This window comes from Cnephaeus nilssonii (genome assembly GCF_951640355.1).
Source record: "Cnephaeus nilssonii genome assembly, chromosome: 16".
NCBI lineage: Eukaryota > Metazoa > Chordata > Mammalia > Chiroptera > Vespertilionidae > Cnephaeus > Cnephaeus nilssonii.
The window spans coordinates 37,935,814-38,079,992 of NC_137087.1; the positions used below are offsets into that span (position 1 = coordinate 37,935,814).

A 144,179-nucleotide genomic window follows, 5' to 3' on the forward strand; every position below is an offset into this window, starting at 1 on the left:
GCACAATACATATAAAGCTCTCACTGGTGCCAATCGCACGCTACACCAGAATGTATCTGAAGGCCAACTATCGGCACAGCGTGCCTCTGAAGCTGAAAGAAGGCATCGTCATTGACAGAATATGTCTGAAGACCAACTATTGGCACAAAAGATTTCGACCTAACATAATCGAAGCTGAAGTATTAACAGGATCTGCGGAAGGAGAGGTTGTTCTGATTCCAAGAATTGATTTGTCCCCATCTGACATTGGCCTCCCATTTAAATTAATTCGAAGACAGTTTCCCATGATGCCAGAATTTGTGATGACTATTAATAAATCACAAGGACAAACTCTACACATTGTAGGAATATTCCTACCTGAACCCGTTTTTGGACATGGTCATTTATATGTTGCTTTCTCTCAAGTTCAAAGAGCGTGTGACGTTAAAGTTAGAGTTGTAAATACTTCATCACAAAGGAAATTAGTCAAGTACTCTGAAAGTATTTTTACTCTTACTGTGATATACAGGGAGATATTAGAATAAGTTTAATCAATTTATCAGTCATTGTTTTTACCAATGTTGTTTTTATATCATGTTTTTGTTGTTTTTATATCATGTAGTTATTGTTTATTTATTAATCAATTTATATATTATTTTCATATACATTTTACTAATTTTCTTTCATCTCTGACACTTCTATTATAGAGAAAGGGCAAATAGCAATATTAAAATATTTTGTATTTTAATATTATAATACTATATTATAAGTACTATTTTGAAATGTAATTTTTTTTACATTACATTTACCACACGAATCTTTCTTCTAATTAATTTCCTTTCAATGTGCACAAACCTGCGCACTGGGCCACTAATTAGATTATAAGTCCCTACAGTAAGCTAAGACATACCTCAAGCTTATCTTCAATTTCTCTAGTGGGGCAGTTTTATGTGTTGAAGATTAAGAAAGGGTAGATGTGAAGTGCCAGGATGTCAGAAGCCTATTAAATATTTAATAAATCTTGGTAGATGGTTTATTCTTTCATACACAGGAGACTGTTATATAAGTATATATGCAATCATATATGCATATATAATCACATATATGGAAGAAAATACGTAAAAATGTAAAGAGATTTTTCCTAGTTATCCCCCAATCACTATTCTAGATACTGGAGATACAATGAAGAATTGAACAAAATACTACCCTCAATTTTTTGTTATTTACTTCCTTTCAACTCCTCTCTCATATACAAGAATCACTTTTTTATCATAAAGAAAAATCAAACTACAAAGACAATAAAAAGAAAGAGGTTGCCAAACATGGGGGGAGGAAGGTGAGGGATGAATAATTGGAGCACAAGGGATTTTGAGGGCAGTGAATTACATTATCACTTGCCAAAACTTACAGAAGGTACAACACAACGAATGAACCCTAATGTAAACAATGGATTTTAGATACTAATAATGTAGCTTCATTGTTTCATCAATTGTAATAAATGTACCATATCAATGCAAGATGTTAACAATAGAGAAAACTGAGGAGGAGTATATGGGAACTCTGTATTTTCTGCACAATTTTTCTGTAAACCTAAACTGCTCTGAAAAATAAAGTCTTTTTTTTTTAACTAAAAAAAAAAGGAAAGGAAAGAAAAAGAAATATCCCTGAAAGCTCTGGTTTGCTTAGGTGAACACTTCCCAAATACTAAATTGCAATTGCATTACTCTTCCTGGCAGGAAACAACTTGTGGCCTTTTCCCTACTAGCAAGAAGTCATTAGCATTCATTTTTCTTTTTCCCCAAGTCTATTAAACAGTAACAATAAAATGCCTGGTTAGGTATAGAAAATCTGCCTTGTTACCTACTTTATTATTATGTGTACTTTTATATTTGTTGGTTATAAGCAATTAGTGGTTGCTTGGCAACAAAGTTTGAGGCTGTCTTCCTGGTAGAAATGAGTTCTCTAAGCAAAGCACCCCATTGTCTTCAATGCTGAGTTTCCAAAGCCACCCCAGGATACAAGGTTATGGAATTGTTGGAGTGAGTGACATTCTCATCTGGTTCAGTTCTTTTCTTATTCATTCATTCAACAAATATTTAAAGATGATTTACGCCCTATCCGGTTTGGCTCAGTGGATAGAGCGTCGGCCTGCAGACTCCAGGGTCCCAGGTTCGATTCTGGTCAAGGGCATGTACCTTGGTTGCAGGCAGGCACATCCCCAGTGGGGGTGTGCAGGAGGCAGCTGATTGATGTTTCTCTCTCATAAATGTTTCTAACTCTCTCTCCCTCTCCCTTCCTCTCTGTAAAAAATCAATAAAATATTTTTAAAAGAAAAAAATAAAAGATGATTTACTATGTGCCAGTCACCATGCTAGTAGGCACTGGAGTTAGAGTGGAGAATAAGATGGAAAATGCCCCATCCTCAAGGTGTTTTCATTCTAGTGGGGCAGGAGGAAGATAAACAATTAAATACAATTTTCCAATTATGATAATCAGGCAAAGATCAGTGTCATGAAGAAAAGTAAAGTAGGATAAGTAGATATAAAGAGTTTTGAGCCCTAACCGGTTTGGCTCAGTGGATAGAGCGTCGGCCTGCGGACTGAAGGGTCCCAGATTCGATTCCGGTCAAGGGCATGTACCTTGGTTGCGGGCACATCCCCAGTAGGCAGTGTGCAGGAGGCAGCTGATCAATGTTTCTCTCTTAGCAATGTTTCCAACTCTCTATCCCTCTCCCTTCCTTTCTGTAAAAAAAATCAATAATAAAAAAAAAAATATATATATATATATATATATATTTTTTTTTTTAAGAAAGAGTTTTGAAGAGTTTCTCTTTGTTAGTTTTATGAGTGAAGGTCTCTCTGAGGAGGTGATGATTGAAGAGAGGCAAATGAAATGAGGCAGGGGAAGAGCATGCCATAGAGATGAAACTGCAAGTGCAAAGACCTTGGGACAGTAGCATGCTTGGCGTTTCCAAACTCAGCAAGGAAGTCAGTGTGGCTAGCAATGAGTGCATTAATGAGTTAACAGAAGAGGGTGGGAAATGAACTCAAAGAGATGGAAAACCATTGGGGAATTCTGAGCAAGAGTTTTTCAAAGGTGATACCATGGCTGTCACATGGGGAATGGCCTGTAGGGGGTGGGCAGAGGGGTATGAAGGAGTCAGACATTACTGCAGTGTCTGGAAGAGAGACCATGGACTGAGTGAACCAGTCAAATAGAGAAGCAGGAATCCAGGTTTGATGGCATATTTGATGTCAGATAAAGCCTATTATTTATCTCCCAAATTAGATGAGACCAATCCAAGTTGGGAAACAAAAACTAATTGATTAGTTAAAAGCAAAGTTTAGTAGTGATCTCTGCAAAACTGAGCTTCAAGGAAACGCTGACTTTCTAAGCAATATTCTCTCGCCTATATTACCTAAATTTATTTCCACTTTACCTTCAGAGTCAATTTATCACATTCACAGAACATATACTAGTATTTCACAAAAGAGCTTATATGCAGAATGCATAAAGAATTACTGCATCTCAATAATAAAAAGACAACCAACTTTTTAATTGTGTGTAAAATTTTGAATGGACACTTCAGAAAGATATATGAATGGCCAATGAGCATATTAAAAAGTGTTCAACATTACGCCCTAGCTGGTTTGGCTCAGTGGATAGAGTATCAGCCTACTGACTGAAGGGTCCCAGGTTCAATTCCAGCCAAGGGCACATGCCCGGGTTGTGTGCTTGATCCCTAGTAGAGGGCATGCAGGAGGCAGCCAATCACTAATTCTCTCTCATCATTGATGTTTCTCTCTCTCTCTCTCTCTTTCTCTCTCTCTCTCTCTCTCTCTCTCTCTCTCTCTCTCTCTCTCTCTTTCCCTTCCTCTCTGAAATCAATCAAGACTGCAGGGAAATGTAAAGTAAAACCACAATGAGATACTACAACATATCCCTTAGAATGGCTAAAATTAAAATACCAACAATGCTAAATGTTGGTGACAATACAGAGCAACTGGAACTCTCATATCATGTTGATAGGAGTGTTAAATGGCACAATCATTTTGGGGAAAAGTCTAGCTTTTTTTTTTAGCTCAATATAACCTCTATCTTATTACCCAGCAATTCTATTCCTAAATATCTATCCAAGACAAATGAAAGCCTTTGTCCATAAAAAGTATATATATAGCAGCTTTATTCAAAACTAGAAGCCTGATGCACGAAATTCGTGCAAGGGACTCGGCCCTCGCAGCCCCGGCTTTGTCCAGAAGGTCATACAGAAGGATGTCCCGAAGGACAACTGGTCTAATTAGCATATTATGCTTTTATTATTATAGAATATCCTCAAACTGAAAACAGACAAGGTGCCCTTGACCGGAATCAAACCCAGGATCCTTCAATCTGCAGGCAGACACTCTAGCCACTGAGTCAAACCAGCTACTCCCATTTTAAAGAGAGTGGGCTATTCTCTATTCAAAGATAAACATTGTTAACATTTTGATGTTGATTATTCTAAGTTTTTTTTCTATACATAAAATTTTTTTCAGCTTAAAGTAATAGAATTATTATGTACATTTCCCACATGTCTTTTGTACTTATTAATATATGGTAAGCATCATTTCTTTTTATTAAATACTAGAGGCCCAGTGCACAAAATTCGTGCATGGGGGGTGTCCCTCAGCCTGGCCTGTGCCCTCTTGCAATCTGGGACCCCTCAGGTAGGGTCCCTAGGCCTGCCAGCGATCAGGGCCTATTGGGGCTTTCCTCCCCCCAGCTGCTGGCAGCTGGCCCCACCCCCGCTGCTGCCACTGCTTGCTATCTGTGTGGTGCTGTCCCCCCGCCCCCCCACACTGTTCACCTCCCTCTGCCGGTGACAGGCATGGGGTGTGATCCCTTGGCTGGCTTGGGCCTCCCGATGCGGGGCAATTGTGGTGGGGCTCCCTGACCGATCACATTGCACCCACCTTTGCTGACCTGGCGCCAATGCGTGTCATAGCGTGGTCATCTGGAAGGTTGTCTGGACAGTTGTCCTGCTATTCAGTCGTTTGGTCGATTTGCATATTATGCTTTTATTATTATAGATTTTTCCAAAATATCATTTTTGATAACAGAACTACTTAAGGCTCTATTGCCACCTCCACCCATTCCCAACTACATTGGATTTTATCTTTTCTTTGAAACCTTTGCTAATTTAAGGGTTGAAAATATAACTCTTTTAAAATATTTTTATTATAGTGAGATTTAAGTTTTTCATTTTAATTGATCCTTTGTCTATTATTTTTTCTTTTATCTTTTCTATTGAAGTACTTTTATTGATTTATAAAAGATTTTATGTATTATATTTATTAAGTTTTTGTCATACGTTACAAATACACATACAAAAATATATTTTTTTCAGATTTTTAATTTTTTTAATAAAATTGTTTATTCACAAAAATTTGATATAAACTTTTAGTTATCTATCTATTGTTTGTTTCCTTACCATGCTGTCTTGAAAAAGACCTAGAGAGATTGTGAGAGAGAGAGAAAATAATAAACTGATTCAAGAGGGAAAACTTGAAGAAGAGAAGGAAGAAAAAGTATTAAGGCAATGGTTCCAAGATTGAGCAGACAGACCTGGTTTTAATTTCATCTCAGTATTAACTACTGAGTTTTAATTTCATCTCAGTATTAACTACTAATTGGGCAAGTAATTAAATCTCTTAGCACTAGTTTCCTCTTTTGTTTACTGAAGATAATCCTTTCCCTAAGGGTTGTTGGGAGGACTACATTTTATGAATAAGTAAATAAATAAATAAATAAATAAATAAATAAAGCATCTCCCTTGAGAGAGAGAGTGGGTCTATTAGGGGCAGAAGTAGAATATTGGGGACCAGCTATAATGATAAGAAATATTAATCATACTCTGTTAAACGTGCTTGTTTTGTTCTGATTAAAGAAAGCACATTCTAACCTGGCTGGGAGTTGCAGAACCTGGAAGCTCACCTGGAAATGTGGCCAATCCTCCACAGGAGCTGCCTATTATCATGGGAAGATTAACAACCTTGTTGCAGAAACCAGAGGTGCCAGCCCTTTGCAAAACCCAGCCCTTTGCATACCTGCAGGCCTTTGCAAACCCCTAGCCCGCATTGCTTGTAAACTGCCCATTTTGCATACCCATTTTAATCACTTTTGCCTACTTCCTCATGTAATCTTCTTCCTTCTACCCAATATGAACAGTTGGCTTATGGTGGGGATGCAGAGCAGAATTTTGTGGATGAGCTGTTGCCCTCCCATATGATTCAAACCTGTCTCTGGTGAATTGGCTTAAGTAGTGACAGGCAGCCCAGGCCCATTGATTGTCCAGTTTCAGGTCCTCTACAAGTTGTAACAATTACTAAAAGGAAAAATGTCCTAAATCAGTGCTTCTCAAGTGTTAATGTATCTGTGAATCATGGGACATCTTATTGAATGACTCAGTTCAGCTACAGCAGAGTCTGAGTTTCTGCATTTCAGACTGGCTCCCAGATGATGCTAATGTGAGTTTGAAGGTTCTAGCATCTTTGGACAATGGGAATCTTTGACAGGGAATACTTAAGAACCAAGTTAACAACTGATGTTTATTTTCAAAAGAATTGTGACTCTTAGAACTACACAGAATTTGCAAGATGGAAGAGATGGCTATTCCTTGGAGGATGAAACTTGAATCCAAAATTAACTAGGTCAATATTTCATCAGATGAAATGTAATTACAGTCACTATTGCTACACAGAGAAGCCAAACCTCAGATGGATAGATAATTATGCATAAAGAATAAAGTAAAATATCTAGTGGCCAAGACCTCTCATGACCTCCTTCCCAAAAACTCATCCAAAACATCCCTCAAAAGGAAAACACCCTTTATGAAAAAATTGAGGCCTTGAGCAGTGTTCAGCTTGTGTCTTTCTCCACCAATCAGAAGCATCACTTGGAGCATTTGTTCCCACCCCTAGAGCTTCAGAGAGTTCATGGATGGGGATGGGAGAACCCCAAGCTTCTGTATTTCTAACAGAAATGATTTGGGAAACCCTGCCTTACTGGGTTCATCTCCTTTCTTTTCAGTTTAGAAGTTATAGCAGAGAGGAGTTAGCTCAACCTGGTGGACAGAGGTTCTATTGTAAAAACAACAACAACAACAAAATACTGGGTGACCTTTAGTAGCTGTGTAACCTTAAGAGAGTTACTCATCCTCCTTGAGTCTGAGTTTTTTCCTCATCTGTAAAACAAGAATAATAAAAGCATTCACATAAGGTCCTTAGGGAGCCTAGATAAGTTGATGGATTTGACAGCCACTTGTAAACTGAATACAAATGTGATGTCTATAAATGCATCTATTATGTCAAATCTTCACTGAACAAAGCCATTGGCATGTCCCTGGGGGTTTCATAGTGTGAGATTGCATCCATTCAGCAAGGGGGAGTTGGTAAACTAAAGATCAAGTTGACATAAAACCTAGCTGTTATCCCAAGGTTTCCTTCTCTTATTTGAGAAACTTGGGAAAAGAGAGGCAATCCTACAATCTGCTATCTCACCAATTCACATGATGACGATAGCTCCTTGCTCCCCTCTCAGAGCGACGGAGATGCTTTGTCAATGATAAAAGCTGAAGGTCTCTTGTAAACTACAAAATCCATACACATTGGTTGTGCCTATCACTGCAAGAGCTGAAAAGGGCGAGGCATCAGTTTTCAGTAATATCTCACCCTAATCCCACCTAATCCCTGCCCCAAAGAACAAGAAGACTTTCCATCACAGTTCCAAAAACACCAGAGTATTCAGAATTTCTGGCATGAAGGTCAGTGCCCTGGGGTGGAGCTGAGCTGCTCAAGAAGCAAAGAACCACCTCCCTTGGATGACACTTCAGGTATTAATTGTACAAAAATCTTGCTCTCTGAATCTTACGTTAGAGAATTCATCATTCATTTGGGGAATGATTCCTCTCAGTACTACGAGTATATAGAATCTCCTTTCTGAGTAGACAGATTGGGAACAGTCTATAATTTTAAATTTTTTATCATCACCCAAGGATATGTTTTTTAATTGATTTTAGAGATGAAGGGGGAGAGAGAAAGAAAGAAACATTGATATGAGAAACATGGGAAAGAGATATCAATTGGCTGTCTCTGTATATGCCCCAACAGGGGATTGAATCCACAACCTAAGTATGTGCCCTGCCCTAGAATCAACCCCACAACCTTTTGGTGTATGGGATGCTGCTCCAACTAACTGAGCCACCGGCCAGGGCTTAAATTTTAAAAACTAAGCAGGTGAAATTGTTGGCCCATTGTCCACATGCCTGGCATCTTTGTATGTTCCCAAGAGTTGGGTGATGGATGGTGCCACATGTTCCACTGCTGCGGCTGAACCTGTCATCATGCATCAGGTTTCAGGAGTGGAACTGTAGAATCTGAGCCTTGGGAGAGCTGAGTTCAGATATCTGTAGAGTTGGGCATGGGTCTATTAAGGGATTAGGAGTGGGAAAGGCTCACAGTCATTAAAAGTGGGGAAATGAGAACAGCTGTGTGGGAAAATAACCCCACTCAGAGATGGGAATCAAGGTGGGGAGCATGCCGAAACCGGTTTGGCTCAGTGGATGGAGCGTTGGCCTGCAGACTCAAGGGTCCCAGGTTCGATTCCGGTCAAGGGCATGTACCTTGGTTGCGGAGACATTCCCAGTAGGGGGGTGTGCAGGAGGCAGCTGATCGATGTTTCTCTCTCATCGATGTTTCTAACTCTCTATCCCTCTCTCTTCCTCTCTGTAAAAAATCAATAAAATATATTTTTTTAAAAAAAAAGGTGGGGAGCAGGCAACCAGCAGAGCTTGCAAGTGGAGCTGCTACCGGCTATGAACGCTTCCTAGAAATTCTAGGAAACCAAGGAGTGGGGGCTCAGCAGTGAGGTTTGGAAGAAGTAAGCTAAGGAAGGAGATTCATACTCCAAAGAGCAGCCTACAACCCCTGGTATTTTTCAGATTTTTTTCAAAGTTCTCTTTTTCTTAACAATTTTACTCACTTAGACACCAGCAAGAAATGTGATGTCACATTTCTTTACAACTTAAAGGTAACAATTTCTACATACTTTTCCTTTCATGGGGTATTACTTTAAACAAAATGAACCTTAAAAAAAAAACTACTGGGTATATCTTAAGCCAGTGGTCAGCAAACTCATTAGTCAACAGAGCCAAATATCAACAGTACAACGATTGAAATTTCTTTTGAGAGCCAAATTTTTTAAACTTAAACTTTTTCTAACGCCACTTCTTCAAAATAGACTCGCCCAGGCCGTGGTATTTTGTGGAAGAGCCACATTCAAGGGGCCAAAGAGCTGCATGTGGCTCATGAGCCGCAGTTTGCCGACCACGGAACTAGGAGGTCATGGTTTACCAGTGATTCCCAGTCAGGGCATATGCCCAGGGTGCAGGCTTAGTCCCCAGTAGGGGGTGTGCAAGAGGCAGCCAATCGATGATTCTCTTTCACCATTGATGTTTTGATCTCTCCCTTCAGATCCTCTCTGAAATCAGTTTAGCTGTAACAATTGGAAAAACAGCATAGAAGTGGAGGCCACACAATAGAGTAGGAGCCCAATTCCTGGGGACTTTGTGGAGCAGAGCCTATGTCCTGACTTTAGAGAGAGAAATTAACTTCTTCCATGTCTAAGCCAATGTTGTTTTTCCAATTGTTACAGCCAAATTGAACCCGATGTAACTAATTCACATGCCCATTCATTCATCCCAGGCTTGTAAACATGTCACAGGTGGAGATCTTAGGGAAAGAGGAACTAGCAGATACACTGTGCATTTTTAGCACAAAATAAAACAAATAATAGCTAATAATTAATGAGTGCTTACTTTAACGGCTCTTACCTCCTTATGCTCATGTGTAAATAAGGAAACTTAAAAGAGGTTAAGTGACTTGTCCAAGATCATATTGCTAGAAAACGGCAAAGATAGGATTTGAACCCAGGTCTGGATTGACTCCATAAACCACGTTATTTGCTAGATGTATCCCCATGGGTGGAGACTGAGTCACACAGCAAACAAGAGAGTGAGGCACAAGTCCAGTTTTACAAAATCAGCAGAAACTCTGAATTCAAACTCAAATTCAGACTCTTATTCCAGCAATATTCAATCATTTCATAAAAATCAGAGGGTCAGTTGTGTTCTAATCACTCCATAAGGTATCCTAAGGGAAAAGAGGTTGAACCACTTAAAGCTAGATTCCCTAAAATTCAACTCCCTTTTGCGGCTTTTTGCACCCGTCCAGGTGGTCTATTATTTCTGTCTTTTTTTTTTTCACTCTAAGGACTTAAAAATTAATTTATCTAGAATAAAACATCTGGCTTATTGCATTTACATCATTTTAAGAATGATGGAGTTGAGATTGCTTTTGGATGACAGAAAGTGAAAGGAGACTTACAAAAGAGCCATCTTGAACTAGAAAGTTAGAATTTTTTTTTTTTATCAATCTCAACTCTTTTCAGATTATGGAGAATGCAAAAGGCAAGGAGTGCAACTCCACAGAGAAGTCAGGGGAAGAGTATGTGACTCTCAAGTTTGAACCCACATCCGTGGAAACTGGAGAGGAGTAGCAGGCTTTGAGCGAGCCAATCACATCAGTTTTACGAAGAACCGCAGCGAAGGGGATCAAACAAAAAGAACTGTAAAGGATAACAAAGCTTCCTGCCCCCAGGAGAGCACAAGATGCCACTACAGCCTAAAACCTCGAAGAAGATACCTGTTCTTCTGTCGTCCTGTAAACTGTCACCGGTCAACCTGCTTCACCGGGACATCATGCAGAGCTAGTGCGATCAGTGAAACCTCAGCACCGGAAGCCAGAAATAGCTGCTCTTGCCCAATCCAAAAGAATGCTCCTGTCATAGACAAGGAGGCCAAGATCCAGACATGATCATAAAGAAAATCAAAGGTGGAAATGTCTCTGAAGAAAAAGATGTGGCCCTAACTGGTTTGGTTCGGTGGATAGAGCGTCAGCCTGCAGACTGAAGGGTCCCAGGTTCGATTCCGGTCAAGGGCATGTACCTTGGTTGCTGGCACATCCCCAGTGGGGGGCGTGCAGGAGGCAGCTGATCGATGTTTCTCTCTCATCGATGTTTCTAACTCTCTATCCCTCTCCCTTCCTCTCTGTAAAAAATCAATAAAATATATTTTTAAAAAAAAAAAGATGTGGCTCCTGCCCCCGAGGAGAAGGTGCCTGCCCCTGAACAGCCTACCACCGCCCTCGAGGGAGTGAATACTGTTGTCAAAACAACTGCTGCCTGGACCAGAGCTGCAGACAGAGCCAGGAAGATCGGAGAGTGGAATCGCCACAAGAGACTTAGTATGTCCGGTAGTGTGTGGCCCAGGGGAGAAGTCTCCCTGTGGACATAATGGTTGGGTTCACCTACCGTTTTATGATGAACTAGCCTGAGTTTCTGAAAAATGAAGGCAACTGAGTGCCAAACCATAGGAGCCAAACTAAAGAGAAAATTGTTATTCTTTTCTTGCACCTTGCCTGCAATTTTCCAATATTCTGTGCCCAAAATGAGTTTAGAGGAAGAATATGTTAATGAAAAGCCTCCAATGAGATTAGAATACACACACACACACACACACACACACACACACACACACACACAAGATCACAGATATGATTGTAAGTAAGCAATGGTGAAAAGGTTACTACAGTCAGCTCACTGATAGCCGACCCCCAGTCCTTTCCACATCCTCCATGCTTTCTGCTACGGATCTTATAGACTGGTGGGTTGTAGGTGGTACTCACAGACCCCAAAGGTGCCTGCTTTGGTTTGGGATAGATGGGTTGGGATATGGAGATTTTTATGTTTTAAAAATGGAAAAACATCTCACTAATCACCAATAATTTCGCTTAATACAAGAAAAGGTCATTCATTCTACCAATGTTGACCCTTTTGAAATAGTAATGGCCTCAATACCTTCTAAGTGGGAACATCTTCAGCCGAAGACTGTAAATAATTGAGTAACAAAACAGCAATAGTTTGCTGGATATTCCTTTTTGGAATACAGATTACCTTGGTTGCTACTGACTTCTAATTGTCAGGGTAATAATGACTTCAAGGTGTTGAGTATTTTAAGCCAAAGAGAAAGTTGTTATTCTCTCTCTCTCTCTCTCTCTCTCTCTCTCTCTCTCCCTCCTTCACTCCCCCAAAACATATGATTCTTAAAATAAAAAAACAGCATTTTCCAAGTGGGTTTTTTTTTTTAGTAACCTCAGACTCCTATGGTTTGGCTCTGGGCTAAAACACAGGGTGCTTTGCCAGGACCATTTTCACTTGTAACTGTTTTGTATATTTCTGTTGCTTAAAATGTTTAAGGCTGCTTCCAAATCATAAATACATAATATGTTGAATTTAAAATATGTATGTAAAATTGTCAACTATTATATTTAGGGATATAATGTGTCCCATGGGATACATTCGTCACAATCAAGTTACTGTTAGTTAATGTTCTGACTCAAAGTAGGATTAAGCCAAAAAGCATGCTTTTTCTTTTGCATGATTCTTTTTTACATTTGTTGTCTACTTCCTGAATTTATAGCCCTGGTTTTCTTGAAAAAGACTTGATGTTTTTCATTTGTCTTGTGTTTTCAAAGTAATTTCTAACATGGTTTTATTATGAGTAGAGGGTCCCCCCCCCCCTCCATTCACCACCACCAGTGAAAATGTAAAGGTAATGCACTAGGAATGGTGACAGAGTTGGAGAGTTTATAATCATCATAATATAGACTGGTTTGGGCAATAATTCTTAATAAATATTGACACTAAAGAGGAAAATTGATTGAGCAGAATATTCCCATGGTCTCACAGTGTCTCTCTACTGATTGCACTTTAGCACTAAGAATTTTTCAGTGTAGTAAATAATACACACATTTTTTAAAAAATGATAGAATCATTTGATGCCCTGGCTTGTGAGCAAGTCACGAACAGAGATCTCAGGTGTATTACCCATTTTTAGCAGTGCCACAAAATAAAACTAACAGCTACTGACTATTGAGAGCTTACTTTGACAGACCTTATGTTAAATACATATGTCCTTTTAAGCTCACAACACCCCAAAACAATGAGTTTCCTGAGGGTAGAGGTTGTGTTGCCTTGTCATTGTTGATCACCATCTCTTATTACTTTACCTGGCAAACAGCAGGTCTACAACAACTTTTGGTTGAATGAATGAAAGTGTATCAGCTACTTCTTGGTGCCACTAACACCCAGCCTCACCGGTCTCTGATCCAGCTGCTGTAGAGACCAACACTACCGTGGGCTCTGAGCAACTTCACATACGCACAAAGGATATGCCTCACCTGCAGTCCATACTGCCTGATTCTTGCCTTGGGGCTTCCCTTTAGACACAGAGGTTGAGGCACCATGCAAACTCTACCCTGCATGTGCAACACGGAAGTGTGGGTGAGTTAACACTTCATGGACTATAACTTTGACCAATGGTAGTCAGGAGTCAATGAATAAATTTTTTCTACCTTTCTTTTCTCCAATGGACTATTCAGATACAGAATTTATTTGGCTTTTTGGATGATAGTCATGATGGTCCCATGGGATCAAACCATTAGCAGCGTCCAACTCCGTAATATACCCTCCGATTGGTATATTACCTCCCTCACTTTCTTTGTCTCTACATCCTGCTCCCTAGGCTCACAATCCCTAATTTTAAAAAATTGCACCTACTAGTAAGTCTTATCTCAGACCCTTCTCTGGAGATCTCAGGCTAAGACAAAGTAAGTGAATCTACCTTTGAATACTTTGTCTAAAAGCCTGATCCCGGTGAACTATTATACACTGGACCATCATCTTGTTTTAATTGCTAAAAATAAAAAGAAATGATGGATGCCATCTTCCAGAATAACATAGCCTACCACCCTGGATACCAGTGGTAGCTATTTATATGAGCTTTGGGAACAGCGCCCGAAGGCAGCTGGGCCCCATTCTTAGTTCTATAAATAAATAGTCTTATTTCTCTGCAAGAAGCACCACCTTACAGGATTCTTTGAGGACAGGAGGATGTGATATTTTGTGCCAGGGCTCCTCTCAGAATGCTTAAAACAGGCATTGACAATAAATGGTGACACGGGGATGCCTGCAGCTAATGTCTGAAAAATGATACAAATCTCAGGAAGCTCATCAGTCCTACTAAAAGGCAGCAAACCTAAGGAGGCTCTGATACAGCAAATGACTAGTAATAAAATAATAGATGTTATTGTTTTCTAACACTTACTGAATATTTACTCTTCGTCAGGTCAGGGTTCACCACGTTAAGTCTTCACAAAAGCTCTATGATAACATTACTATTTTTAATGTACAGATAGCTGAAGGGTTTGGAAGTTATAAATTCCCCAGCTTCTCACTGCTAGGAAGTAGAAGATTCCAGTCAGCTTCCAGGCTTTTTGTAATATAAGAGAGAAATAAATGTATCTGTTTAAGCTAGTGTCGTGTTGGTGGTTTCTTCTATAGGTAGCTGAAATATAACTGTTACACTTACCCTCATCACAAGGCATTTCTTATACTACTTTTGGTCCAAGCCCCAATCCAAAAATGAAGGAAATATACCTTAGTAGACATCCTTAACAGCTGTCATCATGAAATACTCTTCCCAGGGTGCATCAGAGAGAAGAAAACCAATAATCATCTGATGCAGGAAAGGTGTATCACAGAAAAATCCCACAAGACTGTTTCTCAGTGTTCTAAGGCCTTACTGGTGTTTTTTTCTAACCCCAAAACTGACATGGGAAGTGTTGCAGATGAATGTGCTTACAGAGATTTTCAGCAGGACTATGGGGAAAGGTTATATTTCACTCATTTACTCATCTAAAAGCCATTTATTAAGCACAGGGATGCTACAGAGATGAAAAGGTGAGACTTACCCTGTAGAAGGTGCTGAGTCTACCAAAAGTGGAGCAGTGTGGAGTGCTGCACCCAGGGAGCAAGACGGCACCCAATCCAGTGTTGGGGGGGGGGGGAAAGGAAGGCTTCCTGGAGGAGGTGACAACCAAGTGAGGCCTAAAAGATGAGAGGTGTCCTGGGAAAATAAAGCTGGGGCTGGGAGAATGACCAGGGCTAGCTAGGAGGACTTGGAAGCTGCGTGCTGTGGTAAATGAAATACTAAAGGAGGCGAGGCCACTGTGGCATACAGAAGCCAAGTCATGAAGGCCCACTTTAAGGTGCCTCAATCACCTGGAAAGCCATGGGGGGGGTGATGAAGGCTCCTAGGAGGCGAGCGCTGTGAGAATCATTGAGCATAGGAAGATCTCTAAGGTGCCGGTTCCTGGGTTAGCTCCCTGACCCCTCCTGCTCTAACACTATGAATCAATAAACTGGTGCGATTTTTTAAAAAAAATAACAATAACTTGTTTGAATTTAGACTGATAGGAACCTGCAAGAAACTCGTGCCCTCTTTTGGGAAGCTAACTTGGGTCACTGAACATGCATGCCTGACATGCCTGATTCTGCCTTCTTGGGTCATGCCTGATAGACATACCTAAGTCAGGAAAATAGAGGTGCAATTCATTTTGGACAGTGATCCAAACAGAAGCCAGGAGTAAGAACTGTAGCAGAGGAAAGGTTAAGGCTGAGGACTAGGGGTTAGGGCTCAGTGATGTTACCAACTAGATGGCAGCAGGGACTGGGGACCCAACAGGTGCCAGGACTCACCCTATCAGATGGTACCTCTAAGGCCGTGGTCGGCAAACTGCGGCTCGCAAGCCACATGAGGCTCTTTGGCCCCTTGAGTGTGGCTCTTCCACAAAATACCACGGCCTGGGCGAGTCTATTTTGAAGAAGTGGCGTTAGAAGAAGTTTAAGTTTAAAAAATTTTGCTCTCAAAAGAAATTTCAATCGTTGTACTGTTGATATTTGGCTAATGAGTTTGCCGACCACTGCTCTAAGGGAATTTTTTTTTTCATATTTGAACATTATCTGCAAAGTCCAAGGTAGATGTATTCCATTAACCTGCTTTATTATCTGCAAAGTCCAAGATGGGTTTCCAGGGGCTGGGACCTGGTTTGCACTCCCAATGGCTCCTGGTGTAATACAGCAGCCCTGGCCCCTTTCCTCACCACCTCCACATACATTGGCCTAAGTGGTGGGGCCCTCCTCAGCAATTCTATGCCTCGTTTTACAGAGTAGAGAGCAAGAAGCCAGGGGCCAGGCAGGGACTGAGTCTGCTTTGTCTACAAGTGTATCCTCAACACCTTGTACAGCACTGAGCACTCAGTAGGTACTCGAAAAATATTTGTGAAATAAACAGACAAAATGTATTCACCAATTGTGCCTCTGCGTATACTCTAACAGTAGTAAACATTTATCATCTTTAGTATATGTTCTACGAATTTTGCAAATATTTTATCCTCAAAATAACATGATGAAATAAGTATTAGTATCATCCCCTTTTTACAAATGAGAAACGTTAGGCAAAGAGAGGGTAAGTGACTTGCCTAAGGTCACACAGCTGTAAGTATAAACCCTCTATCAACAACAACAACAAAATAAGTGTTTGTTAAATGCAAGCTAGCATTCCCAGTTCCTTTGAGACCCCATTATCTTTTCAATGTGGGGTATTTGTGGGGTTTGGTTGTTACAAGGCAGCATTATTAACAGGTGGAGATAAATTTGCTCATCTTCTGGATATGAATTACAATCCAAACACTGGAAGAAGAGAGTGAGACTCAAGTGGGAGAAAACCTTAAAATCCTCGCCTGCAGTCCCATTGCCCTGAAATGAAACGCACGTGCCCAGCCACGGCCTATCTGATCAGGCCCCAGAGAGGGGTGCTGTTCCCCCTGGTCACTGAGGTCTCTGTCACACTGGCCAGCCCTCTGTTCTTCAAACAAACCAACTGTGTGCCCCTCTCATGAGCTATGCCCCTGCTGTCCCCACCGCTGAAAATGCTCTTGCCCAGGGTCTCCGCACCCACCGTTCAGGTCTCAGCTTACCTGTCGCTCCTGGTGGAGGCCTTCCTCCAGCCCCAGGCTAAAGAACTATCCCCGGCCCCCACCCCACCTCTAGCTGACTAGTCAATGTCCTTCTAGTCCATTAACCTGCTTTTTTTTTCTCTTTGTAGCACTTATCACCAGCAGAAATAATAATTTCTGCTTGCTTGCTTGTTTCCTTATTTCATCTTCCCACTTAGGAATATAAAATCCATGAGCTGGATCAGGGACCTTGGCAGCATATAGGAGTGCAATTCCTATTTACTGAATGACAAATGATTCAATGTGTTACAAATGTTTGCCAAGCACTGGCCAACACCAAGTCATATGAGGAGAGGAACCTTGGGTCTCCACCCATATCTCAGCGCCTGGATCATGCAGGATAAAATACCTTCTGCATCAAAGGCCCACTGATAACACCCAGCTGCCCCCGAAGACTCCCAAAGGCCCCCTTGCAAATCTGAGAGGTCAAATTGGGGGCTTTGGGCATGAGGCAAATGACTTGAAATGAAACCAAGAGAAGGTTTAGGAGCACCAAGCGTGCTGGCAAGGTTCCTGGGGAGAAAAAGAGATGGTGCCACCTCTAGTTATCAACAGGGAGAGTGGTCGTTCTTGCTCCAGGTTTATTTACTGGGGTGTAGCGTAAGAGTTCACATGAATAAAAATGTTCCTTTGATTTAAAAAGCACAGGTTGGAAACCCTTTCCTTTGGAAGAATTTATCCTCATTGTGCACAGAGTGAAGAGGCGAGAGGGGAGAAAAAATATTGTTACTGAGGTCTTTCTCAATATTCAGAATTAAAATTTTAAATGACCTTCCCAGGTATAAATTTGAAAACTTCAAGGCCAAGCACCCTCCTGTAGACCCGGGGAGCTGAACACATTCGCCCCTCCATCCACCTTTCTCTTCTCACCGGGTGGTAAGAAGCACGCATGGCCCGCTCCAGGCAAGACACAATGCAACTGTAGGGCACTCAAACGTGCTACGGATGTGGGTAATTTTTTCCTGCAGGAAGAGAAACTGGGAAAATAACTGCCCTAGAAATAACTCAATCAATGGGCATCCTGCCCCCAACCCCAGCAGCCACACACACCTCCTACGTGGAAGGTAATGGCACGCTTGCCGGCAGCTGAGGATGCACCGTGTCCCTGAGGCTTGGGTAAAAAGTCTGCTCAGAGCCGTGGGGATGATTTGGCTGAGAATAAACTCCTTCCTCTCATTTGCACATCGTGCCTCCAAGCTCCCCAGGTGCCACTTCCCCTGCTGCGGGGTGCAGAGTGGCAGGGACTTTGCAGCACTGCTCCCCAGCAGCCAAGGCCCGGAAGCGCTGAGCAGCCGCCCCCACACCTCTGCGTTGTGACTGTCGCCTCACGGCTGCTAGGCGAGAGGTAATTAATTGCTGGTGGCTCCGGAACGCGGCCAAGATTCAGCCAGATGCAGAGCAGGCATCTAAACACGGGGCCCTGGGGCCAGCATTCGAGCTCTGACCCTGGGGTAGGTGCCAAAGTCACCACACGGCCTCGTGTGACCTGGCCCCACTTGCTCCGCCCCTGGCTAGGGCAGCAAGGGGAAGGTGGTGGGTGACATTCGAATCCTGTAAGGTATGCACGTGGTGGCTGCACACCACCCACGACTTGGATGGTGACAGTCACAACTGTACTTAGGGAAGATTAGCACATCCCTCTGTGGGTACTGCGAGTTCTGGCGCCCGGGCTCTCCACATCGTGCCAGAGCCCATCAGCAATGTGGAACTTGCTCCGTGCCAGCTGGAAACACAATCCCTTTTCACTTCACCTGGGGAGAGAACAGTATCTGAGCTTTAAAGAGCCACACGTTTGTGGTCAGCCAAACAACTGATTCATGGAATCCAGCAACCTGTGTGTCTACACCTTTTGTTGGGGGGGTTACCCACCACCCCACTTTCGGTCACTAAATTGTTATCATGGAAACCCAGCTACAGCCCTAGTCCTGAGGCTGAGTGCGTGCCATTGGGGACGAGTAGGGACCTGTCCCTCGGATGGAAGGTTTTCCGTGCAGTACCTACCACTCTCAGAAGAAGGGCAGGCATCACAGGGGTTGCCAAGAGACCATCTGGCCCAGGCCTCCATTCACTAAGGCCTCAAACTTAGAATTTTGAAGTGATACCCTGACATGACTGAAAGAAAATTACATTCCAGATAAAACTTGAAATGAGCATCCTCTTACCAAATGACACTGCTGGGGGTGCATTAAAATAAGAACAATAATAATAATGACTGACACTTACAAAGTGCATCCTGTTCTAAGAGTCTAGGAACTCCTCTAAGACTGCATTTAGTCCTCACAAAATCCTCAGAGGAGGCACTACTGTGCCCATTTTACAGATTAGAAACCGAGGCACAGGAAGATCAAATAATGTGACCAGGAACACACAGCTCATAAGGTCACCCAGCGAGTAAGTGCTGGGCCAGGACTTGAACGCAGGCTGTCTGGGCTCCAGCGTCCCGGTGCTTAACTACTACACTATGAAGTAACAGCTTTCAAAACTAATTCCTTAAAAAATAATAATAATTAAACAGCCCAAACCGGTTTGGCTCAGTGGATAGAGCGTCAGCCTGCGGACTCAAGGGTCCCAGGTTCGATTCCGGTCAAGGGCATGTACCTTGGTTGCAGGCACATCCCCAGTGGGGGGTGTGCAGGAGGCAGCTGATCGATGTTTCTCTCTCATCGATGTTTCTAACTATCCCTCTCTCTTCCTCTCTGTAGAGAATCAATAAAATATATTTTTTAAAATAATAATAATTAAATAATAATAATTTAAAAAATAAATAATTGGTAACAGCACAATCACACTGCTATTTTACGGGTTCAAAGCAATCAATCACCTCTGAACATAAAACACTTGGCATTTCACGGTTTTAAATATCCCAGGAGCCTGTGAAAATGGAAGCGCCCCAGGCTCTCTGAAAGGCACGGGGTCAGGTGAACCACAGCCTGAGTTCCTCACGAGGATGACTCCTACTCCGGAGGAAAATGATACAAGTTCTGCGCAAGGATGTTGGAGGTGCCATGAGGGGGCCTTTCTCGGTGCCGCCGAGTCATCCTTTACTTGGTCACGTCAGTTCCTCAACTCAAAGCTCTCAAATTTAGGATCAAGAGAGCTCCTCTGTCCCTAATAATTGGCCGTGCCAAGGCCCCCGAGGGCTCTGGTTCCATCCCAGCCCCTCCAACGAGTAGCAGCACCAGAGAGCAGTGCCAGGCACCTAGCCAAGGTGCCAGGAGGCATTGCCCAGTGTGAGCCCTAACTGACCTACAAAAGGAAAATGTGGCTCTTCAAAGCTGGGAATTCCAGCAGAAATAGAGCCCCAGGTACGCTAAAGGGGGACACTGTGCACAATTAATATTTGATATATGGACAGTAGCATTTACTCACTGAAAACCCATCTACTCAGCTCCCTGGGCAGGCACCATGCTGGGCACTGTGGGAATGAAGATGAATGAGACAGGAGAGCCCAGGGGAGGAGCAGTGAACACAGGAGCAAGCTGCTGTGACAGCGTTGTTGGTAAAGTGGAGCTCAGCCTGTGTGAGTGCTGTGAGGGCCGCAGAGGGCACTTTTCATTATGCAAAGACGTTTTGTGGAAGATTCCATTACAGGAGCTGACATTCTCAGGCAGCCTGACCAGAATGGTCGGGGGTGGGGGGAGGGAAGCTGGGGAGACACAGGAGTAAAGACAAGGCCTCAAATGCCATCCAACCTGTCATCATCTTTCTGCCTCTAAGCAAACTTCTGGTTAATTAGTCGATTTAATGAGTATTCACTGAGCATCTATGTGACTCATAATGTGCTTGGAAAATTTGAGGGACTACCTGGGATTCTTAATAAAAGTTCAAAAAAGATAAAGAGCCAGATGTTTCCCATCTAACTCTTTCTAATGCATATTTATCCTCAGTGTTTCCCAACTAACTCTTTCTAATGAATGTTTATCCTCAGAAAAATCAGCAGAGGCCATCGGACAAATGCAGAATTGCGGCCTGTGCACATGCACACATGCGCGCTCACACAATCTTTGAGCTTGATTCTCTTCTTACTCTGACTCCTTAGATTATAACTGTTGGGTTGGCACCCTTTGGGGGGGACTGTTAGCAACAGATCACAGTCCCAGCAGGGCCTTGGGGCATGCCCGTTCCCCATCAGGCTGTGATCAGAGACAAGTGCCTATATGGGCAAGCATAGTGAGGCTGTCATGCCATCTTTAAGGATGTTGGGTGCCAATCTGACTCTGTTCTCTATCCCTTTACTGCCCTTGAACACTTTAGGAAAAAAATCTGCTTCCAAAGGAAGCCAACCTTGCCCTACTCAACTAAAGCTTCCAAGTTTGGTGCAGGCTGGAGCTGCAGAAAGAACTTTAAATGAGATTTAGAGTTTGACTAACACCTATGACTGGGTACTTTTATTACTGAAATGGCATCATGTTTGTGACAACAAGTAACTGAAACCCTTTAATTATCTACAGGAAGCCTGCCCTAAACATGGGGGAGGGGGCGGGGGGCAGAAAGGAACTAGCTCCACAGAACAGTGTAACCAGGTGGTGAGGAAAAGAATTAAGCTGATTTCTCTTTGTACTTTCCCGAGTTCTCTCACAATTTAATATTTGCCTGATTTCCCCAGGAAATCTCAATTTTCTGCTAGACTAGCAGTTGAAAGACGTCATCAGAACAGTGGCTGGCTGGGCTCGAATCCCATTTCTACACTTTTTTGTGTAAAATTTGGTCAGGATGTTTATTCTCTGTGCCTCCGTTCACTTTAGTTATACCTGGAACCAATCTCATGGAGCTGTTATGAAGACTCAACATCTGCAAAGAGCTTAGGACAGGGTATGCCACATAGTAAATGTTCAATCAATAACAGCCAATATCATCATCCTAATCGTTGGAGACCTTGAAGTTAAAGGTTTGCTCATTAACCTCTAAAGGAAAAGAGGAGATCAGTAAGCATGTGGAAACTTGATCCAGCCAAAAGAAAGCTCATGCCACTTGGTGTGAGTCCCTTCCAAATTTCTGCTGGTAAGGCCCAGTTCAATGCCTGCTCATAGTCATTGCCAAAAAGGACTTGTTGAGCAAATGAATGAAGGAGTAAATGAATGAATGAATGAATGAATGCCTACTCTTTCTATGCTCTGGCCAAATTGATTTGGTTGATCTGAGGCTATGTGACTGGTAGAAATCTCTCATCTTTCTTTACCCTCAACAGAGGAGCCTCCTGAATCTACTGGGGCTCTTCAGAAATTCTTCCCAGCGTGAGTCCCTCACTCCAACCTCTGACAGCAGAAAGGGATTGTTCTAAGCAGTGAATCTCAAACTTTAGCATGCATGAGGATCACCTGAGGTGCTTTTTAAAATATAGGTTTCTGGGCCCACCCCAGAGTTTCTGGTTTGCTATGTCTGGGCCAAGAAATTTCATTTCTAACAATTTCCAGGGGATGCTGACCCTGCTGGTCCTGGGACCATACCTTAAGAAACAATCTCACATATAATACCTCAATAAAAAAAATAAATAAAATAAAATAAAAAATAAAATAAAGAAACAATCTATAGCTGAAACTGGTTTGGCTCAGTGGATAGAGCGTCAGCCTGCGGACTGAAAGGTCCCAGGTTCGATTCCGGTCAAGGGCATGTACCTTGGTTGTGGGCACATCCCCAGAAGGGGGTGTGCAGGAGGCAGCTGATGGATGTTTCTCTCTCATCGATGTTTCTAACTCTCTATCTCTCTCCCTTCCTCTCTGTAAAAAATCAATAAAATATATTTTTAAAAAAAGAAACAATCTATATATATATATAAAAGCCTAAGCAGCCATTACGACCAAACAACCGGAACGACTGGCCGACCAGTCACTATGACACGCACTGACGACCAGGAGGCAGATGCTCAATGCAGGAGCTGCCCCCAGTGGTCAGTGCGCTCCCACAGTGGGAATGCCACTCAGCCAGAAGCCAGGCTCACGGCTGGTGAACACAGCTGTGGTAGCAGGAGCCTCTCCTGTCTCCATGGCAGCACTAATGGGCAGCAGCGGCGGGTGCAGCAGGGCTGGGATGAGTGGCAGTGGAGCTGCGCCCAGCCCCGGCTGGGGCTCCTCCCTGGTGGCCTGCCGCTTCAGCACTGCTACATCCCTTGGGGGGATGTTGGATTGAGAGAGGGCGCAGGCCAGGCTGAGGGACCCCACCCGTGCACGAATCCGTGCACTGGGCCTCTAGTCTTCTATAAACCTGTTTGCATCACCCATAACAAAGAATTTTCTCTAAAAGTCCACAAACTAAAGTTACTACATAAAGTAGTAACTCTGTGGTCTTGGACTCTTCCACATAGCCCCTATCCAACTTTCTGGCATTGTTTCCTGCCACTCCAATTCTCTAGCCACACTGAGCTGCACTTTATTACTTTTTTAATCCTAACCCAAGAATAGGTTTATCAAGTTTTAGAGAGAGGCAGAGAGAGAGAGAGAGAGAGAGAGAGAGAGAGAGAGAGAGGTGAGAGAGAAACATCAATCGGTTGCCTCCCAACGCATCCCAACTGGGATTGAACCCACAAAATAGTATGTGCCCTGAGCAGGAATCAAACCCGCTGCAACCTTTTGGTATACTGGATGACGCTCCAACCAACTGAGCCACTTGGCCAGGGCAAGCTCTGCTTTATTTTGTGAACACTCCACTGCACTCTTCCCTCTCTCTGGAATGCCTTTCTCCCCTTTGCTGATAAAGTCCTACTCATTCTTGAAGACCTGATGCAAATGTCAGCTTCTGTATCACTTACTCTGAATCCCTCTGTGCTTTGTGGCCACAGCACATTGTACATGGTCCTACTGTCGCCCTTGTACTTTGTCTTTTAGGTATCGGTTATGTTATTGGACTGACATTGTCCCTCCAACTGTGACCATGTATTATTTCTATTTGATGCTCAAAGCCAGCACAATGCTTACCGAAAGGGATAGTTTAGTACACATATGATGAATAAGTGAACTCCAGGTTGCAATTGCCCCAGCTGATATCTGTAGCCTGATCCACAGATGTTTACTGTATCAACCAGCTATTGCTTTAGTAATGCTGCATCACACACAAACACACAAAATCTCCAACAACAGCTCTTTATTTTTCTGCCTCAGCTAGGACAGCTCTGCTTCAGGCAGCAATTTGGCTGGGATGGGATGTAGACTTCAGGTTGGGTTCAGGTATTCTCTACACATTTCCTCATTCTGGAACCAGGAGCTACATGAGACATGTTCTTCTCTTGGTGGATCACAGGACACAAAAGCTAAAGCCAAATCATACAGGCACATTTATAGACTCTGGTCATATCATATCTGCTAACATTACATTGGCCAAAGCAAGTCATATGGCTAGCATCAACATCAACAGAGTGGGGAATATCCTCTGTTTACACAGTGTTAGTTAGCAAAGTCCATGGCAAAGTAGATGGGGTATAATTCCATAACAGGGAACCAATTGGGAAGAATTAAGAATAATAATCCAACCTACTAAATGTACTCTTTCCCATCTCGGGGGCCTCAATCAGCTTTATTTATTCTGTTCAGATGACACCATAGAGTCCCAGCTACCCAGTGAGTCTATTTTGCTAACCCTGGACATTGGGTGGGCTATTTCTAGACCTCAACTTCTATATCCACAAAATGGACCGTGCCAAACAAGGGCCTAGAAAACCAGTGATACTTGGCCTTTTGATAAGAAATAGAAAAACTGCATCCCATATATTTCCATTACCTTTCTTAAGAAAAATGATTGCCACTGGTTATACTAAGTTTTTTTTTTTATTTTGATTTGTGTTTCTATGACTTCATGTTTAAGATGTAGCTAATTATTTTGAAATCTCACTTGAACTTCAGCCATGCCTGCAGTTGTTCAAGTAGTTAAAAAGTCATCTAAAATAATAGGTTATCCAAAATAAAATGCTGTGTGGTGATTTAAGGGTAATTCTAGGTGGTCTAATAGCTTATAGACTGTGGTATATCAGGCCCAGCTGCAAGTGTCCATTGGGAGGCAGAGAGAACTAAGAAATTAAAAGACTCAGACAAACACATGTCATTCTCCCCAGAGCCAGGCGGGAAACACTGTCCTAATGCAATACTATATACAGTACTTGTGTCCTCTGAAAATAAGAATATGGTTTTTTGCGGAGTGCTGGAGATTTCATATGTGACAGAGCACACTGTGACTTCTCTCTTCTGGACAGGACAGACCTACCAACTCCCCAGGGTGGTAACTGGAGCCAGTGAACTTACTCTTGCCTGACAGCTTTGTTCTTGAATTTTTATCTACCGCAGGTCTGGGCTGCACTCAGCCATTGCTTTTTTGTTTGGTTAGTTTTTATTTGTTTGTTATCCTCACCTGAGGATATTTTTTTATTGCTTTTCAGAGAGAGTGGAAGGGAGGAGGGAGAGAGAAACATCAATGTAAGAGAAACATCTATGTGTGGCCTTGAACCCACAACCTAGGTATGTGCCCTGACTGGGAATTGAACCCTCAATCTTTTGGTGCATGGGACAACACTTCAACCAACTGAGCCATCCATCCCAGGCTTTGGCCAGAGTTTTCACCTGCTCTTTGCTTGTTTGCTTTTTAGATAATGATGATGTATCTAGTATCTATTCTAGATTATATTCTTGGCACAGAAATGGAGCGCCTGGTCTCCTTAAAATGTTTCCTCTAGAAAGCTATAGGTTTGTTCCAATGTGCTGACCTCCAAGGACCTTCTAACCAGAGCAAGTACATCCATGCAATATGAGATGTTCATGGCAGAACATAAGGCAAATCATGGTGGTTTTGTTTGGATCAAATGGCCATCTTTCCTGGCTTATTTCCCAACTTCCTTCACTCTTCTTTTAATCAGATCTAACATTGCTTTGTTCCTCATGCAAGCTTTGAGCTTTCCTGAATCCTTGCCTCCTAAATATTCATCCCTTAAGGTTCAACTCACCTGTGGCCTCCTCCATGAACTGTCCTTGATCACCCCAATTAGAAGTAATTTGAACTCCTGTGGGACTTTTATTTCTCTTACAGGACTTTTATTTCTCTTACAGGACTTTTCTCTGTCTGCCTTATCTACAGTTATTTATAAATTTTTTTCTATATTGACAATAAGTTATTTGTATGTAGGAATCATCTCTTCATTATCTTTATATCTCACAGGACAGTATTATTTCTTTTCTTTTTTTCATTTAAATTATAGTGCTTTATTTTATTTATTTATTTTTATTTCATGTCCATGAGTTGTCTCTCCCTTTTTTTTTTTTCTTTATTGGTTAAGGTATCACATATTTGTCCTCAACCCCCCATTCCCATCTCAAACCCCTCCCCACGCATGCCCCCACCCCCCTGTTGTCCTTGACCACTGGATAGTATTATTTCTTGGTTGAAAGAATAAATGTGTCTCATTTGTGACATGAGACACCTGTAATATATTTTAAACTCAATACATGTTATTAATCCTATATAATAAAAGCCTAATATGCTAAGTGTCCAGTCTTCCAGTCATCCGTTCAACCAATCAAAGCATAATATGCTAATGATATGCTAAGGCAACTCAACTGCTCGCTATGACATGCACTGACCACCAGGGGGCAGATGCTCCAACTGTTAAGTTAGCTTGCTGCTGGGGTCCGGCCAATGGGTACTGAACGAGATGGGGCGGACACGCCCTGGAGCCCTGGACTGTATTATATATTATAATTATATATATATATATATATAATTATTTATATATATATATATATATATATATATATATATATATATATTACAGTCCCTCCCCGGCTGGCCAACCTCCTGCATCCCTCCCTGGCCCCAATCATGCACTGGTGGGGTCCCTCAGCCTGGCCTGTGCCCTCTCCCAATCTGGGACCCCTCAGGGGATGTCAGAGAGCCAGTCTCAGCCCAATCCCACAGGCCAGGCCGAGGGACCCCACTGGTGCACAAATTTGTGCACCAGGCCTCTAGTTATAAATAACATTCTATCATCCCTTCTGGATTCTAATGCCAGCAGGGAGCCAGGAAGCTAGTTAATGAGCTAGAATACAACGTAGGGAAAGTTTTTTGGCTCAGTGTACATTTGTATGCATAGGGTTTAAACCAGGCGTCCTCAAACTACGGCCCGCGGGCCACATGCGGGTGTTTTTGCCGTTTTGTTTTTTACTTCAAAATAAGATATGTGCAGTGTGCATAGGAATTTGTTCATAGTTTTTTTTAAACTATAGTCCGGCCCTCCAATGGTCTGAGGGACAGTGAATTGGCCCCCTGTTTAAAAAGTTTGAGGACCCCTGGTTTAATCTATAGACATCACAGGGTTATGGCAGGAATATTAATTCACACTAAGTTAAATGATAACTAAAGCTACAAATAGAGGGCATCAGCACTTCCTACTAGGAGAGGCTAGGATATGCAGGTGTTAATAGAGATATCTACTCCAGATGGCATAACTCCCTTTTTTTGTCTATTTTGGGTGACTGTTCATGTACTACCCATAAGTTCAGGAGACAGTGGATGAGCATCCATGAAGAAGCATACAGATGGGGTGGGTCCAGGAGCCTAGTTAAACCTAGAAGGGTATTAGCCAAGATTAATCCATGAATGTACAGCCAGACCTGAGAACTGAGGGTAGAGCCCTCATGAATGGAATTAGTGCCCTTATAAGAAGAGACATGAGAGTTTGCTCCTATGTCTGTTCCATACCATGTGAGGACACAACACAAGATGACCATCTGCAAACCAGGAAGTGAGCCCTCACCAGGCACTGGATTTGTCAGCACCTTGATCTTGGACCCCGCAGCCTTCAGACTATGAGAAATACACATTTGTTGCTTAAGCCACCCATACGTGGTATTTTGTTACAGCAGCCCAAACTGACTAAGACAGGGCTGCTTAGTACTCTAGTGGAGGCAGCGTTGAGTAAATGCAGACATTCACCAACCTCCTTTCCCATCAGAAAACCTGAGGTCCATGCCAGCTCATCCCAGAGAGGCTCTGCCAGGCCTTCATGGAACCAAGCAAGGAGCAGCCTTGCTCCAGGCCAAGTCGTAGGCCACGGGCCAGGCTCAGCTAGCTGAAGGCAGTTGGATCACGAATAAGCTCTGCCCAAGTCTGTACCCCCTCCTACTCTGTCAGGGCAGGCTTTTGTGGTAAGGCATGTGGGCCAGGAGCCTAGCATAGCTTTCACATGTAGGGCTCCCTGTAGGAATCAACAATTACCAGCCTCTTGGCTTTGGTGATGAAGACACCAGGACAATGGTGGCCCAAAGGCCCACAACAATTTTTAGCTCTTGCAGGGATCCAGACAAACTGGGCTGGTGACTGAAAAATAGAAGGTTGTGCTTTGGCTATAGTGGTGTGCTATGGGAAGGAAAGAGTTTGACCCAGGACAGGGGTCAGTTCTCCTTTAAGCTCCCCACTGTCTCTTCAAGTAAACATGATCTGTCCTTAAGGCAACTCTACAGGCAAACAGAAGAGATCGGCTTGGGTCTACTCATTCTCCTCTCGCAATTCTCTGGTGACCCTGGGACATGGATCCTCAGAAAACTGTCTGACCACAAGTCCCTGTTCCTCAAGAACAGAGGGAAGCCAGCACCCCAAAACCTGGGCTTGGGGCTGGAACCACTAGGGTTGCCCAAGGGAGAAATTTGCAATGGCCAGGCCTGAGAGATCAGAAGACTAAGAAAGGAATCCAAGAACGGGTCATCAACTTACAAGCTGAAAATAAAGGCTCCACAACCACAAACAAGGCAAAAGAAAACAGAAAACTGTAGGACAATGAGAGTAGTGTGGATGGTTCATGGCAAACCTTGCAAAGGCCCAACACATCTCTGTGTGAAATTCTGGAATGCTATCACTGGCTCAGGCCAGGGTCCTAGGGCAGCTTCTCTGGACAAGAAGGACCCCATCAACCACCCTTGGGAAAACAGCATTCAATTTACAGTATTGATTCAGCACCAATGTATGCTGGGAGCTGTGCCAGGCACTGGGGTATAGCGAAGAAGACTGGCCTATTCCTGTCCTCACAGAACTCCCATGCAGCAGGAATGATAGACATTACACTACTTTGTTATAGGTGCTCTGAGCAATGCAAACAAGTTCCGTTAGGGGAAAAAAGAACATTTTTCATCACTTCTCTACTCAATTCTTTAATGAAGAGCATTTGAAAAATAGGTGTGAGGCTTAGGAGCTAGCCAACCTTAGTGTCATGATAGTGACTTCATGGTGGTGACTTCCCTGAACAGCCTCAAAGCTGCTCAAAAATTCATTTAAATTTTATCACCCATGAGTATCTAAATCCCTCTTGAAGTTTACTACTTACCATTTAATCCTATTCTACCATTGTTGGGTTAAATATGTCTTATGAATTCATTCATAGTCTCTCAGTCTCTATCCTTCTGTGTGGGAAAATCTTTATCTCCTCAATGTATCTTCTCACAAAGGTCTTCCCCTTTCCTTCATCACTTACCTCTCCTCCCCTGGATTTTTTTCCAACCACTTTAAGTCATTCTTGACAGGGGTGGTCAGAAACGGTAGAAAACCCAGTTTTATTGCCAATACCCTTTGCCAGAATCTGCCCACATACCCCACTGGCCAGGAGCAGCCCCTTTCCTGCTTGCCCTGGCAGGCCCAGGACGGCCACGGCCAGTGCCTACCCCTGCAGGATGGGACTTCTCATTAATTAATAGCACCTTTCTTGTTCTCAGGTTTCTTAGTTTGCAAAGCTCTTTCATTTTCTCATTTGCCACAACAATCTTGAGAGGTAGGCAAGGTAGTTACTAGCTAGCATCCTCATTTGTAAAAATAAAAATAAAAATAAAGTTCCCTGGCTGGCATGGATCAATGGTTGAACATCAGCCTATGAACCAGGAGGTCATGGTTTGATTCCCTGTCAGGGCACATGCCCAGGTTGCAGGCTTGATCCCCAGTAGGCAGGGTACAAGAGGCAGCCGATCGATGATTCTCTCTCATCATTGATGTTTCTCTCTCTCACTCCCCATCTCCCTTCCTCTTTGAAATCAATAAAAATATTTTTTTAAAAGAAAGAAAGAAGGTACAAAAAACTTAAATTAACTGCCTAACATCATGGAACTACCAGTGGGTCTCCTGAGTTGTACCTGCCCATCCACCCTCACTCTTTAATCCAAGGTACATGCCCCAACTCCTAATATCTGCCTTAGGTCTCTTCCTTTTTTGGTGCAGTCATTAGCTTTGGAACATATGAAGCTCCAGGTAAGAACTGCTTCCTCACTTCCACCCACATGACTCACATCTGGGAGGCTAATCCTTCCCCGGCCTCTTCTGCCTCTGGTACCCACTTCCGAAGGAGGGGACAAGGATCGCACCATTTCTAACCAGCTCGCAATATCGTTTTAAGAGACACGATACAAAGTTGCATTATAACTTTCATGCTGTTAAAAAAAAAAGAGAGAGACTGAAAGACATTTCAAGATGCCACATGGTGACTCCCAGACACCCCCACCTAATCTGAGGGGGCTGTCACACTGGCCATCTGTGAGGGAGCCACCCTGTCCCAGAATCAGCAGGGGGATCCTCCTGCCTTCCTAAAAAATTATTTTTTGAATGCCAATAACAATGGTCTATGAGATCAATGGGACTGAGATACCTAGTTTTCCAAATGTTCTATATAATTATGCGAGAAAATACATTTAACAAAGTTTTAATCCTCTCTCCACAACAGAGTCACTTTTTTAATACCCTTTGTTTCCAAGTACAGTGTAATATAAAACTCCGGGTGCTTAAGTCTTTAATGAAGTTCACTACAAAGACAAAATATGTCCTATATTCCATAATTATCAGTTTTAAAATAATCAGTTGCATAGTGTTTAGAAATAGAACTCAAGGCAAGTGTTGTAATATGTAATTATTTTGAATAAAATTTGAAAAATAGAAACAAGCACATAGAAATAAAGAACATCACCTAATCTGATTCTCCTAACATTTCTATGAATAATTGTTGATGGGGATCAAATACTTTATAACTTGCTTTTTATTTATCAACAAATCATAGACATTTCCCCATCTATCCATTATTCTTACACATCATTTTTATGACTGCCTACTATATACCATGTATAGCTTATATCTTACTTTACTTAACCAAATCCCTTTTGATGGAAATGTAGGTGGATATTTTTTTCTTTCAGACATAAATTAGACTGTAATGAATCCTCATGATAAATCAAAGCATATGTCCATGATTATTTCCATTGAATAAATTCCTAGCAGTGAAAGGGCTGAGTCAAACACATTGAAGACTTAGGCTATATGTTACCTGACTACCTTCCAGAAATGTTGTACTGATTTACCTTCTCAGGGTGCCTATTTTTCTCTCCAGTGTTGAATATTATAATTTTTTAAATCTTTTCCAATTAGCACAGGGGCAAATGCCATTTCAGTACTTTATGTCAAAGGCTTTTTGAATATCTAAATATTTTGTTGACTTGTTTGCATGTGTTCATTCATAAATTTCCCTCCTCAAAGGTACTTATGCTCTGTATTAAGTACCTTTTCACAATGCCTTATATTTATGTTACGTTTCTGACCCTATACTTTATTTTTGATTCTATCATATTGCCAAGAATTCAAGTGAAAATAACTTACCAGCCCATTAATTGGTCAACTCTGGAACTTCCTAATAGATGTATTTGCTAACCCATCAATTATCTGGTAACCTTTAGTAATTTTAAGGTTCAGATTTTAGCCAATGGTTTCAAAGTGGCTCCAGTAACAGCTAGGTGGACGCCATATGCTCAAATGGTTTATTTACATTTGAGTTGTCACTTTGTTCTGGAACATTTTGTGCCTATATCATCATTTGACATACAGCATCTAGCGTGGCAGCTACCAAAAGTAATTTAAATGTTGGGCATCTTGTCTGAGGCACCTTTGCTGAAGTGTCTCAGAGACACTAGACAAAATCACGTGTGAAAAAATGCCACTGCAAGGAAGGAAAATCAAATTTAAGGTAAAAATCCTATATAATGAAAGCCTAATATGCAAATTGTCCCCTCAGGTGGTCATTTGACCAGGAGACCGGGAGTTCGACCGCTCACTATGACGTGCGCTGACCACCAGGGGGCCGCACGGAACATGGCGGGCGTCGGCGACGTGTTACGACCTCTTGCTGGCTACCTGGGGGCAGGGGTGATGGGGATGGAGGTGCGGTGAGAAGGCGGGGTGTCCACTGAGCTCGCTCTCACTCCCTCTGCTACCCTCCCCCGGGACGCCAGGACTCACGCACTGGGGAAGCCCTCGCACTCAGGTGCTGGGTGCCCGCGAGGAGCCCGCCCCGCACCCATGTGGCCTCTTCCAGGTGAGACGGGCCACAGCCACCGGGACTGCAGGGCCAGTCGGGCTCCCCGTGGGTTCACGCAGGAGCCAGTCTGCGAGGCTGGATGGGAGAAAGCATGCTGCCCACCTGGCTTCCGTGCAGCACCTCTGGGCAGCCCAGAGACCCACACTGTGCCCCAGCCTGCGGCATCCGGCCGCATTCACCGCATCTCTGCGTGGGGACTCAGGCACTGTGACTCAGGTGGAGGGGGTCGCACGGGGGCCCGGCGACCCAGGTGCTGCCCAGGGCCCAGAGGGCAGCTGGGACCTTTCCTTCCACATCAGACGCTCGTGCTTTGATTGCCAGCCAGGCCTAGGGACCACACCCAGGCATGAATTTCATGCACCGGGCCTCTAGTAGTGACAATAAATTGGAATCTTTCTAAAATTCAGTATCATCTTCATTTACTAGTCAGGAGTCCCTGGATTTAATTCAGTAATAGGAAAGTGTCTTCAGTGTTTAGATCATATATTAATCAGGGATCTTTCAGGAAAACAAAGCTCATGATAGATGGTTCAATGGAGATAAACAAATACAGGGAACTAGTTATAAAGGTGTTGGGAAAATTGAGAGGCTAAACAAAGGACAATGACATAACCCAGAGACTCAAAACTGTAGGAATTGCTACACCATATTATCAAAACTCAGAAGCCAATGCAATGGGGCAAAAACTGGAAGCTCAAGACATCTCCTGGAGCAGACAAAGGAGGGTTGAAATACCCTGGTTTCTCCCTTTCTTTTTTCCTCCAATCTCCCTTCTGAGCTCCTTATTGATGAAATGTAAACAGAAACCAGTTGTCCAGGAAGCTTGGGAAATGCAGTCTGTAGGGGCAGCCCCACTGGGATTTAGAGCATTGTGGAGGAATAAGCAAATGAGAATGAGTGGCACAGTGCACTTATAAAGAGCTAGAACTTTGTCGCGAAGAGGGTACTTTGTTAATGGACGAGAGCCCAGTGCCTCAGTCTCTCCTGATGTTCAAATTTCTTGCCCTTAAACTCCAGTCTCCCATCCCAGTCCCAAGCCCACTTGTACTTCCCACTGTTAATCTCTGTTTGCACCTTGACCAATGGTACTCACATTTCATCATTGTTGTCCATGGAGGCCGATCTAGACTTTGACCAGCTTTGAACTCTATGCACCTCTTCAAATACTCTGGACTTTGGGCCCATATCCAGACTTCTGACCTTTGCCCAACCCCATGGGTCTGTCTGCACTTCCAAATTCCAGTTTTCTTTCTCAGAATCAATAGGACCATAAATAGAAGCTTAAGTATATTAAAGCAATAAGGGTAACTAATACCGTAACTAAAAATATCATACATAGCTATCAACTATTGGGAGGAGCAGGAGGGAATGTGGGATTGTGTGAGCTAAATCTGCATCTGATGCTAGAGGTGAATAGATAACATTTAAAGCTGATGAATCAAGGTGTAGTTATTTGAGCATATAAATTAGAGACCTGGAAGTAACCAACAGAATTAAAAACAAACAATTTTAAAAAATAAGATGGTTGCCTTTGAGCAGTGGGGCTGCAGGGTGAAGCAAGGGTCTGTTGTTTTTCATTATAAACATTTCTGTGAGTTTTGATTTTTTTAAATTTTATTTTATTTTTTTTTTACCATCGTAGATTCTGTACTCAGAATTTGCACTTGGTGTTCCCTCTACCTGGACCACTCTTTCTCCAGATATTCACATGGTTGATGCTCTCATTTCCTTCGGACCTTCCCTGAGCCCTTCTCCCCATCCCGTATTTTATTTCTCTCCATACCACTTATCACTTGTTAATATTTTATAGGGTCATGCTGTCAGATTGCAGCACCAATGCGGCTACCCTGAGCCCGACCCCAGCTTGACCCCAACTTGGCCCCAGCTTCTAGTCATATAATTTGTCCTGACTCCCAGAATCACTGTGGACAGAACGAAGAAAGGCAGGTGGTCTGAATTGTACAATCATACACTTCAAGTGTGATAATAAACAGCACTGATACTGGTCCACAGTGCTGGAGACTTGAGAGGGAATCGAAGGGTCTGGAAAGAACTGGGGAAGGTGGCCAATGCTGCTTCGTTGCAGCTCATTGTTGCCAACCAGAAGTATCCATTCTCATCATGGCTAGATAAACCAGCTTCTCAAGTGAAGTCAGAAGTCCGTGTGTTTATGTGAAATCTCTCAGTTTTTAATAATAGACAACTAATTTAAAAATTATTTTATTAATTCTCTGTATCCAAATAAAACATATCTGCAGGCTGGATTTGGCTCCCAGCCTTCCATTCACATCTCTGGACTTTGTAACTCAAATTTCCTGTCTCTGCAGAGTTGCTGATCAGTTTGTTTTTTTTGTTTGTTTTGGTTTGGTTTGGTGTGCAGGAGGCAGCCAATCAATGATTCTCTGTCATCACAGATGTTTCTCTCCCTCTCCCTTCCTCTCTGAAATCAATAAAAATATATTAAAAAACCAGGCATGTGCTTGACCGGAATCAAACCCTGGACCCTTCAGTCTGCAGTCTGACACTCTATCCACTATGCCAAAGTAGCGCTGACCAGTTTTAAACTACTCTGATTGAAGTTAATGTTGTACTAAGTAAGTAACTTGAAGGCATCACACCACTTTGGTGGCTGTTTAGTTAAACTGTTTTTAAAATAGTGCTGAAGAGATCAAGGATGAAGGAACAACCATCCCATTTTTAAAACAGACATTTCACTCTTAGTGTTCACTGGTCTTCCTGCCTACTCATGTCACTAGTTACATGAAGACAGAAAGTGGGGGTGGGAACTAAGAATATGGATAGTGCAACATAAACCATTCCAATTCCTGCAAAGGCAACCCAGAGAGTATGATCTTTGGATATCATGAAACCATCATCTATGTTTTTACCTAGATCATAAAGTTTTTAAATATTTAAAATGCCCCAATAAACCATTTTCAAATCCAAAAGTTCTTTTTTGTCATACTGTCCAATCCTTTTATTGTAGTTTTTATTACTTCATTAGAGGCCCAGTGCACAGATCCGTGCACATTGAAAGGAAATTAATTAGAAGGTGGCCAGCAGAGTGGGACTGGGCTAGATGGGCCGGACATGCCTGGAGTCAATCCCCCATGGTCCCTCCCCAGCTAGCTGCACCTGGGGCAGCACCGGGGCTCAAAGGGCATCTGCAAAGTGACTGGGGTCCCTCTGGCAGGTGGGGTCCCTTGGCCTGGCCTGCAGGGATCAGGCTGAAACCAATAGTCCATCTTCCCCCGAGGGGTCCCAGAGTGTGAGAGGGCACTCTGCAAAGTTGCTGTCGCTTGGCACCTCCTGCATTGAGTGTCTGCCCCCTGGTGGTCAGTACACATAATACCTACCAGCCGGTTGGCCGGTCGGCTGGTCGCTTAGCCTTTTATATATAGACTAGAGGCCCAGTGCACAAGATTCATGCACTCAGTGGGTCCCTCAGCCCGGCCTGAGCCCTCTCGCAGTCTGGGAGCCTTTCGGGGTTGAGGACCAGGCCTAAGCCATCAGTCGGATATCCTTAGCGCTGCCACAGAGGTGGGAGAGGCTCCCACCACCACTTCTGCGCTGGCCAGCTGTGAGCCCAGCTTCTGGGCTTCTGGCTGAGCAGTCCTCCCCCTGTGGGAGTGCACTGACCACCAGGGGGCAGCTCCTGCGTTGAGCGTCTGTCCCCTGGTGGTCAGTGCGCATCATAGCTACTGGTCCTTCTACTGTTGGGTCAATTTGCATATTACCCTTTTATTATGTAGGATTATCTATTTTGTAATTGTAAACATACTTTTTATAGTGTCTTTGATCTCAAATAATAGATTTGCCAATTTTATTTGTTTGTTGATCTGTTGACTCTCCCTCATAGAGTATTCTTTCCTTATGGGTTTGTGTTTTTTACTGTGAGCATATTTTCAACAGGGATTTTTTGGGGGGAGGTAAAGGAACCTGGGGAAGGGTATTGCCTATAGAAAGTCTATGTATCCTGTTACAGAAGTGTTGCTAAAGAGAAATTTGGTATTTGTTTCTACAGATGTCACTGAGTTGTTACCTTCTTTATGTTCTCTCTTAGATTGAAGTTTCTGGGACCAAAGCCACATCTTCTGTCCTCAAATGATCATAAATATGAAATCCCCAGCTACTAGTCCCTTCAAGTCTATTTCCAGCCCAATTATCTTCCTGAGCCATTGTCACATCAGATGATGAAGTTATACATCTGGCTTAACATTCCCTCGTTGTTTTTGGCTCCCACGGAATTCTCTTTCTTTATTTTGAGCTCCTCTATTGCATTTTAATTTTTTGTTGCAATATTTTGTCCTGCATTTATATGTTCTTGGAATGAGGAAAGAAGGTAAAATGGGGGATCTCAGTAAGCCATGTTACCAGAACCCAGGAAAAAGTATTTTTATACATTTTCCCATTAAATGGAAAACACACATTATCTTGGCAAGATTGTTATCAGAAAACGGTATTTCCATTACCAAATCACTTTGGTTCATTTCCTCAACCAAAGTTCCTTTGTTAAGTAGTAGATCCAAAATTGGGCAAAAGTTGTATAAACAATTTTATAAATCACCTTTTCATATGTGGTTTTTATCTTGAAACATTAGACAATTACCATTTGCTATATCATTAAACATGGACATATTTTCCAATGTTTTATATAACTAATACTATGATTATTACCCTCATACTTAAATATTTATCCACATTTTTTATTATTTCCTTAAGATATAATCATAGAAATATCTATATAGGGGAGTTGTATTAACTCATTTAAGCCAGTGTACTACATGGGGAATGATTGTTGAAATTGTATCCCTGCCAAGAACTGAACTGGCTAATTTGCCAGCAGGAAGAGAATGATTAGCAACTACCCTTCAGCAAGCCACGATTTCATAAGATTCCTGTTTGTTTTACTGTAGTTGTCCCTTGATTGCAAGTCATTAAAGGCCAGTGATAATGAAAACCCTATGCAGGTTTCACAGTGTAATTAAATTTCACAAGCTTTGCATAACCAGAAAGCTGATTCAGTTTGGTGCTGTCAATCTTGCTTCCCAAAGATTGCTCTTCCCTTCCTTCTCCACATTTCCATGTGCCATCAGTTTGTAAAGATCCAAATCAAATGCCATTTCATTCAGGATCCCATCTACCAGGAGAAAAATATGCCAACTCTCTGTTCTCCCACAGCACTCATTGTACGTTTACATCAAACACTTCACTCTGTCTTACAGTAGTTGTGCCCATATCTGATCTTCCACACTCAACTATATGCTTTGAGGACAGAATCTTTTTCCCCCAATTGTATTAAGAAATAATTGATAAACAGCACTATATATAAGTTTACGGCATACAGCATGATGGTTTGATTTGCATGTATTGTGAAATAACTGCCATAATACGTTCAGTGAACATCCATCGTCTAAAATAGAAAGAAAAAATTTCTTGTGGTAAGAACTCTTGGGATGTACTCTCTTAAAAACTGCCCATATATATCCTACAAAAGACATCATGTTGTACATTACATCCCTAGTACTTATTTATCTTATAACTGGAAGTTTGTACCTTTTGACCACCTTTCTCCAATTCCCCCTCCTCTCATCCGCCTATCCCTGGTAACTACAAATCTGATCTCTTTTTCTATAAGCTTCATGTTTTGGTGTTTTGTTTTGTTTTTAGATTCCACATGTAAGTGAGATCATGCAGTATTTTTCTTTCTCAGTCTGACTTATTTCACTTAGCATAATGCCTTCAAGGTCCATCCATGTTGTCATAAATAGTAGGATTTCCTCATTTTTATAGCTAATGTTTCATTGTGTATACTATATATACCACAACTTCTTTAGCCATTCATCCATCAGTGGACACTTAGGTTGTTTCCATGTCTTGGCTATTGTAAATGATGCTGCTATGAATAGGAGGGGGAAGATATCTTTTCCAGTTAGTGTTTTTATTGAGCACAGACTCTTTGATTCATCTTCACATCCCCCAAATTACCTAGAACTCTCTGTCTAAAGCATAGAAAAGACTCAAAAAAACAGTTCTTGTGAACTTTTAATGCACAAATGGTAACAAACCTAACTATATACAATTTCATTAACAACTAACCAACAATATATTTTTCTACTATTAAAAAGTGAAAACTTGTTTTTTCCTCAACTAGATTGAGGAAGTTTGTCTCTTAGAATATATACTGCCTTGATAAAAGCTACCTAATACTAGATTTGTAGACATCAAACCTAAATGAACCACTATGATTTGAGCAGAAATACAGTAAAATTCAAAAATTTAGTTAATCTGATTCTTGATCTAACGTTGCAACTAATTTTATCTACATGATGGGAATTTTAGTAATAATTCCTAACTATTAGAGAAATGACTCTGACTACTAAATTACTATTTTATATTTGTTCTTTTAAACAATAAGTTTTATAGATTGATTAACAGATAGATACGTGATATAGCAACCTTTTAACAACTGAATCACTTAAAGCAGAGGTTGGAAAACTTTTCTGTAAAAGGTCAGATACTAAGAATTTCATGCGTTGCAATCTCCATTGGGCCTACTCAAGTCTGCTGTTGTAGTGCAAAAGCAGCCAGAAACAACAGGAATTAATGAGCATAGCTGTGTTCCAATAAAACTTTATTTACAAAAACAAGCAAACAACTGGATTTGGCCCATCTGTAGTTTTCCAACCCCTGATTGAAATGGTGAGTGGAATTCTTTCAACTTTTCTATGTGTTTTAAAGCTTTCATAATAAAATGTTAGTAAAAATGTCTATGAGTTATCCAGAGGTTTTAATTATTATTCAAATGTTTAAATATTAAAAGCTTATAAATTATCCCCAAGTTTTTTGTTTTTATCTATGCCCATCTCTTATTTTTCCTTATAGTCTCAGCTTAAATGTCATTCTCTCAGAGGGACTTTTCCCAACTACTATTACCCCCAATCTAAATTAGATCTCTCTAGTATAGCATCTTGCCTTCATAGAATTTCCCTTAGTTTGTATTATATACCTATTTATGTGATGATTTTTCACTAACGCTAGATTATATTCTATATGAGAACAAGTGCCAGGGAGTATTTGTTTGGCTTATCATTTTTATACCCAGCTCTGCCAGCACCTGGCACATGGTCTTGGAATTTGTTTTTCAACATTGGATTCATGAATACTAGTACATAAAGATTCAGCTCAAGCCTCACTTCTATAATCCCTTTCTCAGCCACCCTCCCTGATCCCCAACACTGGTAGATTTCAGAACTTGCTTCCTTGATCCCCACTGAGTACACATTTGACAGTCTCACCAAACTTCTTTGGGGTTCTTAGACAAGCCAATACTACATGTCACTTCCAGGCCTTCACTCATGCTATCCCCTCTACCTGCATACTCATCACCTAGTCTCAATTTCCTCCACTCTGTCTTTATCTGTTCCTCACACTAAAATAGAGGATCATAAATGAACTCTACCACCACACTCTAAAACCTTTAATGACTTCTCAAAATCTATCAGATAATGTTCACCTAGTTAGCATTCAAAGATTGTAAAACTTATCACACCATACCATTGGATTTACCTATTTCCTAATATCTTCCTGCTCAAATAAACAAATAAGAAAAAACTTTTCTTGTTGTCTTCTATTCCTTATTACATCTAAGCCATTAATGTCACCATTCCCAGTTGCTGGATAACATCATAAACAAAGTAAGTAGGTATTTAAAACATTAGCAAAGCAGAGGGGGGAAAGGGAGGAAGGGGAGATTTTGCAACCAGAGAATCTGGAATAGCTATTTTATTTTCATCATCTGTGTATATTTTGTGCTTTACAGTTTTAAAATTGACTTATTTTGAATTACATATGTATATGTACATCATACATTTTCTTCTAAAGGTTAAATCAAGTGCTGGCAATTTAGAACACATCTCTCCTACCTAAATCCTGCTCCATCTCTTGAGCCCAAGTCAAAATCCAATCTTCTCCAGGTAACCTTTTTAGACCACAGTAGAATTGTTTTTAATTAAATTTTTATAGTTTTTAGACTCAAGCATTCTCAAATATACATATTACTATAAACCGTTTTGTGTGAGTTATAGATGATTTCCCTTACTAGACTCAAAATTTCCTGCTCACAAATAAATCCCCTAGAATGCATTGTACTTTTTAAAAATCTTCCACATTGCAATTAGAACACTAAGAATGAGATTAATGGTTGTTGAATGGAAAGAGAACAGAGCCCTGTTCTGCCAGTTTGTTTGTTTTTTAATATGTTTTTATTGATTTCGGAGAGGAAGGGAGAGGCAAGAAAGAGAAAATCATGAATTGGCTGCCTCCTGCACGCCCTCCCCCCCCCCCCCCCCCCCGCCACACACACTGGGAATCAAGCCCACAACCCGGGTATGTGCCCCGACCAAGAATCGAACCGTGACCTCCTGGTTCATAAGTCGATGCTCAGCCACTGAGCCACACCAGCTGGGCTGTTCTGCCAGTTTACATGACCACTTGGCCAATGAATGTTTGAACGTAAATGTCTTATATTTCAGGAGTTATCAGAAAGCTATTAGGCCAAAGATAAATCCTGGATTAAGTTGTAAGGTAGGATAACTATAAGCAGCATCAATAAATGAAGAACCAAATCCTCCTTTTAGGAAATTCTGCAGGATTCCACCTGTTTTAACCAATTGCTCACAGCAAAGTCTTTCCTTCACAAAAACTCATTTGGTTAGACATTTACGGCCACTAACCAGTTCCACTCCTCCCCTGTCACCCAGCACCACTATTACCCTCACCATCAAATAAAAAAATATGTGTTTTAAGTCAGAACATAAATTGGCACCCAACAGCATTTATGCTGTGCCAAAATTGATTACCAACACATGCCCACCTCCCTGCTGCCTATGACTGTCTGCTACCTGCCTCTTCCTCCACTTCAGTGTTATGGGCTCTCCTGCCCCCTCTCTGTGTAGAAGCCATAGCCAAAGGTGCTCGTCATGAGCTGCCTCAACATGCCAAAGGGAAGGGAGGAGGAACTTTGGCAACCTAATTTTAAAAGGGTGCCAGTCTATGATGTAAAAGGAAGACAAAATTCTTCTCCCACTGTGGACACTGCCTGCTTTCTTTACTGTAGTCATTAGGTGATGTCTTTGGCAGAGAACATACCAAGTAAGCTTTTCCAGGTTGGGTTTGTAGCCTTGGAAATATAGCATCCAAAACAAAAAGCCAAATGTTTTTATTGTTTCTCAGTATGTACCCACATTTCACCAAGACACTTCACTTTTTGAAATATTTTATAACAAAGTAAGAGAGAAATTTATATTACTGGTGTCCCCTTACCAATGGTGAGTCATTCCGATTTTTACTTCTCTTTTTGGTCTATTTTCTTTCCCCATTCAATGAAAAGAAACATTTTTTTGTCACCAGTAACTATGGCATTTCCCATTTTCCCTTTTCTGTTCCCTGGCATCATTTTTTCCTGTCCTCTATTTAAACAAAAGAAATTTTAAAAACTAAAGTGAGTTGTGGATAATCTGTCATTGAAATTTTAAGGTCAATATATAAAAACTGTATATGAATAGGATTTGCCTCAATAGATCATTTATTTCTTTATAAATCTGAATACAGGTATGTTTAGCATTTATTATAAAGTGCTTTTAAGGAGTAATGTGAACTTTTTTTTCAGGAAATTTTTATTTTGGAAGGTTGCATACTCACATTATGCTAATATCACATTATGATAACATAACAAAATTTTACCCTTATAAACTTTTTCCCACTGGATCGATGACACGAATTTAACAGACAATCAATCCAGAGTTCCAGCTTCAACTTTAACCAATTCCAATGTCAAATCTCAGATTATCATAGGCTCTACTTAATGAGTAACTAGCTGGAGAGTAAGATTTCAGTTTGATTGCAGCATTATATGCACAAACCAGAGGACTGGTTTTTCTATTTTTAACAGTTATAGAGTAACAAATATGTTTTTAAAGGCCATGGAAAAATACCACATAGCTAGGAGAATTGGAAAAAAAAGATGCTTCTAATTACAGGTTAAGTTCCTCTCATATTCTGGGTTTGATTTTTTCTTAAGATATAATATGACATATTGTGCTATAGAAATAATAAATAACTTCCACCAACATCTACATTATGTAAGCATTGGTTGTCTAGTGTGAGGACTAGGCCAAACAGATTCAAGCATATCCATGCTTTTCATCAACCCTTTCCTAAGAATTAATCAAGATTTGAGTCCCAATTCCACCACTCAAAAGCTATGTGACATATGATTAGCTTTTCTGGGTCTCGGTTTTCTAATTTGTAAAATAGAGATAATAACCCACCTCACAGGGCTGTTGTGAAGATTTAGTGAGAGACTGTATATGGAATACCTAGTTCAGTGCCTAGAATTTAGGGAACTTCCTTCAAACCCCTCCCCATCCCTAAATTTCCACTCTTACTATTGAGAGCTAAGAAGGACGTATGTGAACAACCCTTCCATTCCTCTGTAGCAATTATTAAAATAAGTATCTTTTTGTTTATAGGCATTCTTACAGAATATGTCATGTACATGTGATTTTACTTTAAATGGTATTATATAACATATTTCATTTTATTTCTTATTCCATTTATATTTTGGTTTGAGGCTTGGAGCTCTTTGTTTCTAATTGTGATTTGGGGAAAATATAACATCTGTTATAAATCAGTCCTTTATAGCTCCTTTTCAAAGGCAAATTCAAAAGCAAAGATTTTTTTAGATCAGATATGTCCAAACTTGCTTGGAACAACTTTATCTGAAAAGATTAGATATATATGCAAAGCAAATACATGATGAAAGGTTCCAGGAGATTTTTTTTTTTTTTTTTGGCAGAGGGGTGAGTGGGGTGAATGTCCCAAGTGCACAGTTTTAAACTTTGAAGACAGAGAATAAAATATCATTCTACCCTGAATGGGATGATCTATTCTGATCATGCTGTAAAGACCATTTTAAAAATTTCAAGTGGATTCCTTAAACTGTATGTCTCAGAAATATACCTGATATCCTGACTAGCCAGAACCTCTTGTTTTTAAGATAAAAATATCATGATGTTTATAATGCTGAGGTTAAAGGACTAATGTTTCATAAGAAAACTGAATTGTAATGAAAAATGATTTAATAGTCAATAATTTCACTCTGCCAGCACTTGATTCTCTTTACTCTCCAAAGGAAAAAAATCTATGATATACAATTGGGCATATTTTAACATTATAACCAGATGCTACAACAGAATATCAAGTAATATTTCTTAGAGCCACATACAACCAAAGAATGTGTTACTAGACATCCAAATGTTTGAAACATTTGAAACAATAGCATCTGACTGAGAAGAAAACCAAATGTGCTGTTCAGAGAAAAATCTCTCCAACACTTTTGAATCTGTATTCAATCAAAAAATCCAAAACTATCTGACAAAGTCTGCAAACATTAGCTCCCACTTCTGATGACTTATAATTGTGAATTTGCATTTTTCTAGTTTAGAAGAAAATAAAGAGCAAGAAAAAAAAACACTTCTGCATAAAATCTGACCTACAGCCCTGGCTGGTGTGGCTCAGTTGGTTGGAGCATCGTCCTATGCATTGAAGGTCACGGGTTTGATTCTTGGTCAGGGCACATGCCTGAGTTGCGGGTTCTATCCCAAGTTGGAGCACATAGTGGAAGCAACTGATCAATGTATATATCTCTCTCAGGTTGCTGTTTCTCTTTCTCTCTCTCTCTCTTTTTCTCTCCCCGCCCCCTCCATTCTTCCCTCTCTAAAATCAATTTTTTAAAAATCTAAACTACAGTTCAGGTCATCCATGATCAAACCTGTCAGAGATTATTATTAACTAGAGGCCTGATGCACAAAATTCATGCAAAAGTAGGCCTTCCTTCCCCCGGCTGCCGGCACCAGCTTCCCTCTGGCACCCGGGACCCAGGCTTTCCTCACAGCCCTGGCTTCATCCAGAATGTCGTCCAGTCTAATTAGCATATCATGGTTTTACTAGAGGCCCGATGCATGAAGATTCATGCAAGAATGGGCCTTCCTGAGCCTAACCAGTGGTTAAGGACAACAGGGGGGTAGGGGCATGTGTGGGGAGGGGTGTAGGATGGGAATGGGGGGACGAGGACAAATATGTGATACCTTAATCAATAAAGAAATTAAAAAAAAAAAAAGACTTGGACAAAAAAAAAAAAAGAATGGGCCTTCCTTCCCCTGGTTTCCGGCACCACCTTCACTCTGGACCAGAGCTGCCTTTCTGCCTTTGCTCCAGCCCAGAGCCACCTTTCCGCCTTCCCACGCTGCCCAGAGGCCCGGAGCAGCTGGGGCGGTTCAGAACGCCTGCCCCCGGCCACTCAGTGCCTGCATATGCAAATTAACCTTCCATCTTTGTTGGGTTAATTTGCATACTCACTCTTGATTGGCTGGTGGGCGTTGTGAAGGTATAGTCAATTTGCATCTTTCTCTTTTATTAGTGTAGATTATTATAGATAATTTTAATATGCTTTATTTTTATTTATTTTTTAAAACTTGCTTTCAGATTTTAATGCACTTGTCAACAATGGCGGTACAAGGCTACATGCAAGGGTAAAAAGAAGCATACAACATGGCTCACAGTCTTCAGAGGTTGACAATATAATCAGGAACACAAGATTCAAACATAGAAAAGGATGGACGAAATAATACTGAGTAGTAAATGACAAATAATTGGTATAGATCATATTTACTGCAACAGCGTGAAGGGTTGAAACAGCAGTAAGAGCAAAGGTTTGCCATTCATAGGAAAGGAGGGGCTTAGGCAAGAGTAAGAGCAAGGGGATTCAAGCTATTGAGAATAACAGGCGTGCAATGCTGTAGTCCAAATAGTAAAAGCATGTTGTTTAATACAAATTATCAGACCAGTTTAGCTAAAAGAAAAATATATAGAACATGAGTGGGACAGCATTAGAAAGAAAAATGAACTGTGGAGGGTACTGAGTCCCTGAGTGTTAGGCTAATGTACCCAGAAGACAATGAGAAAATCACTGGAGACTCAGTATAGGGTCACATTCCCACACTACGGAGGGGTGAGGGTCAAGGCTGTAGCAGTGTTTAACAGACTGAAGACAACTGAGGGACGAATCATGCTATTTCAGGAGTTCAGAAATAATGCTAAAAGCTTGAAGTACAATGATGAAAGGGGGTGGGGGGGGATGAAATCTGGTGAGGGAACAACTGATATAATCTGGTAAAGTTAGACATGTACAAGGCAGAGGAAGGAATTCAAAATGTTTCCAAAGCTTTAAAACTGGGAACAGAAGTACCATGAAAAGAAACATAAGACAGAAAACCATTACTAATAAATTTTTCCAACAACTGAAATGTTTTTAACCAAAATTCTATTTATGTTTTTATTTAACACAAAATAAAACCCAAACCCAAAAGTACAGCCAATTTCTGCAGTTGAATACAAAGAGCATTCATGCTCAAATATTATGAAGAAACATCTTATACTAAAGAATAAACCACAGTCTACCATAAATCTATGTGAATTAGTAGCTACTTGATCCAGATCTATGTTGCTATTCTTTTTGTCTAAATGGCTCCCATTCCTTGAATTACCACATAGTTATTCTGCCTAGTGAACTAAAAGCAACAAATGCTGGAATACATATTTCTCCAAAGGCCAATCAACAGACTAGCAAGACTAAATTGCAAACTGAGTGACTATCAAATCCTTTATAAATAAATATAGACTCATGCCTTTCTTTTCCTGCAAGTCTCCACCAAAGTAATCAAATTTTGAACAAAATAAAAACTATAAAATACCACACTCGACAAGTTTCATGAGTTTCTTGGTTACCTTTACTTTATCTCTTTTCAAGCAACAGAATAGACAATTTTCATCAAAAGTCAATCGGAAATGCTTTCAGGTTCACAGTTTTTAATAAACTGAGATCTTTTAAAAAGGCAGGTCCAAACAGCCCTTCAAGAATACTCTCTAACCTTTCTGGAGGGGAGTGAATATATGAGTTAAGCCGTATGGTCCCGCCGGCCGCTGCAGAGGGAAACCAGACCTACAGTGAATTTGTGGCGCCAGGAGTCCAGTTCTTGCGTCCATCTCAACAGAGCATTGCTGCCGCCTACACACCCTCGCCATCTCCTGCCTATGCTTTATTTTTTAATGCTAATAGACTTTTTAACCTAAAATTGATTATTTGCAGAGGGTCTAAAATTCTATTAAGTGGTCCACGGACATCAAAAGTTAGAGAAAACAGATTGATGGCTAAGTATGATGACAAAGTGTTTTGATCTGTGCCTCCGGGTAACACTGATTCACAACTGGCATCCAAAGTTTTAGTTAGGAACTGAAAGAACGGAGTCGTCCTCTTCCTAGGTGTGAGTCATGGGAATGAGTGTTATTACTATACTATACTATACTATACTATACTATACTATACTATACTATACTATACTATAAACAAACAAAACCCTGTAATTTGAATAAGTGAAATGAACAGAGTCATATAAACTGTACCCACCAAAAGCAGACCTACCTCAGGTCTTCTCACCCCTAATTCAGACTCTGCTTTAAACTATTCCTTCTCATACTTGGAGTCTTTTGGGTGAGTTTGGTATAGCACAATGCTTTAGTTATTTAAACCATCAGCTTAAAGGACATTTTATCCTGGGACTCTAATCGAGTTGATGACTACTAACTAGCTAAACTTCCTACATCACACCTAGCTGCTAGTTGTTGAGCTTACATTGTAAAACTTCCTTCTATCCCACAAAATTGTCTTCTTCTGCTGCCTGGAGAGAGCATTCAACGCACTCAAAGCAATGCTTATTGGAGTCCAGAGCTCTCTATTCTAATGGCACTCTATTCCCTGGACCTTGTACAAAGCACCAGTTTGTCTTCCGACCCCGCAACCTGACCCTCAATTTCGCTACCAGACCTGAACATAAGACAAGGAAGTATGTGAACACTGAATACTTTTTAATTTCTTTTTAAGGCTTAAACCAGCATTACAGTTTGCAATTGAACTGAAGGTTCACATTCATTCTATTTGCCAGTCTTTTAAAAAATCAGTAGAACTATTTCCACTAGATGGCAGACTTTACCAAGAACTGTAAGAGTAATGCCCTCTTGCGGCAATTTGCAAGTTTTAAAAATTACCTTTTATGGAGGTAAGTATACATGCAGCCATTTAGTAAACTTACTCAGGCAAAACTTTTATGATTCTATTTTTTAGGTCCCACTTTGGAAAAAGTCAATAAATGTTAAAAGTGTAATGTACTTTTTAAAAAATAGAAATTTTGTTTGTTTCATATTGAAATTTTTCTTTTTTAAATTGAAATATAGTTGACCTATAGCATTATGTAAATTTAACATGTATAACATGTTAACTTGTTATACTTATATATTATAGTATAATTGCCATTGTAGAGATAATTAGCACCACTATCACTTTATATAATTATTTCTTTTTAGTGTCTGGAATAATCATCTCTTAGCAAGTTTGATTATCATCATACAACTAGAGGCCCGGTGCACAGACTTGTGCAGGCGGGGGGCGGGGGGAGGGAGCCTCTGCCTGGCCTGCGCCCTCTCACAAGGCTAGCCTACAGGGATTGGGCCTAAACCGGCAGTCGGACATCCCCTGAGGGATGTAGCAGTGTGCCAAGTTGCAGGCGGCCAGGGAGGAGCCTAAGCTGGCACCGCACCACTCCCGCTCGTCCTGGCCTGCTGCACCTGCCACCGCCGCTCAGTAGCACTGCTGTGGAGTTGGGAGAGGCTCCTACCACCGCAGCTGCACTCGCCAGCCGTGAGCCTGGCTTCTGGCTGAGCGGAGCTCTCCCTGTGGGAGCACACTGACCACCAGGGGGCAGCTCCTGTGTTGAGCGTCTGCCCCCGGTGGTCAGAGCGCGTCATAGCAACTGGTTGGTCATTCCAATCATTCCAGTTGTTCAGTTGTAATGGTTGCTTAGGCTTTTAGATAGATAGATAGATAGATAGATAGATAGATAGATAGATAGATAGATAGATATCGTTGTCTATATTCACTATACTGTGTATTAGATCTCTAGGACTTATTTAGTATTTGTTTTGAGTTTGTAGCCTTAAACAACATCTGAGAATTTCCTTAAAGAATAAGGAGTTTCACCCCCACAAAAAAAAAAAAAAAAAAAAAAAAGACTGAAAGACATACATAAAAATTACCTCTGGAATTGTTCATATTTTCAGATCAAAAAGTACTTGTTGCCTGGCCAGTGTGGCTCAGTGGTTGAGTGTCCACCTATCAACCAGGTGGTCATGGTTTGATTCCTGGTCAGGGCATATTCCTGGGTTACGGGCTTGATTCCCAATATGGGATGTGCAGGAGGCAGCCAATCAATGATTCTTTCTCATCATTGATGTTTCTGTCTCTCTCTCCTTCTTCCTTCCTCTCTGAAATCAATTTAAAAAGTATTTTTTTAAAACTACTTGTTGATTATAAAAATTAAGTGTTTGATATTTGGGAGAAGAGATTGGCTATTGCTATTTAGTATTGGCATTTGTTTTGCATCTTTTCTCCAGTAATACTTATTTTTAGTAATGTTTCTTGCCTTAAAGTGTTCTTATGTGATATTGATATAGCTGCATTAGTTTTCCTTTGATTAACATCTGCATGATATGCTTTTTAATTCTTTTACTTTCAAATTTTCTATGACTTATATCAAGGTATGTTTCTTATAAGTATATAGTAGGAGTTTTATTATATCCAAACTGACAAGTGTTTAATTGGAATATTTGGTCCATGTACTTTTAATGTAATAATTAATATGTAATATTATGATAATACCTACTACCTTATCACTTGTTTTATATCTCACCAGGTGGTTTTTAATTTTTCATTTCTTATCTTCTTTTAGGTTAATTAAATAATACTATTATTCTTTTTTCCCATCTATTAGCTAGTTATACTTTTCTGTTTTTTTGTTAATCCTCACCAGAGGATATTTTTTCCATTGATTTTTTTTTTTTAATCCTCACCCAAGAATATTTTTTCCATTGATTTTTAGAGACAGTGGAGGAGAGAGGGAAAGACAGAAAGAAATATCAATGTGAGAGAAACACATCGATTGGTTGCCTCCTGCACAAGTCCCTGGGCCAAGGAGGAGCCTGCAACCAAGGTACTTGCCCTTGACCTGAATGGAACCCGGGACCCTTCAGTCTGCAGGCCAACGCTCTATCCACTTAGCCAAGCTGGCAAGGGCTCTATTGATTTTTTTAGAGAGATGGAAGGGAGGGTGATGGGGAAGGGAGAGAGAGAGAGAGAGAGAGAGAGAGAGAAGAGATAAAAATCCATCCAATTGATTGGTTGCCTCCAACACTCACCCTGACCCACGCTCACCCTGACTGAGCAAGCAAGGCAGGGATCCTACTCAACCCAGGTACTGACTGCCCTTGTCTGGAAATTGAAACCAAGGCCCTTTGGTGCATGGGCCAACGGTCTAACCACTGAACACACTGGCCAGGGCTAGTTATTTATATGTTTTAGCTATTTTTCAGTGGTTAGTCTAAATATTATAATTTTTTTAGTCTGTATTAGTTTCCTAGGACTGCCATAAAAATTACTACAAACTGGGTGGCTTAAAACCGTGGTCGGCAAACTGCGGCTCGCGAGCCACATGCAGCTTTTTGGCCCCTTGAGTGTGGCTCTTCCACAAAATACCACAGCCTGGGCGAGTCTATTTTGAAGAAGTGGCATTAGAAGAAGTTTAAAAAATTTGGCTCTCAAAAGGAATTTCAGTCGTTGTACTGTTGATACTTGGCTCTGCTGACTAATGAGTTTGCCGACCACTGGCTTCAAACAACAGAAATGATTCTGTCATAGTTCAGGAACAAGAAGCCCAAATATCAAGGTGTCGGCAGGATTGGTTCTTTCTGAAGGGGTCTGAGGAAGAACTAGAAGAACTATTCTATGCCTCTCTCACAGTTTCTGGTAATAGCCAGCAATCCTTGGCATCCCTTGGCTTATAGAGGAATCATTCAGATATCTGCCAACATCTTCATACGACATTCTCTCTATATATTTCTGTGTCTTCACATGACTGTTTTGTTTTTTTAATATATTTTTATTGATTTCAGAGAGGAAGGGAGAGGGAGAGAGAGATAGAAACTGATGAGAGAGAATCATCAATTAGCTACCTCCCGTGTGCCCCCCACTGAGGATCAAGCCCACAACCTGGGCATGTGCCCCTGACTGGAATTGAACCCAGGACCCTTCTGTCTGCAGGCTGACGCTCCATCCACTGAGCCAAACCAGCCAGTGCATGACTGTTTTCTTGTAAACACACTATATTGGATTATGGTCCCACCCTACTGCAGTATGACCTCACCTCTACTTCAGGAACTATACCTGCAATGACCATATTTCCAAATACTAGCAAGGTCACATTCTGGGTATTGGGAGGAACACAATTTAACCCTCAATACAGCCTTATATTAATTATTACTTTTACTACTTCTCTGACAATGCTGGGACTTTAGAACACTTTAACTCAATTTACCACATCCTGCCATTTGTGGTATTGGTATCATGCATTTCATTCTAAGTATTTTAAATTTCAAAGAACATTATTGTTCTTTTATAGGTCAAAGTCCATTCATTCTCACCCACATTTTTAGCTTTTCATTGCCCTTCACTTTTTCTGCATTTTCTTTTTCCATCTTGGATCATTTGCTCCCCCTTTTACTCCTAGTCTCCTGAATCTTTCATTTATATGTATGTTAGATCTGTTTGTTATGTCCCATTTGTTTCTGGTGAAATTCTCTTTTTCTTAATCTATTTTCTCCTTCCTCTCTGTTTTCTTTATTTCTTTTTTTATATATATTTTTATTGATTTCAAGAGGAAGGGAGAGGGAAAGAAAGATAGAAACATCAACGATCAGAGAGAATCATTGATTGGCTGTCTCCCACACACCCTACACCGGGAATTGAGCCCACAACCCAGGCATATGCCCTAGCAGGAATCAAATCATGACCTCCTGGTTCGTAGGTTGCTGCTCAACCACTGAGCCACGCAGGCTGGGCTCTATTTTCTTAAATATATTCATCACAGTTATATTTAATATTTGACTGGTATCTGTAACTCTGAATTACCTGTTTTTTCTTCTGTTTTTGGTCATTTTTCTCTATTTCTTGGTATGCCTGATACTCTCTGATTGACATTTAGATATTGTGTTGAAAAACTGTAGAAGCTCTGGCATGAGGAAATCTCCAGAGTGCGTTCACCATTTCCTCTCCTGGGGAGGCAAAGTTAGACCCGATCACCTTAGTCCAGTCAGGGACTGGGCTGACTCAAGATTAAGCAGCAGCTCTCCCAAAGTTCTTTCTGCCTCGGGATCTCATCACTCCCACAGTACAGCATAGCCTCAGGCTTCAAACTAAAAGCCTGGGTGGTTCCTCTCCTCCATGACCTGTCTTAAACTCTAATCCTTGACCTCTTGGTTGCCTGGGACAGCCAGAAACTCCACTCTACTTTTCAGAAAATTTCTGCCTAGCTTCTTAGCCTCCTTCCTGTCTTTCACAACTTTAGAATTCAGCAAAATGGCTCAAAAAAACAAAACAAAAAAACTCTGACCAATTGGGCTCAGTTTTCTGCCCCTGCAGCCTCCAATTTGTGTCTCTTCAGAACCAAAGGAGTGCCAAATGCTCGGATGGTTCCTCTGCCTTTCAGCAGATGGTTGCCCTTTGCCCAAGACTTTCATTGGATATCGGCACATTCCTTGAGCACAGAATTGTGAAATTCCCCATGGAAAAGCATGGCTGTGGAATGTTAGTTCAGCTCTTTATGGTTTTCCCCTCTCCAGAATCTTGACCTCTCAAATACTGACTTGTCTTAGCAGCTTCCCTATATGCATAAAGAGAATTTTTTTTTAACCCTACTTCTCTAGTTATTCTTAAAAAGTGCAATTTTCTGCCACAAGTTAATCTATCATGCTAAATGTAGAAGACCTAACCACAGAGTTTCAGAGCTTCCCCTTCAGTGAAATTATTGGTTATGCTCTGGAAAGTTAGATTGCTGAATAGGGAAATTTCTCATTTTTAAAAATCAAATATATGATGGTCTCTAAATTCCAACTGTATAGTAATTAGTGTGCCCTATGGCAAATTATGAATTTAAATAAATTACAAGAACTTGTCATTGAGCTGTCAAGAAACGAATGAGGAATATATATATATATATATATATATATATATATATATATAATTTAAAAACCAATATTAATAAAGCATGTTAAAGACAAATTTTATTCAAGATTGGAGCAAAATAAACTTGCTAAGTTTTTCAGAGAAATAGAAATGTTATTAAATGTATTCTGCATTAACCTAATAAAATAATTTGCCATTTTAAAAAAAGATTGAAGCAAAATGTTAAATTTATTTCATTTATTTCATATTGGTATAGACAACCTAACTAAAATATTTATAAAATAAAAATAGAATTCTTTCAAAAAGTGTTATACCTTGGTGAATTTTTTTTACCTCAGGTGTATAGAATTGAATAAAAAATATTAATTTCATGGCAAATTAGTATTAACCATCCAGGTTAAGCCTCATTTTTCTAAAAATTTTGATTTACTTATTGTCTTTTTAAAATCTCTATCCCTGGTCGCAAACTTCGTTTTTCACTTTTTCATTGCCCTTCACTTTTTCTGCATTTTCTTTTCCATCTTGGAGCATGGGCTCCCCCAAGATGAGAGCTTGCATCAAATCATAAGGTTTCGCTTATATATTTCATGTATGTTCTTTCAATCTACCTTCATACATGTATTTGTCCTTGAAAATATTTGATAGTATTTTTGTGTACTTACATACATGAAACTGTGCTATCAATTACATTGTTTTTAATTGTTTGTGCAACCTTGTTTATTCATATTGCTCTATGAAAATCCAGCTCATTTCTTCTGATCATTGCATCATGTTCAATCATATGCTTATATATTTTCCTTATCCATTTTTTTTATAAAGAACATGTAAGTTATCCCCAACTCTTGATTACCATAAGCAACTGCAATAAACATCCTGTGCATGTCTCCTAGTGCATCCCTGTAAGACTTTCTCTACCAGTAAGTGCTGGTGAGGATGTAGAGAAAAGGGAACCCTAGTGCACTGTTGGTGGGAATGCAGACTGGTGCAGCCACTGTGGAAAATAATATGGAATTTCCTGGAAAAATTAAAAATGGAACTGCCTTTTGACCCAGCAATCCCACTTCTAGGAATATATCCTTAGAAACCTGAAACACCAATCAACCCAATAGAAAAATACAAATAGACCATAAACAATGAAGATATTCAACTTAGTTGCATTTTAATACCATCTTGCCCATTTTTAAATGTACAGTTCAGTAGTGTTAAGTATATTTATGTTGTGCAACAGATCTCCAGAAATTTCCATGCTGCGAAACTGAACCTCTATACCCATTCAACAATAAACCTTTTCCTCTTCTCCCCAGCCCCTGGTAACTAACCATTACTCAACTTTCTGCTTCTATTTTTGCCTCATGTTATAATATCCTCCCCCAAAATTCATGTTGAAGTCCTAACCCCCAGTACCTCTGAATGTGACTATATTTGGAGATAAGGCCTTTAAAAATGAAATTAAGATTAAATAAGGCCACATGAGTGAGCCCTAATCCAAACTGACTTGCTTCCTTTTACAAGAAAATTTGGACACAAAGACACCAAGAATGCATATGAACAGAGAAGAGGCTCTATGAGGACACAGCAAGAAGATGGCTATCTGCAAGTCAGTAAGAGAGGTCTCAGGAGAAATAAGACTTGCCAACCCTGATCTTGGATGTCTAGTCTCAAGAACTGTAGAAAATTAATTACTGCTGTTTAAAAAGCCACCTACTAGTATTCTGTGGGATTTATTATGGCAACCCTAACTAGCTAATACACCTCATGTAAGTGGAATCATACAGTATTTGGCAGCAAGGGGGATTGACTTATTTCACTTAGTATGATGTCCTCAAGGTTCACATATGCTGCAGCATATGATAGGATTTCCTTGTTTTTAAAGCTGAATAATATTCTGTTGTATGTATACACCACATTTTATCCAATCACCTATTCATGAACATCAGGGTTGCTCTGACCTCTCGGCTATTATAAATAACTAGCGGCCCAGTGCACGAAATTCGTGCACAGGTAGGGTCTCTAGGCCTGGCTGGCAATCAGGGCCGAACAGGTTCCCCGCCTCCCTGACTCCCTGCCTCCCCACTCCTTCCCTCACCACCCACATGCCACCACCTTGAGGTTCCCCACCTCCCCCCTTCCCTCACCACACATGTCCACCACCACCTATTCCCTGTTTCCCGTCCTAGCCCAGGGCCCAGCCCCAATTGGGTGATCGGACCTGCCGGCCAGGGGAAGGGACCAGGAGGTTGGCCGGCAGGGGGAAGGGACAGGGGAAGGAACCCAGGAGGTTGGCTGCCAGCCCCAAGGAGGGATCCGGACCTCGGTCCCCCCTGGAAAAGGGATCACGTCCACCACCACCCACCCCCAGTTCCCTGTCCCAGCCTGGGGGCCTGGTCCCAATCGGGCAATGGGGGCCTGCTGGCCGGGCGGAGGAACCAGGAGGTTGGCCGGCAGGCCCCATTAGGGATCAGGACCTGTGGGCAGCTCCTGCATTGAGCATCTACCCCTAGTGGTCAGTGCACATCATAACAACTGGTCGTTTGGGTTGTTCTGTCGTAATGGTTGCTTAGGCTTTTATATATATATATATAGACTAGTGGCCCGGTGCATGAATTTGTGCACATTGAAAGGAAATTAATTAGAAGCAATATTTTAATACCGCTATTCGCCCTTTCTCTATAATAGAAGGGTCAACCAAATTCACGATCAACAATGACAGATGGAAACACACGCGTGTGATTGGCGCCAATGAGAGCTTTATATGTATCGCGCATGCGCAAGTCAACATAGCCTTTTATAGATATAGAATAAACTTGCTTAATTAGACCTGCTTTTTAGCTAAACTTTTTCCAGCCCAGTGAAGCACCCCAACTTCTCTTTCAGGTACTTGTCAGCAACACAGCAGTAAATATCAACATGAAGCAGATTATTATTGCAGATCACACAGGGAGAACAAAGGGTGAAATACTTAACTGCAGCAGTGTTTGACTATATTCTGCACAGTGAAGTCATTTTTCAAAGTCCACCATTTCTTACTTCTTTTTCAGTCAGGTCAAGTTTCTACGTTTTCTAAATCTCTGTTTTCTGGCATATGAAAAGAAAATAGGATTCCACCGAGTCTCTTATCAACCTACTCCAGGACTTCTGTGAGGATCAAATGAGATAAGGCACGGAAAAAACTTCACAGACATTTGGCTACAGTGTTAAATGTTTCCACCTGGCTATAAAGCAAGTTGTGTTCCTGGGCTGAAGAAACTCCAAGGAGGCTAGTTGCCAGGGAGAGGAAGCTGGGCATTGCAACGTGATGTCATTACCCAGACAGACACTTAGCATATTAGCCTTTCATACATATAGATTCTAATGGATACATATTTCCATAACTTTCATATTTATAAAAATGCTGCCAAAAGTGTACATCCTCTATCTTTTAGCACAGCAGTGAGTCAACATTTCCAAACAAAACCTGAAAAACAGGTTAAAGAAGTTCAGGCAAGGGAGGAATTTATTTCGCAGTTCATTAACCTTTGTCCCATACATGCACACCTCAGCTAAGTCAGTATAATACTGGTTTACCTATGGGCCATTGGATTGGTTCTCAGCTAATAACTCAACAATGGAAAGAATAATTAACCAGAGCCATACCTCGCAATTATTAATCTAGAATTGGAACAAACTTCCATTGCCTTCCTAATTTCACTTAAATGATCTTGGGACAGCGCACCCAAACTTCCCATCAGGTGGCGAGCAGGGAAGAAACAGTAAAGGAAAACAGAACATAAATCCCCCAGGAGAAAGGGATTGTGGAAGCTGGAAAAAAGGGAGAAGCTTCCACAGTGAGAATTCCAAAATATGCAAGATTGCGGAGGGGGGTGGGGAGAGTGGGGAACGGGACGCTTTCAAAGGCTCTTTTCGGTGTAACAAAGAAAGGAAATTCAGCAGTAAGGAAACCAGCTGAGGAAATTCACGCTTTAAAAAGAGGACAATAAGCAGAGTCGTTCTACTTCAGTAAAACCCACCGCAAAGATGGCGGTGGGCCGAAACCCCTTCTCCTCCCGCGGCCACATTTCCCACAAGCCCCTCCGCGCGCCCTCGCTCGCCCAAACAGGCCCGGCCGGGCTGCGACCACTGCGCACGCGCAACACGTCGTCACTCGCGCTCCCAGGACTGCGCGGCGCCGGCGGGAGGGTCTTTCCCAGCTTCCGCCGCCGCGTCGCCTCGGGTCTCGAACGTCGGGTTCGAGCTGCCTCCGCCGCCGCGGGGCAGCCGGGGGGTCGCGAGGCCCAGCGAGGGGCGCGCGGCGGCGCGGCCATGGGACTGCGCCGACCCCGGTGACCGGAGGGAGCTGAGCGGCCCGGGCCCTGAGTGCGTCTCCTCCCGGGGGCCTCGCCCTCCTGCTCGCGGGGCCCGGGCTCCTGCTGCCGTTGCTGGCGCTGCTGCTGGCGGCGGCGGCGGCCAGGATCATGTCGGGCCGCCGCTGCGCCGGCGGGGGCGCGGCCTGCGCGGGCGCGGCGGCGGAGGCCATGGAGCCGGCCGCCCGCGAGCTGTTCGAGGCGTGCCGCAACGGGGACGTGGAGCGAGTCAAGAGGCTGGTGACGCCCGAGAAGGTGAACAGCCGCGACACGGCGGGCAGGAAATCCACGCCGCTCCACTTCGCCGCAGGTAACCCGGGCGTCGCCGCCTCGCCTCGCGCCAAACCCCACCTGCGCCCCGGGCTCGCGGGCCCCTCCGCCCGGCCTTTCCCCGCTGGGGCTCCGGGCCTGGGCTTCTCCTTCTCCTCCAGGGGGGGGCTTGAGATTGGGGGAGGGGCTGGAGGGAGTGTGCCGCGCTCACTAGAAGGTGTGTGTGTGTGTTGTGGCTTTGCTTTGTAGCTACAATACTTGGATCAACTTCCGGTCTTGCTCCCCTAGGAGGCCTCTGCACACAAGAAAGAGGGGACGTGGTAGACCTTGTAATCTGAAAGGCCTCCAAAATCTGTCCTTCTTGCAAATTCCACACTAATCATTTGGTTAAGGTGTTAAAGGCCTTTGTCAAATGCAAAGATGTAATTTACAAGGAGTCGCTTAATGGGCCATTGACATTTGCGCGAATGGGTTTATTCTAGGTAGTCATTAGCCAGTTTCTGGAGAGACTAGTACTGGAAATGGTCAAAATCGGGAGAACTGAGGTCTGATTTAGGCTGGATCCGGATGGTGGTCTCTGACACACACACACGCGCGCGCGCGCGCACACACACACACACACACACACACACACCTTGGGGTGGAAAAGTAGTAGGATGAGAAGAAAAATGGTGCAGATACTTTAGCTTGTAGAGTTACATTGGGACTGACCTTGCTTCATTCTGAGATTTATATCGTTTGAATGACTTTTAGTATTTACTAGGTTCACTTTATGATATAAGCATATTACATTTCATTGAAGAATTTAAAAGAACTAGAAATGAGACTCAGCTTATTTCTATACTTTTCACTTTTAGGAAAGATGGTGACTATCCCTGTCCTCATAATTGAAAATGGGATTAGGGTTTTATACTTCTGATAATCCTGGTGATGTATTACCTGATTGCTTAAAATAATTTTTTATTTGTTTTAGAGAGAGAGAGAGAGAGAGAGAGAGAGAGAGAGAGAAATTATCGGTTTGTTGTTTACTTATTTATGCATTCATTGGTTGATGCTTGTATGTTCCCTGACCGGGATTGAACCTGCAACCTTGTCGTATTGGGCTGATGCTCTAACCAACTGAGCTATCAGGCCAGGCTAAAATAGTTTTTTAAAAAACAGAAGAAAACTATATTTTAAAGCACTCTCTTCTTTTGGAATAGGAATGATGCGCAAAGAAGGAGCATAAGAAAGATTTCCTAGTTCACAGACATTACTCTTACTACCAACAGGAATTTGTTTGCTTTAACCTGTACCAGTTTTAAAACATAAATATTATTAGGAGGTATGCTTTCTTGACTAATTACAACTTCGTTGGGTTCCTAATGGGGAGCCTTTTTAAAGAGAGGTTTGAGGGGTTGTTGGTGAGAGAACTAGAAACAGCCTGTGGGCAGCAGAAAGGGATTAAGAATGCTCAAGTCAAATCTCAGCTGTTTAGCCATTTTGTCTAAAATTTTGGTGTTCAGTGCTGCCTTTCCTCAGCTAATTTGGATTGTCCTGTTTGACCATATAGTCAACATTTAAACAACTGATTTGACAAACCGTCATAGCCAACTGATATGTAATCCAAAGGGTAGTGTTACTTAGATTCTGTTCACTTGATCTGTGGGATAAAAATAACCAAGGAAGATCTTAGTTGCTACCTTTCAAGAATTTGATGTATTAATGAGTTCATATCTGAAAATAGGAATATTTAGAGGTTTAAGATTATGGGATTAGCTTCTTATTGATTTTGTTCCTCCCCCACCATTCCACCCTCAGTCTGTCCCAACATTTCAAAGTACCGTACTTTCTACATAGGTTTATTGTGGTTTGTTCAGACTGAAATGGAAAACTTATTTTGAGAACAAGCCCACCCCTCACAATTTTCCACATTATCAGGTACAGATTATACAGTTAAGAATTTAAGGTATAAAAAGAGAATAATAAAATAAAAATTGCTAATGGTCTACATATCCCAGAGCTTTGAAGTCCTGCATTTAAAACCAGGCATAGCCCTAGCTGGTTTGGCTCAGAGGATAGAGCTTCAGCCTGCAGCCTGAAGGGTCCCAGGTTCCATTCCGGTCAAGGGCACATGCCCAAGTTTTAGGCTTGATCCCCAATGGGGGGCATGCAAGAGGCAGCCAATCAATGATTCTCTCTCATCATTGATGTTTCAATCTCTCTCCCTTTCTCTCTAAAATCAATAAAGATATATATATATATTTTTTAAAGCAGGCATATAACTTCATGTATAAATGTCTAATCACTGTGTTGTACAAATAAAAATAATGTGCTGTATTTCAACTATAATTGAAAAATAATTTTAATTTTTTAAAAAAATTTTAAATTTAAAGTCCTTACCAAAATTATGTAGAAGTTGCAAATGACACATCACAAAAAAAACTTTTAAATTAGCTTTGTAAATTCGATCTAAATTATTAGATGATGGGAGAGAACTTGTTTTCTTAATTTTTAAATAAATGCATCCAGCTGCATTTTCTCTTACTATATGGAGAATACATTATATATCCCCGGACAGTGAGTTATCAGTCATGTTAATGTGCATCTAAACATGCCATTGGAAGCTCAACATAGGTGGTGAGACTATGTAGCTGCCTGACCAAGCTGTTTCTTTGGTTTGTACATTACAGAGTAAGCAATGGAGGAAAACAGGTTTTTTTAGCCAATTAAAGTTTGGAGGTTTTACTGGGGGTGGGGGAGGGGAACATGATTTTGTCTTTTTGTTTTGATGTCCAAGGAACAGGAATAAGTCTGTGCAGATCAAGGAAAATGGATAGAAGAACAGTTTCAGAAAAAATTGTGTCTTTTCATCTAAAACATTTAGTTAAAAGAATAATCAGTTGCCATCCCCAATCTGTTAATGAAAAATGCAATCAACATAAACTGGAACTTTTCCTCTATTAGGTGTATTTTTGTTATGAACTGGATTACAATCCTTGTAGATAAGTATGCTTTAAGAAGTCATTTTTATAAGAAAAAGTATTTCCTTTTCAGTCCCACCACCACCAGCTCCCTTCCCTCCTTATCCTCTCCCTACCCCCACACCCCATCCATCATACAGAGGATATGAATGAATTTTTTGTGACATGTCGCAAAACTTGGAGAGGCAAGTTGGTGGTAGAGAGGCTGCAGCTTTAATTTTGCTAAAAACAATAGCATCTGAAATGCTTGACAGTGTAATCCCCTAGAAAAGAGCAGATTTCAGTAAAGGTATTGCTGCTCTGAACTTGTTTCTGAAAAATAAAGAAGAGGGACAGAAACTTTGGGAGAAAGTCATCTTATTGTCCGTCATAGCCAAAGAAATACATAGCATTCTCTAGAATCTTAGAACTGGGGCGGGTAAAATAGAATTCAATGGTTTGAGAGTTTTAAATATTTTGGGAAGTATAGCGAGGTATCATTCAGAGAAATGTTTAAACCATTTATCAGGTTCAAGAATTTTAGATATAGAGATGGTGGCAGAAGATGATATACATATCAAAATATTAGACATCACTAAGCAACAAATGTTTATTAAGTCCTGTATACATGTATATATAAAAGAATGACAAGTTGGGAAAGAGCTTGCATTGTAGAGTTCTAGATAAGCAAAGTAACACTTGTTTTGTATTTGTAGAGTGTTATGTTACTGTTCTGTATTCGTACATTGGACCAGTCAGACTGAACCTCAATTATTATATTCAATTGTGTGGATTGCATATAAGAAGGATTTTTTTTTTTTAATATTCAGAGAAGGGAAGTGGAATTAAAGCCTCTGGAATTTATTATACAAGCAACAGATGAAAACTAGAGTTACTTATTCTAGAGATGAAAGAAGACTAAGGTCAGACACTGTTACTGTCTTCACATATATTTAAGACATTCCAGTAGAAAAGTAAATGGATATGACTTATATAGCTTCAGCGCAGTCAAAACAAGTACCAGTAGATGGAAGGTTGCAGGGAGTCAGACTCCCTTTAACAATCTGTTTAGCTATAGAATTGGCTGGGTTGGCATCTTTCAGAGATGTTGTAGAAAGGATTTCTGCATAGGATGGACAATTGGACCAACAGGTCAGACTCTGACTGGTCTAACAAAGTGGAATGATTCCCCCAACTGAAGGTTTTAACAACTCAGCTATCAAAGATATAATAGCTTTTATACTTGCCGTTCATATCCTTTCCGATAGTGGTACTTTTAAAGACACCCAATAACATTTCAATAGTATTTCCTTCGTTGGTCTGTAGGCCAGCTCATAATTATGGGAGATTCATAAAATGTACCCACATTCCTTACCTAGGACTAGAACTAGACATTATTGTTTCCAAGATTGCTTTTTTGCTGTGCATGCGTGCGTGCATTTGTGTGTGTGTGTGTGTGTGTGTGTGTGAAAGGGTATGAGTAAAATCCTCCATCAGTAGAAAACCCAAATCCTATATAATAAAAGCCTAATATGCAAATCGAACGACTGGTCGCTATGATGTGCACTGGCCACCAGGGAGCAGATGTTCAACGCAGGAGCTGCCCCCCAACTGTAGGCCCCAGGCCAGCCAAAGCAGGTGCAAGGGGGGTGGTGGCGACTGGCAGTGTCAGGGAGCGGGGCCAGCGAGTGGGTGGCGCCAGACCGGCCAAGGCAGGTGCCAGCAGGGGAACCCCCGATCTCTTTGCCAGTCACCTTACAGATCGGCCCTGATCACTGGACAGGCCTAGGGACCCTACCCATTCATGAATTTTGTGCACCGGGCCTCTAGTATCAAATAAACACCAGAATATTTAAGAATTCAGAATCTTTCTTGACTTAGCAGATCTCCCAGTATATTATCGAGATTTGAGCTACACTTTTTTCCTCAACTCTTGCTGGACTTAGAGGTAGGCGATTGACTTCATTAACAACTAGTTTGGAGTACGTACTTTCCCATTTAGATAGTTAGAATTTAATCAGCCCAGAGGTCATGGCACCCTCTTCCAAGTTTCTCTTAGTCTGATCAGATAGATGGTATATTGTCCTAAGTTGAGCTGGGCAAAACCTTCTCCCTTGTATTCCTCATTCAAAAGAAATATATGTGGAAAATACCTTTCTTGGTTTCTGCTAACTAAAATTATTAGTAAGTTTAAAATGACATCCCTCAGAAAAATCTGACAAGAGTCCTGACAAGAGCCTAAGACTGCTTGATTATGCATCCAATCTCCCAGACTACACAAGCCTTCTCTCTTTCATGGCATTTATTGATATTTCCTGTTTCTGAATATTTTTTTCTGATAAAGCTGTGTATGACTCCAGCTTACCTTTAGCTTGTCAAGGCATCACTATCATTTCATACTAGAGGCCCAGTGCACGAAAATTCCGGGGGGGGGAAGGGGGTCCTCCAGCCTGGCCTGCGCCCTCTTGCAGGCTGGGAGCCCTCAGGGGATGTCCAACTGATGGGGGGCGGGGAGGAGCGGGCCTAAGCCACAGTCAGACATCCTTAGCGCTGCTGCAGAGGCAGGAGAGGCTCCCACCACCACCACTGAGCTCACCAGCTGTTGGCCTGGCTTGTGGCTAAGTAGTGCTCCCCCTGTGGGAGCACACTGACCACCAGGGGGCAGCTCCAGCCCCATCACCCCTCCACCACCACCGATTGCTGTCCTCTCCCTCTGGCACCCGCCTTGGCTGGCCTGGTGCAGCCCGCTTGCAGGCCCTGCCCCCGCCGACCAGTCATTCCGCCGTTCGGTCGATTTGCATATTGAGCTTTTATTATATAGGATTAGACCAGTTAAATAATCAATGGCTCATCTTGTCTTCAGACTGTAAAAACTGGGAGGTGGCAGCTCTCAGTAAGATTTTCTGAGGGTTTAAGTTGGTTTATCAGTAGTGACTTCCACTGGTTTATAGTTTTTTTGGAAGCCATTCAGTTGAAAGGATGTTTCCAGTATAACAGCAAAATATGATACTATTAACAATAGTTATGGTTAGCAAGACAGTTCCTGGAACTGCTGAAACTGATGGCACTAGATAGTGATGAAACTTGACAAGAGAAATTGAATAAATAGACTGCTTTTCTTTGTGGTCACAAGTCATCAGCTCCATATTCTCTCTGAGAGTCATTTGCTTACTATTTCAAAATATTAGACATGTACTAAACAAATCTTTATTAAATTCTATATGCTAGATTCTGGTCTTGGCCAGTGAACAGAAATAAATAGGACACAGTACCTGTCATTAAGTGACACAGTTTATTGATCAGCAAATATGCTTTCCAAATATTCCTGCTTTGTTTCATTGTTAGTGCTTTATAGTAGATTCAACAATGAATGATTTCATCTATATCTTCATATATAGACATTGAGCAGTGTTTAAAGGTGACTGCTCTTCCATAATTATAAAATAAACCACAATATATCTTGAGCAGCCATGACTACTAACTTTAGACTTCTGATTCCTTTATAAAGAGATCCTTAGGATATGGAGGTTGGCATTGATTCTAAGGATATGCCTATTCATGTTCTGCCTGGCCAGTAAGAACATGATTAGAAAAAAGAAAAAAAAAACCTGCAAAGCAATTTTTCCTCAAGAAATTAGTACTTAACAGATACTTTGAACTATTTTTGAGACCATAAGAATGGGGATTTCATCAGGGATTAGCTTTAGAGTTTAGGAAGTATCTTGAATCTAAAAGTTTCACTAAACTCCTAACAGTGGAAGATTTTAAAATTTTAAATAGCTACATACTCACCCCCTCTAATTTCCTTTTATGTCAAGAAGTGGCTTCAATGTTTCTTCGTCTACTCTCAGCATACCAACATGATCTCCACTCACATGTTACAGTCATTACAATGTGACTTTGAAACATGCTGATCTCTGTTGTCAATCTCCAGACGGGTTTCAGACATCTTAATGGCTGAGGAATCATGTTGATACAAAGTTATAGAAGTAGAAGTTATCTGTGTCTTGGACTGTTTGTAACTATCCTATATAATAAAAGCCTAATATGCAAATCGACCGAATGGTGGAAAGACTGGTCGCTATGACATGCACTGACTACCAGGGGGCAGACGTCCAATGCAGGAGCTGCCCCAGCCTGTAGGCCCCAGGCCAACCAAGGCGGGTACCAGCGGGTCCCCCCCCTCCCTGTCGCCCCGCAGAGGAGGGCCACCGGCGGTGGGAGGCGGGGCCGGCAAACAGGCGGTGCCAGGCTGGCCTCACAGATTGACCCTGATTGCTGGCCAGGCCTAGGGACCTTACCCGTGTACGAATTTCATGCACCGGGCCTCTAGTATAAATATAATCACTTCACCCTTTCTACCCAGCTTAAACTTCAGTTTCAGTATTGTCATACCTGTCAGTATTGAGTCTCTCTTTTTATCTCATCAATGAATTGTTGAATCTCTATTATTTCTCATCCAGAAACATTTTAGCATGGTTTCTAATTATTGATTCTAATTTATGCATTTTTCTTTAGACGACTTAAATATGGATAATTTGTTTTCTTTTAGGATTTGGGCGGAAAGATGTAGTTGAATATTTGCTTCAGAATGGTGCAAATGTCCAAGCACGTGATGATGGGGGCCTTATTCCTCTTCACAATGCATGCTCTTTTGGTCATGCTGAAGTAGTCACTCTCCTTTTGCAACATGGTGCAGACCCAAATGCTCGTGATAATTGGAATTACACTCCTCTCCATGAAGCTGCAATTAAAGGAAAGATTGATGTTTGCATCGGTAAGACTGTTTACTTTCTAGAATTTTCCTGAAATAGCGTGTAACCGTTGAAGTAATTGACTTCATTCGTTAATATGATCAAATTCTGCCAGGCTGAATTTAAATACTTAAGAACACTTCATTATTTAAGCTAACCACTATTTACTAAATGTCATTTTGTGTATAGTACTGGGCTTAAGCTCTTTAGAGAATAGAGATAAGATTTCTGTTTTCTGGAAATTTGGATTCTCTTGGGAGATAGCACACACACGGAACCAGATAAAGTCATGACAGTGAACAGGGAGTGTTCGAGGATAATGAGGGCAGTGGGTTGGCTGGAGTCCAGTCACTCCTTCCTGGAGTCTTTCCAACAAGTAGTGGGAGAAAGGTTGAAAAGGTAGGCAAGGACATCTTTATGAAGAACTTTGAATTCCAAGTTAAGGAGCTTGATATTATGAAGATGGTTAAAAAGGGAACAACAGTGTGATGAAAATAGTGTATTTTAGCAAGAGTGATCTGGTAGGTGGCTGGTAGAATGGTGGTAAGTGGCTGGTAGAATGGATGGCATCAGAGAGATTAGCTAGGAAACTGTAGAATAACCCAGATAAGAAATGATGAGGTTATGAACTAGGGTTATTATAGGAGAATAGAAATGGCAGGATACATAAAGAAGCATTTGAAGGAAAAATCAGACATTTAGGATACTTTAAAAACGAGATAGGATTTGCTCAACATTTTGATCATTGACAGAAAAGTATAAGTGAGAAGGCCGGTTATTTGATTGAGAATTTTTATTAACCTGGTATTGACTTTTCTGAACCTAACATGGTCAGGTTTTGGACTCTGCTACCTTAGTTCTATTTCATGTTATAGGAATAGTTGAAATTCTTGAGGCAGATAGGAAGCCTGTGTACTAGGAAAAGTTCAGGGCTCTGTGCTGGACTTACATTGTTCTCCCCTGCCCTCCAAACCCCAAGTCACTGTTTAGATTAAAGTCACCATCTTAGTTCAAATTAGGTAATTTATAAAGATACAAAATAGATTACCTAGTAACCTCTGCCCAATGTATTATCTTACATTGTTATCTTATATTGCTACTGCCTTTTGCTAGTTCCTTAGTCTCTGATATATAAGTAATTAGTTTTAACATGTAGGGTTTTCTAAATATAGTTATAGATCTGCACTATCCAATCCAGTATGGTAGCTGAGGACTTCTTGAAATTGAGATCTACTCTAAGGGGAAAATGTACCAGATTTCAAAGTCTTAATATGAAAAAAGGAAATGCAAAGTATCTTAATTTTATGTTGATTATAATATAAATATAAATATTGAAATGACAGTATGTCGGGTAAATAAAATGTGTTAAAATTTAGCCTGTTTTCATTTTTTATTACATGTTTAGTTCATATTAATGCCTCACATTTTATTTCTATTGCATAGTACTGTTACAGATAGGAATAGTGTAGAATGAACAGTAACCCAATCAAAGAATGGACTTTGGGCTTCCCTTTCTGCATGTACTTGCCTGTCTTTCCCCCAGCTCCTTATTTGTAGAATATGCTGTAATGTCTTTATATAACAAATAACAATACAGCATATAGCATAGGTCTTTTCTTTTTATGTGCTTTGGATTATAGTTTTGATTTGGAGTTTGTTAACCCTACAGAGAGTGTTTTTCTTGTTTTCTTTTTTTAAGAATTTGCCTACACATTTTTTTTAAAATTTTGATTAACTACAAATCCCTATCCTATAGGATTAGAAATTTTATTTCTGTTATGATAGAACAACCTTTCTAACATAGGCAGTATTATTTGGAATGAGCAAAGAAACTTTCAAGCAGACTTGCCTTTTATTTTCTTATACACTCTTATCTGTCCTTAGTCACTTGTCTAGCAAAGGAAAATCTTACTGAACTTAGGAGACATTTATGTGTATAATACATTAAATAATAAAATGTGTATAATACATTAAATGTGTATAGTTCATTAAGTAATAAAATGCTTTATATATTCTTATCTTTAAAATAAAACATTTACCACACTTTTGGGATATGAAAGATCTTTAATCTTGAGACAAAAATCAAATTGTCATGAATACCATCTTGAAAAAAGTATTGCTATTTTTCAGTGCTCTTGCAGCATGGAGCTGAGCCGACCATCCAAAATACAGATGGAAGGACAGCGTTGGATTTAGCAGACCCGTCCGCCAAAGCAGTGCTGACTGGTAAGTTTGTGTACTCTCTTTGGGTATTCCAGGAAGAATACAAAGAATGAACTTCCTGTGGTTAATGACCTCAACTAGATTTTTTAAAATAATGTCAGTTGTTATTTTTTCTACATCTGTACAGTTGACATTTGATTCTTGTCTAAGAAAAGTAAAGCTTTTTTTCTTTTCTTTTCAAAATTGGTGTTCTTCCTTCCCTATTCCATGCAATTCCCTGTTTTTATCTTTTAAAAAAAACCTTGGAGTTCAAATGAAACCTTGCACTAGTAGCCAATATGCAGTTCATATTGTGGGCAGCGGTTTGGATTTCATTTCAGCAAATCAGTAAACACTATCCATTTTGTTAAATTATGTTTATTTAAACTGTATTAATTGTAAAGGTTTCTTTGTATTATAAATATAAAGGCTATAGGCATAAAGAGTTTATATTTAATCCTGTTTTTATTTATATATACAGTTACCCCTCATTGTCCACAGAGCTCCCCCCGTCCCCCATGGATACAAATATTTTTGGATGTTCAAGTTCTTTAAGAAGGCACAAATCAATGCATACTGTAGGCTCTCCAAATTCATAGATTCCCAACTGTGGTTTGAAAATATGATTTTCAGTCTGAGATTGGTTAAATGCATGGGTGCAAAACCTGCAGATATGGAAGGCTAACTATTTAAAAAGGCATTATAATAAAAATAATTTTAGTCTTGAAAAATCTTTTGGGTTCACAAGAATGTTAATGGCTATGTTCAATTGGTGATGCTATTGATTATCTTGTCATTTCTAAATGTTGGTATATTGGATTTTGTTTGTTTTGTTGGCTTTTGAATGAAATTGTAGATGCATTTTGTGTGTTACGCGAATAGCATGTTGGTTTTTTATAATAATTTAAGGAGAAAAAAGAAAAGAAAAAAGGTTCACCCATAAACTCCCACCTGAGACAAATTTTGTTAAAATTTTGGTATATTTCCTCCTTGGCTTTCTTTTTTCTGTGCATATTGTTTTCATACAATTGCAGTGACACTTTGTTATATATCATTGAATTTTTTTTCACTTTTATAACAAAGGTATTCCATGTTCTTCATGTAAGTATTTTTAAACTGTACAATATTCTACTGATTAACCATTTTCCTTTTATTGGAAATTTATTTTCAAATTTATATACTTTAAATATAATTCAATGAGCATCTTTATGTATAAAACTATTATTACTTTTGTAATTGAAATGTTTAATTTCTGGTTTTGTTTTGTTTTTTCCCCTGATTCACAGGTGAATATAAGAAAGACGAACTCTTGGAAAGTGCCAGGTGTGTTATAAATATATCCCATGAAATCTTCATCACTTAAATGTTTTATTTATTTTTTTGCAATAAGCAAACTATTAAAAAAGAATGCATTTTTTAAAATGTTCACATAAATGTCTTCATATGGGATGTGCTAAAAAATAGAAATTGCTAATAAACTTTCTTTTGTGTGTTAGGAGTGGCAATGAGGAAAAAATGATGGCTCTACTCACACCATTAAATGTCAACTGCCATGCAAGTGATGGTAGAAAGGTACTTTCTTTTGCCCCTAAGTTTGTGTTCATCTCCTGGTAACATGAAAATGCATTTATCTTATTATAAATTAAAACATTTGATGAGAATGCTGATATATTCTTGTAAGCAATAATTTGGATTAATTCTTAAACATATTAAAACTTTTTTGATAATAAACATTTAGTTCCTATTTGCAGTAATGAATTTATAAACTTTTACACTATACCTTCAGTATGTGTGTTGGATTTTTTAAAAACCAAATTGATGACTATTTAGACAATAAAGTTATAAGGCTTTTTTCTGGATTTTGGTTTTATATTTTTAGCTTTTCACACCTTTTTTTCAGCCAGTATTTGAATTTCATTAATTTTTCTGATATTTCAGTCAACTCCATTGCATTTGGCAGCAGGATACAATAGAGTAAAGATTGTACAGCTGTTATTGCAACATGGAGCTGATGTCCATGCTAAAGATAAAGGGTAAGTATTTGAACAAAAATTAGGATTTCTTAAATATAAACTATCCTTACAGTAATTTCTGTGACCTTATAAAAATCATATTTTTTACTAAACAGCATAAACATGTTCTGAGCTTTTATAATATGCAGATAGTTCTGAGGGCATATAAAACATTAAGGCAACCTCTCAGGCTTATACTACACTTCAGGGGGCATGAAAAGATACCTGACAATACAAGTTCTCTACTAAGTGTGAGGTGATAGAGAAGGATGCTACTACAGGAGTTCACAGGAGAAAATGCTCAGTAATGGCTATAGTAGATTGGGAAATTTTGCAGAAGGAGATGGTACTTGACCTGGACTCAATTCAAGAAAGCAGAGAGTTTAGGAACCATCACTGTGCAAGAGAGTTGATGTGAGAAGAGGTGCTAAAACAGATATTACAGCATGCTTAGGAAACAATGACTAGACCAGCTTGACTGAAGCAGGTGATTCACATAGAGAAATGAAGGTTAGGGATAGAGAAATAGGTAAGAACAAGATTTCAGAGGACTTGGTATTTTAGTCTAAAGAATTCAATCTTGCCCGACTGGCATGCTCAACCCATGAGTCAGGAGATCAGGGTTCGATTTCCAGGCAGGGCACGTGCCTAGGTTGTGGCCTTGATCTCCAGGATGGTGCATGCAGGAGGCAGCCAATCAGTAATTCTCTCTCATCATTGAGGTTTCTGTTTGTCTCTCCCTCTCCCTTCCTCTCTGATATCAATTAAATTTTTTTTTTTTTTTAAAGAATTCAATCTTTATTTTGTGAGCCATGTTGGCCATTGAAGGATCCTAAATATGTCTATAGCTTCAAGGACAAATTGAAGTGGGGATTATTTCAGTAGTACAGGGAGAAATAGTAAAGGCCCAAACCAAGACAGTGGCAGTGCAATGGCAGGGGCAGGGGATGATGAAATGTATTGAAAGAGACTTGGAAATTAGAGTTGCTAGGACTTAGGGTTCAAATGGATGTTATTAAATTTTGTACATTTTTATTAGAAGGTCACATAAGCAATTTGCAAGGGGAATGATTATTCTGAAAGAGGTGTTTTAGGAGGTGCATTCTGGCAGCAATGTGTAGGGTTGATTGGCAAGGGAGACTAGAAGCAAAAAAAAGCAGTTAGGAAAGTGAGCATTGCAGGGATTCGGGCATAATGAAGATCTATAGTAGTGGTGGCAGAGGAAATGGAAATGAAAAGAAGACAGTGCAAGAGATACTATAGGAAAGAATGGACAAGATTTATTGAATGGATGTGATGAGAGAGGAGGGAATTAAAAGATAACTACATTTCAAATTTTCAGGGTGAATGAGAGACCCAATGATACACATATTAAAATCCAGGAGGAAAATTATTTTAGGGGAAATCATTGAGTTCACCTTTAGAACTCTTGGTTTTATGAGATGATATGGAATTGCAGGTGGAGGTGGCTAGAAGATAGTTGAAAATGAAATTAGTGCTCAGGTAGGTAAGAAATTGTATAACCAAAAATGGTAAGGAAAGTCATGTGCCTTTAAAGAGAGAACAAAAAGGACTAAAGACTAAGGCATGTTTGGCCATCACTCACCTGAAGCTATCGAGATGATGTCTGTGGTAATTGTGAGTAATCCCCATGCAAGAACAGCTTAAAAATATGTTAAGATTTTAAGGTTCCACTGTACCTTCTATATAGAAAATTCTTCTTCCATTGTCATCTTGAAGGAATTGGGTTTTAGTTTTATTAAGGAATATAGCAATTTACCTTGCAGAATCTCAAAAACAAAGTTTCAGAGAAGAGTCAGAGTTTGAGCTCTGAGTTTGGAAAAGATGTGTAGAAGTAAGCCAGGAGGGAGGGAAATCCATCCTACGCCCAGTGGGTAGTTCTGGGTAGAGGCATTCAGTGTTTAGTATACTGTTATAGAAGGGTAAGGTAGAGAGCATCAGATCATTGTATGCTAGGCTGAGTAGTTGGAACGGTCTTTTGAAAGCAAGGAAAAACCAGTGAAGGACTTAAAACAAGAAGTAACTACATCAGGTAACCTTTTGAAAAAATATGTCTATAGCTTCAAGGACAAATTGAAGTGGGGATTATTTCAGTAGTACAGGGAGAAATAGTAAAGGCCCAAACCAAGACAGTGGCAGTGCAATGGCGGGGGGGGGATGATGAAATGTATTGAAAGAGACTTGGAAATTAGAGTTGCTAAGACTTAGGGTTCAAATGGATGTTATTAAATTTTGTACATTTTTATTAGAAGGTCACATAAGCAATTTGCTATTTAAGTCTGACTGTAAATTTAAATTAACTAAGTCTAGGGAATCTGTAATAACAGGCTTTCCCCTTCTCATATTGTAGTGATCTGGTGCCCTTACACAATGCCTGTTCTTATGGTCATTATGAAGTAACTGAACTTCTGGTCAAGGTTAGTTCTGTTGTACTTTTCTTATAATTATATAAGTTATTTTAAATACATAGTGTATCTGTTTTTCTATGTGTTTTTGGTGCTTAGTGGATATAGTAGTATTTATAATTATTACAAAGTGTAGATGGTTGATAGGTCAGCATCTGACTGCTTGAGATTTTTGAGATTCCTTAAGATTTTAAAGTAACACTACCCATCTTACGAATAAAAGATTAAGTGATTCTATAATTTGTAGCTAAAGTGAAATTTCGAAACTCTTGAAAATATCAGAGCAATTTTTAGTCAGTCATATATTAAAACTACAATTTTCATTGGCAAGACTTGCCCAGTTGTACTTTGAGTTGGAACAGGTTTGCTTGGATAGCTTTACTTCTTCCAATATGCTGGGTGGCTGTTGTTTAACGAGCAGGTTCCTGGGACTGGCAAGAAATTCCTTATTTTGCTCCCTGTTGGGATGAGAATAGAAGATATATATTCTCCTTAGAGTGGATCCAAGGATGTTACCCATACCCCAACATATTTTTGTCCCCCAGTCTCTATGAATGTATTTGACCACTCTCGTTAGACTTCTCTCACTCTGCACTCACTCTGCCCCTTGACTACGTTCCCTCATTCTATATCAGCAGCTGTCATAGGAACGGAAAGAAGACATTTGTTTCCAATGCCTCTATGCTTCCTTTGGAGCATGTGCTGCCACAGAATACATTTTCCCACAGAAACAACTTTGTTATAATGGTTAGATACTCTAAATATCTATAAGTCTTTTAGAATTTATTATGTGGCTATTATGTTACATACATTTATAGCAGTAATGCTTTTGCTTATTGGAAAACTGAATCTTGAATTCAAAATATTTGGAATGTTATGGATGAGAGTGAAACATCAGACAGGTTGCAATGAGACTTTTATAGACAATTGAATGGTGTTTTTCTAAGACCTAGTGTTTACTAAATAAGTTTGGGAAGTTGACTAGAGGTTATACATATAGATAGAGGTGGTTAGAAGAGGTGAGGGTACAAACAGTTATCAGAGTACTCAAGTTCCGGACAATCAGGAGAAAGCAAGTAGATAGAGATGGAATACAGGTAGAAGTCCTGGGCAACAACACAGTCAGTAAGCAATTCTTGCTAATGAGTCTGGCTAGCACATGATGGCATTTAACAACAAACATGCAGTAAACTGCTTTTCATGACCGTGATGCATACAGATTTTGATGTGACTGCTTGAAAAGCTAACATAATTTTATGCCAGTAGTAAAAGTATAGTATCAGGAGCAAATGTAATAACAGATGCATTGTACTTGTGCAGTCAAACCAATTGAGAATCTATCATTCTAGGCTCTTAATATTTTTAAGGGAATTTTTAAAACTGAAGTCTAGTTGAGGGCCACAAAGGTCATAGGAAGTCTAGAAACCATGGATGAGTGAAGGAGCTGAAAGTGTTTAGATTGGAAAAGAAAAACATAAAAGTTGCCTTCAAATATTGCAAAGAAGAATATTTTTTTTTTGTTTCAACGACCAATAGATCAAAGTTTAAAGTACATAATTAACTTAATGTAAAAGAGAACTTTTTAACAACAGAAGTTATCTAGTAAGTATAAAAGTTATGTTAGTTGAGAATTAGTTTCCAGTGATTAAAAGTACTAAGAGTAGGTAACTGATTCACCTTCTACAGGTAAGTGTGGAAAGGATTTTGTGTTTGATGAGAGATTAAACTAGAATGACTTCTGTGATCCATCCAACTCTAATACTTGGAAATGAGTAAATTAAAATACCAAGTGTTAGCAAGGCAGTGGAGCACTGGAACTCAGACATTCCAAGTATTTGGCAATTTTTAATAAAACTAAACATATCGACTATATGACCCAGCAGTTCCATTTCTAGGTATGTGCAAAAGAATAATGTATCCATAAAGAGACTTGTACGTAAATGTCCGTAACAGCTTATTCATAATAGTTAAAAACTAGAAATAGTCCAAATGCCATCGACAGGATGATGGATAAGTACATTATGGTATAACTTGTACAATGGAATGCTACTACTCAGCAATAAAAATGAATTATTGATACGACAACATGAATGAATCTCAGAAACATTGTGTGTGAAAAAAGCTAGACACAAAGTACATACTGAGTTACTCCATTTTTATGAAATTTAAGAACAGGTAAATCTAATATATGCTGCTAACGGTCAGAATGGAGGCGGGAATTGTCCATAAAAGAAGCATAAGGGAACATTCTGGGGTAATGAAAGTGTCTTTTTTTCTCCCCTCCTCCCCCAATTCTTTTCTCTAGCTGTGAGTGTCTTAGATCTTGAATTGGATGATGGGTATCATGAATATGTACATATCTCAAAACACATCAAACTGCTTTAGTCCCCCTGCCTCCCCCGACCCAATCTACAGTTTCATTTCTCTGAAGTTTTCAGTTACCTGCAGTTAACTGGTCTAAATATATAGTAGATGAAAAATTTCAGCAATAAACAATTTTTAATTTTTAAATTTCATGTCATTCTGAGTAGTGTGATGAAATGTCCCACTGTCCCACTTGAGACATGAATCCAGCATATCCCCATTGTATATGCTATCTACCCTTTTGTGTCTGTTGTCAGATCAACTGTCCTGGTATTGCACTGCTTCTATTTAACCCTTATTTTACTTAATAATGGCCCCCAAAAGCAAGACTAGTGATAATGTCAATTCACATAGGCCAAAGAGAAGCTGTAAAGTGCTTCCTTTAAGTGAAAAGGTGAGTACAGTACCATAAGATATTTTGAGAGAGCACATTCACATATCTTTCATTACAGTATATTATTTTAATGGTTCTATTTTATTGTTATTCATTTCTTACTGTTACCTAACCTAATTTATAAATTAAATTTTATCATAGGTATGTATGTATAGGAAAAAACATACAGATGGAAACGCATTTCTCGAATTTAATTTGTCCCGAAGGCTGTTCGAGAAGCAATTTGTTTGAAAACCACATCTTTTTTTCCATTAGAAATAATGTAACTTGAATTACTCCATTTGGGACCCCCAAATGATTCCCTGTTTTAACCTTTCTTATGTACAGAACATGTCTAATGTACTTTTTAATCTATAATTAAACACTTATTTTCTTAAACTTATCAAACCATCCCCTACTAGCCTTAAACTTTTTCATATATCACTGCCTCTGAAATACTATCACAGGTTAACTGATAGTATTTAAAAAGAACAGTTTTTCTGCCTATTAGGTTGTCTGGGATTGTTGTTTTGTGAGCACTTTTACTTCCTTAGCAACATTAGCACTCTTGATGGCCTCTTTATGATTTAAAATTGTGCTTTGTTTGTTGCCTGAGAGGTGCTTTTTGAGGTATCAGCATGAAGGAAAGGGTTGTCAGGTCGAAAACTGAATTTTTGACCCACAACCCAGACATTTTTTCTGTGAAAAACTTGGTCAAGAACAGAAAGATGTTCAAGAACTGAGGTTTGATTGTATTGGGTTTGGTGCTGTCCATGGTTTTAGGAATCCACTGGGGATACATGGATAAGGAAGAACTACTGTATATACTTAAGAACTGTGCATTTTTGCCATATGTAAATTATATTATTAAAATTTTTGGAAAAGATGCATGTTAAATCTAAAGCTTCATTCTCAACTATTTTTAACAATAAAAGAGTTAAATAGACCTTTATGCATAGGCCTAGCAACCAGCTACTGTTTCTTCATGGGGAGAAAAATGTATTCTTTATCTGAAATAAATTGGTTTTAAAAGTGAACTTTGGGAACATAACTTGTTTAAATTTCCTTGATGTTATATTATAGACTACTACTAATTCTAAATTCTCTTAAAAATTGGACACTAAATATGTGCTTCCTTTCCCCACCCCTCCAACCCCCAGCATGGTGCCTGTGTAAATGCAATGGACTTGTGGCAATTCACTCCTCTTCATGAGGCGGCTTCTAAGAACAGGATTGAAGTGTGCTCTCTTCTCCTAAGTTATGGTGCAGATCCAACACTGCTGAATTGTCACAATAAAAGTGCTATAGACTTGGCTCCCACACCTCAATTAAAAGAAAGATTAGCATGTGAGTATAAAATGATGACTGTTTAGCTAAGATATTATATCAATAAACTAAAAATTCTTTCTTGTTTGTTTCTAGATATTTTTAAATGATAGAAAAATTTCTTTAGCTGTATCTTTTGTTCAGACTAGCATATTTTAATCATTCAGAAGTTTCTACTTATTCTGCTCTTAAGATGAAAATAAAATATATTTGTATTCTTTTTTTAAGTCAAGTTAAATGCATTTTATATGTGGTATGCTTTTGAAAAGAATTTGGGTTTTGTTCCTGTCTTTGATGTGACTTTCTACGGAAACTGTCATGAAGTTGAAATGTTATTTGTAGGATGCCATCTTGTAAATCTAGTCCCCAGATTTTGTCATCTAATGTTTTTTGGTATCTGGACAGTTCTGTCGTCTTCTATGTATAGCTGAAATAGATTTAGTGAGACATAGCCACCTAGTTCAGATACAGTTTGCTATACATAAATAGGAAATTTACATTATTTTGGAATAATAAAGGACAATGCATGGTTTCACAAATCTGAGGAATAAAAGAGAGGGATCTTGAGAAAATACCCTCTTTCATTTGTTCATCAGTAGGTACCTCTTGGAATATCCAGCTTGTCTAGTCCCCAGTTCTCTGATGTGTGAGCAAAGCCATCTGCTATTGCTGTAATGTTAGTGTAGGGACTATGATCACCCTCTGTTTTATTTCTTTACTGAGAAAATTCCTATGCTTTGGAAAATTGTGAGAACTCTCTGGTCTGGGAATATGTTGCAGTACTCCAGATATTTCCAGACCAAAATAGACTTTTGAGTTGGCCATTGGCTAAATCCGTGTATACAGCTGGCGATGAATTGGATCATAACATGGGAACTGGAATGCCACTGTCTCCCTTTTCAGGGGTTATGTTTGGAGACTAGCTTTAGACTCTCTATTGGTCTATTTTGGTAGATAATTTTGAAAATAACTTAAAGAAAAATATTATCTTTTACTAGGTAAATCTTATCAATTTGATAATTCTCATGCAGATTTATATACTTTTCTTTCATCTAGATGAATTTAAAGGCCATTCTTTGCTGCAGGCTGCACGGGAAGCTGATGTTACACGAATCAAAAAACATCTCTCTCTGGAAATGGTGAATTTTAAGCATCCTCAAACGCATGAAACAGCATTGGTAATGTTTCAGATTTAAGTTTGTGCAATATAGTAACCAAAAACATGCAAAACTAATCATAGTGCCTTACTTCTTCTGATGATACAGGGTAATTACCATAATGTCCTCTTTTTGTAATAGCATTTTAAAATCGGTGCTTTTTAAAAATTGGTGCCTCCACATATATATATAAAAATTTCAAACAATACAGAAAAATAGACAACCTACCTCACCCCCCAAAAGGCAATGTTATTATTCATTTGAGTATATTTCTAGAAAAACGTTTTGTGTATGTGCTGGCATATATTGTATGTAATTTTTTATTATGAATGGTTCATATACTTTGCTTTTTATTATGTTTATGATTAAAATTTTGAAACTCACTGAAAATAATGGAAAAAGAAAACAATTCTACCACCAAGATAAAAATCACTTGGTTTTCTTCTAGAATTGTCTTTTTTTTTTTTTTCAGAATTAGGTCTACAATATTTTTCCTCCTCACTCAAGGATACGCTTTTTATTTATTTTAGAGAGAGGAAGGGTGGAAGGAGAGAAAGGGAAACATCAATTGTTTGCCTCCCATATGCCCAAATTGGGGATCAAACCTACAGCCCGGGAATGGGCCCTGACCATTCCCGCAACCTTTCGGTGTACAGGACGATGCTCCAACTGAGCCACACCGGCCAGGGCAAAGTGAGATCTAAAGTCTGTATATCTCCCCTCTATACTGTGTGAGTAGAGTCTACTTCCCTGATAGAGGTAGTAACCAATCTGAACTGTAACAAATTAAATGAGAGAACCAGGCAGTCTGTGGAAAATCAGTCAGAAAAGATGGGAGCTAGCAAGGATAAGTGGAGAAAGAGGAACGGGAATGGTATAATCAGAGGCTATCACAGAAGTAGAAATTTAAAAGGAACCAAGTCCTGCTGTATGAATTGCAGAATGTGTTTTGGGTGAGGAAAGATGGCCCTAAGTAAATTCATGTGTTAAGGGGCAAATTTAACTCATAGTAGCCTTACTTACCTGATAGCTTTTTTTTTTTTTAATACATTTTATTGATTTTTCACAGAGAGAAAGGGAGAGGGATAGAGAGCTAGAAACATCGATGAGAGAGATACATCGACCAGCTGCCTCCTGCACACCCCCCACCGGGGATGTGCCCGCAACCAATGTACATGCCCTTGACTGGAATCGAACCTGGGACCTTTCAGTCCGCAGACCAACGCTCTATCCACTGAGCCAAACCGGTTTCGGCTACCTGATAGCTTTTATGATTAATTTTCTTCCTTATGCTATGATGTAAACTGTGTGAAGATTATGTAGAAATCTATAAAACATTTTAGACCATTTTGCTACTTAACTTGTAAAAAATACCCAGTAAAACAATAGCAAAGCTGCAAGCTACTAAGAAATGCTAGTGCAAAATTAAAATCGTAGAAGCATTAAGATGGTACAGAAAAACTTGGAAAGATTGATATGGAAAATTTTCTGAGCTAATGCTACATGTTGTTTTCCCCTAAATATTGCATAGTTGTGGTTCCAGGGGCACTGCCTTCCAGGTTTCCAAAGACTGCAGGCCCTGTCCCAGAATGGGACAGAGGAATATAGGAGCAATTTGAAGTAGATGTGATCAAAATTTTTGAAAATAAACTATTTCCATTCTGTGTGCTGTCCTGTTAGATGTCCTGGGATGATTACTTGTACCATATCAAAGGAACAATGTTCACCATATAGAAATGGTTTCATTGAAAGCAAAGGAATGATTTTTGTGACAGCAGCAATATCAAAGAATGAATCTCGTGATGATAAGATATGCTTTGTAATTAACAGGTTTAACTCAGAGAATAAATTTCATGTGTACTGTGTATTTAGATATATAAAATAACCTAGCTTAACAGTTATCTAGAACTTTTATTCCATAATATGTTTCAGTTTTAACATATACATTCATTGATTTAGTCATTTGCTCATTATTGAACACCTATTGTGTATGAGTGTCATCCTGGATGTTGGGGGTTCAAAGATTTGGGACATGACCATGAGGTATTTATTTACTAGGTTTAAAACTAGCGGATCTCTATCTCATGTCTCCCTTCCTCCTTAATGTATCATGCACATAGATGCTGCCACATCCAACTTAAAGTGTATCATTTTCTACCACTGACAATCCAAGCTCCTTATTCTGCTGGAGCAACTAGTTGAAAGAGAAACAAATACTACTCATCTGGCCAACTATCCCATCAGTGCTATTATTACCAAGCAGAAGCCAGAACTGATGAGTGCTGTGTTATTTCTTCCTGTAAAGAAACCCCAGTCTTTGGGCTGTTTTGTCAATTAACCTTTAAAAAAATGACATAAACAGTGTTCTCAATGGGAACAGTTCTGAAAAGAGTATTGGTCACATTAATTTAAATTTTTCATCACGTCAGTAGTGGCTTTTTCAAAGATGTAGGACAACTATAAGCTTGATTGGAATATTTAGTAATAGATGTTATCAGGCAAATAAGATTTTCAGGCCCTGCCAGAATTTGGTAATTGTTGCACATTCTATCCAATAGACAGTCTTTGAGTAGCAAAGTTAAAAAAAAAAGTTAAAGTCAAACATAAAATACAGAAATAATATAACTTCTAGCCCTGGCCAGTTTGGCTCAGTGGATAGAGTATCGGCCTGCGGACTGAAGGGTCCCAGGTTTGATTCCAGTCAAGGGCACATGCCCAGGTTGTGGGATCGATCCCCAGTGAGGGGCATGCAGGAGGTAACCAATCAATGATTCTCTCTCATCATTGATGTTTCCATCTGTCTCCCTCTCCCTTCCTTTCTGAAGTTAACAAAAAAAAATATATATATAAAAAAGTTTTTAAAAATCTAGATTGGAAACATGTTCTTAAATAAAAAGTAGTCATATAGTCCTTGATTAATGCTCAATTTAAATTATCTAGCATTGTGCTGCCGCATCTCCATACCCCAAAAGAAAGCAAATATGTGAACTGTTGCTAAGAAAAGGAGCGAACATCAATGAAAAGACTAAAGAGTAAGTATTCTTTAAATAATTAAAAATCATTGACATTTTATTTTTTGAAAAAATGTACTTATTGTCTGGTTGGCTTTTTCTCTTTAAGATTTTTGACTCCTCTACACGTTGCATCTGAGAAAGCTCATAATGATGTTGTCGAAGTTGTGGTGAAACATGAAGCAAAGGTATTACCTTTTTGGTAATCTTTGGTAATCCAGTGAGTTATTTTCTACTTAGCAGATTAAATGTCTGACTTCCTAAACTATTTACTCTTTCATAAGTATTTTTTCCTCTGAATCAATATTTAAAAATAATCCTGCAGGTATTTTTTCTTTATCATTTTTTTTGCTAGAAATCCTATGGATTTACTCAAAAGTACATTATTCCTATATATCCTTCCTTCTCTATTCCTTTTAACCACACCTCACTGTCAAGTTATCCTTAAGGTCTTTTTCTAGCACTATATTCAGGAAAATGTCTCCAGCTGGAGACATTCTGATTCTGACCTATCATTTCCAGTATTACTTTCTCAAATCTTTTGTTCCCTGATTACCATGATGACTCCTGTTATTTACCCCTGCCACAGCATTTCTTACCCTCTGTTATTTCTCTTGACTAAAAACATAGCTCCCACCATATGTTAGGACATAGGCAAAGTCTCTCCAAATTCAAGAAGATAGAAATCATATCAAGTATCTTCTCAGATCACAGTGGCATAAAACTGGAAATCGACTACAATAAAAACAACCCAAAGAAATCAAACACATGGAGACTAAACAGCATGCTATTAAACCATGACTGGGTTACCAAAGACATCAAGGAAGAAATAAAAAACATCATGGCAACAAATGACAATGAAAACACAACAGTCCAAAATCTATGGGACACAGCGAAAGCAGTCCTGAGAGGGAAGTTCATAGCTCTACAAGCCTACTGCAAAAAACAAGAAACAATGGTAATAAATTACCTAACCCAAAAACTCAAAGAGTTAGAGAGAGAGCAACAAGAAAAGCCCAGTGTAAGCAGAAGGAAAGAAATAATAAAGATCAGAGCGGAGATAAACGACATAGAGACTAAAGAAACAATACAAAAGATCAACAAAACCAAAAGCTGGTTCTTTGAAAGGATAAACAAGATTGATGAACCTCTAGCCAGGCTCACCAAGAAGCAAAGAGAGAGGACCCAAATAAACAAAATCAGAAATGAAAGAGGTGAAATAACAATAGACCCCGACGAAATACAAATGATTGTTACAAAATACTACGAACAACTCTATTCCAACAAACTGGACAACCTGGAGGAAATGGACATATTCCTAGACAAATACAACCTTCCAAAACTCAATCAGGAAGAATCTAAACAGCTCAACAGGCCAGTAACTATGGAAGAAATTGAAGCAGTCATCAAAAAGCTTCCGGCAAACAAAAGCCCGGGGCCAGACGGCTTCACAGGAGAGTTTTACCAAACTTTCAAGGAAGAACTAAAACCTATCCTCCTCAGACTATTCCAAAAAATTCAAGAGGAAGGAACACTTCCAGGCTCCTTCTATGAAGCCAGCATCACCCTAATACCAAAACCAGATAAAGACAACCCAATGAAAGAGAATTACAGACCAATATCCCTCATGAACATAGATGCCAAAATCCTCAACAAAATCCTAGCAAATCGGCTCCAGCAATACATCAGAAAGATCATACATCATGACCAAGTAGGATTTATCCCAGGAATGCAAGGATGGTACAATATCTGCAAATCAATAAATGTGATACATCACATAAACAAATTGAGAGATAAAAATCACATAGTCATATCAATAGATGCAGAAAAAGCATTGGACAAAATCCAACATCCTTTCTTGATAAAAACTCTAAACAAGGTGGGAATAGAAGGATCATACCTCATCATAATAAAAGCTATATATGATAAACCCACAGCAAACATCATACTCAATGGGCAAAAACTAAAACCATTTCCCCTAAGAACAGGAACAAGACAGGGATGCCCACTCTCACCACTCCTTTTTGACATAGTACTGGAAGTATTAGCTATCGCAATTAGGCAAGAAGAAGAAATAAAAGGCATCCAAATTGGAAAAGAAGAAGTGAAGCTGTCCTTATTTGCAGATGACATGATATTGTACATAAAAACCCAAAAGATTCCATAAAAAAAACTAATAGAATTAATAAATGAATTCGGCAATGTAGCGGGATACAAAATTAACGCCAAGAAATTTATGGCATTTCTATACACCAATAGTGAACTTACAGAAAGAGAGACTAAAAAAGCAATCCCATTTACCATCGCACCAAAAAAATTAAGATACCTAGGAATAAACTTAACTAAGGAGGTAAAAGACCTATACGCGGAAAACTACAGGACACTGAAAAAAGAGATAGAGGAAGACGTAAACAGATGGAAGAACATACCATGTTCATGGATTGGTAGAATCAACATCATTAAAATGTCCATACTACCCAAAGCAATCTACATATTCAATGCACTCCCCATCAAAATACCAACAGCATATTTCACAGACCTAGAAAGAACTCTCCAAAAATTCATCTGGAATAAAAAAAGACCCCGAATAGCTGCAGCAATCCTGAGAAAGAAGAATAAAGTAGGAGGGATCTCAATACCAGATTTCACGCTGTATTACAAAGCCACTGTTCTCAAAACAGCCTGGTACTGGCACAAGAACAGACATATAGATCAATGGAACAGAATAGAGAATCGAGATATCGACCCAAACCACTATGCTCAATTAATATTTGACAAAGGAGGCATGAACATACAATGGAGTCAAGACAGTCTCTTCAATAAATGGTGTTGGGAAAATTGGACACACACATGCAAAAAAATGAAACTAGATCACCAACTTACACCATACACAAAAATAAACTCAAAATGGATACAGGACTTAAACATAAGACGGGAAACCATAAAAATACTAGAGGAATCCACAGGCAACAAAATCTCAGACATATGCCAAAAGAACTTCTTCACGGACACTGCCTCTAGGGCAATGGAAGCTAAAGAGAAAATTAACAAATGGGACTACATCAAAATAAAAAGCTTTTTTACAGCAAAAGAAACCATCAACAAAACAGCAAGAAAGCCCACTACATGGGAGAACATATTTGCAAATGCCATCACTGATAAAGGTTTAATCTCCAACATCTACAGGCAGCTTATGCAGCTTAATAAAAGGAAGATAAATAATCCAATTAAAAAATGGGCAACGGACCTAAACAGAATATTTTCGAAGGAAGGCCAAGAGACACATGAAAACATGCTCAAAGTCACTTATTATCCGAGAGATGCAAATCAAAACAACAATGAGGTACCATCTCACACCTGTCAGAATGGCTATCATCAACAAATCAACAAATGACAAGTGTTGGCGAGGATGCGGAGAAAAAGGAACCCTCGTGCACTGCTGGTGGGAATGCAGACTGGTGCAGCCACTGTGGAGAACAGTATGGAGTTTCCTCAAAAAACTGAAAATGGAACTCCCATTTGACCCAGTAATCCCACTCCTGGGAATATATCCGAAGAAACTAGAAACACCAATCAGAAAGGATATATGCACCCCTATGTTCATAGCAGCACAATTTACAATAGCTAAGATTTGGAAACAGCCTAGGTGCCCGTCAGCAGATGACTGGATCAGAAAACTGTGGTACATCTACACAATGGAATACTATGCTGCCATAAAAAAGAAGGAATTCTCATCATTTTCAGCAACCTGAATGGAATTTGAGAATATTATACTAAGTGAAATAAGCCAGTCAATGAAAGAAAAATACCACATGATCTCACTCATTTATGGATAATAAAGAACATTATAAACGGATGAACAAAAAGATAGATACAGAGACAGTAAAGCAACAAACAGACTTTCAAATTACAGGGGGAAAGTTAGGGAGAGGTGGGGGAGATAAGAAATCAAAGGAAGGACTTGTATGCATGCATATAAGCATAAACAATGGACGCAAAACTCTGGGGGGTGAGGGCATGTATGGGTGTGGGGTGGGGGGGAATGGTAAGATATGTACACATATAATACCTCAATAAAAAAAAAAACCACATAGCTCCCCATATTGGGAAATAAATACTATCATATTGGGAAGTTACTGTTTTTTAGTTGGCATTTGTGCACAAAGTATTTTATTCGTGGAATAATTATATTTTCATCCAGGCAACAAATTATAATTTCTTACCCAGGAACTTTAAAAATAATACTCAGTAAAAGATATACATAGCATCCCAGATTGGCATGATAGTCACCTAATTCAACAATTTTTATAATTTTTAGCCACAGATCATTGCCTTTAAACAAAATCTTTAGTAGAAATGTACAATAAAACAGGAAGAATGGAGCTGCCCTGAATGAAGGGAGTAGAATGGAAGAGACCCTTTCCCGTTGGGTGGGCCCCAGGCTCTTCTCTAAATGTGCTTTGCAGAATCGTTTCTGTCTATCCTTCCTTGGGTTTCCCACTCAAGGAACCACTTAGAATTCTATAATTTCTTTTTCTGTTGCCTCTCAGTGTCTTAATTTCTCTTTGATTTGAGGGAATTCTTGATAATGTATAATCTCAATCTTTTCTATTGTAAATTATTAAATAAAAGTTATTTCTGCTTGACTGCTTGGCATATCTCATTTGTCTGTTCTATATCTTTTCACTGATTGCTTTTTTATACATGTGATTTATTACTAGAAGAATATGTGGATGCATATTAAACGAGTTGTGAAACTCAATGAAACAGTCTTGACTAGGGTGGCCAACCATCTAGGTCTGTCCAGGACTGAGGGATTTCCAGAAACACACGACTTTCAGTGCTAAAACAGGAAGTCCCGGGCAAACCAGGACAATGTTGGTCACCCTAATCGTAAAATAAAGTGGTACCCAAATAAACTTTTTTAAAGTGACTATATTTCATATTTCAGTGAATTTTCATAGATGAATAAATAGATTAATTGCCCTGAGCATTTTAAATGGCCTTTTCAGGCCCTATAAGCCTGAAGATTAGCCATTTATAGTGTAGTTTTGGATTCATTGACAAAGTCGTACTATATTCCTGATTAAATATTCTCCACTTCCATGAAGATGAATTGAACAGTTTCTCAAAACACTAGTGGCCACAGGATTGATTACTGAGAAACTTAATTTCTCAGTTATGTTTGAGGAATTACTTCCTTGATGGAGAGGGGTGGAGTAGGGATGAATGGGGAATGTTACAGGTGATTTTTTTTTTTTTTTAATTAGGAACATTTAAGAAAGTACAACCAAGTTGAAAGAACTTTATAGAAGATAATTATATACCTACCACTTAGATTAATGTTCTCCCTCTATCAATATATCTTAATTTTTTGACACATTCAATGTAATTTGCAAATTACTGTGCACTTCTCAAATATTTCCACATAGGCATCATCTAGAGCAGCAGTCGCCAGCCTTTCGGACCTCACGGACCACCTGTTGGTGACTGCTGATCTAGAGGTCAATATTCATTTACAGGGTTTTTTTTAGATGTAAAATTTGCATGCAATTTAATGCATAAATCTTAAATGTACATTTACTGAATCACCAAGACACAGAACATTATATCATGGCAGAGACAGGGCAATCTCCACCCCTAGAGACAATACCCCTTGTAATTTTTTCCTACATTGATGACATTTGCCTGTTCAAGGCCTTCATGTCTATGGATCATACAATATGTACTCATGTGTAAGGCTTTTTCCTCAATATACTGTCTTGGAGATTCAGCCACTAATCAATAATTTGTTCCTTTTTATTGCTCAGAAATATTCCATTGTGTGAATATACCATTATATATTTATATATATAGATTATATTTTACATGATTTAAAAAGGTAGAAGATTAAGCCAATAGAAATAAATGTTTTCATGCTAATCTAATCTCAGGCTTTGTTACTGACTATACTTTTCAGGTTATTGTCCACATTTCTGGACCTCAGCCATAGAAATACATGGATTAGACTTAGGCAATGTTTAGCTTTAAATGAAGTGAACTTATTAATATTTTAATGCTAAACACAACTATTATTCAACATCTCACACTTTTTTTTTATTTAATATATTTTGTTGATTTTTTACAGAGAGGAAGGGAGAGGGATAGAGAGTTAGAAACATCGATGAGAGAGAAACATCAATCAGCTGCCTCCTGCACACCCCCTACTGGGGATGTACCCGCAACCAAGGTACATGCCCTTGACTGGAATCGAACCTGGGACCTTTCAGTCCGCAGTCTTACGCTCTATTCACTGAGCCAAACTGGTTTCGGCCAACATCTCACACTTTTAACCCAAAATTGAATCTTCCTTCTGATGTCAACTATCATGAATTGGTGAATTTAGGTTCTAGACTTGTGCATAAATACTTGCTTTGAATAGGCTTAAGAGAATAATTGAGAATTTTAAATTAGCAAATGCTAAATACATGATTGGGTGGTTTAAATTTTGCATTGAAGGCTAATTTCTGCTTTGTCTGCATTATTAAGGTTAATGCTCTGGATAACCTCGGTCAGACTTCTCTGCACAGAGCTGCACACTGTGGTCATCTACAAACTTGCCGCCTACTCCTGAGCTACGGCTGTGATCCTAATATCATATCCCTTCAGGGCTTTACTGCCTTACAAATGGGAAATGAAAACGTGCAGCAGCTTCTTCAAGGTATTACATGCTTCCATGAAATTAATTTTGTTAATTAACTTTTATATTTTTTCACATACCATGTAAGAGTTGGTAGTAAAAGGAAACATTTTTAGAACTTTTGGCTGTTACTTCTTCCTAACTCATTATACTGTTTTTTTCTTCTATTCCCATAGGGATTTCCTACATAATCTATCAAACTCTGAAAGAACTCTACTTTCAGATAAGGTGTCTCCTCCCTTAAAGCTTGGTTCTACCTCCTAAGTAGTAGTTAATTACTCTTTCCTCTCTCTCTTTAGAGGGTATCCCATTAGGTAATTCAGAAGCTGACCGACAATTGCTGGAAGCTGCAAAGGCTGGAGATGTAGAAACTGTGAAAGTAAGATACAATCTTATGTTTTTAATTTTGTGTTTTTATTTTTACTATGTTTAATGAGTCTGTACTGTTATAATGAAGAGCCTAGTTATTTACATGTGCCTTGTTTTAAGAGGTAAATAATGCCAATCTAGTTCTCTGAAAATAAGATTCATTAAGTAATAAAAGAAACTTCAGTTTCACATGCATCTCTGTAAATGCACCACAGTCACAAATTTAAATAAATTGCATGTTCATGGAAATGAATTTTGTTTAAAAGACCTGTACATTTGTTCCTTTAAAAGAATAAGGTGCCCTGGCTGGTTAGCTCCGTTGGTTAGAGCATCATCCCAATACACCAAGGTTTCAAGTTTGATCCCCAGGCAGAGCACGTACAAGAAGCAACCAATGAATGCATAAGTAAATGGAACAACAAATTCTCCCTCTCCCTTTCTTCCTCTCTCTCTAAAATCAATAAATAAAAATTTTTTTAGAGAGAAAGGGGTTTTACTAATAATAATATTCATTTGATTTTTTAAAAAATATTTCTTTATTGATTTCAGAGGGGAAGGGAGAGGGAGAAAGAGATAGAAACATCAGTGATGAGAGAGAATCATTGATTGACTGCCTCCTGCACTCCCAGTATTGGGGATTGAGCCCACAACTCAGGCATGTGCCCTTGGCCGGAATCAAACCTGGGACCCTTCAGTCCGCAGGCTGATGCTCTATCCACTGAGCAAAACCAACTGGGGCTTCATTTGACCTTTTTTTAGCACCATGATTTATTATCGGTGTTGCTTTTATTCTCCAAATGTTTATACTTTTCATGCAGAATATTCTTGAGTGTTTTGAATGTGACTCTTATGGCCTTTTTCCCGCTAGGCTTTGTTACCTAAACCAAAGAACACAAAAAATTATTTGATTGACTATTTTCTTAATTCTCCCAATTAAGAAACAATAGCATTCTGCAGTTAGTTTATTCCATGTAGTGCAATATAATTAATTTTACAATGTAATTTCTTGACTACCAGCATCAGCACTACCTAGGAACTTGTTAGAAAGGCAAATTTTCAGGCCCCAGCCCAGCACACTGAGTTAGAAAATATGGAGGTGGGAACCAGTGAATATGAAAATTTGAGAATCACTGATCTAGAGGAGTAATCTTCAAACTTTAATGTGCTTACAGATCACCTAGGGATCTTGTTAAAATGCTAGTTCTGACTCCATAGATGGGATCTGTGATTCTGAGTTTTTTACAAGCCCCAGATGTTACTGATGCTTTGATGATACAATGTACCTCTACATATATTTGCCAAAAATGCAAATTACAATTGCTGATAATTGATACTTAGATTACCTTTACATAAGTAATAATAGTGGTAATGATAAAATTTACCTACTAGTTTTAGCAAAAGAAGATAATATAGGTATAGATGGGAGGAACAGAGGGATTCTCAATAAATGACAAGATGAAATAAGAATAAAGAGCAAATAGTTTCTGAGGATGCTGATTTGATGAAGCCAGAAAATAACTCAAGACATTTGAAATTTCTACTAAATGAATGAAAACAAGAAACCAGAATATGTAGCATTATATGTATGTTGTGTTCCATCCTGTAGAAATTGTGTACTGTTCAGAGTGTGAATTGCAGAGACATCGAAGGGCGTCAGTCTACACCACTCCATTTTGCAGCTGGCTATAACAGGGTGTCTGTGGTGGAGTATCTGCTACAACATGGAGCAGATGTGCATGCTAAAGACAAAGGGCAAGTACCAGCCATTGATATGGTCTCTTTCTTTTATCAGACCTTTTTAGGAAAATCTGAAAATATTTTTATGATAGGTAGTTCTTTTATTTTCAGGGAAGTCTGTTCCCTAACATTAGCTTAAATATGGCTGCTTTATTTTAGTTAAGATTTTATGATGGTTAGCATTTACATACTTACTTGCATAATGCCTTATCTGTATGTGTATATATATATAAGCCTAAGCGATCATTCAACTGGTAGCTATGATGCTTACTGACCACCAGGGGCAGATGCTCAATGCACAGACATGGAAAAGACGGATGAACCTCAGAGGGAAGGGGAGAGGGGGGGAAGGCAGGAAGAGATCTTATATGCATACTAGAGGCCTGGTGCATGGATTTGTGCACTGGTGGTCTCTCAGCCTGGCCTGCAGGGACCGGGACTGGGCTGAAACCGGCAGTCTGACATCCCCCAAGGGATCCTGGATTGTGAGAGGACACAGGCCAGGCTGAGGGACCCCACCAGTGCACGAATCCATGCACCAGGCCTCCAGTATTTTATAATGACCAAGGAGATTATATTAGTGTGATTGATTTAAAAATGTTTTAATTTGCTTTGATAATATTTTTCTTTAAAAATATACAATTTTAGGTATTTAATACATTCTCTGCAATTTCAACTATTTCCCCCTTGCCCCCCCCCAAATAATTCCATCTATGCTTTCACTAAATATTTAGGTTCTATATAATCAGTATAATCTCTTCTATGGTTCAAGAAATTTATCAGCTCTATGTAATTATTTAAATTAAAACAATGGGGGGGTTGATGACAAATATGTGATACCTTAATCAATAAAGTAATTTTAAAAAAAAATTAAAAAAATTAAAACATATCTTTGTGTTGCATTGCTTTTTTTTTTTTCCAGAGGCCTTGTACCTTTGCACAATGCATGTTCTTACGGACATTATGAAGTTGCGGAACTTCTTGTTAAGCATGGAGCAGTAGTTAACGTAGCCGATTTATGGAAATTTACACCTTTACATGAAGCTGCAGCAAAAGGAAAATATGAAATTTGCAAACTCCTGCTCCAGGTATATTTAAGCACTTACTGTTGACAGGGTGTATTACGTAGAAAATGTTTAATATTTCTATAAGTCTAATATAAATTTAAAATAATAAAGGAATAGGAAGCAGTATCTAATTCTTTACCTAGATTTCAGAATAAGTGTCAATAACATTATTTTAATACTTGAGGCCCGTTTTACGAAGATTCATGCAATAGGCCTTCCCCTGGCTGCCGGCACCGGTTTTCCTCCAGCACTCGGGGCCCAGGCTTTCGCTCCAGCCGCCTGCATATGCAGATTAACCCGCCATCTTTATTGGGTTAATTTGCATACTCCTGATTGGCTGGTGGTCATTGCGGAGGTATGGTCAATTTGCATCTTTTTTATTAGTGTAGATGAGTATGTTTACCACACATGGATTTATTATTTATTTTATTTATTTAGATTTTTTGTTGTTGACAATATTGCAGTTGTCCTCCATTTCCCCCCCTTTGCCCACCTTCACCCAGCCCCCACCTTTCCCTCCCTTGGCCTTCACTACACTATTGTCTGTGTCCATGGACTATACATATATGTTATTTAGCTTATCCCTTCACCTTCTTTATCCAGTCCCCTCCATCTCCCTCCCCTCTGACATTTGTCCGTCTGTTCCATGTAACCATGCTTCTGATTCTAATTTGTTTACTAGTTTATTTTGTTCATTAGATTCCACATATTGGTGAGATCATGTGTTTTTTGTGTTTCCTGACTGGCTTATTTCACTTAGCATGTCCAGATCCATCTAGTATGCTGTCGCAAAGGCTGAGGTTTTTTGAGGGTTTTTTTAAAATCCTCACCTGAGGATATTTTTTTCATTGCTTTTTAGAGAGCGTAGAAGGGAGAGAGGGAGAAGGAGAGAGAGAGAAAGAAACATAGATATGAGAGAGACATATTGATTGGTTGCCTCCCGCACGAGCCCCCACCAGGGCAGAGATTGAACCTGCAACCCAGTTATGTGCTCTTGACTGGGAATCGAACCCAAGACCTTTTGGTGTGCAGGCCAATGCTCTATTGAGCCACACCAGCCACAACAAGAGTTTTCTTTTTTACAGCCGTATTCCATTGTGTAAATGTACCACAGCTTTTTTATCCACGCATCTGCTGGTGGGCACTTTTCAGTCTGTTCCATGTATCGATGTTTCTGGTTCTATTTTATTGATCTGGGTTGGCTGTTTCCAGTTCTTGGCTATTGTAAACACTGCTATGATCATAGGGGTGCATATATTCTTTCTGATTGGTGTTTTGGGATTCTTAGGATATATTACTAGAAGTGGGATCACTGAGTCAAAAAGCAGTTCCATTTTTAATTTTTCAAGGAAACTCCATACTGTTTTTCCACAGTGGCTGCATCAGTCTGTACCAACAGTGCATTAGGATTCCCTTCCTTAACAGCACTTGTTCTTTGTTGATTTACTGATAGTAGCCATTCTAACAGGTGTGAGGTGATACCTCATTGTAGTTTTAATTTGCATCTCTCTTGATGATTAGTGGTGTTGCGCATTTTTTCATATGTCTGTTAGCCATCTGTATGTCCTCTTTGGAGAAGTATCTATTCAGGTCTTTTGCCCTTTTTTAAAAAAATTTTTATTGATTTCAGAGAGGAAGGGAGAGGGAGAGAGAGATAGAGACATCAATGATGAGAGTCCTTGATCAGCTGCCTCCTGCATGCCCCCCACTGGGGATCGAGCCCGAAACCCAGGCATGTGCCCTTGACCAGATTCGAGCCTGGGACCCTTCAGTCCACAGGCTGATGCTCTATCCACTGAGCCAAACTGGCTAGAGCTTTTTGCCCATTTTTCAATTGGATTGTTTGTCTTCTTAGTGTTAAGTAAATTTATTATTGTATAAAGTCAACTATCGTTATATTAATAGTTCTCTGATTATGTTTTTTTCTTAGTACTTCAAAATAGTTGATGGATTATATAATTTATAAGCCAGATTTATTTGTTTTTTAATAATTCTTTATTGTTGAAAGTAGTACATATGTCTCCCTTTTCCCCTCATTGACCCCTTCCAGCCCACCACCACTCCCCTGCCCCAGGCTCTCACCACCCCATTGTCTGTGTCCATGGGCCATGCATATATGCATATAAGGTCTTTGGTTGGTTACCTCCCTCCCCCCTACTTCTCCTGCCCTTCCCTCCGAGATTCTGCACTCTGTTCCATGCTTCCTTGTTTCTAAGCCAGATTTATTTAAATCTAATAAAATTGATAGTACTGAATCAATACAGGTACCAGTGTAGATATTTTACAGTAAAAACAAGAGTAAAGTTAAATTTATACTTCCTATCAATGTTTGTGGAAACTAAAAATGGTGTATTTGAAAGTTAATTTATTTTAAATGTAGTTTAAAATTTTGACTAGTGTTGTATTATAAAACCCCAATACTATTTGATTGCCTCTATATTCCTTTTTATTATTATAACTTTCTGTATATTAAATTAAACATTGATAATAATCTTGTTAACCTTTAAGGTAGAGTCTCAGTAAGCAATCGTTTTCTTTAGTATAGTTACATTGACTGTTTTTTCATTGACCAAGGACAAACTTAAGTCAGTTCCTCTTTTTCTCTTTTCACATGCCCAGCATGGTGCAGATCCTACAAAGAAAAACAGGGATGGCAATACTCCTTTGGATCTTGTTAAAGATGGAGATACTGATATCCAGGATCTACTTAGGGGAGATTCAGCTTTGTTAGATGCTGCCAAGAAGGGTTGTTTAGCCAGAGTAAAGAAGTTGTCTTCTCCTGATAATGTAAATTGCCGTGATACCCAAGGCCGACATTCAACACCTTTACATTTAGCAGGTAAGGGAATGAAGTTTCACAGATTTAGGCTGGTGACACCTAAGACTCATTTTATCTGAGTAAAATATCTTCTACAAATAAATGTAAAGGGTTCAAATCAAACATCTCCTAATACCACTGTTACACTCTAGTGCAGTGGTTGGCAAACTCATTAGTCAACAGAGCCAAATATCAACAGTACAACGATTGAAATTTCTTTTGAAAGCCAAATTTTTTAAACTTAAACTTCTTTTAATGCCACTTCTTCAAAATAGACTCGCCCAGGCCGTGGTATTTTGTGGAAGAGCCACACTCAAGGTGCCAAAGAGCCGCATGTGGCTCGTGAGCTGCAGTTTGCCGACCACAGCTCTAGTGTATTTGTACAGGGCAACTGTACTTCATGATCACTCTAGTAGTAGTATGTTACATTCAGTAAGGTTAGTTGAAAGAGGCTCTGCCAGTCACCACGTGTGCTTTGGAACCTTTATTTCAGGTCACCATATTTGAATCATTTTTGGTGAATGAGTTTTAGGTACAGAAACTTGAAAAATATGCCTACTTGACCCAGCCTTCCTCCTTCTGATGATAGCTGTTAAGCACAAGCAGAAAAAAAAATCTTAAAAGACTTTCAGAAGTTACATAAACCTCTCACCAAAGTTATTTCTTATCCTACCTAATAAAAGAGTAATATGCAACTTGACCGTACCTTTGCTACACCCACAAGCCACGCCCACCAGCCAATCAGCGAGTATGCAAATAAACCCAACCAAGATGGCTACAGCCACAGAGAGCAGGAGGGAGGCTTGGGTTTCCCAGGCAACGGAGGAGGCCAAGCTTTCTGCCTGCCCTTGCTGGCCTAAGCCTCCACTCAAGGCTACAAAGTTTCAATTATAGAAGGTAAACAAATCCAAACAGAAATGGCTGCCGGCCACGGAGCGAGCAGGAGGCTTGGCTCTGCTCCAGGCTACGAAGTTTCAATTGTAGAAGGTAAATAAATTCCAGATACCAGGGCCTCTGCTTGGGTCGCCAGGGGGCGTGGCTGGCCTGCAAACCACCACAGGCCCCTCACTCAGGCCGCCCCACGCCCCAAGGGAACCCCCACCCTGATCCGGGACACCCTTCAGGACAAACCAGGTGGCCCCCACCCATGCACCAGGCCTCTATCCTATCTTAATAAAAGAGTGATATGCAGATTGACCATCACTCCAACACACAAGATGGGTGCCCCCATGTGGTCAAAGATCCTGCCCCCATGTGGACACAAGATGGTCGCCACAAGATGGCTAGCAGGGGAAGGCAGTTGGGAGGCACCAGGCCTGCAAGGGAGGGCAGTTGGAGGCGATCAACCCTGCAGGGGAGGGCAGTTAGGGGTGACCAGGCTGGCAGAGGAGGGAAGTTGGGGCAAACAGGCTGGCAGGGGAGCAGTTAGGCATCAATCAGGCTGGCAGCGGAGTGGTTAGGGGGTGACCAGGCTGGCAGGCAGAAGCGGTTAGGGGCAATCAGGAAGTCAGGCAGGCGAGCAGTTGTGAGCCAGCAGTCCTGGATTGTGAGAGGGATGTCCAACTGCCTGTTTAGGCCCAATTCCACTGGACATCCCTCAAGGGGTCCCAGATTGGAGAGGTGCAGGCTGGGCTGAGGGACACACACATCCCCCTCCGTGCACGAATTTCGTGCACCGGACCTCTAGTATTAGTTATAAAATACCACAGACTCGTGGCTTAAACAACAGAAAATTATTTCCTCATCGTTCTGGAGATCAAGATGTTAAGGATTAGATTCTCCTGAGGCCCCTCTCCTTGGCTAGCAGAGGGCCACCTTCTTGCTGTGTCCTCACATAGCCTTTCTTTGTTGTGAACACATCCTCGTCTCTCTCACTCTGTTGGTCCCAATCTTTTACAAGAAACCAGTCAGATAGGATGGCCTCATTTTAACGTAATTTCCTCTTTAGAGGCCCTGTCTACAAGTACAGTCATTCTAAGGTATACTGGTGGTTAGAGCTTCAATATAGGAATTTTGGAGGACACACTTGAGTACATAATATTTGTTCTAAATTTTCACCCAAAATTCAGCACTGTGCACCTTGTTTTTAGTGCAGGTATACAACATTGTGGTTTCAGTACAGCTTTTTCAGCTACATTGAAGATGCTAGAGAATGGGCCTTTAAAATCAACTGAGCCACAGCTAATAGTTCAGTGGATTTGTGTCCTGTGCCTATATGACTCAGACAACTTTATCTAAAACATGGATTAAAAAGAGAAAAAAATAATTCAGGTGTTTCTGTCACTCTGTGTAATATGGGAGAAGGAAATCTATTCTCCCAGTTCATTTCAGTCTCAGTATGGGTGTGTTCATAGTGTTTAAGGGATAATTTTGATTAGATGTGATTTTTACCTTTAACTTCTCCCCCATATAAGTTGGGACCCCACTCTCTGAGGAAAAGTATTACTCCATCTATGTGTCTTTTCGAGAATTTTGGAAGTAATAAGCCACCTGGTGAGAAAAAGCTTTTCTGCTTCTACTGGCAATCAGGAGTTTCTAGTGGCCTAACCTCTGATTTGAATTATGCTGTGCATATTTATTTATATTAGCTTTTTAAATTTTTATGGAAGCTTATCTAGAACATTAACATCACTATTTAATTCTGTTGTTTTTGTAAGTGGCAAATATGTTGTATGTACAAAATATTTTTGCCCACCTGGGCAGTATTACACCTTAAGACCTAGAAGGGCTTGTACATTCAGTGCTGCAATACTTAGCTTATAATAGTTTGTAGTTTTGTCTTTCTTTGCTTGATTTTACTAAAATTGTTTTGCCTTAGATCCTTCAGCAAAAGGATAAAATCTACAATAAAAATTAAATGTAGATAAAATATTTTCAACTATTTTAAAATTTCAAATCATATCTGGTTTTATTTTGGCAAAGTTAACTTCCAGATTTGCTTTCAATCTGTGAGTATGTGTCAGACTATACCGTAAGAGTATGTATTAAGATAGCTAACAGTTTCAAAGATGACAGGTTATGGCATATTTATAAAATATTGTTTCACTTCATGGTTTTAGCAACACATAGGTTCTGCTGCCAGACTTGTAGAGATAAAAGCATGTTCTTGGGGTCCTAAGACCCATGCTGGGTGCTCTCTCCTGCTCTGCATTGAGGTCCTAACTTAGCTTTTATATGATTGAATGCCTTTAACTCACAGCCTTGGAGACCATGTATCTGAATTCTGGAAGTTGTATATAACAACATGAAGGCAGGGACTTTGGGAAGAAGGTTTTAAAAGATACAGTGAAATCAATCAGATTTTCTAAAATGAATAATATCATCCCTGAGAGCTTCTAACTTGAGGCCAGTGGGCAGATTTTTTTTTCATAAGATAAATTTGTTAATAGACTCTAATGGGGAATTTCATATTTCTATAATTATATGTAACTATTTTTATATTAACAATTAAAAGTAATTTTACTTCTTTTCTAAATCAGCTGGCTATAATAATTTAGAAGTTGCAGAGTATTTGTTGCAACATGGAGCTGATGTGAATGCCCAAGACAAAGGAGGACTTATTCCTTTACATAATGCAGCATCTTATGGGGTAAGTTCTTCCATGTTACCTTTAAAAGTCTTTGAGATTTTCAAGTGAAAATCAGTATTACAGTTCAATGGGAATTTAGCTTGACTTTCTCATTTTATAGAGAAGTAAATATGAGGGCTAAAGAGGTTAAATAACTTCCAAGTTTCAATTCTGAATCTATTGTAAGCCTACTGTGAGATGTACAGCACATTTGTCATTCATTTTACTATCTTACCAGCGATCTTTTACTTTCACTAAGCTGTTGATTTATTTGTTGGTGCCTAGGAAACTCATTGGATTCATAGGAATATGTAGTTCAGATGCATTATTCCTGACTTTTTATAGCCCTAAATGTTGCCACCAGTATTGACAATCTCCAGTAGTATAATTTGGATAATCGAAGAAGGCTGCTTATTTATAAATTGTTGTTCAGCAGTTATAACATCTGAATAATTGAGAAATTGTTAAAGTCAGACTAGTTCACTCTTTTGTCAAATTCTTCGTGTTTTCTAGATAATTTCTCAAGTAATTTAAATATCTACTGTAATTTTTAATTAACTACCCATAAATTATGATGTTGGGGAGAAATAGTTTTTCATTTCTAAACTAAGTATGAATACATGGAAAAATAGGTATAGGACTAGTTTCTTTTTAGGAACTAAAGTGTAATAAAATTTCAGACTGTAACAGGAATATTTTCTTTTACAGCATGTAGATGTAGCAGCTTTACTAATAAAGTATAATGCATGTGTCAATGCCACGGACAAATGGGCTTTCACACCTTTGCATGAAGCAGCCCAAAAGGGACGAACACAGCTTTGTGCTTTATTGTTGGCCCATGGAGCTGATCCTACTCTTAAAAATCAGGAAGGACAAACACCTTTAGATTTAGTTTCAGTAAGTGATGGGCTCTTTGAAAAATCTCAGTGCTTTTCTCGCTTTTTAAAATTCACTTGGTATATATAAAATGTCTTCATGGTGAATGTGTAAAATCTGTTTTTTAGCCCAATTTAAATGTAGAACTTTTTTGGTATTAAAATATAATAACTAAATAATAGAATTATTAGTTACTGGGTCTTAAGTACTTTGTAAAATGGAAAAAGGAAGTACAAAGTGTAACTACTTATATTAGTTGGGAAAACAAAATAGGCACAAGCTCCCATTGAATACTGGCAGGGCATACAGGTGCAGGATAATACAGGACATGGGCCTTGAGGAATTTCCCCAGCTGGGAGCATTGCCCTCAGGTGCAGCCACAAAACCTGCTTCTAGTAGATTCCCTCCCACACTACCTCATCCCAAAGTTCCTATTTCTTCCCCACCAGAATTGTTCACGAAACAAGCTTGTTTCTCTCATTTCCTATGGAAGTCTTTTCTTCCTCTCCTGAGGGAACTCCTATAGGAGTCTCCATACTAGTGTCTACCTCTGCTTTGGCCACTGTAACACAGGTACCTGTCTTGCCTCCACCACTGGGGAAATTGACCAGAGCAGTGAGGGAAAGGAGAAGAAATTCTTGAGGTAGGAAGAGAAGTCTCTTCTGCAGACTGCTTTCACTGAGAGAGATTCCATTGTTAGAAGTTACATTGAAAAGCTAATTTAAGAAACATCAATCAGAACGTCAAATCTCAGGGAAGGTAGGGGACAGTGGGGGTAAGGGGGAGAGATCAACCAAAAGACTTATATGCATCCATATAAGCCTAATCAATGGACACAGACAACAGGGGGGTGGGGGCATGAATGGGAGGTGGGGGGTAATGGGGGAATAAGGACACATACGTAATACCTTAATCAATAAAGAAATTTTTAAAAAATTTAAAAAAAAAGAAAAGCTAATTTAGTTTAAATACATTGGAGGTTAAGTAGATTTTTCTCAGATTGATAGCCCAACCATATTTGCAATGTTTTTTTCAGGGAAATGTCTTCCCCATTCCAAACTTCCTTAAAAGTGAACTTTTCTTGTTCAGTCCACTCATTTATCAGTCCACCAAATATAATTGACAATGAAACAAAGTGCTCTAGAGAACATGTGTGGGCTTTAGAGTTGAACAGACTGCCTTAGAATTCCACCTCTACCACTTTTAGTTGTACAATCTTGCAAGTTGCCTAACCTCTAAGCCTCAGTTACCTCATCTATAAATGGGGATAAAATATATTTGGTTAATATGAGAATTAATGTACTTAAAGTCTTTGGCATGTACCAGGTACATAAAAAGCACCCAAAAATAAATGGTGCTAATATTATTTTTAAAGGTTATATACAAACTATGAGTCCCATGAGAGTCCTCAGACTCGGGGGGAACAAAAGGATAAGGATTGGGTAGTCAGTATAAATCACTAACCATGAAAACAAGTACTGATTTACTTCTTGCTGAATGTTAATTACTTAGTGTCTTAATTGAGCATTATGAAAGAATGGTATATGTCACTAAATTAACCTACCAGAAAATTTGGGGATTTTTTTTCAATTCTAGCAAATTTGACTAAAATAATTATCTTTGTTAACCCCCAAAAAACATTCAGTTTTGAGGAACAAATATCATTGAATATTTTCCAAGACACAAACGATCATGATGTTTGCTAAAGTTTCATGTAGGTTAAATTACTTCTTTCAGAGTAATTGCGAGTGTTAAAAGCTTTTACCTTTTTAAATTGGTATTTTTCATTGTAGTATCAAAATTATGATTTTTTTAATGCTCTGCCACATTTAACAATTTTGATTCTGTGTCTTGGAAGAATTATGTTTTATATTGAATAACAATATAGCTGAATATCACTTATTTGCTTCACTTTTTAAAATAATCATTTTTTATTAAAAAGCACTTCTAGAGCAAATTTGCAGTGGTTTTGTCATATTTTAAAATGCATTCTTCTAGGTGTAGTAGAATTTTAACAGATTTCATCTCTCTGGCATGTAACCTAGGCAGATGATGTCAGTGCTCTGCTGACAGCAGCCATGCCCCCTTCTGCTCTGCCTTCATGTTATAAACCTCAAGTGCTCAATGGCATGAGGAGCCCCGGAGCCACTGCAGATACTCTGTCTTCAGGTCCATCCAGCCCATCAAGTCTTTCTGCAGCCAGCAGTCTCGATAACTTATCTGGAAGCTTTTCTGAACTGTCTTCAGTGGTTAGTTCAAGTGGAACAGAGGGTGCTTCCAGTTTGGAGAAAAAAGAGGGTGAGATTTTATGAAAATAACTTTCTAACTTACATTGTAGGCACATATTTGATACTTGGAATGCTATAAAGTCATTTTTTTAACTTTAAATATAACTGTTAGTATCAGATTAACATAGTGTGAAAGTTTTAGCATTTTGTTATTTTCCTTGCATTATTATAATTCCTAATGACATTTTCTCCTTTCAAGTTGAGACTTGATGCTGTTAACCTACTCTTTAGATGTAAATATGCTTTCTGAAAAGTTTAGAAGTCCTTTTGGTTGAGTAGTTATGCCTTAATTTACCTCTTGAATACAGATTTATAGAATACTTTTTATTCCATGTCAAAATACCCAATTTTAACCTTTTGCACTCAGATGTCGAGTGTGACTCGACACGGTTAGCATCGGTAGCAGGAATCGAGAAAAAAGCAAGCGAGTGCAAAGGGTTAAAAAGATAAAAAGACACATACATATCTGTAGTCTCTAAAAGCTGTTCTCTTTAACCTTTTACCTGTCAAAATTTATCTCACCTTATGTGACATTGTGAAAATACTTTTGTGAAGTAGCTTACATGCTCAAAGACAGGGAAGCTTCTTTAATGGAGATAAATTTACATATAACAGTAGTTTCAGCTCTATGGAAACTTACTTTAAAGATAGTTAAAAATAAAATTATTTTAATTAAAAGATTTGTTTTAACCTGAGAGTGTCCTGTTGGTTGTTTCGTCAAGTGATGAACTCTTACAGTGTTCTTTGTAATTTTTAACGTTTTGTTCAATATTATACCCCAAGTGGCTATTCACATTTTGCTTTATTTTTACTTTCTTTATGTATGTAGTAATATTACAAAAACTTTGTTATAATGTTGATATATATTCTGAAGTGTGAATTTTTTTTATTCTGGATTTTTTTATTTTTCAGTTCCAGGGGTAGATTTTAGCATAACTCAATTTGTAAGAATTCTTGGGCTTGAACACCTAATGGATATATTTGAGCGAGAACAGGTGAGTTGGTTAACTGTTTTTGCTTGTTTTGGTGTTTTATGGAACCTCAAGGAAAAAGTAGGGCATACTTGAAATAAATGCTCCACTTGTTTGGAGCGTAGGGAGGGTTTTTTTTGTTTGTTTTTTTTTAAGAGACTTGAAATCAATTACTCTTCTAATTTGGCTTGATCTTGGAATTTCTGTTCAGTTTATTAGCACATAAAATTTACTCTCGTGTAGTAATAGTAAAATAACTTTTTTGAATGCAAAGTTTAGCTTATTCAACCAAAAATAAGTTACCCTTGAGCCCTTTTTGTTTAGTTCTGTTTTATCAGTAACTACCCACTGTAAGCCTGACACTTCACTAGCCTCTATATACAGGGTGTTCCAAAAAAGTGTATACACACTTTAACAGATGATAGCTCAATTAAAAAATGAAATGTATTTCAATAAACACTGCCTTTCAAACTGTGTGTATACTTTTTTTTTAGGTACCCTATAGATATGCCATCTATATATCCGGTCTTTTCTAGAATAGTCCCAATTTACAGTACTCTGTCAGAATATAATTACAGATTTTTTTTTTATTCAGAACATAACAGTGACTATGGACTTGTACCCTAAGGAACTTCCGATCTAGTTATAGAGCTATAGCAAGAATATATGAAGAGTTAAGTTTTTAGCATCTATTTTAGAAATGCAAAGAAAGAAAAGGTTACTGTGAGCTGGATTCCAGAGAAAACATAGTATAAACAGAAGATGATTTTTTAAAGTGTCTTTAGTTTCACAAAGTGGGAATAATATAATTGAGATAAAAGGATTAGTTTGAACAGTGATGGAGAAGCACAGTCTGGAGCCTGGAGGAACAATTAAAAGCATTGTATAAATGACTTGGATGTAGAGGGATGGTGGAAAAGATATAATAGTATACCTAAATATGGTTAATTTGAAAGTGCATTTTTCGTTTTGCTGCTTTGTTCTTAGGTTCTTATGCTAAATGATAGTGATATTTTTGGTAGTTCATGACTCAACTTTGTATAATTAAATTAGCTAGTTAGCTAATTAGCTGCAGCTTTTCGTTTTGTTTCAGTTTAACAGCTGATTTATTTTCATTCCTAAGCTGTTCAAAAATTAATGTGAAGTAAATGTATGAATCTAGTACACTGTGAGATCACCAATATATGAATGTCCACCAAATGAGTAAGTCTTCTAAATATTTTATTCTCTTTTGTAAGATCACTTTGGATGTATTAGTTGAGATGGGGCACAAGGAGCTGAAGGAGATTGGAATCAATGCTTATGGACATAGACACAAATTAATTAAAGGAGTTGAGAGACTTATCTCTGGACAACAAGGTATTTCATTTTAAATCATTGCTATCATCAGTTTAACAGTTTCCATAAAGACAGTCCTCAACTTACTAATTGATCATTTAAAAATCTGTAAGAGTCCATTTAATAGGAAGAGCTCCAGGAAACCTGGAATCAAGTCTTAACTCTGCTACTACTAAGCTTCCTGAGCTGCTGCTATTTACTGTGCGAACCTAAGAAAACTTCTGGGCCATTCAGAAATTTAGGAATTGTTTTAGCGCTGTTATTTCTTTTCAGTTATTTCTGAAGTTATTCTAGCTCCAAAGTTTTGATTTTAAAAGATCTGAAACTTGGATATCTGGTATCTTTTAGTAATAGGTAATGATTAGGTGTTCAGGACTGCCCATAAAAGAGCTTGTAAATTTCTCTTTTGTAGTAAATAGCTAAATTCTAAACACTTGCAGTGAAAATACAGGGAAACAGTAATGTTGCAACTGAGGAAATTTAACAAAACAAAGTTGAATATTTTTATTTCTCCTGGATGTTGATGCTTAAGGAATATGCAAATTGCATTCGTTCAACAGATGTTAACCCTTCCTATGTACCAGGTCCTGAGTATAAAAAGGTGAATTAATTTAAGTTTCAGAAATCACATCTTAAGTTCATTGTTAAATTGAGGAAATTATTTACCCTGGGGTCAGAAGCATCCTGAAATTGAAATCCTGGCTGTACAACTAGGATTGAAGATAATCCTCCATTAGCAAAAATGAAAATTTTCAGGAAAGAATGTATACCTACCAGAAGAGGGTCTAGCTCTTAAAGAAGGAAAAGGAGTGCCTCTAAAAATTTAGGTAACACAAGCTAAGGAATGCTGTATACTAGAAGTCTGAAATAGGATCAATTCAAGATAAATGCATCCTACTTACCTGGTAGGGTGTAGGGCAAAATGTTTAAAGATGGTCTTGAATATTTACAGTATAGATGACAAAAATTTTATATGATAAAGAGGAGGGGCCCTAGCCAGTTTGGTTCAGTGGATAGAGCGTTGTCCTGCGGACTCAAGGGTCCCGGGTTCGATTCCGGTCAAGGGCATGTACCTTGGTTGCAGGCACATCCCCAGTAGGGGGTGTGCAGGAGGCAGCTAATTGATGTTTCTCTCTCATCGATGTTTCTAACTCTCTTTCCCTCTCCCTTCCTCTCTGTAAAAAATCAATAAAATAAATTTTTTTAAAAAAAGAGGAGGGAAACCCCATGGCTCCCTGGAATCCTATATAATAAAGAGGTAATATGCAAATTGACCATCACGCACTCACAAGATGGCTGCCTATGACCAGGCCAGCAGGGGAGTTAGTGAGGGATGACCAAACGACTGAACAAGCCTGCGTGGGGCGACCAGGCCGGCAGGGGGATTAGTGAGGGACAACCAGATGACTGAACAAGCAGGCTTTGTGGGGCAACCAGGCCAGCGGGGGGCTGTGAGGGGTGACCAGGCCGGAAGGGGGGCCATTTGGGGGTGACCTGGCCAGCAGCGGGGGGCAGTTAGGGGTAATCAGGCTGGCATGCAGAGGCAGTGAGGGGTAATCAGGCCAGCAGGGGGGGGCTAGTTAGGGCTGATCAGGCTGGCAGGCAGGTGAGTGATTAGGAGCCAGCAGTCCAGGATTGTGAGAGGGATGTCTGACTGCCGGTTTAGGCCCAATCCCCAGGATCGGGCCTAAACCGGCAGTCGGACATCCCCCGAGGGGTCCCAGATTTGAGATGGTGCAGGCTGGGCTGAGGGGACCCCCCCCTCCCATGCACAAATTTCGTGCACTGGGCCTCTAGTCTTAGTATAAATATAAATAGTATCTATCTAATAATAGAGTAATATGCAAATCATCACTCCGCTACACTCACCAGCCACGCCCACCAGCCACGCCCCAGCCACGCCCACCATCCAATCTGAGTGAGTATGCAATTAAACTGAAAATATGGCGGCAGCCCCGCCCCCCAGCCTCTCCCGGTCTCTGGGAGTTGGAGAAGTCAGGCGCCAGCGCCTGAGGCTGGCTGCAGCCACGGAGACCAAGAAGCCGCCTGCCCCATGATCCCAGGCTGCAGCCAGCCTCAGAAGCCTCAGGTCCGCCTGCCCAACGTCCTGGGGAGACGGAGAAACTGGGCCCCAGCGCCTGAGGCTGGCTGCAGCCACGGAGACCAAGAAGCCACCTGCCCCATGATCCCAGGCCTCAGCCAGCCTCAGAAGCCTTAGGTCCGCCTGCCTCACATCCACCTGCCCCACGTCCTGGGAAGACGGAGAAACCGGGCCCTGCGCCTGAGGCTGGGTGCGGCCGGGAGACGAAGAAGCTGCCCGTCCCATGATCCCAGGATGCAGCCAGCCTCAGAAGCCTCAGGTCCGCCCGCCCCATGTCCTGGGGAGATGGAGAAACCGGGCCCCAGCACCTGAGGCTGGCTGCAGCCACGGAGACCAAGAAGCTGCCTGCCCTGTGATCTTAGGCCTCAGCTAGCTGGAGAAGCGGTTCACCCCACGTCCTGGGGGAGACAAGAAACGAGGTGCCAGTGCCTGTGAGCCTGACTGCAGCCCGGGAGATGAAGAAGCTGCCTGCCCTGTGATCCCAGGCTGCAGCCAGCAGCAGAAACCTCAGGTCCTCCTGCCCCACCTCCTGGGGAAGACTGAGAAACCCGGCCTCAGCGCCTGAGGCTGGCTGCGACCTGGGAGATGAAGAAGCCACCTGCCCCGTGATCCCAAGCCGCAGCCAGCTGGAGAAGCCGCCCTCCCCACGTCCTGGGGGAGACAAGAAACCGGGTGCCAGTACCTGAGGGTGGATGCGATCTGGGAGATGAAGAAGCCACTTGCCCTATGATCGCAGGCTACAGCCAGCTGGAGAAGCTGCCCACCCCATGTCCACCCGCCATACGTCCTGGGAGAGATGGAGAAACTGGGCACCAGTACCTGAGGCTGGCTGCAGCCCGGGAGATGGAGAAGCCGCCCACCCTGCGGTCCTGGGCACCAGTACCTGTGGCTGGCTGTGGCCTGGGAGACAGAGAAGCCACCCACCCTGCAGACCTGGGCACCAGTAACTGTGGCTGGCTGTGGCCTGGGAGACAGAGAAGCCGCTCACCCTGCGGTCCAGGTGCCAGCACCTGCAGCTGGCTACAGCATGGTAGATGGAGAATCCGCCCACCCTGCAGTCCCGGGCACCAGCACCTGTGGCTGGCTGTGGCCTGGGAGACAAAGAAGCCGCCCACCCTGCAGTCCTGGGTGCCAGCACTTGCAGCTACAGCACAGGCGAAGCCCCCTGTCCACCATCCCCTAAGGCTGCAAGCAGCCTGGGCGCCTATGGCTGACCAGAGGGAGGGAAGCCCGGATCCTGGGTGCCTGTGGTCAGCTGGAGGAGGGAATCCTGGGTACCAGGTGTGGGCCGAGGCAGAGGTAGTTAGGGGCAATCAAGCCAGCAGGGGAGCAGTTAGGGACAATCAGGCTGGTAGGCAGAAGCAGTTAGGGGCAATCAGGCAGGCAGGTGAGCGGTTAGGAGCCAGCAGTTCTGAATTGTGAGAGGGATGTCCAACTGCTGGTTATCCCATGAGGGGTCCCAGATTGGAGAGGGTGCAGGCCAGGCTGAGGGACACACTCCCCGCTGCCCCCCCCCCGCCCCCCGTGCACGAATTTCGTGCACCGGGCCTCTAGTCAAAAATAAGAAACTAGAACCCTCAGTTGTAGACTGCCATCCTGACTCTACTACAATAAAACCATCTGGTAAGGTAGCAAGTGTGATGGAAAGAGGTGGGTTAAAAAGGAAAGCAGGCAGTGTTTGTACATTAAATACATCATAGTATGTGGCACACAGTTATTAAGACTGTTGAAAGGCTCAGGAAACCATGATGGAAACAGATACTGCCTCCAAGTGGCAAGTATATGTTACCTCCATGCCACCTCTGGTTCTTGACATAAAAGCCTTATTAGCTATTATTTAGTGCAGCAAGTCAATAGATTACCTGTCCTTATATTTCAACACTGATAAACGTCTTTCTTCAGGGAGGTCCAAAGATGCCTTATTCTAGCATTTATCAGTCTTTATTAAGTCTTTATTCTGCTGTAACCTATTCACCTCTGTACTTCCTAGAGACCTTGTAATTCAGCCATGCCTATAAATCTTCATAAGAGTGCAGTATGTTGGTGATAATCCAGTTATTCAGACCAGAACTCAGAATTCGAATAGTGCTCTTAACCTCCAGAAGCAAACCGCCCGCCATGACCCAGCAATAAAGGACTTGATCCATACCTGGAAAAACAGCAGAGCTTTGGAGATCTTGTTGTAGATATTAAAGGAGAATTGTTATAAATATACCAAAGAAATGGGAAAATTCTGTTTAAGATTCCATTTAAAGTTTTATGAGAGTAAAGTTAGAAAAATATATGTGGTTATCTTGACCATTGATACTCAGGAAATAAGACAAATTCACTGCATTGAATTAAAGAATCTACTGGTATTATGGGTCAGAATAAGTGTCAGTCGTTAGTAAACTTTATGGAGTTCTTATTCTAGGATGATTTAAAATTACTTGAGGTCATGTAAGTTTCTGTCATAATTCTTCCTCATAGTTACAAAAAATAAAGGGATTAAATGCTGAAAGGGCTGCACATTTAATAAAGGAGATAATTTAAAGAAGACAAAATCATTAAGAATAGGAGATAAAGAATAGAAAGGCCCTGACCAGTTTGGCTCAGAGCGTCGGCCTGCAGACTGAAGGGTCCCAGGTTCGATTCCAGACAAGGGCATGTACCTTGGTTGTGGGCACATCCCCGGTAGGGCGTGTGCAGGAGACAGCTGATCGATGTTTCTCTCTCATCAATGTTTCTAACTCACTATCCCTCTCCCGTCCTCTCTGTAAAAAATCAATAAAATATGTTAAAAAAAAAAAAAAAGAATAGAATGGTTTTCTGAACTATTCCCACAAAACCCTTATGACTTGCCAGGTCAAATTAGTAGTTGAAATGCAGTGTAATGTTCTGTTTTGGTTCCTGGAATACAAAAAGGACATTAGTGGGGAAAACGGTGAAATCTAAAACTTTTTTAAAATTGGTAGTAAGCATCAGATAAATCAGGTTATTTTTGGTTGATGTTTTTTGTTTGTTTGTTTGGGGTTTTTTTGCAAATGAATTTTTGCCTTCAAATTTCATTTGATAGGTCTTAATCCATACTTAACTCTGAACACTTCTGGAAGTGGAACAATTCTTATAGATCTGTCTCCCGATGATAAAGAGTTTCAGTCTGTGGAGGAAGAGGTATGTTCATATACCTTAAATAAATGTTGGTTCAATAACTAAGTTTCCTGGAGATTTCCAGATACACTTGAAAATGTCGTAGAGTATTTTAATTGTCCCTAACTCTTTTCTACCTGCAAAACTTTCAAAATGAGCATTTAAGATAGATTCCCTCAGTAAACCTTAATTCCAGTAACTTAATTCCAGTTCAGCACTACAGTTAATGCTAACACAGAATTCCATTCGAGAAGAGGTTGCTGTCGTTTGAAAGAAGATGCTAATGTCACCTCCTTTCATGAAGGCAATTGCAAAGTCCAGTATCTCAGACAGGACCCAGAATAGTGGAGGACACACTCAGAAAATTTTTATTCCAATTTCTTTCTACAAAACTAATGGATCCACTGAAACCTTTTAATAGTGCTTTACACTTTGAAGAACATGTACCCTATATATGTGTGAGTTGAGCACAAAGATACAAAATTGAGTGAAACTTAGTTATAAAACCCAAGAAATTCCAACTCTTGATAAAATACAAATTGTGCTTTATTAGGGTAAAACAAATGGGAACAAATAAAACCTTTGTATTTTAGTATGTCAAGTGGTTAGTTAGCTTTGTATGTTTAGCTCCCTGTGGTTTTGTTGTTTTTTCTTCTTTTAGTTTGCATTATTTAGTTTTCACCTATAAATATGTTTTCAGATTGGTTGTACTAGCTAACAGCTATCACTAGAAAATAGTACTTGTTAACTTATAGAACTCATATTTCTTAAACCAAAAAAATATTAAAAATCCATTTTATATTCAAAAATAGAATCATATAAGTCAAGCACCATGTTCCCCAAATCAGAAAAGACATAATAGCTAAATATTTGAAATGTTCTTTTCCATCAGATGCAAAGTACAGTCCGAGAGCACAGAGATGGAGGTCATGCAGGTGGAATCTTCAACAGATACAATATTCTCAAGGTAATAAGTTAATAAAAATAGTTTGCTGAGACCATAGTTTTCAAAGCCTAAAACCATAATTAACTTTCATAAGAATATAATGATCTTTCCAGCCCAATAAGTCTGTGATACGGCACAGGGGATATTTTGGGAAAGAATATACCCTTGGAAAGGTTAAGATTCTGAAAACCCTGTACTGTTTTTATGATCAGTAATTCAGTCTTTGTTGAAATATTCAAGTTTAGCGATTATGCTTTATCTTGGGGTAATGATAAGTCCTGTAGAATTAGGACTTTATATAAATTATTAAGGTACTCTGTGGTAACAAAGCTGAATTTTTTTGTGGCTCATAAAAGGAATTCATCTTTATAGTTATATCATGCTTTTTTTATTCGTCCTAACTGGCTACTCCAGGTTTCTGTGAGTCAACACACATATAACTTTTTTATAATTTTAATAGTACCTTCATCTTTTCCAAAAACAGTCTTTCAAAAATGTTTTTTAAGTCATTCTAATGAAAGTCCTGTCTCCTTGTTGATACCAGTAACTCTTCTCAGGACCTTTTCCAACTTTGCTGTTTTTCTTTAACTATAGCAAGCAAAAAGTGTACATTTTACTTGAGATGCATAATGATTTTGTAATAATTACATTGATACATTCTTTCTTTTTTACATTGATATACTGGTATTCCTAATCATTATAAATATAAGATGGCTAGAATTAAAATGTGGCAAATACCTAGATTTTAAACTTAAGAGTGAGCATCATCTTTCAGTTGTTGTATTACTGTTTCACAAATATACTATTGTGAGTATAATAGTAGATGCTGTATTTTAGAGTTAGTGAATACTAAAACTATACATTGAGGTTGCTATGCTCATACTATTAGAAATTAGATGATTTAAAACAATTGCATTATTCAAGTAAAGGATCATATTTCTGTGTGTTCCTTTTCTTTTTTCTTTTTTTTGGTTAATCCTCACCTGAGGATATTTTTTTCCCCATGGATTTTTAGAGAGAGTGGAAGGGCAGGGGAGAGACAGAGAGAACCAGAAACATCAATGTGAGAGGCACATCAATTGGTTGCCTGCAACCGAGGTATGGCACGTGCCCTTGACTGGAATCAAACCCAGGACTGGCCAGGGTTGGGACTAATGTTTTTTGTTAGTTTTATCATAGTACTAGAGGCCCAGTGAATGGATTTGTGCACCAGTGGGGTCCCTCGGCTTGGCCTGCAGGGATCGGGCCGAAACCAGCTCTATGACCTCCCCCAAGGGGTCCTGGAGTACGAGAGGGTGCAGGCCAGTCAGAGGGACCGCAGGAGAGCTCTAGGGCGTGTCTGGCTCATCTTGCCCAGTGCTAATCAACCAGACCCCAGCAGCAAGCTAACCTACTGGTTGGAGCATCTGCCCCCTGGTGGTCAGTGCACATCATAGCGACTGGTCAAACGGACAGTCGGACACTTAGCATATTAGGCTTTTATTATATAAGATGACATAAGAATGACATCTTGATATTTTCACTCATGGACACATATAATAATTTTTAATAAAACAAATAATTATGCCTATTACAAGCAAATTTTCAGTCAAGTGTACTTTGTCTGCAAACAGTAACAAGCAGTTGTTAAGGGTGAGGGCAGGAGAGAGAACATAAGTTTGATTTCCAAAATACAGGCACACCTCGCTTTATTGCACTTCACTTTATTGAGCTTCACAAATTTTGCAAGTTGAAGGCCAGACCCTCCACCAACAAAAATATAACAACTCTCTTTTTTGTGATACTTGATTTATTGTGATGGTCTGGAAATGAATCCACCATATCTCTGAGGTATGCCAGTAGTTGAATTTGAGAAAGCTGTTTTTTCCTCTATAATATATTTTAATGCAATATTTAATGAAAATTTTTTTTTCAACGGTAAGACTTTTAATTGTGTTACTTTTTTTACCTAAATGAAATCCCCTTGTGCCTGTTGTATTCCTCGATTTTGAGTCAGAATTAAAACCAGCTTCCAGATGTGCTCTAGGACCAGCAGGGGGCTATAGCACCTTTAAACACAGCTAAGCAACAGCTTGAGGATTGTGAAATTTGACCTCGTAAATGAACTCTTCTCCAGACAAAAATTTTAGGAATTGGAGGGCTAGGGAAAGATAGAGGGAATAATAGGGGATATGTGTGTGTATATTTTAAGAATGTTTATTGGTATGGGCTATTTCAAATATTTTAATTAAAAACAGATAATACAGGGAAAATATATTATCTTTTTTATACTTACATATAGAAAACATATCTGAGTTGGAGATATTTAGTAATAATTGTAAATTAATGAGAATGGAAGTATTTTAATCAATTAATGGTATTCTTGACCTTTACATATGGCCTACATAGCTTTTTTCCTTTTGAAGTTTTCAGGTTCCAAAATGTAGCTATATTTCCATCTTTAGTTGATTAAAATAACATAGTTTACATTTTAGAGAAAAGTTTTGCGTCTTCTGACTATGTGGCCCATTTCTGGTTAAGATAAGAAGGTAAGTAATTATTATAAGCTAAAGATGTTATTTTTCTGGTTCCTTTTTTATAGATTCAGAAAGTTTGTAACAAGAAACTATGGGAAAGGTATACTCACAGGAGAAAAGAAGTTTCCGAAGAAAACCACAACCATGCAAATGAAAGAATGCTATTTCATGGTAAGATTGCTTTCCTCCTACCTTACCACCATTCTCCACATTAGAATAGCTTTTTGTCAAGTATGAAATAGTAATGAATCTATATAGTCCTCTTGTCATTTTTAAAAATTATTTCTGTAAATTTCATATTTGTATTCATTTTTTCTTCCTTTTTTTTGTTTTGTGTTTGTTTTTTATTGATACCAGAGAGGAGAGGAGAGAGATAGAAACATCAGTGATGAGAGAGAACTATTGATTAGCTGCCTCCTGCACAGCTTCCACTGGGGATCGAGCCTAACCGGGAATCGAACCAGGACCTCCTAGTTCATAGGTTGATGCTCAACCACTGAGTCATGCTGGCTGGGCTATATTCATATTTTTAACCTCTTTTGAATTTGTATATTTTCCAATGGATAGCTTATATAAATAAGATTGCCATAATGGAAAAAATACAGAAATGGGAATGTTAACTATTCATATTTTCCTTTTTTTTAAGTCCTAGTACCTTTTTCTTTTTTTTAATATATTTTTATTGATTTCAGAGAGGAAGGGAGAGGAGGAGAGAGAGAGAAACATCAGTGATGAGAGGGAATCATTGATTGGCTGCCTCCTGCATGCTCCCTACTGGGGACTGAGTTCCCAACCCGGGCACTCAGTCCTTTGACTGGAATCGAATCCAGGACCCTTGAGTCTGCAGGCTGATGCTCTATACACTGAGCCAAACCAGCTAGAGCCTTTTTTTCCTTTATGTAATATTTTGCTTTTTATGATCATTCTGAGAAATTGTTTTATTTGTGTCAAAACTACAATTAACTTTATTGTCAAGAGCCATTGTTATTGAACTTACATTTTAATGTTGCAAGTTGCCAGGTGTTGATTGTTCTTTCAAGTTTATAGTAAGTATGAATATAGATGTTAATGCAGTATTTATCAAATCTTCAAGCACATTACCCATAGTAGCCTCATTGTTTTCTTTCATTTGGCCTTGATTGCAGAAAATTTCTAGAGACCTGTCAGGTTCTATAAAACACAGCATTTAAATTTTATGGTCTCTGGAAGATCATAGCACTCTAAAATGGTGCATAATATCTAAATGGTATTTCTCATTCCAAAACCCTAAAAATCATCATGATAATATCTTGGCACAGAGCAAAATATTTATGTATTTACTTAATAAATGGTTTTAGTTATTCATATTTAAAATAAGTGATTCTGTTCTTCTGTGTTTCTGTAAAGTGGAATTCATTGTATTTTTCTGTCCCTTAATGAACAGGGACACTGATGTTGATGAATCAGTTAGCTATTTTATATTGGCTTTCCCAGCTCCCATCCTGACCCCACTCCCTGGACCGGTTCCCATGCTCAGTTCCTCCCCTTTGGCTAAGCTCCCTGTCTTTGCACGCATGCAAGGAAGAAGGAGAAAGAAGTCAATGTGCAGGGAATGAAGGCACATCTCTTTTGCAGATGGAATCTGTTAAAGCAGGTGATGAAAGGCAGAGCATTGGAAATATAGGAAAAACAAGGTATAAAGAAGATAATGAACATTAAAAAGATCACTTTGGTTACTTTTGATATCTAAAAAACGTACATAGACATGGGTGTCATTCTAAGACCTAATGAACTCATCTTTGCTATATGAGGTGAATTATAAGATTATTGGTTCTGATTTGCATAGATTTAGGGTCTGGAATTTGATAACTCTAGCATTTATATTTCAAGTGATCTGTTGGTTATTCTAGTTGAATATGTATGTCTTTATTTTACCAGATCAACTACTTACCACCCTGTTAAAACATTGATTGACTTTTGTAATTCCTCTAAAATAATTATTCTAAAATAGTGAATCGGCTAACAGTTAACTTGTCCTTGTTTTATGATTTTGCTTTATTGTAGTGGTGTATGTATATTTAAGAGTTTAACTTCTAAGAAGCTTTAGTTTTTGTTCTTTTTATTTTAAGATAAAATTGTTATTTATCTATATGTGTTTTAGGGTCTCCCTTTGTGAATGCAATTATCCATAAAGGCTTCGATGAAAGGCATGCCTACATAGGTGGCATGTTCGGAGCTGGGATTTATTTTGCTGAAAACTCTTCCAAAAGCAATCAGTATGTATATGGAATTGGAGGAGGTACTGGGTGTCCAGTTCACAAAGACAGATCTTGTTACATTTGCCACAGGTAAGAGATCACTTGTTCTCATTTATTTTTATAAGAATCAGATAAGAACTGGTTCCATATTAAAAATTTTGGGGTGCAAGGCTAGGTGAACTTTATGGGCCAAGCACAGTTCTAAGCACTTGATCTGTTTAACTCATTTAATCATTAGTACATTTGGTGTTTTAAAGAATATTGAGAAGAACATATCATTGGGCATGAAAGATTTTATTGTGGCTCTTGAAAATTGTGGGACTGTGAACTCTAAAAATTTTAGAATTCACATGCTAAAATGGTACTACTTGCCAAGCCTAATTATTTCATGGCAATGTATGAAGAAGTCTCTCTTCCATTATGATATGCTCATAATCTTCAATTTATTATATTACTACTTGAAAAGTTATAATAAAACACATCAATCCTATAGAAAGCACATTATTATCAAATAACTACTTTGTGTGCTCGCTTCAGCAGCACATATACTGAAATTGGAATCAGAGAAGACTAGCATGGCCCCTGTGTAAGGATGGCATGCAAATTCATGAAGTGTAAATAAAAAAATAAGAAAAAGAGGGGGGAAAGTACAAAGTAGTTATCCTGGTCTAACTCAGTTGTTAAAAGCATTCAAATAACTTGGCTGTAATGGATAAACTCCTGATAGGTAAATAAATTATTTTTTGCCATTTGAAAAATCAAATAAGATCAAACATTGAGATTTATTCTACAGTTAGGGCACTGCTTATAAAGATCTAGAGCAGTAATTATCAAACATTAGCAAGCTTCAGGATTCACAGGCCCTATCTTCTGAGTTGCTTATTTAATATTTCTGGGGTGGGGTCCTAGAACTTGAATTCTACCAAGTTTCCTGATGCTTCTGATTACAGATCTAGAAGAAAAAACAACAACCTAGAGCAGTAGTTCTCGGTCTTAGCAGCACATTGGAATCACCCAGGAAGCTTTAAAAATGAATGTCTGTGTCCCACCTTCAGAGAGTCTCATTTAATTGGACTGGGGTATGATCTGGGCATTGGGATTTTTAAAGGCTTCCCAGCTGATTTTGAGAGGTTGCCAAGGTGAAGAACTATAGTCCTAGAGAGAGAGGTCTGTTTTTGTTTAGTTCTTGTTGTTGTTTTCCCCCTTAATTTAGACTTTGTGTAGGGTCTGAAGTCAGCCCTCCTGGATATGACTTCTCACCCATTTCTGTTTTATATCATAAATTGGACTGATTAGAAGGCTTATAATTTCTTGAGATTCTATAAATTGAACACTGCTATTTTTACTTTTATTATCTGGAAGCTAAATAGCAAGTATAGACTGTATCTCTTTGGAGAATAGAATCATCAACTGGTCCACCAAAATCAGGAACCAGAGATAGTTCTTTGGAACTAAAGAAGGCCAATCATATGCCTGAGGGGAGTGGGAGAGTAACCTACTTAAACTTCTGGTAGGAAAGACCTAGTTGAGGAAGTAACATTTCACCTGAAACCTGCAAAATGAATGTTAGCCATTTGAAGAGTGGTAGAATGGCTGGTAGAGGAAAGAGCATATTATGTATCATGGCCGTGGGGGAAGAAAGTTTGACTATGTGAAAGAAGAAAATGTGTCTGGAGCATGAAGAACACATTAAGATTAGAGAATTTGGTACCATAGTAAGAAATTTGGATTTTCTTCTAAGGACAGTGAGCAGAAAGGGTTTAAGCAGAAAAGTGATGTGATCTGATTTATGTTTTTTGGTTTTTGTTGTTTCTTTCCTAAATCACTGGTTGCTTGAATGGAAAATAATTTAGACATGAATTAGAGTAGAAACAGGAAGACTAATTCAGAGGCCATTGTTATAGTCCAGGTGAATATTTAAGAGAAGAGAATAGATTGTAAATATATTTTAAAGGTAGAATCTACTGGACTTAATTGGAAAAATGTTCTTTGCAAGCCACTTCATGGAAGCCCCTTAAACCTCTTCCTCCTTCCCACTTGGACTATGATTTGTGCTTTTGCAGAAGCAGGATGGCTGAGTCTGGATATCTATACAGTTATTACATTTTCAGGTTTTATAATTAAAGTGAAAAATTCTTTCATTAATGAGAATAGTAGAAGATATTCTTATAAAGTTCATTTAGAGTGAAATGATAAAAACAATCATAAATGTTTATGTATAAGTATATTAAAAAGCTTAAACAATGTACACAAATAAAATTGTCATATGCTACTTTATATTCAGTAAGATCTTTTCCTTTTCACACTATAGGCAGCTGCTCTTTTGCCGGGTAACCTTGGGGAAATCGTTCCTGCAGTTCAGTGCAATGAAAATGGCACATTCTCCTCCAGGACATCACTCAGTCACTGGTCGACCCAGTGTAAATGGCCTAGCATTAGCTGAATATGTTATTTACAGAGGAGAACAGGTAACTCGTTTTTATTTGTTCATCTTCAAAAATACTTTAGAGCCATACTTTAACCTCTTCTTACTAATCTCAACAAGGTATATTGTCTTGAGAAATGGGTTTCTTTTTGTTTATTTATTTATTTATTTGGAAATAATTTCAGACTTACAGAAAAGTTACAGAAATAGTAAAGAATTTTCTTTACCCAGATTTTTCAAATGTTCATTTTTTTTTTTTAAGATTTTTAAGATTGATTTTAAGAGAGAGAGGAAGGGAGGGGGAGAAACATCTATGTGAGAGCGACACATCATCAGCTGCCTCCTGCACACCCTCCACCAGGGATTGAGCCCACAACCCGGGCATGTGCCCTGATTCGGAATCAAACCGGCAACCTCTGGGACGACGCCCAACCAACTGAGCCACACTGGCCAGGGCCCAGATGTTGACATTTTAATATTCTCTCTCCTTTATCAGTCTCTCCCTCCTGAGTAGGTGTTTATACTTTTTTTTTTTTAATATATTTTATTGATTTTTACAGAGAGGAAGGGAGAGGGAGAGAGAGTTAGAAACATCCATGAGAGAGAAACATCGATCAGCTGCCTCCTCCACACCTCCTACTGGGGATGTGCCCGCAACCAAGGTACATGCCCTTGACCGGAATCAAACCTGGGACCCTTGAGTCTGCAGGCCGACGCTCTATCCACTGAGCCAAACCGGTTAGGGCTATACTTTTTTTTTTTTCTGACCTACTTGAGAGGACAGTTCCTTTACCCTTAGGAACATAGGCATGTTTTTTTTACTCTTAAATCTGTACTACAAGTGTATTTCCTAAAAACAAGGAGATTCTCTTAAAATTGTCAAAATCAGGAAAATACCATTGATATAAAATATATCTAATCTACAGGCCTTATTCAGATTTTGCCAGTTATACTGGATTTTTTTTCACCTTTTCTAAAATACAGTTAAGTAGAATTCTATATTTCATAATTAATCTGCCTATAGCAAAGAAATGTGTAATACCCTCTTGCTCTTAGTGACACAGATCTGATCAAAAGCTTCTCTAGATTGTGTTCTGAATTGGGAATATGTATTAGAACCATCTAGGTCATTAAAAACAGATAAACACATAATTAGTACTCCTTCCAGACCCGAAGAATCTAAGGGACAGGAATCAAGGTAGGGGTGTTTTGAGAAAATGCTCTCACATGAATCTGATCCACAGCACTAAGTTAGAACTTCTTCCCTGAAGCTTAGGAATCCTTATGTTAAGTCTATTTAAAAAAAATTTTTTTTGTTTATCAACATTTGAATTAATCTTTCTCTTTTAGGCTTATCCTGAATATTTAATTACTTACCAGATTGTGAGGCCTGAAGGTATGGTTGATGGATAATTAAACTAATTCTACTGAACCTAAAATCATCGAAACAGCTGGTGGCCTCTTAATTTTTACTCCTTTGCTGAGAAAAATCATCTTGTTCGACAAGCCTGTGGCAAAAGGATAAAAAATGTGAAAGAAGTTTTAACATTCTGACTTGATAAAGCTTTAATAATGTACAGTGTTTTCTAAATATTTCCTGTTTTTCAGCACTTTAACAGATGCCATTCCAGGTTAAAACTGGGTTTGTCTGTACTAAATTATAAACAGTTAACTTGAATCTTTTATACATTATGCATTGATTCTAACAGAAACTGTAATCCCTCAACAGTACTCATTTTACTAATCCAGTACTGTGTTCCTTAAAACACAGCATTTACACTGAATACAGTTTCATTTGTAAAACTGTAAATAAGAGCTTTTGTACTAGCCCGATATTTATTTACATTGCTTTGTAATATAAATCTACTGTTTCAGAATTGCAGTGGTTACAGATTTTTTTCATGTGTACCGCTCATCTGCACTTCATCCTGCATCATCGTGATTGGTCTTTACATTTGATTTCAGAGGCTGTGTTGAGTTGTCAGCAGAGACTTTGTCAGTTGGGAAAGATTTATTTATCACATTTAATTTGCTAATGGAAGCATTTATCTCTCATTAGAAATCTTTCCCATTTAAGAGCCTATTTCATGAACTCTGGGGATTTAATTTGTGCTACCTTTATATGTATAAGATACATTCCAAAGAGCTCTAACTATGGTAGTCCTGAATATTAAAGATGCTTCTTTACTGGCATCAAACTCTAGGTTTCACGTTGGAAAAATTTTTCATGTCATTCTGTGAAAATTAGAGCAAATGCTTTTATTTTTTTAGAAAGGTTATGTCCTGCCACTGAACAATTATGGTGTTCTTTTCATGGAATATAAATAGGAAGTTAAATTTCAGAGGTGGGAAGGATAATCTTGAATCATTTTCCAATATGTTCTAATCACTGTAAATGTAAAAATTGCAAAGGGGAGTGGGTGGTTTTTTTGTCCTAAGTATTTTTTTCCTGTTCTTTCTCCTTGGCCTTACTCTTATACTTCTAGCCAATCTGTACACAATAGGTAAGCTCCACCCAGAACGTGAAGTGTAGGTGTCCCAGTTCTCTCCTGGCCTCCTGAATGGGCAGGTCCAGTGAGAAGGGTGCTTTCTGCTCTGGGCCACCTCATCATGACATTTCACCCAGTTGAAGATATGCTATCCCATAAAATGCCATTCCTATTTTCTAATATAAACTATCTTTTCCATGAAAAATGCTAAGGCATCTTGGTACAGAGACACAAGTTACGGCTTGGCAGTCTGTTGACTCTAGCTTCCTCATAAGTCAAGGCAAGAGTTTTACCCACTTAAGTCTTTGTAAATGAGGATGTTCCCATTCACCAATTTACCTTTGTTTTACATTTTATTCAGTTTCTAACTAATTGGTCCTTTACAGTAACTTGTACATAAAGTGCTAGAAAATCATGGTGGTTTTTTTGCCTTGATTAAGAGTTAATCAGAGTAAATGCATATCTGGAGTTTCTATCATGTAAATTGTTTGGCATCTGTAGAGGGAACGCTACCCCATAAAATGCCATGTAAGTTGTGATTATTATTTGAGGTCAATCCTAACCTTTAACTGGTTTTATACAGCTTTCTAATAATTGCAAACATGATCCTAAAGTCATTTCTTGGAACTCAAATGAAGTATGCCAAATTTTATATAATTTTTCAGATTCTGGAAGCTTCCATGTTTTATAATTAGAAGATAATGAGATGAATTGATGGAGTTTATATTTACATACCTTATCTCTCATCATTTAGCCCATAATCCTCACCCTATGAGTGAATCTGGAATTGCTTATCATGTAAAATTATTGTGGTCTATGAGTTTACAATATTGCAGCTTGTGTTGTTTCATCTAATTCATTGCTTAATTAGTGTGTTGTTTTTCTATAAATGATTATATTGTGGTTAATATGTTAGCATGGTGATATTTTCAGATAGCTTTTTGTTTGTTGGGAGCTTGGAGGGGGGCTGGAGGGGTTAGGGTATTTTTTTGGAGTTTTTGCATGAAATATCTTTATAATGATGCAATTGCTTTTTCCTTTGTTTTGTGAATTTTTTTGAAGTGAGATTTAACTTTGTGTGTGAGTAGTACTATTATATCCATCCTAGAGTGTCTTACTTGTACTGTATCACATTCCATACCCTCATTTAATTCTTAATAAACTGTTCACTTGTTTTTCCAGGTAGCATGGTAATTACTGAAGTAGTGTAAGTGTGTTGAATGGACTTTGAGAAAATGGATTAAGATTATAATAAACCACAATTGCAGGAAAACATTGTATTTCTGAGTCTAATAGTGATAAACAATGCAGTTTAAAGATTGAAATATTGAAGGTTGTGACCATATCATCTCAGCTACTTTAAGATTGAAAGTAGCTATAATATGCTTTTAGACAATTAGTCTACCCAACACTACTTTTGGCAAACCTTAAAGCTCATTCCTTGGAAATCTTTCTTCTTATAAAGAGGAGTATATTTTTGTTCTCTATATTATATAAAAAATTCTTTATAAGTTTTCAAATCTTAAAGTTAGTGGTATTTATTACTCTTGAAAGAAAGCATAGTAAATGTATTTTAGATTTCAGTATGCTGAATGTCCACGTGTATGTGTTCAATTCTCTGCTTTTCATAGTAAGAGAATAATGGCACAAATAACCCATAAATCACAGCTTTCAATGTATTTCAGCAGCTTGATCTTCTGCTTCAGTTAGGACAGTATTAAAGTGTTTGCTGGCTAGTTCCCAAGCATGCATTCCCATGTATGATGTGATCCACTTATTTGCAGGGAGATGGAGAAAGAAAACATGCAAATAAACTTCCCTAAGCTTTAAGATTAGTATTCCTGACTTGCCCTTTACCTACTGTCCCGTGCTGTTAGAGGACTATAGTGACAGAGGAAGCAAGTTGTAGGACCCATTCTTCCCCTGGAGGACTGTCATATTTTTGTAAAGTTAGACTATACTGTGGCCTTTTCACTGGCTCCTGAATTTCTACAACCCCACCCCTCTTTTCATGCTTACTAGCTAGGCAGACTGTGACTTAAAATATTTAATTACACCCTCATAGAAGGTTCTTGCTCTCCACATACAAGCCACCATTATCAGAAGTGTCTTCTCTAATTCATTATCCGCCCACAGTTGCCCCAAATCACACAAATGCAGGTGTCCCCAAAAAATGTACACACACTTTTTTCTGATAGCTCAGTTGATGTTTCTTTTCAGATTTAACCCATTGGAATTAGTAATTATTCAAAGTGTGTATACACTTTTTGGGACACCCTAGATATACAGAGCCCCCCCAAATAGTCTGCCAATAGACTTTTCAGCAATGCTATACAAAAGTAGCCTGTGGGTAGGTTGGTCCACAGACTTTGTTAGCAGGTTATGGAGAGATGAAAAAAATTGAGGAAACTTTTAGAGCAGTTAGATATTGCTGCAATGTTTTTAAATTTTCTTTACAAAATAGTTTGCAACAAATTAGAAATTAAAAGGAAGAAAAAATTGGTCCCTCTGATCATTTGAAAGGTATAAAAGATATGTTTTGTTTACCACTAGACCATCACTTAGCACATCCTGCCTGGCACATAATAATTCCTCAGAAAACTTGTTGAATCAATAAATAAATAGTGACTAAGTGCTTGGGCTCTAAGGTCAGATGGATTTGGATTTGAATTTTACCCTATCCCTCACCAACTGTGTGGTCTTGAGCAAATTACATGACCTTGATACGTTTCAGAGTATTTACAGGGTTGTTGAGAGAACTAAATGATGCTTTTTTTTTCTAAATGATATTCTGTATGTGCCATTAAGTACTATACTTGACAATAACTGCTTGTTGTAATTATTATTTATTGTATTAATGTTTCCCTGTATGCTCCAGAACTAGTGGTTGGGTTTTCTCACTTGTCATGGAGACATAGAACATAGAATTTTTAAAGCAGCAAGATTAGCCCACTGATACCTTCATCTAAATGAAATCTTTCCTGGCCAGGCAGCTCAGTTGGTTAGAGTGTCATCCTAATACACCAAGGTTGCAGATTCAATCCCTGGTCAGGGCACATATAAGAAGCAACCAATGAATGCATAAATAAGTAGAACAACAAATCAGTGTTTCTTTCTCTTGTGCACGCTCGCTCTCTCATAAAAAATGTCAGTCCTGCCCTGGCTGGTTTGGCTCAGTGGATAGAGCGTCGGCCTACCAACTGAAGGGTTCCAGGTTCGATTCTGGTCAAGGGCACATGCCTGGGTTGCATGCTCGATCCCGAGTAGGGGGCGTGCAGGAGGCAGCCGATCAATGATTCTCATTGATGTTTCTCCCTCTCCCTTTCTGAAACCAATAAAAATATATATATTTTTAAATGTCAGCCCTATTTTAAAATATATTTTTTTAAATAAATGAAATCTTAAGAAGCTCAAAATGTAAAGTATATAAATCCCTAGGTGCCTGAGGATCCCACTTTAAAAATTACTGATAAAAGCATCAGATGAGACATGGCAGCCTGATTGGATAAGGAAAATATACCCATAACCCAAGCTGAATCATTCCTACAGTGCAGAAAAAAAACAAGCTCCACTCAAATGGAGTCATATTCAAAAATCCAAAGCAGCCTGGCCAGTGTGGCTCAGTGGTTGAGTGTCGACCCATAAGGGGTCAATTCCCAGTCAGGGCACATGCCTGGGTTGCGAACCTGATTCCCAATAGGGGATGTGCAGGGTGTTTCTATCTCTTCCTCTCTAAATTCAATGAAAAACATTTTTTTTTTAATCCAAAACAATTTATTTTGAACACAAGTCTTCAGACACAGTCTTGGAAGATTAGCGCATGCACACACACAGGATAACTGGAATAAGGATGTTTAAAATGACTGGGAGGGGGAGAAAGCATAAAAACCATTATAAAAGATGACACTGAAAAACAAAGTAGATTTGGAAAACTTAGCTTTTGAAGACTAAAAAATATATAATTAATGAAATTAAGAACTCAATGGGCAGGTTAAACCACAGATTGGGCATATCTGAAGAATTGGTGAATTAGGAGATAAATCAGAAGACCCAGATTGTAACAGGAAAAGATTGGAACTAGGAAAGGCATAAGAGACGTGGAGAACAGAATGAGAAAGTCCACATGCCCTGGTAGTGGGCTTGGTCCCGGGGGGGGGGGGGGGGGGGCGTGCAGGAGGCAGCCAATAAATGATTCTCATCATTGATCTTTCTCTCCTTCCTCTGAAATCAATACATTTTTTAAAAAAACAGGATGGGAGAGATTTGAAGATGTTTTCACAATTTATAATGAATATGAATCCTTAAAGAGGCATAACAAATATCTAGTAGGGTGAATAAAACAAGTCTGCTTCTAGACATGTAGTAGAATTGCAAAAGACAAAAATCTAAAAGCAACCAAAGAGAGCCCTAGCTGGTTTGGCTCAGTGGATAGAGCGTTGGCCTGTGAATTGAAGGGTCCCAGGTTCGATTCCAGTCAAGGGCGCATGCCCAGGTTGTGGGCTTGATCCCCAGTGGGGGCGTGTAGGAGGCAGCTAATCAATGATTCTCATCGATGTTTCTATCTCTTTCCCTCTCCTTTCCTCTCTGAAATCAATAAAAACATTTTTTTTAATAAAAGCAACCAAGGAGAAAAGACATTAACTACAAAGGAATAATACACTGACAGCAGCCTTTCCCTGGCAGCAATAAAGGCTGGAAGACAAATAACTTCTAAGCGCTGAGAAGAAGAAAAAAAAAAGAATGTTAGCCTTGAATTCTCTAACATAGATAAATTGGTATTCAAAAAAGAGGACAAAAAACACATTTTCAGATTTTGCTGAAATAACTCAGGATTGTTCTTCAGAAAAGAAGACAATTAAAACCAGAAGGACGGAGTGGGATACAAGAAGCATGGTGAGCAAAGAGATTGGTAAACAGACTGAAATACATCCATGTGTAAAGAGAGGATATGAAATGTTTTATTAACCCGCAACAATAACTATCAATCGTAGTTACCATGTATTCCTACACCATGAGCCACATAATTCCACGTGGATCCTCTTTCAGGTGAGGGAACTAGAGCTCAAGAGTTAAACTTGCCGCCCTAGCCGGTTTGGCTCTGGATAGAGTGTTGGCCTTCGGACTCAAGGGTCCCAGGTTCGATTCCAGTCAAGGGCGTGTGCCTCGGTTGCGGGCACCTACCCAGTAGGGGATGTGCAGGAGGCAGCTGATCGATGTTTCTCTCTCATCGATGTTTCTAACTCTCTATCCCTCTCCCTTCCTCTCTGTGAAAAATCAATAAAATATATTACAAAAAAAAAAAAAAAGGTTAAACTTGCCCAAAGCCAAGGCTGATAAGTCTTCTTAGGATTCCCTTTCCCTATGTTCCTCAACCCTCCAAAGTCTGCTGTGCTCTTGGGAGCAGTACATCAGCCCTAAGGGGACAGGAGTCCTTCCTCCAGGCTCTGTGGGAATGCCATTTGTTGCCTGTACCATAACGGAGATCCAGGATGGGTAGATCTCTGGCTTCTGGTACTTACAGGCTCAGATCAAGGGTAGTAACAACAGTGTGTCTCTTCCTGGAGCCAGCACTCCCCACCCCCATCAGCCTGCAGATTTGGTCAGAGGAGCTTCATGCCCCTAAAGGCAGAAAACTGCTCCAACTTCCCTTAGAAGAGGCTTGAACTGAGAAGGAAGTTGAAAACCAAACTGCCTACCTCAGTGCCTTCCGCCTTGAAACATGCTGGAATGTTTTTACTTAGAATCTCTAAACAGCTGAATTTAAAACTGAACAGTGCATGGACAGATGGATTCTGGGTGAAGCTATCATCCAGAGGTTGAAACTGATTTCTGTTGACAATTGCAACCATACAATTTGTCAAGAGGGCATAGTGGGAACTCTTCCTGGGAGTGTTCTATCCCAGAAAGAGTAGAATGTTTCTGTTCTGACCACAGGATGAATAAAGGAAATGACCTGGCTGAAGCTTAAAAGATTTTAATATAAAAAGGCTAGCAGATTCCAGTGGAAGCGAATATAGTCAATTTGTATTTATAGACAAGGATTAAATAAACTAATCTGACAGTCTATGTGGGCAATTGTTGGGGAACAAGATGGATCCATCTTCGTGCAAAGAATTGTGAATGAATGAGAATCCATGGCTCAGTGGGCAGGCAGGCCATTGGGGAGACCACCAGTCCAGATAATCAGACATTCACGTTTCCCACTGTTTTGTTCTATTGTATCCAAATGTGAGAAGCTGCTTTCCAGTGCCCCACATACAAAGCTCTTTATTGGACTTTACTGATGCATGATCCCTGCTGCTTTACTCAAACTGCCAGCCTCAGAAAGCGTTTTGCTTGATGGCGTCTGGCAGCTCAGCTTTGCCCCCAAGTAGATTTATGAGCTGTGAAAGATGGTCAAATTAACACGCTAAGCATTCCTGATAGGATTAGAAGATTGGAGACAAGCTGGCATTTGCATACCATCCTGATGTAACACAACATCTTCATGTCTTCCCAGCCCTTCCTGGTGGGGCTTGGAGGGGGCAAGTAAGAGGTGACACCACACACCCTTCTCACAGCTGACAATACAAAGAGTCACCATGATTCCAGATGATGTCATTGGGCATTTAGCATCTAATAGCATCTTTCAATCAAAAGGACTGAACTGAGGTGGTAACAGCACTTACTTTCAGGGCTGGGTACCTGTCCACGATCCCCATCTTTTCTCTGGGATGGGATTAACTCCTCCAAGTGCTGTGACAGGTGCTAGGGGTGAGCCTTAAAACATCCACTTATGTATAACGTGAATTACTGATTGTAACAGTAAAGCACATTTTGTAGAAAATTTGGGAAAGGCTATAAAATAACAGCAAAGTGAAAATCACCCATTAGAGAAATAACCCACCATCAACATTTTAGTGCAATTATTTACAGTCTGCTTTCTATGCATACAGACAGATAATTTGTTGTTTTTAACAAAGCCAGATCATATTGTTCAACCTGAATCTTTTCTTATAATGTATCCGTAGCATTTTCCCATTTACTAAATATTCTCTTTTTGAAAAAGGTTATTTTTAATGACTGCGTTGCATTCCATCACATAGAATAAAGTATCTCAACTTCGGTTATCTGGGGGTCAGAAGCAAGTATCCTCAGAACATCCCTGCAGAACTATGGGAAGGGTGTTAGGGGGAAAAGTTAGTAGGTAGACGTCTGATCTTTCCAGCAGCACACAGGTCTAACTGGTACAACACCAAGAAAATATTAGCTCCGCCCGGCCATTGTGGCTCAGTGGTTGAGTGTCTACCTATGAACCAGGAGGTTACAGTTCGATCCCAAGTCAGGACACATTCCCAGGTTATGGGCTGGATCCCCAGTGGGGGCTGGGGAAGCAGTCAATCAATGATTCTCTCTCATCATTGCTGTTTCTGTCTCCCTCTCCCTTTCTCTCTGAAATCAATAAAAATATATTTTAAAAAGAAAGTGTTAGATCCAAGAGCTCACAAGAACCATGAATCAAAATGAAACACTCCTGAGTCTTGTCTAGGTGAGTTGCATGTTAGTGGCCAAACATGATACTTACCAGAATCACCTGGGCAATCTTCAGGTTAAAAATAGTCTCCCAAGGGCTGCCCCACAGGGTCACTCTGGCAAGATCAGAGTGGGGGCCAGAAATGCATGTTTTCCACCAGCACTCTGGGTGGCTCCAATAGAGCTTATTATGCTCAACCCAGACCTGAAAAAATCCCAGTGAGTGGAAAGAGTGCTTTACAGTCAGATGTGGGCATAGGGGGCAGCTCTTTCCCTCTGAGCCTCAGTTTCTCACAGTATTAAATGAGGGGAAAGATTATACATGCCCTGCCAACCATGAGGCTCAGCTGAGGTAATGTCTGTGAAAATACTTGGCAAATTATAAGCTGCATATAAATGTGAGGAGGCGTTACCTCATTGTGCCCAAGAAGAAAGGGTATTTGGAAAAGCCTGATTTATTTTCAGGGCTCGACAACAGCTCCCAGCTACTTTGGGGGCTTCTGCTTCAAAATCCACATTTATTTTCTTGCTAAACATTCTGCTTCCCTGTCAACGAGCTTTGCCTGTGACTGGCTTCATTTTACTAGTAGGTCAGCTTTCGCTTTTCAGGGCTTTGTGCTGATTGGTTGGTTTCAGAGGCTCAGAGTCCTTATTGCATTGGGTATGGGACTAATGAAAAGAGAGTTCTCCCTCCAGACCCCGTCCTGGCCCTGTCCCCTCAGAGGTCCCCGAATTTGGAGCGCCTTTGTGGCTTGAATCTAGGTCACAAAAGATTGTCCTTTTGTAATCCCATGTGGTCACAATTGCACCTAGTGCTTTAGGGGAGCATTTATTCCAATGAAATGGAATAAATGCCTGGCTTTTGCCTTCCTGCTTTTCTACAGAGATGCAAAGGTTTCTAGAGGTTAATAAGATAGAGCCAGTGTGGGGTTCACTCCCTGGGGCTCTCCAATCAACTTCTTGTATGTGCTATTTAGTTAGGGCTCTGGTGGGTCTCTTAGAATGTCAGAAAATAGCACCCTCTCCCTCCTAATGAAGGAGTTCAGACTCTGTGGTCTCTGATCTAATGAAAATGCAGGCTGCTTCAGCTGGATTAAGAGAAGTTTTCCTTCTCTTTTTTAAAGTGCCTGTAGGCCCGCAACTACTCTTTTGAACAAGAGATAAATTGCAAGAGCAATTTATGACCATAACCAGGGCAGAGAGAACCTTAACTCCCAGCTCTCACAGCTCACAGCTAACATGAAGGAATATTCTTTCCTGCAGCCTCTCTTTCCTTGGTCTGTTCTTGACCTTTCATGATGGATGTACTCATAATTTTGGCAGGTCTTGTGCTTTTTAATAAAGAGAGGGAAAACATCTGAAGATAGAAACAATCATCTTTTAACCTTTGCCTCTGCTGCGACAACTAAAGCACAAGATGAAGATGAAGCAGGTGAATTGAGAGAAGGGAAATTTTTTTCCACCAGTTGTTAAAATGCTGCAGTTTACCTTCTCTTTACCTGAGGACCAGCCATGGTAACTTTTAGACCCAAATTAGCTTCGTATTTCTTCCTTCAAGAAGCTTTCCCTCAGTCGCACTCTCCCATCACCTCCACACACCTGTCGGGGGGGTCCCTCCTAGGCTCCTGCAGTACCTGGTACTTAGCCTTTCATAATACTGGCCCCTACACTTGGCGCCCCTCTTCAGGAATCCTAGGAGATTCTTTCTTTTATTTGTATTGATTTGAGAGAGAGAGAGAGAAACATTGATTTGCTGTTCCACTTATTTATGCATTCATTATTTGCTTTTTGAATGTGCCCTGACCAGGGATCCAACCTGAAACCTTGGCATATTGGGAGGATGCTCTAACCAACTGAGCTATCCATCCAGGGCTCCTGGGAGATTTTTGAGGGCAGGACCGGTGTCCGTCCCACTTACTTTTGAATTACCAGAGCCTAGAGTCTCATGGGCTAGGTACTAGTTGAAAGAGTGTGGGTTAATTTTCTATTTGGACATTTTATTTTACTCATTCTGTACGTGCCAATTTACTTTCTCTGATGATAAAAAGTGTCGTTATGTCTTATCCACTTGATCACGTTTTTTCATAGTCATTTGATCATGTAATAAAAATGAAGCATTTGCACTATTTTGTGTTCTATACTAGGGGCCCAGTGCACGAATTCGTGCACCTTGAAAGGAACTGTGGGCTGAGAGGCTGTGGTGGGCACAGGGGCGGGTCTCGGCCCATCCTCTGCACCCCCACCCAGGCCCTCCCACTGTGGTCCCCGGCCCCGCTCCCACAACCACTGCTCTCATGCGCTGATGGCGCAGGCCCCACTCGCACCTGCTGACATCACGAAGCAATCTCTGACAGCGCTGAGTGATTGGAACTTTCGCCAGGCGCCAGCAGTGGGTACGAGCAGGGGCTTCCAGCCCCGATCGCCCCTCAGGGCTTCTCCACCTCCCCCTGCTCCTGAGGGGCGATTGGGGCTGGCAGCTGCCGCTCGCACCCTCTGACAGCACCGAGCGATCAGGGCCAGTGCTGGGCACTGGCAGCGGGTGCGAGCAGGGCCAATGCTGGCAGCAGGTGCGAGCATCAGGCGGGACTGCAGAGCACGGGAGCAAAGAATTTTCAGTAACCACCAGAGGCTCACCCCAATGACAGCGACCGGTGCCCCGCCTTGGTCTGGCGCCCCTATTCACCTGCTCCATCATCCCGCTGTGGCCAATGCCCACCTGCTGCCCACGCCCACCATGTTCTGCACGTGCCCCCTGGTGGTCAGCACACATCATAGCGACCAGTTATTCGGTTGTTCCGCTGTTTGGTCTATTTGCATATTAGGGTTTTATATATATATAGACTAGAGGACCAGTGCACGAAATTTGTGCACGGGAGGGGGGTATCCCTCAGCCCGTCCTGCACCCTCTCCAATCTGGGACCCCTCAGGGGATGTCCGATTGCCGGTTTAGGGGCATTAACTCCAGCCATTAGGAAAATCACACAGAATGTCTTGACATTCAAACAGTATGGTTTTATGAGTTGTTTTAATAATAATGGCCATTCCTTTAAATAATATCTGCTTACATACAATACAGCTGGTACTATGTGAATTCAGAATGTTAATATCACAAAATCATAGAAGGTTGTAGTGGACATAATCTTGAATTGTCTAGTCCAAACTTTTATAAATATTGGAATTCCCTTTTCAAAGATTTTGAATGCTTTTTGTCCTAAGAAGCTTAACCAACTTTTGAAGCAACCCATTTTCTGTGAAAGGACGGGGTACTCCGGCGGCAGACGCCCCCCAGCAGGGCTGAAAGGACAGGGGGACTCTGGTGGCAGGCAAGTGGCGCAGCCCCCCAGGATTAGGGGACTCCGGTGAGGCTGAGGGGACTGGGCACTGCCATCTTGTGACTATGGGCGCCGCCATATTTGTGATGGTGTGATGGTCAGTTTGCATATTCCCTCTTTATTAGATAGGATATCTTTATAAAATATTTTAGGAACTATGGCCAGCTGAAGTTCTCAAATAAAAGATTCAAAAATGTGGTTTGTCACAAGGTTAAGTGATTTGACTTAGCTCAGGAGTGTTACTTATGAAAATGTGTATTTACACTTAGGTTTTGTAGACTTAAACTCTGATTTTGCTATTCTGTAAGAGTTTATAATATATACATTTAAAAAAATTGGACAAAGGCAAATTAGTAAATGTGTCCCCATTTGGTAATTTTCATATGGATTCAATGAAAGGGCATGTGCACACTCACATACACACACATATTTCTGAAGTTGTAAGATGCTTTATTTTCAAAATTCATACAAAGAAACTCTTTCAACTAGTGCCTAGCCCATGAGACTCTAGGCTCTGGTAATTCAAAAGTAAGTTGGACGGATACCGATCCTGCCCTCAAAAATCTCCCAGGAGCCCTGAATGGATAGCTCAGTTGGTTAGAGCATCCTCCCAATATGCCAAGGTTTCAGGTTGGATCCCTGGTCAGGGCACATTCAAAAAGCAAATAATGAATGCATAAATAAGTGGAACAGCAAATCAATGTTTCTCTCTCTCTCTCAAATCAATACAAATAAAAGAAAGAATCTCCTGGGATTCCTGAAAAGGGGCGCCCAGCATTTTAACAACTTGGTGATGTCAGCATTTTAACAACTTGGTGATGTCAGCAGGTGTAAAAATTCATGCAAACACAGACCCCCTTGTAACATTGCAGAAGGGGTCATATTACCAGTTGGGTGACTTGCGGGCGGGGGCGGGGCAGTGACAGGGAGCGGCTTTCAGTACCACCATAATTGTCTCCACGTTCTGGGCTCCGCATTTCTGGTTTCTGCGACGCCCGCAGACTTATTAATGTCCGGCTTTGTAACCACTTCTGGCCTCAAGAATGGTGGAGAAGATAACATGACTGCAGAGCGCGGGGTGGGGGGTCCCCGAGGGACGCGGTCCCGGCCAGTGGGAAGGTCAGACGTGGAGGGGCGACATCACCCCACCAGCATCAGGCCACCGCCTCCATTCAGTGGCGAAATGTGGGCGGGCAGAGGATGCGCGGAGCCCTTGGCCCGCGGTTAACCCTGTGCTCGCCTGCCGCTGGCATCACCTGGCACCCGGAGCATCGCCGAGGGCGCGGAGCATCACCTGGCGCACCAAGCACCAACGGCTTTGGCAGCACCGCCCAAGTTCATTGTCCTCTACGTGCACCCGTGGTCCCTTAGGTGTTGCCCTTCCCCCCCCCCCCCCCCCCCCCCACCATTTAATCACCATAATTACTTTCCCCAGAACCACATATTCTCACTACAATTCAAATAATTTAGAAAATAGTTTAAGGTAATCGTGGGGCCCCAGGAAGCCAACGTTATTGTGGGTGGCTTCCTTGCTGGCAGTCACGACACAGCGTCCAGGAGAGGGAAGCCTGCACCAGGCAAGCTCTTAAAACTGCAGCCGCCGCCTCCGCTCTTTGCCTGTGGGAACAGTGAGGCGGTGGCCTTGTCTCTTTCCCCCCTTCTCCGTAACGTTGTTATATTCCTAAGTAGACGAATGATCCATTTCCAGTTAGTTTTTCTTAAAACTTTTATTTAGAAAATACTCAAATGTGCGGAATCGTTGAAAATGTAATGCAAGAATGCAAATCAACATTCCTCTATCCTTCTAGCTTTATTTCTGGTTAACATTTTGTTATATTACTTTATCAACTATCTGTATAGAGATATATATTTTTCTCCTAAATTATTTGAAAGTATATTGTAGATCTCATGACATTTTACTCTGATATAATTTTTCACACCAAAGAAAATGAATCCTAATTAAGTAATAATCACTTAAATTATAGGCCATATTTACATTTTCTCTGTTGTTCCAAAAATGCCTTTGAACTACGTTTTTTTTTTAATCCAGAATAAGGATGGATTGCATTGCATCTAGTTATGTTATTTATTTTTATGGTAATTTCCTTATAAGATTTTTATTATTTTTAGCCTGCATAGCACATTTCTGGAATTTAAATTTGGGTACTGTGGTTATTCTAGATCTATCTTTTCCCTAAGGTTAGCACATTTTTAAAACAAGATTTTTGACAGAAATACTTGGTTGCTAAGCTTCCAGTACACATCTTGGTTTTCATGTTCAGACCAACCAACGTGTTTACCTCCCTTGGAATCTGACCCAAACCTGATGCAACAAAGCTCCTTTTCCGAGGCCCTCACTTTCAGAGCCATGTCCCAGAGGGCTCTTCCTTTCCATTTTCCCTTACCTCCCCTTTGGATTCATAATGTATGTACTCTTCATAGGCAACTTTAAAAGTATTTTTAGCCAAAACCGGTTTGGCTCAGTGGATAGAGCGTCGGCCTGCGAACTGAAAGGTCCCAGGTTCGATTCCGGTCAAGGGCATGTGCCTTGGTTGCGGGCACATCCCCGGTAGGGGGTGTGCAGGAGGCAGCTGGTCGATGTTTCTCTCTCATCGATGTTTCTAGCTTTCTATCCCTCTCCCTTCCTCTCTGTAAAAAATCAATAAAATATATTTTTTAAAAAAAGTATTTTTAAAACTTTTCCCAAGTCCTGTCACCGTTTTTATTACACATGTGGACCTCAGAATTCTTTTCCTATAGTCCTATTGCCTCTCTCCTGGCTTATCTACAATCAATGTGTATTGAGTGCATGCTATATCACACACACACACACACGCAAACACACATTGCTCAGAACAATTTCATAGAATTGGCATCAGTAATATTACCTCCATTTTAATTTATTTTATTTTTTTATTTATTGATTTGAGAGAGAGAGAGAGAGAAACATTGAGTTGCTGTTCCATCTATTGATGCATTCATTGGTTGATCCTTATATGTGCTCTGCCTGGAGATTGAACCCGAAACCTTGGCATAATGGGACGATGCTATAACCAACTGAGCTACCTGGGCAGGGCATTATTACCCCCATTTTAAAGATGAGAACAGTGAGACTTAGAATTTGTCTGGTGCATGTGATATTGTAAGACGTGGAGCTGGGACTTGATCCTTGGTTATCTGACTCCAGAGTTCATGTTCTTAACACTGTATACTACCTTTGAGATATTAACACATCTTTTTATTCAACACATAAAGAGCCTGTATAATTGGAAGGTGTTTTATCCATCATATTATTTTACTGTCACTATATTCACAAGTCATTTGGTAGAAATTGGTGACACTCATATGCCATGGCTGTGTATTGAGCACAAGGCTAACATTTTAACTAAATGACATTTGGAGACCTTATATCAGCTAGCCGTTGGCTCACTGAGGCTATGGAACATCACTGGTGACACCCCTGGAGGTCAGAGAAGGTTAGGTCATCCCCTAAACCAGTGGTTTCCCAACATCTGGAATTCCAAAGCCATTAAAACTTCCTACACATTTGGAGGAATGACATTTACCAAGTGAGAACATTCAATTTTTAAAATCACCATCTATAATACTAGCATTATCATTTTACAAAAGAAAGGATATTTTAAACCTATCTCCGTCCACTCCTATAAAGAAAAATTAGAAGGGACATAACCTCAGAATAAAGAATAATCCTTAATCTAAAAAATTCAGATCTTTCAAAATTCACTATCTTGTCCTTATTTTTCTCATAATGAACTGACTTTGGAATGGGCCATATAGGCCAACATCACCATTTTACCAATAAGGAGGTGATTCATCAGACACATCTTTATGTTAGCCAGATTACTGTGATGGAGTCTGCAGGCCAGGATGGAGGATTAAGCCCCTCTAACAAAATCACTGAAAGTGGTTTCCCCTGGTTACGTGCTAAAGTCTGATGCTTCCATAAGGTTATGGATGTAGACCTGGCAGAAAGACACTGTGACTCAGCAGAAACAAGGGTCCATAGAAGATGAAGGATGAAGGTATTGGTGGTAGGTGTTCAAGGTCTATGGCCTGGTGATGGGACAGTTGTGCAATAACGAAAATAACTCAGTTCAAGTTCCAGCTCTCCTCTCTCCTTGGAGAATTCACTGAATGTCCCTGAACCTGTTTCTTCACTCATAAAATGCCATCTCATGAGGTAGATAAGGGGACATATAAGAAGATGCTTTTCAGTCTGGCTGGTGCGGCTCAGTGGTTGAATGTCAACCTATGAACCAGGAGGTCACGGTTCAGTTCCCAGTCAGTCAGGGCACATGCTTGGGTTACAGGCTGGGTCTCCAGTGTGGGGTGTGCAGGAGGCAGCCAATCAATGATTTTCTCTCGTCATTGATGTTTCTATCTCTCTCCCTTACTCTATAAAAGAGAAGGCCTCCTCTGCTGTTTTGAACAAATCTATGACTACGTTGTAGTCACCTTTTAGGGCTGCTAGGAACTTGAGGCTGCAGCCAAATAACCCTGCTGGCCCCTCCTCTCTTAACACCCTACAGCTGGTCCCAGGAGGCTAATTATCCTGCTTGCAAATAAGAGCTCTCCAGCCTTCGGTCTGCCCCAGCATTCCTCTGGCAGCCTACTTTGGCACACATTTTGCCATCCTACACTGAGGTCCTCCTTCATTCTTGGTGACTCACTGAAAGTTTTTATAACACTGTAGGTGCCAGGCATTCACAGTTACACAAAGTGGTTTCACCCTCCAGATTTTCCTGAGGGTTTATGTTATGGATTTTAACAGGGCTTTGCAGGAACATCCACACCCACCTAAGAAAATGGTTGCATACCCACATGGTTGAGACTGCTGGTATGAGCTAAAGCAGTGATCAGCAAACTCATTAGTCAACAGAGCCAAATATCAACAGTACAACGATTGAAATTTCTTTTGAGAGCCAAATTTTTTAAACTTAAACTTCTTCTAACGCCACTTCTTCAAAATAGACTCGCCCAGTCCGTGGTATTTTGTGGAAGAGCCACACTCAAGGGGCCAAAGAGCCGCATGTGGCTCACGAGCCGCAGTTGCCAACCACGGAGCTAAGGCATTAGGATATGCTGTCCTAAACATCTTTTTTGCTGTAGGCATGCTGCTGTTGGCACGTTTTCAAAATGCTCCAATCGTGTGTGTGTGTGTGTGTGTGTGTGTGTGTGTGTGTGTGTTCTGTTGTATTGTTGTATTGTGTTTTGTTTAGCTTTGCTTTGCCTTTTTTAAAAATTTAATTGAAAGCATTCCTGAACCTTGGGCATTAGTTGGAAGGGATAAGAAGAGAGAAAGGTAAATAGCTGCCTCTAAGTGCTGGTAAGTATTCCATTCCAGGGCACTGCCAACGAATACTTATATATGACTAAAACATAAACTGTGACATCTCGCCCTCCTGGAGGTCCCACACTGGCTGTCTTCCCTTCATTTCTCCCCCGCCTCTTAAAATCAATGCAAAAGGGCCCTATCCCCGTCTCGATTTGGAGAAGAATCCTCCTCATTGTGGTCATTGTGCATGGAAACAAAAGAACATCTGGATCAAAGGTTTAGGGTCTTCAGCCCCACCACGATCACGTGACCACCCAGCTCAAAGGAGGCAACTGTTAACTGAAGTGCTGGTCTGAAGCTTCTAGCCTTTCATGGAGAGTTCCTGTGGTTACCTAGGAACAGTCCCCTCACGTCATTTACATTGCCTTGCACTAGGCTGCCAACAGTCCTCTGGGAAATTCTGTATTTAGCCATTTCAAGTTGTACCCTCGATGAAAGCATCCTTTTCCCCCCTCTCTGAAACATACAACCCTGCATTCCTCCCGCCCCCAAATCCATTTTGGTTTTCCTTTAAAACTTTAGAAACAGTTTGCCTAGTTCACACAGCCCCCAAAATCCTGCTGGTGGTTTTGTTGAAATCATGTTTAAATGTATAGATTATTTATAGATTGAAAAAAATAATGTTAATGCTTCTTATGTAATAATAATAAATTCACCTGTAATTTCATTTTTTATGGCTTTCTTTTCTGCCCTTCGAGGTATTTCTGTATTCTTCATACAGCTCTTGCATATTTCTTATTGAGTTTATACTTAGGCATTTTACCTTATTATTAATGGCATCTTCCAGCATCTTTTCTTCCTGCTTGTCTGTACATGATGACCACTCAATAATTTTAACATGGCTGAAGCCAACACCGTGTTTTAAAAAGGAGAGGAGGGCTTTGGTCTGCTTTCATGCCTGCTTTTAAAAATTGAAACGGGAAAGAGTTTGAATGTGGTGAGCCAGAGGTCACAGGAGGGACAAACTAGGGGTAAATTCATCAAAGCTCTGCAGCCGTGAGCCTGATCAGGAGGCAAGGAGAGTTGTTCTTTGAAGTTGTAAGAAAGCCGTAGAGCTGGGAGGTCAGCTGTAGTCCCCAAGCCTTCAAGACCAGAAACATTCTCTTCTCCTTTCAAGTCGTCCTCATTGAAGATCTCACATACCCGCCTTGCTTCCGCATTAGGGAGGCGAACACTGCATATTGTTCTCATCGTTGGATAATTCTCTCTTCAACAACTACACATTTCCTGCTTTTTTTCTTTTGATGCTGTTCCCCGCTGAGATGCAGGGTTGCTGATTGCCATTTTGTGTAAGTGCCCTTTAAGACTGAAAGTCCCTCTGGATGCCCGCATTGGTATACTAAAGGAAATGGGAGCACTAAGGGTATATTTATTGCAGGCTTGCAAGGTGCCAGGCACCGTGCTTTTCATGAGCATCTTATTTAATCCTCCCAACAACCCCACGGGGGAATTACTATTATTTTTTCCCTATTTTACATAGAGGAAGACTGAAGCTCAGAGAGATGAAGTAAATTGTCCAAGGTCATGCAGCTGGTTAGTAGTAACTATACCGAGATTTGAACCCATGCATGTTGGTCTCCTTCACTTAAACTCGTAGTAGCTTTTAGCTGTAGTATATTTTTGTGATGGCAGAAGAAAAAAGACCTAGCTCACGCTTCGACCAAACTGAAACATTAGCCTTTGATTAAATGGAGGGCAGTGCTCCAATCTCCCTTTAAGTGAGAGCCCGTCATGAGCGGTATAATTAGCTGGCAGTGTCCAGCGGCAGCACCTTCAGAATTCACCGTGTTCACACCAAGAACATGTTCTTCCTGGGCCATACTGGAGCACAGATATGTTTATGAGTTGCCAAGATTTAGACTTACTAGTAGAAGCAGAGGAGGGCACGGCCCAGGAATTTCAGGTTTATATTGTTTCTTTTCTCCCTTATTCTTTTTAAAAAAATATTTTTTATTGATTTTAGAGAGGAAGGGAGAGGGAGAGAGAGAAACATCAATGATGAGAATCACTGATTGGCTGCTTCTTGCACACCCCCCACTGAGGATCGAGCCCGCAACCCAGGCATGTGCCCTTGGCCGGAATCGAACCCGGGACCCCTCAGTCCGCAGGCGGATGCTCTATCCATTGAGCCAAACCAGCTAGGACTCCCCTATTCTTGTGTTACACCATTCTTTACCTCAAGCTGACATCTCCTAGATAGGCTTCCCAGATAACCATACCTACACTCACCTTCCATGTTCCTAATCTTTTACATGTAGAAACCTAATTTTTATTGTTGTTGTTAGGTTTTGTTTTCTAATGGTTTCATGGTGTAATCCTAAATTCCAGCTTGTTGAAGGCTGGTACTACATCAGGGTACCCCCGTGCCCTGCCCCCTTCCTTAGCACCAGAGTCCAGGGCATTTGGAACAACATCCAAAATTATTAGTTTATTGTTTAATTAAATTAACTGACTTTAAACTTTACTCTTCTTCAAGGAAAGGAGAGGTAATATTTACTGGGTACCTATTGTATGTCAAGTATTGTGTGGTGCTGAGTAGTATCCAATGTATCATATAATTTATTCTTCATGGTAACCCAGGGAGTTAGACATTATTGTTATTGAACAAGAGAAGAGAGAAAGATGGAGAGGTTAAACAGCCTTCTCAAAATAACACATAGTAAGTGGCAGGCAGAACTAATGTTCAAACTGGTCATGTCAGACTCAAAACCAGTGCTCACCCACATCACAGAACTGCCTCCTAGGGCCAGTACTTGAAGGAGGCAAGTGAGATGGGTGAGGCTCTTGCCTAGGGTGCAAAATATAAGGCAGTCCCAACAAACGCAGTCATCAAAATAAACATTTTAATGCAATATTTTAAAAGTCAAAATTAATGCAAAACAATCCAGGAGGAACAAAGTATTGAATTTCGAAGTGAAGATGGGATCATTATTACTGGTTTTCCTTTTGCCTCAGGCTTCAGTAGAGCTTCCCACAGCCCCAGCACTGATCCTGCCTTTATTTAAAATCATAAGCTGAGTCATTGAATGAAAGCTTTGTTTTAGAAGATGTGTTGGTGGTGTGAAGGACAAACTGAAAAGGTAGAGACTTTGAAGGTTTGAAAAATGTTGCCTCGTCAAAGTGAGTTAAGAAAAATTCCACTGTTCCCTCTTAGCTCTGTGCTAAATAACTTGGGAAGTACAACCAGAACAAGATGGTCTGATGCTTTTAACAAATTCTCTGTCTTCCGTAGACTGAGCTACAGATGCCTTGCTACTTCTGATGCCCCCGCTGGTGCCAGCTCTGACGTTAACCCGGGTGTGTCTGGCAACTTTCCCTTCACTCCTAATGGCACCCGCAAGGGGAAATTCCCATGTTTCCCGTGTACATCCTCCTCATTATTTTAGAGATTTTGATCCTGTTTTTTCCCACCTGCATGTTTCACCTTCTAGCTTAACCTTCCAAGTCTTTCTAGATGCTCCAGATACAGAAACCTTCTCTAGGTCTCTGGTCATTTTGGTTGTCTTTCTCTAGGTCTTTTCTAACTCCATGGTCTTTCTGGGGTTATAACATGTAGTACTACATATAGCACTTGTTGATTTTCACACATTATCTTCTCTATGAAAAACTATGTACAGGTTTTCAGAATGCTAGTAGTGTGCCTTAGGGACCTCAGATTTAACCAAGCCCAACTCCCCTCAGTGTACATTTCAGAGATATTGGAACTTAACCAAAGTCACCCGGGATGCTGATGGTAGAATCTGTCCATTTCTCTCCCACTGCAAGCAATTGGCCCCTCTTAGTCTGTATCCTGTTCCTGAGACAGAGTCTTAGTATAGCTCTTCTTCTTCTTTTTTTCTTTTTATAAATATATATTTTATTGATTTTTTTACAGAGAGGAAGGGAGAGGGATAGAGAGTTAGAAACATCGATGAGAGAGAAACATCGATCAGCTGCCTCCTGCACACTCCCCACTGGGGATGTGCCCGCAACCAAGGTACATGCCCTTGACTGGAATCGAACCTGGGACCCTTGAGTCTGCAGGCCAACGCTCTATCCACTGAGCCAAACTGATTAGGGCTAGTGTAGCTCTTCTTAAACAGTAAATCAGCAGAGAAGTAGCAACCTACACAGTGTACTTGGCCTACAAAGTTTGGCCTTTCTCTCTGTCATAGTGGTATGTGTTCATCAACCGGCCAAAGGACATACAGGAAGGAATTGGCAGTTGTCTTGTATGGAGAGGTAAAACAATGGTTCTAGACAGTGCTGTTTTATTCCAAATACCCTTTTCTTTTTTTAAAATATATTTTATTGATTTTTTACAGAGAGGAAGGGAGAGGGATTGAGAGCCAGAAATATCGATGAGAGAGAAACATCAATCAGCTGCCTCCTGCACACCCCCTACCGGGGATGTTCCCACAACCAAGGTACATGCCCCTGACCAGAATCGAACCTGGGATCCTTGAGTCCGCAGGCTGATGCTTTATCCACTGAGCCAAACCGGCCAGGGCCCAAATACCTTTTTCTGATGACACCCTAACTTTGCCAATCTTTTTGAAGAAAGTATACATTGGTCCGTATATCTAGGGAGTAGTCTGCAGCTACTCTGAGCTTCCTTTCCTTGGCCCAGATGAATTTTATCTAGTGGTCAATGTTACTCAAATGTGATTTCATAAACCTGGCCTGAAACTGTGTGCAATCTGAATATTTTTTGCCAATTGTATGAATACAAGAATGTACAGAATCGGTAAAAGACCGTTGGTTTACATTTCCTAGAGGCCAGACAAAGAGGAAAAAGTTCAAGAGATGTTCGGTATCTGTAAGATTGTTGCATTTACCATGATTTTAAAGGTGAGAGATAAGAAGAACAGAAGGTTGGTAAAAGATAAAAACCTTCTATTGGTCAGTGACTTAAATGTCTAATGGGCTTAGGCCTGTAACATGAATGAAGTCGATTGATGAGATGTGTAGGAGCAATGGAGAACTCCAGAAAACATGCCTCTTCTAAAGGGGCAGCCAACGGTAGGTGTCAGCCAATTGTTGCCATGCGGGAAGGTGGGTCCAATGTTGCTAGATCTGATTTTTCAACACAATTCAGAATTCTGGATTTTTAATGAAATTACCTAATTTTTAAATGCTGGCAACAAATCCAATGTGCGAGGGAGGAAAGAAGAGAGGAAGAATGAAGGTGAACCAACCACATGCAGGCCAAATGGAACAATGATAGGGCCCAGGGTTTGCCAGTTTGTGACTCTTGACTTATAGACTTCTTTCTTGTCTTTCCCAACAATTCTAGATAAGTTTAGCAACTTACTTCAAGATAAACTCAGAACTAGATCAAAAGTAGTCAGAATTTCCATTTGCCCTGTCAGTTCTTTAAATCTTTCCACACCGTTTTTATTGGGAACCTAACATGTGCAAAGTCGCTCATTACATCTTATTTAAGATGAAATATGTTAACAATTAATTACATGAAACAGAAATACAGCTTCCATAATGATCCCAATGACTCTGAGATACATACTTACATTTTAGCTGGTTTTTAAAAATACGGTCAACTATAAAAAACTTATTTTTTAAAACCTACTGGAGCACTCAATTTCTACAATTCACTTCTGAATTTAGAAGGTTAATGGGAAGGTTTCAGAACATGAGGCATCACTGTTTAAAAGTAGCACTTCCAAAAATCATTCGTGAGAGTCCATTCTGACCAATGAATGGCTTCTATCCCTGTAGACATCATCTATATTACAAAGCAGCGTCCAAGTTAATATTAATTCAGAAAGAAAAAAAACAAAACACACAGTTGGAAACCCTGTCGGCTGATTAGGTGAAAAGACATTATACAGTTCAACTTGGCTCGAGCTATCAATTGTTCGTGATTACATTTTAATATGTGCGCTAAACAGTACACAGTGTATCAGCTTCCCACGTGAGATTCACATCATTTTAGTCACTCCCCCCCCCCCCCCCTTATTTTTTTCAGTCTCTCTGTACCCGGTCTACAGTTTTTACGCATTTAAGGTTATGCCTACTTCTGTTTCCACTATTTCTTCTGGTCTTAATCAGGGTCCAGACTCTTTAAAATTTGTTAAACTTCTCTGCTGTCTCAGAGATTCTCCATATCCCCTTATATTACACTCTCATCCCAAGCCCCCATCCCCACCTCCATTCTAGAACCTGGACTCCTCCCCACTCTCTATCCCGTATCGTCTCCTGGCCTAAGGTGCCCTTCGCTTCCTTCTGCAGCTGAGCGCCTCCTCCCCCGACCCCCACCCCCCATATCTCTCCCCAGGCCGGCCCCCTCAGCCATTCCAGAAACTAACAAAGAAGTTGCAGAGGGAGTGCCACTTCTCCGCACAGTAGGTCTCCGCGAACTTCGCGTTCTGGTCCAGCCCGTCGGGACCCGGCCCCGTCCCCAGGGGTCGCTCCTCGTCGGGGTCCGAGGCCGCCTTCCCCTTGCCCCCTTTATTAGCCTTCTTCTCCGAGGGCTTCCCTTTGGGGCGCGCGCTCAGGGGAGGCGGGGCCGTGGCGGCGGGGCCGATCGCGGGCTCCCGGGTCCGCCCCCGGTTCCCGGTCCGGGGTTTGGGGTCCCGGGGGAAGCCGGCCGTAGTGGGGCCGGCGGGTGGGGACGCGTGGGACACCAGGCGCAGCTCGGCGCCGTGGCCCTTCCCGCCGGCGCACAGGCGGGCTGTGAGCGGCGCGGGGTCCCGGCAGGGCCGCCGCTTCCTGCGCAGCCGGCCCAGCACCTGCTTCCAGTAGCGCGAGCCGCGGGCGGCGTAGGCGGCGCAGCGCCCCGGCTCCCCGCGGTAGGCGCACTGCTGGCGCGCCCCGCCCGGGCCCTGGCAGCGCAGCCACAGCTCGCTGCCCGCCGCCGGCCCTGGAGCGGGCGGCAGGAGCTGCCAGCTGCACGCGTGGCGCTCGGGGCTGAGGAAGCGGCCGGTAGAGCCGCCCACGGGACCCCGGGCTGACTCGGCGGCGCTGCCGGCCGCCCCCGGGTCCCTCCGGGCGGCCGCGAGGAGGCAGCCACCCAGCAGCAGCAGCAGCAGCAGCAGAAGCAGGAGGGATGCTCGCAGCCTCAGAGGACTCATGGCTCAGGTCGGCTCTTCCGGGGCCCCTGGGTGCTTCAGCGGTGGCCGGGCCAGGACAGCAGCATCCCTGCGACCTGGGGACAGAGGCAGAGGCTGAACCCCCGCGCAGCCCTTGGCCCCAGCACCTACACCTGCGAATCCCTCCCCCAGACTTTCCGGGCGCTTGTTTCCAGTGGGCCACAGCAGCAGCCCCACTGAAAAGTTCTGGGGAAAAAATAGTTTACTGTCTAAATAATCGTTTTTAAATAAAATTTTAAACCCCGTGCAAACACGGAAGCAAAGCAATGCCTGATAATTACCACCTCCACAGCCTCCCTTCTCCACATCCAATAAGCACCCCCCCCCCCCAAATAATTTCAGATTATTCCTCAGGAGCTTACCGAGTTCTAGCAGAGGTACGGAGCCTTATTAGGGTAACGGGAATGACTGTAGAAGAGAGGCCTGTGTTAGCCAACTCCCAGTGAATGAACGTGTTATTAATGGGACAGAAGGGGTCTCTCCCACTATGCCCCTCCCAGACTTCTTTCACACTGGGAGATTTCCCAACACACACACACACACACACACACACACACACACACACACGTATGATAGAAGTGGCACTGTAACATGAATATAAATCGTATATTTAGCTTCCAGTGTTTAAAATAATCATGTGAATTTTAACAAGTAATTCTTTTCTTTCCTTTAACATATTTAATCATCTGAACATAAGTTAAATAAGAAAGACCTAAGTTTTAACAGTTAAACAATAAAATTAAAGCAATATTCTAAACCGGGTACTACTTACACTCTTTTTTATATCATTCTGACTTCTATATTTTCACTCATCATTTCCAATAGTCTTTCTTATCACAATAATTTAATCCTAATAATTGTTACTACTAATAAAATATATTCTAGTTTATTAATGTATCATAGAGTCCAGCAGTTCGCCCAGGAGTGGACATTTAAGCTTTAGATTATTTTTAGGTACTATAAATCAGTTATAAACTTCTTACCAAAATAGAAGATTTATAAAAAATAATTTATTTAGATTATAGTTGCAAGGTAATATTACCAATTCAAATGCTATAATCTTTAAGAATTGACATATTCTTGAATCTTGAAATTTTTATATTTAAACAAAGCTAAAATATACATCAGGATATTCCACCATTTAAAAAATGATCTCAGTAATAAATGTGATTTTTTTAAATTTCAAGAGTTTATACTTTTTACTATAATTGTTTTACACATGTGAGTATTTTTCTAAAATACTTCCCCAAGATGTCAAGAAATCCATCTTGCAGACAGTATTTTCTATTACTGAACTCCTATTGGTGGTGTATTTAAACAGTTATAATTTGAGTACTACTATAAAAAGCAAAATATTTTAAATTAGAAGAATGTGCTTAAATATGTATTAGCATATATTAAATATACAATAGTGTATATTGACCTAAGAAAGGAAGTTGTTATGTTTTTTTTTGTTTGTTTGTTTTTACCACTCTGGTGATACCAGAGAGATGAAATGACTATCCCAGAAAATCATGTTTGTATGAGTAAAGTACTGAGGAGTAGTTACAGGCTTTTGTTAGTTGCTCTGGCATTCCTGCTATCAGCTACTGAATCAATTGGAATAGTTTCTCAGCTAAAGAGTGACATCTTGTGACATTCTGCTCTAATTACAATGAAAAAGTTTATTATCTGGGGTCATAATTACACATTCCAGAGACCATGCTTTCTGTCAGAGACGTTGTTCCCAATGTAAGGAGACAGCGATGTGCTGTGCCATGTCAGAAGGGGGGAACTGCTTACCAGAAGTTTTTATAAATTCTGTAAAACACACATAACACAAAATTAACCATTTTAACTATCTTTTAGGTGTACTGTTCAGTGGCATGAAGTACATGCACACTGTTGTGCAACCATCACCGCCATCCATCTCCAGAATGTTTTTCATCTTCCAAAACGGAAATTATACTCATTAAACAATAATGCATTCCTCCCTTCCTCCACCTCCTGGCAATCACCGTTCTACGTCTGTCTCTGAATTTGACTACCCTAGGTATCTCACGTAAGTGGAATCATACAGAATTTGTCATTTTGTGGCTGGTTTATTTCACTTAACGTAATGCCTTTAAGGCTCATCCATGGTGTAGCATGTGTTGGAATTTCCTTCCTTTTAAAAACAATAATATTCCATTGTCTGTATGTACACATTTTGTTTATCCATTCATTTGTCAATGGTCTCTTGGGTTGCTTCCCCATTTTGGCTATTGTGAGTAATGCTGCGATGAACATGGGTATACAGATATCTTTGAGTTGTTGCTTTCAATTATTTTGGGGTATATACTGGTACCCAGAAGTGGAATTACTGGATCATGTGGTACTTTTGTTTCTGACTTTTTGAGGAACCTACATACTGGCTTTCCCAGAGTGGCTGCACCTTTTTACCTTCCCACCAACAGTGCACAAGGATTCCAGTTTCTCCACATCCTTATCAATACTTGCTATTTACTGTTTGTTTGTTTAATTGCATATTTTTGTTTTTATAATAACCATCCTAATGGGTGTCAAGTGGCGTCACTGTAGTTTTGATTTGCAATGCCGTAATTAGTGTTGTTGAGCATCTTTACATGTGTTTATTGGCCATCTGTATATCTTCCTTGTAGAAATGTCTGTTCAAGTCCTTTGCCCATTTTAAAATTAGGTTGTTTTGTTGTTGTTGAGTTGTAGGAGTTCTTTATATATTCTGGATATAGATACACATATATGTAGCAAAATGGTAACATGGGCAGGTAATTTACACACAAACTTCTTTTTTAAAAAATATTTTTTATTGATTTCAGAGAGGAAGAGAGAGGAGAGAGAGACAGAAACATCAATGATGAGAGAGAATTATCGATTGGCAGACTCCTGCATGACTCCTACTGGGGATCAAACCCACAACCCGGGCATGTGCCCTTGACCGGAATCGAACCTGTGACCCTTCAGTCCACAGGCTGACGCTCCATCCACTGAGCCAAACCGTCCAGGGCACAAACTTCATAATAAATTATTTCTGGGAAGGTAAGGAGGAGAAAGGGATTAGAGAGAAATATAAGACCCCAATTACACATTCAATTTCTTAAGAATGTAACTGAAGCAAATATGGTAAAATGCTAGCATTTATTAAATCTGGTGGGTAAGTACATGCATAGATTTTATTCTCTATATTTTTCTGTATGTTGAATATAATTCATAATTTAAAAATACAAATAGTATTGCTTTGTAAATATAGTTTTTTGAACTTATATAAATTGTCTGATATTGTACATATTGTTCTGTATCTTGCTTATTTTACTCAACTTATGGTTTTGAGGTTCATCCATATTGGCATATATAGATCTAGTTAATTTAGTTTACTGCTGTTGGTATCCCATCATACGCTATATTACATTTAACTTCTCCATCATTCTCGAGATGGACATGTAGGCCATTTCTAAGTTTGCTAGCTGATAAACAGTGCTGCAGTGAACACTCTTGTAGAAATCTTGTGTACAGTTTTCCCTAGAGCAGTGATCTTTAAACTGGAGCATATGTACCCCTGAGGATACCCAAAAACTTTTCAAGAAGTGTATAGGCCTAAGTAGACTTTTAACAACTCAATTTCAAGATCCTCAACCTGAATGTGCCTGTGTTTATTTCAACCAGACGCCTGGGTA

At 40.1% G+C, this 144,179-nt stretch overlaps 2 protein-coding genes and 1 pseudogene across 4 annotated transcripts; 2 read left to right on the top strand and 1 right to left on the bottom strand.

Annotated features, from left to right (window-relative positions):
- The first annotated feature begins 10,467 nt into the window (after positions 1 to 10,467).
- Positions 10,468 to 11,403, top strand: LOC307112545 (annotated as a pseudogene). The gene is made up of 2 exons: positions 10,468 to 10,736; positions 11,266 to 11,403. The product of its transcript is annotated as an uncharacterized misc_RNA (transcript).
- Positions 11,404 to 56,621: 45,218 nt separating this feature from the next.
- TNKS2 (tankyrase 2) lies at positions 56,622 to 118,395 on the top strand. 2 transcript variants are annotated; one of them, XM_079794128.1, is made up of 27 exons: positions 56,622 to 57,139; positions 64,594 to 64,818; positions 66,926 to 67,021; positions 68,284 to 68,320; positions 68,494 to 68,569; positions 68,936 to 69,030; positions 71,381 to 71,447; positions 75,333 to 75,519; positions 76,555 to 76,676; positions 79,596 to 79,687; positions 79,776 to 79,854; positions 86,195 to 86,366; positions 86,645 to 86,724; positions 88,321 to 88,466; positions 89,374 to 89,539; positions 92,138 to 92,357; positions 95,816 to 95,925; positions 96,613 to 96,801; positions 98,826 to 99,078; positions 99,981 to 100,063; positions 101,278 to 101,398; positions 106,534 to 106,631; positions 107,500 to 107,574; positions 110,135 to 110,240; positions 112,210 to 112,396; positions 114,618 to 114,774; positions 116,082 to 118,395. In XM_079794128.1, exons 1-27 carry the CDS (start codon positions 56,941 to 56,943, stop codon positions 116,142 to 116,144), a joined length of 3,501 nt encoding a protein of 1,166 aa, XP_079650254.1. In that variant the 5' UTR covers positions 56,622 to 56,940; the 3' UTR covers positions 116,145 to 118,395. The 2 variants fall into 2 exon arrangements, with proteins under 2 accessions (XP_079650254.1, XP_079650255.1); XM_079794129.1 differs by lacking the exon at positions 96,613 to 96,801.
- Positions 118,396 to 139,704: 21,309 nt separating this feature from the next.
- Positions 139,705 to 140,490, bottom strand: FGFBP3 (fibroblast growth factor binding protein 3; the record flags this gene model as incomplete). Its single annotated transcript, XM_079794199.1, has 1 exon — positions 139,705 to 140,490. One exon carries the CDS (start codon positions 140,488 to 140,490, stop codon positions 139,705 to 139,707), a length of 786 nt encoding a protein of 261 aa, XP_079650325.1.
- Positions 140,491 to 144,179: the final 3,689 nt, after the last annotated feature.

Excerpts from the sequence above, each read along its gene's own strand:
- TNKS2 (XM_079794128.1), top strand. The coding sequence starts at position 56,941 with ATGTCGGGCCGCCGCTGCGCCGGCGGGGGCGCGGCCTGCGCGGGCGCG. Across the intron at positions 64,819-66,925 it reads AAAGATTGATGTTTGCATCG|TGCTCTTGCAGCATGGAGCT; the intron begins GTAAGACTGTTT and ends GCTATTTTTCAG. Across the intron at positions 86,725-88,320 it reads GAGATGTAGAAACTGTGAAA|AAATTGTGTACTGTTCAGAG; the intron begins GTAAGATACAAT and ends TCCATCCTGTAG.